The sequence below is a fragment of the Echiichthys vipera genome, assembly GCF_963691815.1.
Source record: "Echiichthys vipera genome assembly, chromosome: 6".
Lineage (NCBI taxonomy): Eukaryota > Metazoa > Chordata > Actinopteri > Perciformes > Trachinidae > Echiichthys > Echiichthys vipera.
This window is the reverse complement of record NC_139831.1, coordinates 4,404,169-4,527,363: the sequence shown is the minus strand read 5'-3', so window position 1 is coordinate 4,527,363 and position 123,195 is coordinate 4,404,169. Positions and strand designations below refer to the sequence as shown.

The 123,195-nt window shown below is 42.2% G+C and overlaps 5 protein-coding genes across 8 annotated transcripts; 1 reads left to right on the top strand and 4 right to left on the bottom strand.

The window, feature by feature from the left end:
• Positions 1 to 3,159: 3,159 nt before the first annotated feature.
• hopx (HOP homeobox) lies at positions 3,160 to 9,685 on the bottom strand. The gene is made up of 2 exons (XM_083914759.1): positions 9,358 to 9,685; positions 3,160 to 3,471 (listed from the first exon to the last, which is right to left on the bottom strand). Exons 1-2 carry the CDS (start codon positions 9,505 to 9,507, stop codon positions 3,394 to 3,396), a joined length of 228 nt encoding a protein of 75 aa, XP_083770885.1. The 5' UTR covers positions 9,508 to 9,685; the 3' UTR covers positions 3,160 to 3,393.
• Positions 9,686 to 24,198: 14,513 nt separating this feature from the next.
• Positions 24,199 to 54,335, bottom strand: sec24b (SEC24 homolog B, COPII coat complex component). Of its 2 annotated transcripts, XM_083915085.1 has the most exons (24): positions 54,117 to 54,335; positions 51,834 to 52,538; positions 50,957 to 51,100; positions 48,958 to 49,095; positions 44,344 to 44,427; positions 43,449 to 43,612; positions 41,987 to 42,171; positions 41,754 to 41,856; positions 39,124 to 39,250; positions 38,910 to 39,019; positions 37,413 to 37,525; positions 37,182 to 37,300; positions 36,339 to 36,394; positions 36,001 to 36,207; positions 34,995 to 35,118; positions 33,768 to 33,926; positions 33,471 to 33,644; positions 33,149 to 33,259; positions 32,106 to 32,281; positions 30,108 to 30,245; positions 29,855 to 29,959; positions 28,667 to 28,759; positions 27,915 to 28,018; positions 24,199 to 25,169 (listed from the first exon to the last, which is right to left on the bottom strand). In XM_083915085.1, exons 1-24 carry the CDS (start codon positions 54,202 to 54,204, stop codon positions 25,055 to 25,057), a joined length of 3,642 nt encoding a protein of 1,213 aa, XP_083771211.1. In that variant the 5' UTR covers positions 54,205 to 54,335; the 3' UTR covers positions 24,199 to 25,054. The 2 variants fall into 2 exon arrangements, with proteins under 2 accessions (XP_083771211.1, XP_083771212.1); XM_083915086.1 differs by lacking the exon at positions 48,958 to 49,095.
• A 2,055-nt stretch (positions 54,336 to 56,390) lies between these two features.
• tstd2 (thiosulfate sulfurtransferase like domain containing 2) lies at positions 56,391 to 61,854 on the bottom strand. Its single transcript, XM_083914829.1, has 9 exons — positions 61,552 to 61,854; positions 59,936 to 60,225; positions 59,703 to 59,811; positions 58,627 to 58,746; positions 58,300 to 58,405; positions 57,918 to 58,033; positions 57,629 to 57,787; positions 57,091 to 57,229; positions 56,391 to 57,018 (listed from the first exon to the last, which is right to left on the bottom strand). Exons 1-9 carry the CDS (start codon positions 61,681 to 61,683, stop codon positions 56,789 to 56,791), a joined length of 1,401 nt encoding a protein of 466 aa, XP_083770955.1. The 5' UTR covers positions 61,684 to 61,854; the 3' UTR covers positions 56,391 to 56,788.
• Positions 61,855 to 62,929: 1,075 nt separating this feature from the next.
• ncbp1 (nuclear cap binding protein subunit 1) lies at positions 62,930 to 71,614 on the top strand. Of its 2 annotated transcripts, none has more exons than XM_083914803.1 (23): positions 62,930 to 63,078; positions 64,321 to 64,409; positions 64,566 to 64,666; positions 64,755 to 64,911; positions 64,999 to 65,106; positions 65,327 to 65,448; positions 65,586 to 65,655; positions 65,992 to 66,207; positions 66,330 to 66,427; positions 66,513 to 66,576; positions 66,672 to 66,782; positions 67,214 to 67,278; positions 67,379 to 67,441; positions 67,542 to 67,616; positions 67,835 to 67,938; positions 68,129 to 68,251; positions 68,350 to 68,452; positions 68,721 to 68,814; positions 69,320 to 69,423; positions 69,542 to 69,659; positions 69,779 to 69,922; positions 70,899 to 71,012; positions 71,100 to 71,614. In XM_083914803.1, exons 1-23 carry the CDS (start codon positions 63,042 to 63,044, stop codon positions 71,211 to 71,213), a joined length of 2,394 nt encoding a protein of 797 aa, XP_083770929.1. In that variant the 5' UTR covers positions 62,930 to 63,041; the 3' UTR covers positions 71,214 to 71,614. The 2 variants fall into 2 exon arrangements, with proteins under 2 accessions (XP_083770929.1, XP_083770928.1); XM_083914802.1 differs by having other exon boundaries at positions 69,542 to 69,677.
• A 1,234-nt stretch (positions 71,615 to 72,848) lies between these two features.
• slc49a3 (solute carrier family 49 member 3) lies at positions 72,849 to 88,514 on the bottom strand. Of its 2 annotated transcripts, none has more exons than XM_083915417.1 (10): positions 88,081 to 88,514; positions 83,200 to 83,358; positions 81,172 to 81,388; positions 80,115 to 80,191; positions 78,762 to 78,899; positions 77,132 to 77,248; positions 76,809 to 76,961; positions 75,842 to 75,999; positions 75,362 to 75,465; positions 72,849 to 74,248 (listed from the first exon to the last, which is right to left on the bottom strand). In XM_083915417.1, exons 1-10 carry the CDS (start codon positions 88,240 to 88,242, stop codon positions 74,082 to 74,084), a joined length of 1,452 nt encoding a protein of 483 aa, XP_083771543.1. In that variant the 5' UTR covers positions 88,243 to 88,514; the 3' UTR covers positions 72,849 to 74,081. The 2 variants fall into 2 exon arrangements, 1 of the variants encoding a protein (XP_083771543.1); XR_014593242.1 differs by having other exon boundaries at positions 74,120 to 74,248; positions 75,362 to 75,461.
• Positions 88,515 to 123,195: the final 34,681 nt, after the last annotated feature.

Sequence of the window (123,195 nt, the reverse complement as noted above, 5' to 3'; positions counted from 1 at the left end):
GTGTTGGGTTCATTGATGACTCTAAATCACCCGTAGGTGTGAATGGTTGTCTGTCTCTGTTCGTCTCTATGTGTCCTGTGATAGACTGGCGTTCTGTCCAGGGTGTACCCCGCCTCACGCCCGATGTCAGCTGGAATCGGCTCCAGACCCTTCAACAAGCAGTTGAAGATGAATGAATGAATGAATAATAATTATAATATAAAGCTCCAATGTAGCTGCTTCATCACGTCTTTTGCATACCTCTGCAAAGGATGAAAAATCCTTCTCTTTCGTGCAACTTGGTCCTGATCGCCAACATCTGGACACTTTCCTCTCTGCTGTTCTTCGTTTCTAACTCTGTGACTGGATTCTAACCTGTACTAACACACTAACATCCTGACACTTATTCTAACCTGTACTAACACACTAACGTCCTGACACTTATTCTACCTGTACTAACACACTAACATCCTGACACTTATTCTAACCTGTACTAACACACTAACATCCTGACACTTATTCTACCTGTACTAACACACTAACACCCTGACACTTGTTCTACCTGTACTAACACACTAACATCCTGACACTTATTCTAACCTGTACTAACACACTAACATCCTGACACTTATTCTAACCTGTACTAACACACTAACATCCTGACACTTATTCTAACCTGTACTAACACACTAACATCCTGACACTTATTCTACCTGTACTAACACACTAACATCCTGACACTTATTCTACCTGTACTAACACACTAACATCCTGACACTTGTTCTACCTGTACTAACACACTAACATCCTGACACTTATTCTACCTGTACTAACACACTAACACACTTATTCTACCTGTACTAACACACTAACACACTTATTCTAACCTGTACTAACACACTAACATCCTGACACTTATTCTACCTGTACTAACACACTAACATCCTGACACTTATTCTACCTGTACTAACACACTAACATCCTGACACTTATTCTAACCTGTACTAACACACTAACATCCTGACACTTATTCTACCTGTACTAACACACTAACACACTTATTCTACCTGTACTAACACACTAACATCCTGACACTTATTCTAACCTGTACTAACACACTAACATCCTGACACTTATTCTACCTGTACTAACACACTAACATCCTGACACTTATTCTAACCTGTACTAACACACTAACATCCTGACACTTATTCTACCTGTACTAACACACTAACACACTTATTCTACCTGTACTAACACACTAACATCCTGACACTTATTCTAACCTGTACTAACACACTAACATCCTGACACTTATTCTACCTGTACTAACACACTAACATCCTGACACTTGTTCTACCTGTACTAACAAACTAACATCCTGACACTTATTCTACCCTGTACTAACACACTAACATCCTGACACTTATTCTAACCTGTACTAACACACTAACATCCTGACACTTATTCTACCTGTACTAACACACTAACATCCTGACACTTATTCTAACCTGTACTAACACACTAACATCCTGACACTTATTCTACCTGTACTAACACACTAACATCCTGACACTTATCCTACCTGTACTAACACACTAACATCCTGACACTTATTCTAACCTGTACTAACACACTAACATCCTGACACTTATTCTACCTGTACTAACACACTAACATCCTGACACTTATTCTACCTGTACTAACACACTAACATCCTGACACTTATTCTAACCTGTACTAACACACTAACAATCCACACACTTATTCTAACTTGTACTAACACACTAACATCCTGACACTTATTCTACCTGTACTAACACACTAACATCCTGACACTTATTCTACCTGTACTAACACACTTACATCCTGATGGAACAAATAAGTGATTAACAGAATAGTAGCAGATCAAATTCCTTTTAGTCCCTTAATCAATGAACGGTTTTATCATCTGTGTAAACGTTCTGTGTATTAGCTCAGGGTAACAGATCTGATATATGCGGTGTAATTATGAGAGGTTATTTATATTGGAATATATGTGAGTTTTATGTTTTGCCTGACGTTACTCAGGGTGGGGAGATTACGTCAGGGAGAACTTTCTTTCAAAAGATAATATAAAGCAAAAAAAACTTTAAAAAATACATAGGGATAGTAACCCTAACCCTAACCCCAACCCTAACCCCAACGCTAACCCCTAACCCTTAACCCCCTAACCCTAACCCTTAACCCTAACCCCCTAACCCTAACCCTATTCCTAACCCTAACCCCAACGCTAACCCCTAACCCTTAACCCTAACCCCAACCCCAACCCTAACCCCTAACCCCAACGCTAACCCTTAACCCTAACCCCCTAACCCTATTCCTAACCCTAACCCCAACGCTAACCCTTAACCCTAACCCCCTAACCCTATTCCTAACCCTAACCCCAACGCTAACCCCTAACCCTTAACCCTAACCCCCTAACCCTAACGCTAACCCCTAACCCTATCCCTAACCCCCCAACCCTATCCCTATCCCTAACCCCACCCTAACCCTAACCCCTAACCCTATTCCTATCCTTAACCCCAACCCTATCCCTAACCCCCTAACCCTAAGCTAGAGATAGTTTTATGAGGGAAAACAAGGGAAAAAAACTGCAAAAAATAAATCTAATTTGTCTACGACTTTATCCTTAGCCCCAGATTTCATACATACATATTTAAAAGGTAGGAAAATACAGAATATGTTTCTGAGGCGTAAAGCTCAAACCGACTGCTGAGATCACATCCTTTTTTTTACAAAGAGTGATCACAGGGATGAAATGACATCACCTGTCATTTGTTCAACTTTAGCCCATGATGCCATTCAGCTCAGTCGGCTCGCATGTCCACCCCCCTCCTCCTCGTCCCCCTGCAAATGGAAATGTTCCAGTTTTGTCCCTGGATGCTCCTGGAAAGCGGCAGCTGATTCCAGCAGCATCCATTGTCCCGGTGCTTCCTTACATCTTTTATAGTCCCGTGAACAGCTTAGCGTGCAGCTCCGCTCCCTGCTGACAGACATACATGTAAACAAAGCCTGACAACAAAAGCACACTGTCCCCAATAACCCCTGCTCTATCTACGCCATTGTATTGCTCTTTGCTTCCTCAGTGAATTTGGAACCCCGAGCGCACGGTAGCGACAAAGCACACTCCATAGTCACTTTAACTTATAATGACAATATGTTTATTTCTGTAAACATGGCGGTTATATTGGCAACAACACACAAACACCTTCACATTCCGTACAGTAAGTTAAAATAGCTTCATAGATACAAAAAGAGGGAATGACACATGGAGAGGGGGGAGTGTATGAGGAAGAGACGGTAGGGTCCATTTGTCCAGGAGAAACAGGGTCAGAACACAAGCGCGTCAGGCATCCAGGAGATTCTTCTGCCTCAGTCCAGCACTGATCCCAGTTTGGGCGGAAGACCCTCTGCCTCCCTCCACTGTTCGTTACGTAGCTTGAACCATTTCTAGGGGGAAACAGAACACACCCATGGGTGGGGTTTGACACAGGTAACAGAATACTGACTATGATATTGACCGAACAGAGTCATGACATAAATATTCCTGAGAGGTTACACAGGTGGAGTTGTTTTATTGTCAAGAATTAGTGCGTTAACATGCAGTTTAAAAATAGGATTATATTCGGGTTAAGGGCGTACTCCGGTTTCTCAAACACCATGTAAACACCATACCCCGAGTTCTCATACCCCGGTTAACAGACCTAGGTAACTCCTTCAGTACCCCGAATATTCATGCATGTGAACAGCCTTCCCAGGTTACTATCCGTTTTTTCTGAGGTAAATATCATAAAGGACCAAGGACATGTCTTCATACCAGCTGTCTTTAGTTTTGTTAAACAACTGTTTTGTTATTTTTCTGCAACCCCCCCAAATCCCCAAATATGAAATCTATGATTAACTTCCATTATCTTTGTTAAAGCACATTACACTCACATTCACTGGTGCATGTAAGTGGTCACTGACTCACACAGACACAGCAGTGACCCCGAGCGAAGGTGTATTAGGGAAACCACAAAAGACCAATGTTTCCATCCAATTTTAACAGACTGCTCCAATGAAACTCTGACCAGATGATGACTGCGCTGAATGCCACACACACACAAAACACACACACACACAGACACACAGACACACGCACACACACACACACACACACCCGTGACCCGGCACATTGCTGTGTTGCAGTCCGTGGTTGTCAAGGGATTCACAACAATGCTGACATCATCTCGATAATGCCAAAAGGGAAAGGGAGGGATTCGGGACGGCGGCCTTAAGACACGAGACCCTGGCTGACTTTGTGAGACACATGCGCCTGGCAGGAGGGACGCTTTCCACATTTTGTACAGAAAGCATATGAGATTCCCATTTGGAGTCATCTGCGTTTGTACTTAGATCAATTCAACAACCGCTCTCTGAACTGTTCATCTGTGTTTTGGGATTTCATATTGAAGTAGCTCATTTCTGTGATTCAGGACGCAAACGTCGGGGGGGAAAGTTACTATAGTTCATCCTTGTATGACTATAGATCCTGTTTGTAAAGATTTAGCCTTTAAAATGTCATTCTCTCTATCAGGTTTTGAATGCAAGTCTGTTGTTTTGTACTTTATTTTGTTTACGGTCAAATTTTCAAGGCGCAAAAGATCTTTGAATGCCTCCTAAAAGGGTTACACACATGCACCTTCAATGGGATTTATAATCCAGCCGGTCCATACAATGCAGCTAAGTGTCATTTTTTTCCAATTGACTAGCCCTGGATTACATAATGAGCTCTTTCAAACCTGACTCTACCTTTACTGACTGCAACACTGAAAACAAAAAAAAAACCTGTCTATGAAAGGAGCTCAAACATGCCGCCCAGAGGCTGGAACACTGTAAAAGCTGTTAATGTGAAACAGGGAGTGGCAGCCGGGGTGTGTTACTTCACCCAACACTTCTCCAATGAGAGCTTTGTTAACACTCGACGGGGGGGTGAACGCCCTAAATGCTGCATGAAGGTGTGTCGTTAGAGCTCATTAGCTAGTTAGCTTCTGCTAACTAAACCCTCCTGTTGCCCTCAAATTTGACTAACACCGCTTTTTACCTTGGGGTTAATTTGACCCTAGCAATTTTAAAACATCCAGAAAATGATCATAATCAAAGTTGTTACTCAGGTTTTCAATGTGTATTTATTAAAATATATATATCTTACAGATTGTAAGTAAGTACACTATTTGTAAGCATTGTGTTATTTATAATATTTGGAATTAAAGCAATCTCCATTATCGACGACAGTAGCATGTTTTACGTACATGGGTCAATTAGACCTCAGGAAAAACAAACAATTTCAAACTTCTAAATATTTGAACTGTAAAATAGTTAATAATAATAATAATAATAATAATAATAATAATAATAATAATAATGATTAAATCGATAATATTATCAAATTGGCAAAAAGGAAGACCGAGTATGTGTATAGATCAATGGAACAATATAAACGTGCCAATTTTAGGTTTTCGCAGTTAAAATTAGAAAAAGTCATTAAATAAAAAATATGTCAACCGTGTATTTATAGATGTTAAAGATTGAACAGGGTCAAATTGACCCTAAGGATAACAGGAGGGTTAAGAATGCAATGTTTGCGCGTATGAGGACTGGATTTTGTCCCGTCTTACACAGCCTGGTCACGTTAGAGGGAGGTCTTTTTACAAACAATATGAAATTATATCAACTACCAGTAACACTTTCATCATACACATGGGCCTGATATGAGTAATATGAAGAAAGATGTGAGAAAACCGAAGCCCATCCTTTAAAGGGCTCCTCTATACACTAAGAAAGTTACACACAGATATCGGTTTACTTATGACCTACTGCGATGACATCATACTATTGAGTTGCATTATGGGAACAGTAGGATTCAGGGGTTTTGGAGCCCCGCTTGTACTGGGGATTAAAAGTCACAGTCCCAACATCTGCTGCATCTATTTTGACCTTTTTTATCCTTTTATCCATCTCTCTCAGGTTTCCCTTCCTTATAGAAATACAATACTAATTCACGGAGAACCACTTTAAGCACCGGGGTTGAAACACTCTTGAATGTGCACAGGGGTTGGAGACGTTTGCATGTTTCTTTTAAAGTTGCACGTACAACTTGATTAATGTATAATTGGCGTCCTCCATACAAAATTTGGAGCAACCTATCAACTTGTTTGTCCGCACAACGTGTTGTTGAGATTTGGAAGGTGTGTGTGTGTGCGTGTGTGTGTGTGTGTGCGTGTGCGTGTGCGTGTGCGTGTGCGTGTGAGAGAATGAATGTGTTGTCCCGGTCTTTTGTCTCACACACGTCTGACACATCAGATAGGGTTTAAATCAGTACAGCTGACAGTACCGACCGCCCAGCAGCTTGCGTTTAACTCACTCTCTGGGCACGTAACTGCAAGGCTACACCTGCAAATACAATACAAAATACTTCATCTGACAGCAAATGCTCTGTGCCTGTGTAACTTCAGCTCTGATCAATCCTGAACAAACTGGTTTGTGGAGTCGAAGTGGAAAAACCAGTCCCAAGCATGAGCCTGACAAACGCAAGTTATTGACTGGTGTAATGTTTGAACACTGAGGGCTAATTAGGAGAAAAGGCCACACGTTCCATGACATGTGAGGGATGTGTCCCTGCCAATCTGAACCGGTCTGTCAGCCTCTGGAGCACGGATGTGAGCAGGAATTTGCCTATGAGACAAACCCGATGTTACGTCAACTCAAATGACAGGATTTACATGTAGGGTTTCAGCCCGGGGGTGAGTACAGCTAAGCAAATGGTTGTGTTGTTTCCCTGTCAAATCCTGACAGAGGAATACCAACTGACATTTTTTATTCCAAAACCAGACATTTAATCTTTTAAAACTCATTATGGACGAGGACTGAAATTCTCTGAGTGCCTTTGCAATGATGTATCTATCAGAGGAATGCTACTGGAGGTGCCTGCAGACCCTTCCGCGTGTTGTTATCGGTGCTCTGAAGCTTCACATCTGGCTCCTGATGTGACAGTTGCACTGACTTTACAGTAACATTCCTCAGATAGAGGGATGGTGAGTGTTTACATGTGGGGAAAGGGGGCGGGGGAGTTGGAGATCAAATACCTAAGTAACAATGTGATGTTTTATATCACTGTCAGTTTTTCTAACTCTATTAATGACCTTAAAAATGGACCTAAATGGGCTTTTTGCGCTGTCTGGTGGCTCATTCCTGAGTTTCTGGTTGTGTGAAAATGTGTTAATTTATAAACTACAGAGCTGCAATTCATCTATTAAGTCTATTAATTGATTTTTTTGATGGACAGAGGATTTAGATAATGATTTAAGTCATTTTTCGGGGGGAAATTTCCAAACATTCTCCTGTTTAAGCTTCTCAGTTGGGAAATGTTCTGTCTTCACATTAAAACCCATTGGATATTCTTGCGTTTTGAACTTTTGTCAGACTAAACAAGACATTTTGTGACTCTAGGACAGTTGTTTTGGTATTTAATGTTATATAGACCGAACAATTAATGGAGAATATAACCTGCAGTTTAATCGATAATGAAAACAGCGGTTAGTTTCCGCCCTGAGAAGCTTCTACAGGGAAGGAAAGTCTACATTTTAATATATTTTACTTAAAGCCTGACAGTTTTCATGCTTGGATGCTTTAGAATCAGATGTTTACCTCTGGAGTCTGAGATGCTCATGAAGATGTGGTCAAAAGCTCTTGGAAAAGATGGTGAGCTGACCTTGAGTTGTGTCCCCGAGGTTAAGAATGACGAACAGTTAATCTACCAATTCATTTGACGATTAATCATTTTCTTTGGTAAATAAAAAGCCGAAGGTGACGTCTTCAAATGGTTTGTTTTGTGCGACCAACAGTCCAAAACTCAAACCACGCAGGGAAGGTATTTTTACATAACGTGCTCATTCATCATCACAATAGTTGTCGATTCATTTTCTGGTGATTGACTGATCGAAAACTTTACAAATGGTTTGAGCTGAACGTGAAATCTGCTGCTGCTCCTAACAAGGAGCCTAACAAACATTTCACCACATGCGTTTTAGTTGTTTTTCCGATCCTGGTACATGAAAAGCTGCTCAGTCCAAACACATCCGACCAAATATGAAAGCAGCAGAAACAGGAGCAGCGACGGCGACCACCTAGGGAACTCAAACAACAACAGTGACGTGACAATCCTCCCCTCACTGATGGATCTTGGAAACGTTCAGCCACCCTGCATGGGTGAACCGGTCCCCGTGAGAATGAACAGTGGCAGGAAACTCGACTCTGACGTGACTTCATCAGGAAGAGCCACCGGGAGCTGCTTCAGCGACCATCAATGGGGCAGTGTTTACACTCAGAGGGGGGTTATTTCATCAGACTGTGACGCCTTCATTAACAGCTATATTAGCCAGGATCACAGACCAGCTCCTTTTCACTGTCAGTGGAGCAGCTCAGGGTTGGATGTCGCACGTTTAAAGGCTTGGTTTGCTTTTAGAAACACTTGTTCCTGCAGATAAACACATGCATGTACATATCGCTTATCTCTCTTTATCAGTTTATTTCCTCAGAAGACTGAGACACTGATAGTGATAGTGATAACACTTACAAGCTGTGATACCATAAAGCCGACTTTCCCGAGGGTTGTCACATGTTTTCTGTCTGTGCTGGTGATTTCAGTAAAGCAGGAAACTATTACAAAGCACATTTACTCAAGTACTGTTACAGCACAGATTTAAGGTGTTTTACTCAAGTGCTACTTCACTATATTTCATATTACTCCTCTGCTAGTTTATTATCTGCAGATTAAATTCGTTACATAATATGTATAGCTTTGGATTAAACTACTCATCGGTATATAATAAATATTACTGTTCTTTAACAGGTTAACACTTCATGTTTAGTTTTACATTTGCCATTTGTTATTTTAAGTGTGCAGCTCAATTCATTGCACAGGTGGCACGAGACTCACTGTCCATAGGAACTCATTATATTGTACAAATATCATAGAACAACTAGAAACCCCAAAAGCAATAATCTGGAGAACTGTAAACTGTAATAATATCAAATCACCCTAAAAAGTAAAGTGATTCCATAGGAAATCACCACAAATACAAATACTAATCTTACTTTGAAGCATCAAACATGACATCAGCCTCCATATGAATATTACAACCATCTACTGGAGATTATGATGCTCAATAATCTCATTATTTAGTCCAAAAACACACTAAAATCAATACATTTCATCCTAATAAACGTACAAATCTGAACTTTTAGACAGACTTTAAACACAGTACAGTGTATAAAAGGTGCAGACATGGTACTCACCACTGTCTCCTCCTCCGTCAGCCCGCACTCCGCAGCGATCAGCATGAGCGCCGTCCCGTCCGGATACTTGCTGATCCTTCGGAAGCTGTCCTCCAGCAGTTTGACCTGGTCCTCCGACAGGTTCATACACTCCATCGCTTTGGAAGTCATGTCTCTGTTGGTTGGGTTGTTTTTCTGACAGCTCAGCCTCAGAAATCCCGGTTTGAAGCAGAAGGCACCGCTGCGCGGAGATGGAGAGGCGCGGAGCGGGCGACTCTCTCTGGCAGCTCGGCGGGAGTGTGTGAATACAGTGGCGGCAGGGAGGGAGTGTGTGTGTGTGGGTAAGTGTGTGTGTATGTGTGTGTGGGGAGGCTTTACTACTGTCAACAGAGGCACGTCATGAGGCCATTCCCACCAGCGGAGCCCTCCCCTAAATAACACAACTCCCCCAAAACGACGCGCTTAACGGGGCGGGAGTATAATGATCACAGCAACAGAAACTACTGGTAAACACTGTTAAACGGTCGGTGACACATTCACTTTATTGGCCTGCAGTTATATCACGAGGCTGCTGGAGAGTAAGCTGCTAATACACAGTTAAAGGGATATTAAAGGGTATATAAATATAAAACATATTTACATAGGCGATGGATGGAAGGATGGAGGGATGGATGGATGGATGGATGGATGGAGGGATGGAGGGATAAGAGTGGTATGCATCATTTCTTCTGATGCTTGGGAAGAATTATGTATTTCCCAAAAGCATCATACTGTAAGAAAGATATATGAATGCTAGCAACACTTGAGATACAATGCATGTCTTAAAATAGGACAAAGGTCATTGGAGACCTCCAAGTGGAAGTACACATAAGAAAATTATGTAACAAAATGCAATAAAATCTCATTAGTTTGCTATAAACTTACTGTACTGTAGTACAGCTGTATGTTATACACCTGTGGTGCCGATAAGAAGACTACAATCTTCTACAAACTACATATTACTCCTAAAACAACGTGACAAAGTGGTTAAAAGTGCCACAATGCAAACTAAAAGTTACCTAGAGACATGGATCACTGTATACCTCTGTTATTAAGTACGAAATACATTGTTTTATATCTCGACAGGAATATCAAGATACATTTTTCAGCTTACTTTCTCCATTTATTACGGGGCGGCAGTAGCTCAGTCCATAGGTGACTTGGCTGGGAACCGGAGGGTCGCTGGTTTGAGTCCCTGGACTGGTGGCTGGAGAGGTGCCAGTTCATCTCCTGGGCACTGCTGAGGTGTTGTTGAGCAAGGCACCGAACTCCAACTTAGAGCGATAGAGCGAGGGGGCGCCGGTCACTGGCAGCCCCCTCGCTCTATCATCTCTCCATTAGTTGCATGTATATAGGTCCTGTCTGTGCATGTGTGTGTATTTCGGGCCTGTGTGTTTGTAACATGAAAATAAATAATAGAGTGAAAATTGAATTTCCCCATTGCGGGACTAATAAAGGAATTCTTCTTCTTCTCCTTCTTCTTATGTTCACAAATCTTATCCACTCGTTAGTGCACATGTTGACTGACTGGAGGACACTTTGGGAGGCACCTGTTCAAGCACGAATACAAAGATAAGATACTCCTTCTGAATCATAAACCTCCTCACTCTCTAACACCCACACCCTCCATACGCTTTTCTACCTAATGTTATTATGCAATTTTTCACTGTGCTCTGCTGTAATGAGTGGAATATTTACAGGACTCGCTCAGATCAGACAGATGCCGACGTTTGCAGCGAGTTTACCCCAAAAGGAAACATCCTGACCAAGCATGCTGAATTTCACATGGTAGAAACAGTAAATACGGGCCTGATAATGACCCTCAACACATACACACACAGTTCCTTTTGATGCTATCTTTGGATTTTGATTAGACCCGTAATTATGTGGTACTCTCTCTGAAAGCTCGACTCAAGCGACTGCAAAGCTCGCTGGGTAATTTCCTCTTTCCTTGGATTTTGGGTGCCGAATAATATCTCATCTACACAAATCTCCCCGGTGATACAGACACCGAGCTAGGGCTGGATGAAACCTATTCAGCTTCTATATCCTTTAATGCAGCTTATATCTGCGCTGTTGTTTGGGATCTGCTGTATTTGACGTGTTTTTGGAGACACATTCGACGTGCTTGGAACTGTTTGTTTACACCTTAGAGGGGGTTTTCTTCTTAAGTTGGATTGGGAGGGTTGTTGTTTATTTGTAGTGAAAACGTAATCTGAGCCATTTTGAGGAAATTACCCCTAAGTCTTATGGTTATACGGAGACGGATGTTGGAATCTGATAGCCATAAAAGCGTGTTACAATGAAAGAAAATAAAGCTAAAGGCATTTATTTGTGTATTTCCAACCAGGTGGAAAAGACACTAAAGAAGAAAACAGGCTATAAGACCTAGAAGGAACCTTTTGCCACCCACTGCTCTCCTTGCAGGACGCTAGTACCATGAAAAGCATGCAAAAGTACATTTATAGAATTATATGCATAATTGATGACTCTAAAATCACCCGTAGGTGTGAATGGTTGTCTGTCTCTGTTCGTCTCAATGTGCCCTGTGATAGACTGGCGTCCTGTCCAGGGTGGACCCCGCCTCACACCCAATGTCAGCTGGGATCGGCTCCAGCCTCCCGCGACCTAGGGACAAGCGGTTGAAGATGAATGAATGAATGAATACATTCAACAGTCTTCTCGGTCATATTTAAAACGAATGCCTCATTAGAAAAATAAACCAGATAAAACCCTTGACAGGATACAACAGGCATATTACAAATACAGCGTCTCCTTAAAAACTAACTTTTTAACAACAGCAGGCCTCGGTTTTTTTCACACCAGAGCAAAAACAAACAATAGCGTGTGTAAATATGGGTGTTATATGTTTGATTTCCAATTAAAAAAAACACAAATACAGAATACTTTAGCAGGAAGAAGGTGACAGGAATCAGACCTTGTATAAGCACCGGAACAGGTAAATATAGTAAATGAATAAATACAACCACCATGTGTCTCACATTTAGTCATATCAAGGAGGGAAACGTCTCTCACAACTTTATAAAGTGTTGCGTCACACAAACAGACAGCAGAGGATGGTTGTTCTCCCTGCCTTCCAACACAGCGTATGGTGATTCTGCTGATAACAAGCTGCCAGTTTATGACGGACCGAGCGCGAAACATCCCGTAAACACAGTAATGCTGCTGCTGCTGCCGTCACAGCTGATTGGCTGCTGCCGATCGTCCAGGTCGTATTTAATGATAAGGAAGGAAAATCCTATTGGAGGGGATCCAAAGTTCACACATCACTGGAGCTCATGTTTGTATAAATGATTTCACTGTTCACCGTTTGTCACTGTGTTGATTTTAGCTCCAGTAGAGCTCACAGTGTGATTCCACCTGTTGTATTTTTATTACATAAAAAAAAATAATTTAATGAAATAATTGAAAAAGATATGAACAGAATGGCATGTCGCATTAGTGCGGTATAGATATAGTTACAAAAAAAAGTAATGTTACTCATGGTAGGCGCTTTAATGTTGTTTTATTGTTTTCTACTGTGATGTTTTGTACGGAACAATCCTTTAAAATCAAATTTGTCCAATTTAAACTATTAATGTTAATCTGTTATTAGTCCGACAATGTTAAATGAGCAATTGACAGCTATTAAATAAATTATATAAACATTTAAACCAACTCTTTTTAACTGTACAAAACAAAAAGAAAGAAAAATATTTACTATAAAAAGTGTTAATCCAACTATCATGTCACTTTCATAATGAATTGAAATAAAAGATCTATGCTAGGAACAAGAGCCTCCGATAAAAGTGAGGTTCTCAGAGCCAGCATCACACGGGAGGAGTTTATTTTGGCAACACTCGGCGTCCTGCAGCTACCGAGGATAACGTGTCTGAAAAGTCTGAATCTTCAGATAAATAAACACAGATAATCCGACAGACTGCTGACACAGTAAACAGGGCCGACCGTGCTGGATATCAGGACTTATAAAGAGCCTGAAATAGAGAAACGGCGTGATAACAGTGAGTGGCTGTGAGTCCGTCACCAGAGTAAAAATACCACAGGCCGTGACCCTTTATTTCCAGCCAGTGCAGGAAATAGTCCAAATCCGTTGTGTGTGCCCTGATGGTCAGCAGCCTCATTATAGCCTGGACATCAGAGAGACATGTTCCTGATGCTGGAGCAATGCTTCTGCAGAGATGCAAGTCAACGTCTTTGCAAACTCACGCAGAGAAAGGTGTTATGGGTAAAACGACCATAGGATCACTGAGGGGGGCGGCGTGCACAGCTGCAAAATCTCAACCATTACAATTCTGTTGGAACTTTAGTAACTACAAAATATTGTTAACTAATAAATTATGATGCGTAGGTTAAGGTGAGACACAACTTTAGTGATCACTGGGGGGAAATTCACCAGCTACTCATCTCATCTTCAGCCTCTTATCCGGGGTCGGGTCTCGGGGGCAGCAGCTTTAGCAGGGGACCCCAAACTTCCCTTTCCAGGGCCACATTAACCAGCTCTAACTGGGGGATCCTGAGACGTTCCCAGGCCAGTGTGGAGATTCACAAGCTACTCTTTAATATATACATATATGTATATATGTATAAAGCTGCACCATAAAAGTGAGGAACATAATAATAATCAAGTGATATAAACATTATTCTGAAATTGGCAGTTCTGCATAATGAGTACTTTTGGTGCTTTAAGTTTATTTTGATGCTGATAGTTACTTTTAAGTCAAGGTTGAATGTGTAGAATGATTATTTATTTATTTAAATAATACACCCACTGGGCGTTTTGAGGGGTCCAGAATTAAAGTATTGCTTTTCCATAAAAAATATATATTTAGTCTGAATTAATATTTTTTTTGACGGGTTTGACAATAACTTTCTTTCATTGTACCGGCCAATAGCGGCCAGCATTGTGTTTTGCCAGGGTTGTCTGTTGTTGGGTGCAGCTACTGTAGGCTGCACTGGGTGAAATCGTTATTTGTCCCAGCAGCTGAGTGACCGGAGACGGGCAAAAACAAGAGTCAATATAGGCCAAGCATTCACTCCATGGACTGAGATAAAGGAGTTCAACGGCATTAAAACGCACGCCCACATGACTACGTTGCTCCTCGAACGGTAAGCTAACTTTGATGTTTACTTCGCTGTAACGGCTAATGCTAACGGCAACTGTCAGTCAAACTCCTCTGATCCTTGTTTTTATAGTGTGATTTGACTGAGGGGATGGGTTCAAACAGGGTCAAACAGACTCTGGTCTCCTGTAGGCTACTGGGCTGGGTCTGACCAACCTGGCAACCTGAGTGGAATTATGTTTTGTTGTTGCGACTATGATCTTGAGACACTAGATGGCGGTGTTCTGCTCATATAACCTTCAAGTAAAAGTTCGAATGCACTACTACTACTTTAATACAGTACGTTCAAATCTAATCCTGCGTAACCAACCTGTTATAAAAGTGCTATCTGGTTCAAAAGCAGCCTTCTGTTCCCTCAGGATGTGATTTGTGTTGGGAAAATAAATCCACCCTGAGGTAACCGTACTCGTGACAAAGTCTGAATCAGGATGATCCCATGTGGCCTTTCATGCAGCGAGACATGGGATCATCTCCTCTCATCCTGAGGGTGAGACAGGTTATTGCACCATGCAGGCACGCAGTAAAGTGTTGTTTTTACACATAATTACAGGTACGAGTGTCAACGTCTCGTCACGAACGGGAGCTCCTGGGATTTCTCAGTCAAGACTCGAGACTCCAATACAGATGCTCAGTCACACGCACAGCTGTCGACTCGTGAGTCAGAGGTGGACGTCATAATATCAGTAGACCTATTTAAGTACGTTAACACATACAAGTCCATACAATCTACCTGTGAATGTTGCAGATTAAAATACTTTACACTGTTTTCTGATTCTAGACAGTCGATATGATCAATCTAACGTTCTATATTTATACTTATATAATAAATTATAACATCAATATGATATTCCAGACTAGTTTAAGATCTATTTGATGACTAACAAGGTAGACTCAAGGTGATACTGCTAATATCTGTGCTAAGTATTTAACAAAGTCAAATTCAAGCACAGTAACATTTGTGGATATTTACATTTTTTAGGGTGGGGTTAAAGGTTTAACTGAGTTTTGGAAGAACATGTCTATATGCAGTTACTTAGAACAAGAAAGTAGTAATGTGTAACGTCACAAATTCATAAATAGATTGCTCTCCCTGTCAAAATAAGGCTCCAAAAGCCAAGAGGATGTTTAACAACACTGATGGAAGAAAAAGGGGGGGAGGAAAACCCAAGACAAACACTGGCTTTTGTGTTCATCCTCCTCATGAGACAGCAAATCCATGGAGAATGTGATATGTACAGGAGGTTACTATTAATAAATCTGTGTCCTGTGGGAAACAGGGAAAAAACAGATCTCCGGTCGTCTCACCGGCCGTGTCCTCACCGTTTAACCCCTCGTAATTCACAAAGACTTGTTTTCATTAAAGAGAGGCCGCGAGTCAGGACCGACGCCTGGGAGAGAGAGTTCATTATTGGCTGAGGTTGGCGGTCGGCACATGGCCCTTACGTAAGTCTCCGCTGCCCACCCACTCAACCCACTCCCTCGTCAAACAAAAACATCTGGGGATGAAGAATCTAATTAACACTGACCTGGGAGAGGCGGACAATAGACTGGCTGAATGAAATCAAAGCAGATCGGACCAAAACTGGTTTTCAAAGTCAAATTTGTAAGCTTGCATATGTGAGCCGGGCCCAGTCGCGTCATAATCATAAAATCCAGTTTTGGTTTGGATCTGGATCAAACCGTCAGTATGTGTTCAAAACGTTTTAGTACCTGAGATTATCCTGATCCCAGCAAAAGGGCGGAAACGGTGGGATTTCAGGAACAAAAATATGATAAAACTCTTAAATCAGTCAATTATATGAACAATCATTCAATTTTTGCAGTTGGTTTGTTTGACTGTTTCAGTGATGAGGTAGATAAAGTAGACATTAGGCTACCCATTACGCTTTTTGGGACAGTGAGGTTTTAAAAAAAGGATTTCGTCTCCGAATTCGTCCACGAATAATCGTTTATTTAAAACGTTATATTAAGTACAACTATACAGTCAAAAGTAAAGTAGTCTCATGCTGTTTTCTGTTTCTTCGATGAACACTTGAAGTGACCAACGTCTGGCTGTTCTGCCTGTTGTTCTTTACAAGACTAAAATGGATTATCTGATCCTGGATATCAAAACATTTATGATCTTTGAAGGTAGGTAGACGGGTTAATTAGCCAAAACTGGCATACAGAAAACAGCAATATAGAAAGATAATATGCAGACAAGAACTGCTAAAGCCGTATTCAGCACCAAAACAGAACCAGGTGTTAAATAAAACCACTAGGAGCTGCATCGGTGTGGTGTGAAATTAACTGGCGAAAAAAATAATTGAGATTCCAATCACTGGGGCACCAAGTTTTGTCCAAAGCGACATCCATTTCATTCACCACATAAGGAGCACTTCTGGGCCACTTCAAGATTCAAGATTCAAGATTCAAGAAGCTTTATTTATCCCGAGGGAAATGATTGTGCAACACTTTCAATACAAAGGTGGGAAAGGATCAGAGTAACAATAAGCATTAAAACATAAATCAAATAAAAATAAAGCTAACATAAAATAAATCAAACAATAACTAAATGTGACAGAGTGCAACAGACATTCTGGTTAAACGTAGGTTTATACAATATACAACAATATGCAGCGTGCAGTTTAGCAGCAGATTGAAATATAATAAGTACAAAGTAAATAAGTGATAACAGTGTAGCAGCATTTCTTACTGAAGAAAGTGACAGTACAACTAAATAAAGTGATGCAGTGATGATATAAAGTGACAAAGTGACATTTGCTCAGGACAGTGTCTCCACTGTTCCTTACCTGACCGGGGGGAGATGAATTATAAAGTTTGATGGCCACTGGAAGAAAAGACTTCTTCCGGCGTTCAGTATTACACCGGGGGAGAATGAGTCTATGACTGAAGGTGCTTCTGCTGGAGGTCAGCAGCTGATAGAGACAACAGTGGCTGTGAGTCAGATACAACAACACTCACCCTGAGTGTTGTTGTCCAGGATGCTGTGCAGTTCTTCAACATTAGGAACCGGAAAAGTCAGGAATCGGACCTCCAACACCACCTGAGCAACATGTGTGCATAATAAAAGCTGAGTTAGGAGGTTTGTGAAAGGGCAAAACATAGTGGCCACTGCTTTATGACAGTAGGATGAGAGAGTTTACTACCAGAATGAGTGATGTGTCCAGGTGAAAACAGTCTAAAGTCCTTTTACATGTCGGACCACGTCAGAAGGTAAAGGGTTTGCAGCTGTTGTGAATGGCCACGCTACGAGGTGGCGTGCAAAGCCAGCCGTCTTAGAGAAGGGCGAGTGGAGCGAACACTTTAAGAAGGAATCTTCTCAAAAGACATAAACGCTGTTTCACACTGATGGACACAAACACAGACAGGAGGAGTTCTGTGTTCACGAGTTCCCACTGGAAGACTTTCAAAGTCGTCACTTGGCTGTACTGTTCACGCTGCACAACTGTCCGTCTTGTGTCGGGAATCTTGAAGTTACTGTGGCTTTCACACTACCAGCACTAAAGCAAGATGCCTCAACGTGGACGTGGAAGTGTCCAGAAGACATCATGATCAGACACATGCACCTTCTCAAACGAATCCGTTCAACATGAGGGAGGAGCACGGTTGTTTGTCGGTATTTCAAGAGACCTTTCAACCAATCAGGGAATGACAGAAGGATCGAGTCAGGTGGACCAGAAGAACTGAGGCGGCTGTGGCTCAGTGGAGGAGTGGGTCGTCCTCCATTCGCGAGATCAGCAGTTTGATCCCCAGCTCCCCCTGTCCACTTGTCGAAGTGTCCTTGGGCAAGACACTGAACCCCGAATTGCCCCTGTGCTGCGCATGGGTGTGTAAATGTGGTGTGAATGGTTAGATTAGATGGTGAGTAGATGTCCACTGCCATCAGTGTGAATGTCTGTGTGAATGGGTGAATGTGACAAACACTGTGTAAGTGCCTTGAGTAGTCAGAAGACTAGAAAGGTGCTATATGAGACCAAGTCCAACTGTAGCTCCTTAGGTTTCCCCAGAGCAGCTCTGCTTCACATTAGTACAAAAAAATCCAGTGTGTTTTCATATCCAAACTGGCCTACAACACCATGTGTGGATATATTTTTAGCATGTTTTTCCCCCAATGGGATGGGAACTCTTAACCGTGGTCGTAGAAGAGGCATGTTGAACCCTTATAGGAACATGGATGGCGACACAGAGATTTCTATCAGGATATTTTCTGATGTGTTCTTCTCCAACTCTCAGGCAAACCTTCGTGGAGGAAGTGCCAAAGACATTTCAAACGGCTAGAAGGGGAAGCCAAGACTCGACAGCAGGAAACGACTTCCTGAGTCGGTGTGAGGATCCAACCAATACAGAGGAAACAGCTTTAAAAAAGGGAGCAGCATAAAGGCAGGATCTCTTACGTAACTGGGCGGATTTATACGTTCCACGTCAAACACGGGGGGCCCTCAGTAGGTAACTAACTTCTCTGGGAAAGGGGCCGGAGTCTGAAACCCCATTGGTGCTGCAGGCCAAGCACAACAAATTGAATAACTGCCATCTTTTTATGGAGAAGTGTTAAGCTGAATACCAAAAACACAGCAGTTAAACCAGTGCTTTGTCCATTCAGGCAGCACTGAAAATCCAACAGTCCTGAGTGCTACTCAAGCTCTGCTTTGAGGATTATACAAAATGTTTAGAACAATGAAGATAGATATCAATAATGGTTGAACATGACACATAACTTGTCTTCGAACAGCCATCAGGAGACCATTAGAAGTACAAGATACAAGCCTTTTGATGGAGCAACGGTTAAATACACCTTTAATATTTTATAGAACACCCAGAATAAAGCGGTACATTAAAATAAGCAACCTTTTCTCTCCATTTGAGCCCTCTGTGGACACAAAGCCAACATTTTCTCACTGGAAATCGAGTCAGAGTAGAGAAATCTTAAAATGCCAGCTGTGCGATTTAGTGTGTAAAAAGGGAAAATAGTGCTTTTGCAAAACAATGACATACGCCTGTCCAGAGAGGGCCGGGGCTGTGTGGCAGCACACTATGAGACAACCTTCAGTTCTCCTGCATGTGGTTCAGGTTGAGGATTCGGGCCCGTCTGAGGAGAACTGATCATCACAATAAACTCAGCCGGTCTTCTCCTTTTCTTCCTCCTGACAGCTGAAAACCGGAGGTCTTAGCCTGCAGAGGGCTGGCGTGTCGCTGAGTCAAGCTGTAGGAAAGCTGAACAAACAACAGTGTTTGTCCGTGACAAAGCGCTGCGGTGATAAAGAGCCGGGATGAGAGATGAGCACATTTAATGATGCTTTGACAGACAGGTGTTATGAAACCAGGCTTTTGTTTGTGCTCGTGGAAACATCTGGAGTTCAAGTTCAACCGCAGGTAATGAGCCGTATAGAATAAATCTTAGAAAAGGATACGGGTCTCCATCGTGAAGACAAAACATGCGACCACAGTTCTGTGTCTTATACTGTACAAACGCTGTAGGAGAAGCATGATTTGCTGAACCACAGGGATGAAAGAAAAGGCCCATGAAGTCCTTATCTGGCCCCAGACTTAAATATTTTCCCTCCCAATCTACAAAAAGAAGTTCTCCCTCTATTTTGACTGCGGCCCGTGACTATCTGAAGTATATCCTGTGCAACAATACTCCATTGTTTGCTTACAGGAGGGACACAGAAACTGTTTAAGAGTGAAGCCAAGAGTAGAAACTCCTGCAGACCTGCAGACCTGCAGAGCAGCGTATCAGCGGCAGATAACCTCAGAGCTAAGTTTGTGTGCAACAATCTCCTTTGGATTTCAGAGAGGGAGAGAGGGAGACGTGGAGGGGAGGCAGCGGGTTTACCTTCTAACGGCTGGCTCAGTTCAAAACTGAACATACTGTATGAAGACGTCAGTGATTAACGCCCCTCCGACCCCCTCTGCTGCTCTCAACATGGTCAAATGGAAAATGAACCTTTTGTTGTGGTTCTTTTTAGTGTTAGAGATGAGTGCACATTTATTATACATATATAAATAAACCACAGATAGAGATTGGTTGCAGAGGCTGACCAGGTGCTTAAGTCACTGCCTTGCCTCTTTGTGGTCCTTAACGGGTTTTTTTGACAATACTTTCCTCTGTAATAACACTGACTTTTAAACGTTTCCAACTGTGTTGCTACATTCGGATTCGGTTCTTGACAAAAGTGTCCACAGTTAGGTAGTTTGACCTATTCTGAGAGCAAAAACATAATTAAGCCAAAATGATCCTCATCACTGATTAAAAAAAGGTCAAAATAGGGATCGGAATCGAGAAACTGGAACAAATTGGAATCAGAACCTCTGAGTTTATTAATTTCTTTTATCAATGTCGGCATGTTTTTCTGAAAGAATTGCAAAACAATGATGTCAAACTCGTGCATCTACGCTGCAACAAGAAGGGGTCACGATGGAGAGGAAGACACGTCCACAGTGTGGCTTCATTTAATGGAGAAAGACAATAACAGTGCAGCTGTAATGTCTGTGCATGTCTCAGGTAAAACACCAGCAATATGCTGAAGCATCTTTCTTTCCAGGAATAACATGTATTTGACACACTACACACAGGTGCCACTTCGTCCCAACTGAGCAGCACGTCCGTTACAGAGAGGAACCATCCCAATATATAACATTAGCACCACGTAGGCAGGCGCCGCAGAGTTTTCTGACAAATAAAAACAAATGCTGTACAAATATTCTCTCATGTCATCGACACTGTGTTCAGACTAAGAGATAATCAAACAGCTGACGATGCTAAAACTCGTGCAGGCCGGACACAAATGAAGGCATCTCAAAAAATCCTCAAATGTGGAACTGTGTTCTCTGTTGCCATAAGCATTAAAAGAAAAGTCACGAGGGCGAACGACAAAACAGCAGCAATCCACGCCGAGGCTGCGTTCACGGAGTATGGAAGGTGGCGTAGTTAGCTTTTAAGTCAACATCAAAGTCATCGTTACGACCGGGAAACTCAAGATTTCTTCATTAAAGCACAAATTCATCGGACTTTGTAATGAATAAAACTGAACTCTTCAGAGAACCAACATACAAGTGTCCTGAACAAGGATATTTTTCTCTCTTACTTTCTTGTCATTTTGATCATTTCTACAGAATTCACAGCAGAGTAAAAACCTCGAGGTAAATGTGGAGCCAGATGGAGAAACTGTGACTTCACATTCATGACTTTATCAAAGGAGGTCTGTAGTGGGAAGGAAAGTTGGATCAGGGTTGTGTCGGGGGGGCTGGATGAGGTGGGTGAAGGGGGGGCTGGACACGTTGGAAGTGGGTGTGTGAAGGGTTGGACAACTGCAGTTTAAATAGATCTGGCAGAGCGGCACTCACTTGTTGTTTGTTGGGTGAAAAAAGGAGTGTTGGTTCAACGGGTTGACCGTAACAGTGACCGGTTTGAAAAGCAAAGACAACCTGAGCTTGATTGGCTACGGTCTGTGCGCATGTATCAGTGTGTGAGAGGGAAACAGATGTGAAACCAACATCTGACATCACGACTTTACAGACGTTACTTCTGGATTTGCAAAACATGTAAAGTGTGTAAAAATACTGCTGCTTTGAAGTGCTGGAAATGACTTTCATGACGCCCTTTTCCAGCTGGATGTGACCATCTGTTTCATCTTCACTCAGATTATAGACTGTTTTTATGTTTTTCAAAAATGAAAACTGGGAACGGGCAACTTTTTTTGGCACCGAAAGAACAACCAGAAAAAATAGTTTTACATGAGAAGAACAACAGCAGCAGCAGCAGCAGCAGCAGCAGCAGCAGCAGCAGCAGCAGCAGCAGCAGCAGCAGCAGCAGCAGCAGCGGCGGCGGTGGTCGGCCCATGTGGGAGCCAGATATGTTTGCAAATGGAGCAGAGAGCAGCTCACTGACTGTTTGTGTGTTTACTACAGGCGATTAGCTCCAGAGTGTTTCACAGCTCCTTCCTAAGCAGCAAAAGAAAAGCTTTCCTTCTCAGACAGGGGTCCTTCTGCAGGGCTGTGAAGTCTGAGCGCCGCTGCACGTTTATCATTTCCTGCTGTTGAGGAGCCGAAGTGTGGAAAAGCATGGGAAAGATTTTCTACTTATATTAATGAACCGCACTACAGTGGTTTGTTTTCAGTGCATACTTTACAGTCTCATGAGTATAAGTGATGTTTCACATACGTTCCTGAGCTTTCAAGATCAAAACACTGGGAAAATCCAAAAGTACTTGTTGGCATAGAAACAGTCAAATTTAATGGGCATCAATTATCTGCAGTATTAGTCGTGTGCTTGTGTGTGTGCGCTTGTGTGTGTGTGTGTGTATATATATATATATATATATATATGATATGATTGCAGTGTAGAGCTGTAGCTTGAGTCTAAAAGATTTACTGACTGATCTATACAAGATATAATCGTATGATTGGAAGTGAGGTGTGAAACACTACACACTCATTGTGGAAAGACGCACCGAAATGACAATTTTATAAAAGATGAACGTCTTTAGGGTGAGCTGCAGGTCAAACAAAATATGCACCGTCACTACTTAAATATATATATATTTATCTTATATCCTATATATATCTTATATCCTGGAAAAAGACCCAAGAAATGCAGCATATACTTTACATATACATAATATAGTTTACATATACACATAAATATATGTATATTATATATAATATACATATATGTTGCATTTCTTGGGTCTTTTCCAGGAAGTAAGCATGGAAGTTTGGTACTTATTAGAGAAATCAAGTTCTGAGAGATAATTGAATTAATATACTTACCTGTAGATCAATTTCATGTTTAGCATCTTACAAGGAATACTTGACCCTCAGAATGATTATATATACATTGTGTGTGTATGTATAGATATATACTGTATATCTATACATACAAATGATTAATGTTGTTCCTCTACCATGAACAGAACAGAAGTGTTTTTGCAGTGAACTACGGGGCGTTTGACTGGAGAATTGGAATTTACTGCGAGTTGTGTGAGAGTTTGAAATTGGATGTTTTGACATAGTTTTGCAGTTGTTAGACACGGCCCCTACTTCAATACATCATACACTTTGGATTCTCTGTTCATGCTGGAGAAATGCAATAAAAACAAAGGTTTCTTCATGATTTCAAGGCAACGCACTCGAGTTATCAATAAACTGGTTACTTTGGGGGTGAAGTTTTCTGTCAACTGATCTGTGAAACAGTCTCTTATTTTAGGTTATTTGGAGGAGAAAACTCCACAAACACACGAGAATAAAACAGTTTTTCATGAAGTCAGAACTTTTTCCTACAGTAGTTGAGTCGTTCGTTACGCTGCTGTAAAATGTGTGATGACTAATAACATCATTGAGCGGTAAAGTGGAGGCACTGATGGATTATGTAAACTGTGAGAGCCATTAGTTAAAGTCCTGACAAGTGACAAAACGTCCAATAATCGTGACATTACACCAGACCTTACACCACCCACCCACGGTTAACAGGCAGAACACCACACCAACGTTGTGCATGGAAACTGTGGGAACACGGGAACTGTAGAAACCGTTTTTTAAAACACAAACCTCGCTTATTTTTAATGCCACCGATGACACCATGACATGAAACAAGCCGAGTTCTGTTTTTGTTTTTTATTTAATAAGCTGGTTCATAAATTATCGCACATAAAAGATTCTTTTTCAATAGTTACAAAGTGGATAGCAACTTCAGTTAGCGCCTGGAAATAGTAAAACAAACTCAGAAGAAGATTGTTGACAGTGGGGTAAAGGGGGGGCGGGGGTGGGGGCGAGGGGGGGTTAAAGTTAGGAAATCAAAATCAGAGTTCACACAGTGGGAGAGAAGAGGGAGCCAACAGGAAGGGGGGGGGGGGGTCTAACATCCACCACTGTCAAATGATATTCCCGTTACAGTCTATGCTCAGACTAGCAGCGAACAGAACCGGGACATGCGTTTCGTACTTCATGCCAGAAAAACAACAGAAGGAATGCTCGTTTCTGTTCTCCAGTGTTTTCAAGAGAGTCTTAAAATAAAACCGAGGGCGTGGGGAGGGGAATAAATTATAAAACAATAACAATAATAATACAAAAAAAGACAGCACTAGCTACATGTGAGGCTCACAAAAACAAATCTGACTAAAAGATGAGTTGAAGTGGCATCTTCTTGGCTCAACTTCCCTCCCTCTTTTCTCAGGAGCGAAGGGTTCGACGAGACGCTAAACGGGGGTTTGACAGTGGTTAGGAGGCAGTGAGGGGACTGGAGCTGGAGCAAATCCCCCCTTTTCATTCATTTAATTCTGTAACTCTTTATTCTTTTCTACAACTATCACCCTCCTCCCTTTCTGATGGTCAGACTCCGACTGACCAATGAGCTTGGAGGGTTGTTTAATGAGACGGTTTGGAGGAACGGGATGTCTCCCACCTCGCTAAAACTGGTCTGAAGGAGCGATGGGTGTCCGTCGTGTGTGACGCTACTTTTCACTCTACGAGGCCGAACTCATTTCTCGCTCTGGTTAGAGGACTCTAGCGGCCAAAGGTTCTCTCTGCGTGATGGGAGCCTACTTGGATATTTGCTGCTGAATGTGCTGCAGGAATTCATGGTAGGAAGAAGCCGACTCAGACCGATCTTCCACCAGGTACTGGAAGAAGGTCGCTTTAGCCGAAGCATCGTCCCTGCGGGAGAAGAAAGACGAGGGTCAGAGGAACACGCCAGCACAGGAGTTTGGTGTGATTTACTTTGTTTGTGGCAGTCTGGGGTCCCCTGTTAGAGCTGCTGCCCCTGGACCTGATCCCTGATAAGCGGTTGAAGATAAGATGAGTTTTTGACATTTGGATCAGATGTTTTCTTTATTTTATCTTATTATTATTATCATTTATGTAATATTCTATTTGATATACTTTATTATTATTTATATGAAAATCCGTATATATTTTATCTATTTTTCAGTCTTGCTGATCATCCAGGGCGGGGGAATCTACGGGGACTGGAGGGCCAAATTGGAGCAATTATTCCCTGATTCTTGCTTCGTAAATGTGAGGATTTTATGCTTTTCTTTGTGATATATGAGAATAAACTGGGTTTTATGAACTGTCGTTGGATAAATCAAGAGATAACTTTGGCTTCAGGAAATGATAAAGGGAATTCTTTTTCACATTTTATTGGCAAAATGACCAATTAAGAAAATGATACATCTTTTTGTAACTTGTAACTACTTAAAGTACCTTTTACTGTTGTTGGAGGCAAACTTCTTCAGTTATAATGTGTTATAATGTGAAGAATCTCACCCAGCTTATCACATGCACTTCACATTTGTCAGAGCGATGCAAACAACCTCAGTCCATTTGCACTGACATCAACCCTCCTCCACAACAACACTCTGGTGTAAATATGTGGTTGAGCAACAATGCAGTGTCGCAGAGGAGGAGAGAGAGGAAACAGGGACAATGTGCTCCCTGTGGAAGCCTCTACCACCGCTGTCAATCAGTGACCTCACTGCTTACTGTGTGTTTACGCTGGAAATATTTTTCTGTCAACCTCAGACCGATCTCTGCAGGGAGAACGATTCCAGTGAAACACAAAACTGGTCACACCCTGTTTCTGTGCCAGTCGAGAGCAGATCGCTGGAAATGTGAGTTGTTTCAGAAAGCTGGAACAATAATGTCTACGGTGCCGTCAGCTTTTTACTCCTGAAACAGATTAAACAATGGGACACACATGATCACACACTCAGATGGTCACGGGGGGAGCGGGACACTGAAGTGTGGCTGCAACTAATTATTAGTTTCATACAGATTCATCTGCCGGCCCTGATGGTTAGGACACAAACTAATTAAACTATGACTGCAAACGTCTCCAGGTCGGTTCCTATTTCCTGTCACCACACACTCAAAATACAACTATTCTGTTGACTGTAGAAAGTATTAAATAAAAATAAGGAAATATGTAGGTATCAGCAGATATTCACCTTGTTGACCACAACAGGCTTATCGGCAAAAAAGATAACATTTAAATTTAAATGATTTTCAAATCTATTAATACTTAAACAAATTTCAAAACGATACGATACTTTCCATATTTGAAAGTATCGAAGCTGTTAAAAAAGTGGATCTACGATTAGATTTTCAACCGAGCGCTGCACAGATGAAGAAGATCTTAGTTTGTGTTCAGTGACTTTTCCTGGACCAGCGCAGATACGGAAAACATCACCCCATCTGTGTACCAAGGACAAAATGTATTGATTATCTTTTTTAAATACTAGTATTGTATTGAAGTTTAATTGGGTTAAAGGTCATATGATTGCATTTGGGCTTATTCAAAGGAGGTGTAATGAAATGCTGAATGACTGAATGATCACCTGCCCCAGTCAGTGCGTTTCCATGCACATCAGTAAACCGTAAATGTTCTTTCCCTGGTAAAGGGAATAATCGGATTATTGAAGTTCCCCTCGTATACATGAAAGGGGTTTGAACTGCAAAATGACGGAGTAACTCTTCTTTCGGTACAGTAGGTGGCAGTCCGCAAACATACTGCCGATCTGAATACAGCTTTTTCCCCCAGGTTCACCTTTGTCCAAATCACAAGCGGGGAGAGAAACGCCGATTTCTGGACAGAATTAGGACAGAAACGGGTCTTCTTGGTAGTGATGTTTCTTGCCATGGCGAAGTCTTCCCTCGGTTTAAAGGTTGCGCTCTATTGTTGTTGTTTTTTTTCATGTTTTCGGTGCCGCAGCTTCCCGGTTTATTTTATTCCCAGGTCAAAAGCCACTGCCACAGAGTGGGGAGCGGGAATTATAGCTGACGGAAAACCAGATCAGAATCTGGGGACGGTGTTTACATGCAGGAATAACCGGGGTACTAAAGGAGGTCTTTTAACCCAGGTATGAGAATCATGGGTACGGTGTTTACATGGTGTTTGAGAAACCGGGGTGTGCCCTTAACCCGAATATAATCGTGTTTTTAAACTACATGTAAAGTGTGACACCACTACAGGCTGACCATGACCTCAACAGGTCCCCTTTGTAAAACATCTTGGTTTACCTAACCCTTTGGTTTGAGTCAAGAACAAAGTGAGCATTGTTTGGCTGCTTCAGAACTATAAAAATAAACAGCAACCTGAAGGTATTTCAGATTTCCTCTTCACAAGATAAACTTTTGCGATCCCATACAGGGATTATAGCAGCGGAACAGGTAAAAGTAATGAATATGAACTTGCTTTTATATTAATTGTACTAACTAATTAATTGAACTTCGACCTCAGAAAAGGTCAAATGTTAATTTTACCACATTTTTAAAAAGTGAAAACAAAACAACAAACAGAGAAGACATCCCAGACAGTCTAAAATCCACCGTCTGGATGTTCGAAGACGTGCGCGTGTTAGTAGAAGTCAGATGTTGATCCAGATGTGCGGCAGTGCTTACTTGACGACGTGCATCGTGGAGCTGAAGGCTCTGTTGTCCTGCAGCCAATCGAGGAACGCTCGCACCCTCTCAGACAGGAGAGTCTCCAGCTCAGGAATGTGACTCTGGGTTTCAAAGAGAGAAGGAGCGGAGAACCAAAACATCAACAACATTGTTTTCACTGCTGCGTGTCTCAGATTGGAAACAGATAATGTAGGTTCATGTAGTCATCTGGGCCACGCAGCGTGGTCAACACAAACATGCCTGTGGTTTAAAATGTGGGGTTTGTAGGTGGCTCTGGGACACATCGACCCCTTTCTAGAAAAATCGAATAAGCAGCATAAACAAGTGCTGACGGTAACGGTTTGTTCTGGATGTCAACATCACGCCCACAGTGTGGTGATGACAGAGCGTTCTAGGTAGCTGCTCAGTTTGTTAAAAAAAAGCTTCACCAGCAAATCTGATCTGCTGCACGAGTTGTTTTCTTTTTACAACACTGAGAAAAATGCACTGGTCTTTTATTGTGAAACAAATCTGTGACTCATGTCCAGGGGAAACTTGGACAATGTTGCATTGCATCACTAATGCAGCAACTGGGCGGTGGTGCGTAAAACAATACCACCATTTCCCTAATCATAGTTATTCCTGACATGTTTGTATGTGGCTGAATTCTCCTTTACAAAATAAATGCATCAACTTTAACCTACTTTTTCAATGATGGACATATTATTTTGAAAGGACGGCAGCCTTTATACAGTTGCAGTCTTACTGACCATGTTGGGGGGTATTGAAGCGAAGTTGGGGCAGCCCAGAACATCTCGGACGAACATCTCGTTGCAGGATCTGCCGATCCACAGATAAAAGACCTGCGTGGACAGAATCAGAGAGCAGCGTCAGTACAGAGCATGTAATGTTCCTGACACACAGATTAAAGCCCCTGAAAGCTTTATTTCTAAACTATTTCTCTATAACATATTAATATACCATCACTACCCCTTGTTCTTAACAGGATTGAAAGCATTTAGCTTTTCTTCCAGGTGAGGTTTCATTTCTCCATGCACACATATGTTGTGTGTTAGTAAGTTATACAACATGACTGTGATCTTTCAGTCCGATTTAGAAGAGAACACAGGGTAGAGGTGAACTTCAGCCTCCTGTGGTCACAATCAGGATTACAACAACAATAAAAATTGAGCCAGAGTCAAAAGAAATGATCATGTTTTGACAGAATGGGGAACAAAAGGTCTCGTACGGGTGGGTGGACAGGTATATTTCCCCCTTTTCTTTTTCTTTCCCTTCATCTCTTTTTTGGTGTTCAAACTGAAAGTTGTTCGCTGGAATATAAAATGTTTTTTGTACACGTGCTTCCAATAAAAACAATGAAACCAAAAAATGAGTTTTTGGCTTGCACTTCAGCCTCTAATGTCAAGTCAAAGGCTCTGAAAAAATCTTCTTTAGGTATTGTTTATTAAGAGTTAAACACTCAAAAACACTGTCTATTGAGCCTAGTAAAAACATAGTAAAGACTTGATTGAGAAATTAGGTTACCAGGGCCTTTTAGCACCAAATTACTTTATTTTTTTTGACATATATCACACAAGTGATATTCAATGTCTTCAGCTGAATGATTCGGTTTTCACGCTTTACTTTTTGTCGGGATCGAAATTCCCCTTAAAGCAAATTATATAAACCAAAAACTCAATGGAAACTGGGCTGTAACTCTGCTGTTGTTACATTAACGCTCATAATGACACAATAAATGTCCATAAAAGGTTTCACAGTCAAGCCAAAACAACACAGGTTCCAGAAGTTTACAATTATCTAAACAAGGAAATGCAACAACGAGAGAGAACATGAACTAATAGTGAGGAGAAGTGAAGTTCATCTCTGACATTCTGAGGAAAACCCTCAAAGAGCCACACCAAGCAGAGTGTTGTGAATAAATAATACTGAAAGCTTACGTTGCCACAGTCCATGAGGAAAGCTCCGTCTCTGCTCACCCTCTCAGAAGACAGGTGGAGCAGATGAGGTTGGGGAACCACTGTGTCGTTCAGATGGAGCGCCCCCTGCAGGTGAGACACAAACAGTGCAACGGATAAGTTGGAAGACACTTATTTTCATATTCAAGTAATTTTGTTCACAAGTATGAACTCAAATTTACAATCCTCATTCACAGCTCTAAAGGCCTGCAAGTAGATTTGTTATCTGTCCTACCTGGTCAGACATGTTGTCCAGCCGGTACAGGTCAGGATGAACCATTCTCATCAGCTGCTGCAGCGGTTGCGTCTTGAACTCACACATTGCGAAGACCCGCTCGTCCAGCCGCGTGCTGGTGCCAGTCCGCAAGGCTTTCTGGAAAGAAAAACAGATCTTTTTCATGACTACAGATCCCAGGGTATGGACATGTTTCCCTCAATATTTAGAGTGTGTGCATTTGTCACCAATAAAAACATAAAAGTAGCAGAGGAGACAGTGCTTTTGGTAAAGTATGGGGCGACCCCAAAGGCAACGATAGATGAAATAAAAATAACAGAAGTTGCTCTAATGAAGCCGCAACTTAAGAGTGAAAATGACTAAAAAGTACAAATTCTAGTCCGTCAACTACGACGGAGTAATAGGGGCACTGTGAGAAACATATAATAATCTGAGATTTAGAGAATTAGATCATAAACAAAGCTTCATTTGTATGATAAAGGTCTGAGAAGATGAAATGTTTGCACAGATCCAAGTGTTCAGATGTAGTAGTTTTCTGCTTTGTTTTCCTTCACATAAATTAAAACATTTCCACCATAAAATAGTGCCTAAAAATCTACCCAAATGCAGGAAATGAATATAAAGTATAGTTTATCTGTACAAACTTTATCCATTTAGCCCCAAGGTTAGGTGTGGAGTCGTCGACACAAACTCTACATAAAGCATGCACGGAGAAAGTATTTTCAAAAGAACTGAAATATTATTTATTACGACATGAAATCCAGTTTACTTTTCCAAAAACTAAATAAAGCAGTCAAACACAGGACTGTCAGTACTTAAATTAAATAATAGACGACAGAACAATTGAAGGTGAAGAGTACAATTGTATTCATATATTGCTTCCAGGCGATGCACTGTGAATAAGGATGTTGACTTAAACAACAAAGTGCAATAAAAATATTTTGTCCCTAAAAAAATCATGATTATCATTTTGGCCATAATCCTGCAGCCCCACTTCAAACAAACATCTGCTGAAGACAAGAGTTTCTATGACGTACAAATGCTAATAGAATGTAATTACATTGTAACAATGAATGTGGAATAAACAGAAACAGTGAACAGTTCTCATGACTCTGATCATTACCCACCTGTCATCATGACACAGCCTTTAGGGCGTACACTAATGGGGTCACACCTATCAGGGGTATTTGTCTCATATGAGGCAAACAGTGTGTGAGAGTGTGTCTGAAAGTGGACACACCCTGGATGTTTGAATGAACAAGTCCTGGGTGGATGAATACAGTCATTGAACTTATAGGGAGTCTGTATGACTGAAAACTGTGTGTTTGTGTGTGTGTGTGTGTGTGTGTGTGTGTGTGTGTGTGTGTGTGTGTGTGTGTGTGTGTGTGTGTGTGTTTGCTTATAGAGGGAGGGGTGATGAAGTCACAGCGGTTCATATTTTAGGATGTGTAATACTGATGATGTTTGGTGGATTATTAAGTGTTAATATGAAATGTGCGTGCCACCTCAGACAGTTTTGTATGTGTCTCTCTGTGGGTATTTTTAGGTCGCACTCACACTGTCCATCCGTACCGTGCCCAAACAGGTTTTACGGGTAAAGCCTAGTTCGTTTGACCAGTGTGAGTGCAACCGTACCGCGCCTAGCTGCAGCAAGCTTGCCGGCCGTGGACTGTTTGGGAGAGGTGGGCTTTTGTAGAGCGTGTTTGCACATGTACGAGCACGAGCGTGCGCACGTGTACGAGCACGGATGAAAATATTCAAAAACAGTCGACAAGACACACAAAAACTCTGAGATCTACGGAAAGATTTGTAAACAAAGCGATGCATCGCGGTAACGGCTCTATTGTGCAAACCGCTCCTAGTGGACACTCAGAGAACTGCAGTTTTTGGCACTACCTGATTGGATCAACCAGGAAGTGGCTGTGGTTGGGGCTTGGTTTTAGCATATTAATTAACCATATGTGACGACAAGTGTATGTGTCTGTCGAGCAGCTGCACCTGTTTGAGCAGAGAGAGGATGTAAACGGGGAAGAGGCGCATGGACGAAGGGACAACCAGGCCGGACTGCTGCAGGTTTGACACGTTGCTCTTGTAGGCGTTCACCAGATCCACCACCGCGTTCGTCAGAGCATCACGAGCGTCTGACAGGCTGGACGTTATCGACCGGTCGATAGCTGAAATGTATAAAAACATTAAGAGTTTCACAGCAAACAGGACAGAGAAGAAACTATTTCATTCGTTCCAACAAATTTAAACTTCAAGTACATTAAAACATTTTCATTTTTTCCTGTAGTGTTTATTTACACGTGGACAAAAACGTTTAGAGACTAGAGGTGAATCGGGTCAAACTACCAACCAATACGTTCCATCACGCAACTTCCCCAGTTGATGACTTACATTAAGCCAATTATTTTTTGTATTACAAGTTTTCTGAATGTTATGTTTAAATATGCAAATGATGTATTATCTTATGAAATGAGCTCATTTGCATACATTTCCAGAACCGAAATGTGAACACTGGATAAAGCCATGTTCAAAATTCTTCAAAGTCAAAGTTTTTCAGAGGGGATTTTAGAGAACTCTTTTTATCACTCCACAAAATCAGAAAACACTGTCAAAACTCAACTCAAAAAATCCCAAACTCCTCTGTAAAAATCTTGAGAATATAGGTAGGAATGAATGTTAGGTATGTGGAGAAAGATACATATCTTAAAATGTATATATTTGTCGAGACACTACAGGTGATTAGGTCAGAGCTGTTTAACATATCACAAAGAAACTTTGCAGTTGATGACTTACATTTAGACAATTATGTTTTGTATTAAAACTTTTCTGTAATCTTTAAATATGCAAATGAGGGATTATTTAATGCAAACTTTTGGTGAATTCAAGAGAAATCTACAGATGTAAACAGACAAAGTGTAATAAAAAAGTGTTTTTTTGGTTGCTTTCTTTCCAAGAAGACATGCTGTAGATGCAAAATAGCCCAAAATGTCTGCTGTTGCCTGTCATGCCACTTAAAACTGTGACATCTAACTCACCCATGTCGGCTAGCAGACACGTGATGGCCTGAACATCAGCTCCGGCATACACATCACTCAGTTGGTTGACCACCGGCAGACACAGAGTATGCACCCGGATTCGTCGTTTTCCTACCGGGATAGACGGATGAATAATCAGAGACGGTAATACTGTTTGCATAAAGCATCATCAACAAAACCACAAGCTCCTACTCCCGAGGTTTTAAGGGTCTTACTCGGTAAGTATCTCGTCAATATTGAGTGGTAAACTGTGCACTTTGCTCACTGACCCACACTGACTTCCTCCCCACAAGTGTGTGCGTTTGTGAGAGAGTTTGCGTACCTTTACTGGAGGTGTAGAGCAGAGCAGCCTGGAAGCAGGCCAGAGACGAGTCTGCCAGAGAGTCATCAATTGACATCTGAACAGCAAAGGCAGAGTCTGGGTTCACGTTGGCCAGGGACAGCAGGTCGGTGGAGCGGACAAAGAAGTTACCATGGAACGTATGGATGGATAAACCTGAGAGCAAACAGAGGGTGAGGGCGGGTTGTTTGAAAGAACAGATGCAAAACAAGTTAAGAAGACAACCTGTAATGGAAAAATAAACCACATGTTCGGTCTTAACTCCAGTGACCCAGTTACCTTTAGTGCATCGTATTCTCATGACAGCCTCGAAGCCGATCTTCCGGGTGAAGTAGCGCTCCAGATCTTTCTGGAACTTCTGCAGTTGAGCCGGATTGTGGATGTAATGGAAAGAGGGGTAGTAAAAGATGCTGCCCGCTGAATACTTGGAGATACAAGCTGAAGAAGAGGAGAGGAAAAAAGTATTTATTCACAAATCAACTGGTAACATCTATTATCATCAGAGGGATCAAATCTTCCCCATCATGTCTCAAACTTTGTGTCATTCTAGCAGAAATAAAATGCTTACACATCTGTTTAGCATGTTAATGTTAGCATTAGCTCAAAGGTATATTATCTGGTAAATGTGTCTTTGTCTTGCTTGCTCTCCCTGAGGACAGCAGCTGCAGTAAGCTTGGACAATGCATCGCAATTATGACCAATAACTACTGATGGATCAACGATGGATAAGAGGAAAATGCTGATAATCCTCAAGTCACCGTTTTTGATACTTTTAGATTTCTAACTGTATCAAAGTGTTGGGTCAGCAGCAGATATACAAACTTCTAGTGGTGCAACGGATCATCATTGATCCGTGATCCGTTCAGATCAATATCTGCGGTTCGGCACACACATGATCTGCAGATTGATTTATGGAAAAAAAAAAGTTGTGCGCATGTTCAGTTCATACACTTGTTAGGAGCAGCGTGGTCATGGTGAGCGAAAGGAACAGCGGAGCTTGAACGCCCCGCGTCATTTAAATCCCCTGTATGGAAGCATTTTGGCTTCCCTGTCAAGTATAGTGATGAAGAAAAGAGGTTAGTGGATAAAACCGTGACGGCGTGTAGGCACCGTGGCACAAGAAAGCCATGTGACAGTGGAAACACATCAAGCATGACCACACGTCCAGGGGAAGCAGAACTATGTGACTATAACTGTTCACTTCAACACAGCAGACTGGGAGATGAGAGGTGAGGTGCTCCAGACACACCCCCTCTACCAGAGTCACACAGACATTCATCTTGCACAGGTACTGACACAAGAAGGAGAGGAATGGAACAAAAAATAACAATAAACGAAAGACAAACTAATGTTTATTTGTCTTTTTTTACTGATCCGAAAAATGATCCGATCCGTGAGTTTTTTAATCCATTGCAACCCTACAAACTTCCCATTCCTAAGACCTACAGCTACTTTTGGGCATTGGGCACACACGGACATTGAGGTAAAGTGTTGGTGTGTTCTTACATAGCGAAGCAAGGTCAGTGTACTGGGAGCTGAGCAGGAAAAGATCCACCCCAATTTGTTGCCCCGAGCAGTCCAGTGCCAGTTTCTTATAGAAGTCTGTTGCCGGGCCGAGGTGCTGAACTCCCTGGAAAGATAAAGAGCGATTATTGCACAAATAAATCCTTCTCGTTCTGCTCTGTTGAGGGAGAAATCACCACCATCAAAGCCTCCTGTACTATTAGATAAACACAATGTCTTTTTATTTTTTTATTGAAACATCCACCAAGTGATGTATGCTACAGAAAGAGGAACACGGAGTTCAGAGTATATTTTATTCTCTTTTTGTTCTTTTTCAGCCCAAAATCCTCCTGAAAACACAGAAGCCAACAAACAGAAAATCACTTTCCCTGAGAAAGTGAGTGCACATCTGTTCTTAGATCCCCATTAATGTAACTTCTTGGCAGTTTGTTTAGGTCAAACATAAAACACAGATGATGGAGATGAATAAATTGCAAAAAAAACACAGACTTCAGCTCAGCATCCTCCGTAAATACTCTCTCTCTAAAGCCTGTGAATGTTCTCATTCATCCAGACACGTGAGATCTAATTAGGACGTTGTGGCTGGTAATAAAAGTGAGTTGTGGCGATAGCACAGAACTGAGTATGCCAAGATATGAAGTATACATACACACAGTAGGGGGTGAGGAAGAGTCAGTCTCTTGCTATATGTCATCTGTCATATGGTTCGGTTTAAGCTTCATAAATCACAGACAACAAAGCAGCACCGCTAGTTTGAGGTCGCTTTGTATTCGGAAAAAATGAGGCTGACGGTGAACTAGAATTACCGCTGAAGTCTCAGTTTGCAATCATGTCTGTCCAGAGTCATATATTGTGAGGTCACAGTGGTGGTAAAAACATGCTGAATATCAGCAACTACGGAAACTCAAACTTTATCATCAGAACATCAGAAAACATTGTAATTCTCCTGACGTGCTCACAAAACCATCAAACAGCCTCTCGTTCTGACCTTGGTGCTCGAGCGTTGGTTGGGGTCTTCCCTCGACTGCAGTGCACCGGCACCCAGCGTCGGCAGCTGCGTCTGAAACACTGTGACGCGGCCTCCGGTGGGCGACATGAGCTTGAAGGCGGCTTGTAACGCCGGGCCGAGAGCGCTGTGGGTCTCCCTGCTCTGGCTGAACATGCCCGGCAGTGATGTCAGCAAGTCCTTCACCAGCTGGAGGAGGGAAGCGAAGGAAGAAATTAAATTGAGAGAGGGGGGGATTGAGGGAATAACGAGAGAAGAACGAAGGACTGAAAACGTGGAATTGTAGTTATTCATGTTCACAAAAAAACAAAAGGATGTACCTCCTTGCTTTCCTTCAGGTTCACCATCAGACTGTCGTGAGACGGTATGAAGACGTCTGGAAAAACAAAACAAACATCTGAATCACAGCAGAAACATTCACTGCCTTTTTCATGAGACTACAAAACAAAGAACAAAAAGTCTTTGAGGGCGCACTCACACTGTACCCGGGCTTTAGGGTACTTGTCCCCCCCCTCCCTCTCCCCTCGCACGAATGCTTCTTGCCTGTCATCACGCGGTTTTAAATGTCTGCGCATGATCTGTCCTTTTTTTTTTCTATGTCCAAACAGGCGCACATAAAATTACGTGAGAGCCAGCGTAGGCCTCGTGCCCATGCTCGTACATGTGTGCACGCTCGTGCTTGTACACGTGCAAACGCGCTCTACAAAAGTCCAACTCTCTCAAACGGGCTGTGCATGGCCAACTGGCTGCAGCTAGACGCGGAACGGTTACACTCACACTGGTCAAACGAGCTAGGCTCTACCCCGAAAAACCTGTTTAGGCCCGGTGCGGAAGGACAGTGCGAGTGCACCCTAATACTGAGATAAAGATCAGATGTAAAAATTAACTGTACTGAAATGTATTGATGTTTTGTTATCCTTCGCGCTTCTAGTTTTTTTTTTGCTACTTATGTAAAATATACATGCTTTTTTTTTTTACTTTTCAACTTCTTGGCTACTTTTAATAAAACAGGGGTTCTTGAGATATCGCGTTCACAAGAATGGGATGGCGGTAGAGACGGACAACCTGAAAACATTACGCCTCCGGCCACGGCTGTCCCCCGCACGGAGGCATAAAAACAAACAGTGTGCAAACTAAAGCCTCATTTCAACGAGCAGACGTACCATCTATGTCCGACACCACCAGCATCTGGGGCTGAGACAGTCCCTCCTGGAGGTTGTAGAAGTGGATTGTGTTGTCGAAGGTGAGGAAGCCGACCCTGGTGCGCGTATCCCCCGGCAACCTGAAGCACATAACAACCCTTTGTCAGAATCGGATCAGGTGGAAAACCACAAGAAAACCGACAAACTCATAAAGCAGCAACTTTTACTGTATTGATTATTAAAAGCACTCACTTATCCAGGTTGTCCATAAGTGATTCACAGAAGTACTTAAGGTAGCCCGCTTCCACAGCATTGTGAGACACATCGAGAACAAACAGGTAGGCCGCTGGCTGAGGAGGCCGCAACTGAACACACAAGAATAAACACACATCATTAGTGGAGAAGGATGGGAAAATGTTAGCATTGCTTCATGTCTAATTTCAAGTCTATAAGAGTGATTTATATCATGTTTAAATGCAGGGGTCCTAAACATTTTCCAGACTTTTCCAGACTCAAATTTTCAGACTTCTTGGAGGATTTTTCAGTCAATATTAAACATCTGAATACCAGTTTTTAGATACTTATTATGTAAATAAATGGTTTTAAAATCCAACTTTGAACACATATGTTAAATTATATGTATGCAACTATGTCCCCAAGTAATTACAAGACATGTTTACCTACGTATTGTAGCTCATATGAAAATGAATATGAATATATTCATATATGAATGTACTCCAAACTGAGGCACGTTCAACGTAAAGCATTTTATTAAAGCTTAATGCTTATAGAGTGAAATCAATGACTGTGAACCTGCAACCCCTACACACAGTATGTATGTATTAATTTGTTCCTTTCATGAAAATGCCTATTTATGACAATGATAAATTAAATTCACAGTTACAACACATTTAAACAGTTGCATGAATGGAAAGGAGCAGATAAGAATACAGTTCTTATGTGTCTGCCCCTTTTCAACATAATACAGACATGTGAGGACCTCCCCTGACTTCCCCTTCCCTCGCACAGTTATCACCAAATTAAATACTAAACCTATATAACAGTCTATACAATACGTACATCCACAGTACGTACAGTAACGTTAGGGACGGACAGGAACTACAAAAGAAAACAAAAGTCTTTACTTCTTTGGCGTTTAGAAACGTACTTGTACGATTCTAAAGCAAGCTTGAATAGTTACATATCATCTACAGGTAAGTTAGTATTTTTTTATTTTATTTGTATATATTAATATATTTTATTTTAGAAAGTGAGATAATAGTCTGGAAACAATACAAACATTTTTCCAAACTCTTCTCCCCTTTTCCAAATGTATCCAGACCTGGAAATAACTCAGATTCAATCCCATACTGAGTAGGAACCCTGGAGACGTCACTCTCTTTTCCTGTTAAACTAAATGCTGTAGGAACACCCTTGTTTCCAGATGTTGTAGCACCGAGTCAAGACTGCCCTCTAGTGGACAAACACACTACATGAATATTCATAACAAGAACATCTAAAGCAGGTGTCTTAAACTAATCCAGTAAAGGAAGGCTGTGGCTGCAGGTTTTCATTCCACCCAAGCAAGAACACACCTGATCCAACAAATCCAACTGTGTGAAGGCGATATAAGTCTAGTCAGGTGTGTTCTTGCATGGCTAGAATGAAAACCTGCAGCCACAGCGGCCCTTTACTGGATCAGTTTGAGACACCTGATCTAAAGGTTTCTGGACAGAGGAGACAGCTCACCATGTAGTCTGAGGAGGCGATGAACTCCACAGTGGCGTTTTGGACCTCTGGCCTCTTATGGGGCTCGCCGTAAGACCTGGTGACTGGGTTGTACATAAACTCATCTGGAACTAAACAAGAAAGAAAAAAAAGAGAGAGCGGGTTTGACATCCGCAAAACTACGTGGCACAAAAATGACTTTCTGACCCAGAATAGCTCGTGATTGGACTCGTACCATCATTGACCCGATAACAGAGGTTGCACTTCCACCTGCGCTGGTCCAGGAAGGTGACAAACGGGTTGATGTAGGTGCGACAGGAGCGACAGCGCACTATCGTGTTCGACGTGATCACCGGTAACTGCTGCAGTGAGGAGGAAAAGAAGAAGGGGGAGAGGAAACTGGAGTAAATACTGAGGGAGACCACAATCGTGCCTCGTTGCGAGCTTAACAATTTACATTCTGTGCTTCTAATGCTGAGTTTTTCCTCAATCGTGACCTTTTCAGAAACATTCCTCTACTCGTGCCCCTTCAGACGACTGAAGAGAATCATTGTTTCTGTTTCCTGGGGAATGCAGCTCAACAATGCTTTGGGACTGTAGTCTTTATTTTCTGTCTCTTACTGTGTTCTCAAGGACTTCTGCTGCTGATGTACCAGGGTCACCGCAAATGTTCTACATTATGTCCTTAGAATAGACGCCGTTCATTCGTCAGTCAAACCAAATTATTTCAGTCCGAAAATGAGCCGGCGTCAACAAATCTCAAGTGGTATTTGTGACGAAAGCTTTATGATCGGATCCTTGCTCACCATTTATTTATTTCTTACACAAACTGAACACAAATGAACAACGTTAAGTTCATTCATTCATCTTCAACCCCTTATCCCGGGGTCGGGGTCGCTGGAGCCAATCCCAGCTGACATCGGGCGTGAGGCGGGGTACGACCTGGACAGGACGCCAGTAGTTCAACAAATATAAATGGTGAAAAGATTGAAGCAGTTTCCTATTCTATATAGATGTCAAGATTTTTGCACAAATGCTTCCAATAAAAAGATCTAAAACAAAGATTTCATCTCCGAGAACAAACAAACCGGACAATGAGGTTGTCGAGCACAGATTATGAAATGGTGGTAAACAAAAGCAGTTTGTTTTTGAGTGCGTTGGAGCCTGTGGATGGCAGGCACTTGGCAGTTTCATGGTTGTAAATGTACTGCATGAATATAAATTGAGGCAAACCCTATTTTATTCAGAGTCCTGAGTAAATAGACTTAAAATATACTCGACCCTCTCACTGTTGTCTTGAGTTAACAGCCACAATCATTTGGCTGGTGTTAACTTCTTGTTTGCCTCTTCCTGTTCTCTGTCACTTCATATCTTCTGACACCATCTTAACCAACACCTCTATAAATACACTCACCTATCTTCTTGCACCTCATCATCTCTCTCCTCCTCTTGACAGTCCTGCTGCCGCTGCAGCCACTCGTTACCACGAACAGACACATAACTGGTTCAGTGTGCTCCGAGTGGACGAGTTTTACATGAAATGTGTAAAGTATTCTTCCCCAAGTCTCCAGCTAGTGTAAGTACTCAATCAACCAACATGCATCTAATCATAACTTTTATTTTAGTGCTGTGGAGGCGTCCACCCTTCAGGAAAAAATGCACAAGTTGGGTTGTTTTTATAAAAACACACAAAATAAAAAAGTGGAAGAAGGAGGGAACAGCAAAAGGGCCAGCCGCCTGCGATGAGTGTTTTCTATTACGTTGGGCTAATGCTGACACCAGAGTAATGACTTAAGTTTTCAAGTAAAAAACAGCCCCTTTAGCCACACCTTAAAGGTTACATGTTATCAAAAATGTTCTTGTTCATTAACCTGACTCTCGCCAGATGAATTTCGTTCCGCCTTGCTTCCCTCGTCCATCTGGGATCGCGCGACTAGAAAGTGATTTCAGGAGGCTGGGCCTCATCAAAAGTCCTTGCATATGGTTGAATAAACTTGTCCATCATCTTTAATGACGTGCTACTTGAACCACTCACATCGAAACCGACCCGTGACGCTGATGAGAGCGAAGCATGGAAAAGCCAAACAGAACAGCCCACATGGTTTACACCAACAAAAGCCTTCAACGATTCTCTAGATTGGACAACACGGATGAAATAGCAGCATCCATGTTGACGCCTGCTTCGTGGATGCGAGCTGCCACAGTACATTCTCTGCTACGTCGCATCTAAAAAAACACCTGGCGGTTCTGATTGGCCTGACCATTTTTTACGGACCCTGAAATCCCATTCACATGGAGCGAATCCAGATGGTTGAGTGGAGCTAGGCGGAGTCAAGACGGAAGCAAGGCGGAACGAAAGTCATCTGACGAGAGTCAGGTTACTTGTTCATGGCTTTTCAACATAAATGTGTCCCTGGTGTGAGACCCCCAAAATATGAGAAAAGACAATCCTCTCCCTTTCTTTCTTGCTCCCTCTATCGAGACATGTGTTAACAAAGCCAGTTTGAATTGCCTTTTTGTGACGTTTGGGGCTTTATTTAACATAGTACCACCAATCTACCTCAGTGTCATTGTTGTTTCCTCGCTAGCAGCAACCTGGTAACCCGAAAATGACGAAGGGACTTAAAGAGACAGGCGCTAAAATGGACCGTTTCAGGCAGAGGGCGAATAGAGGTGTATTCAGACAGACAGTAGGGGGTAAATATGTTGTTTTATGAACATTAAAGCATGTAAATATTTTCTATTAGACCCCTGACATAAAAATATGAACATTAAACTGAGCATATGTGACCTTTAAACTGAAGAGAACCCCATAAAAACCCAATAGAGACAAATGAGATATGGATTCTAGACATCAGCTCATACCTGTAAGTCTCTGAAGGGGTGGAGGAGGAGGCCCAGCGGGAGCCTGGCCTTGTTGAGTAAAGCCTGGGTCTGGGGGATGCTGGTCAGGGTACACCTGAATGTCCTGATCAGCAGAGACACGCAAGGAGAGAGAAAACATATTCAGATTAGACGATAACAGAGTGAGAGATTCACAGCAATTTTAAAGAACAATGTTTAAAACCCAATATTAAACCCGTCTACACTTTACTTACTGTGGATTACAGTTGACCTTCTTGAGGTCAGGGCTGAGGTTGGGTTCGGGGGCTTCGAGGGGCCTGGGGGGCAGCAGGTTCCTCTCATGCAGCAGGTTGACCGGCATCAGGGCCTCCACCTCAAGTTCCGGCACACCACTCAGCCCCCCCAGGGCCGCAGACAGCTGGGACAGGTTTGGGAACGGCTGCAGAGACACAGCTAATTTTTACTCTTGTGATAAATCAGGACCAGTGTGTTCAAGTTGTACTCCATAAGAATCGAGATACGTTGATTTGAGCGGCTTCTTTGGTGGTCAGATGTAACTGCACGCGAACCTGTTTTTTCAGAGCCCCCATCTTGTCACGTTAACGGTCATTATGTGCATTCACTATTTATTTTTTGCTCTTTTGTAAACTTTACTGAAACACATTCACCTCTCTACTTCCAGTCCGTCCCCTATACGTTCCCCTCTTAAATCCATACAAACATGTTCCTATTACACTTCTGCCCTTACTACAAGCCTGACTCAGAAGTTGGAAGTTCCCGATTTCCAATTACAAATGAACGCAACATAACTGTTAGTGACGATCTGAGCCAACAGACCAACCGCTGTCGGCAGCGTAACTAACATGGCGGCTTGTTTACACTTACACTTACTTATCCAGGGGATATCGCCACAGACACACAGATTGTAATACTCTGCAAAAAGGCAACAAGGGCTTTCATTAGTGGGTCATATGATCAATCACCACTGTTTTAGCTGACACTTTGGTAGATAGGAACTTAAAAGACAATTAAATAGATGAAAATCTTACGGCGTACAACTTTAATATGACCACCTGGAGAATGTTAGTCTAGTATTCACTCTCTTTTATCCCTGTTTTTGGGATCTACACACTGCTGAGGGAAATATCTGTCTCATTAGCGGCTAAATGCTGCACTACGTTCATGCTAGTCTCTAATGTCCGTCTGCTGTTTGGTGCTGAGCTTGTTTACAGTGAGTTTTTAGAGTTTCATCACTGAATACAGCTGTCGGTGATGGCCAGAAAAATTCTATGACAGTGGTGAAAATGAACCAAAACAATCAAGTTGTAGGCTGGAGAGCTAAATGAAGACAACTCTAACTATAATGAGCCTTTGAGACCAAACACGGTTTGTTCTGCGCCGGCCGCAGGACAGGATAAAACAGGTGGGGTTCAACACTTCTAGAAGAACTATTTTGTTGTTGCCTTACTTGCCAAACTTAAGTCCGGCCCACAACGGCTCTGATTGGTTTGGTTGTTTTTCCAACTGAGGAAACAGTGATTCACAGGAGCAAGAGCATGAAAACTAAATTTGAGATGGAGCTGGAAATTCAGAGAATCAGGCTGGTAAAAATGCTTTTCATTTGCACATAAGAAGTAACGGCATAAACAACAAAAACAACCAAACAAACACACAAAAAAACACTCAGCATCCATTTTCTTCCAGCTGTGGCCTCACCTGGGAGTACTGCTGGTAGCTCGACTGACCGTACGGGTCATGGGAGGGGGAAGAGTCAGGGAGGGAGGCTGGTCCCTGCTGATAGCCGGGCTGCATGCTGGGGTAACCATAGCTACCATAGGGTGCGACCTGGTCGATCATATTGTTGGAGGGCGCCATGGGATCTGGGCAAGACAGAGTTCAGCATTAAACCGGATCACGACAGTGGAAAGGTCAGTGAAGCTTAATAAAGCTACACTTGGAAATATCATATTTATATGGAAATGTGTGTGTGTGTGTGTGTGTGTGTGTGTGTGTGTGTGTGTGTGTGTGTGAGCGTGTGTGTGTGTGTGTGTGTGTGTGTGTGTGTGTGTGTGTGTGTGTGTGTGTGTGTGCGCGTGTGTGTGCGGCTGCAGGCTTTTACAGAAATTGTGAAGTGCATCTCATCATCCTTTCACTGCAGAGAAATATCCCCTCTCCCACATTGCTTCTACTTGTTGAACTTGCTCCAACACGATTGTTTTTGACAAGGTGGTGATACGAATAATTTGTTCTTGATGCTCTGCACTGTTTGTTTCATGATGTTTTGCTTTCCTCATTTACCATCGAACTGTGACTTAATTCAGTTGGGTGCATCTAAGATCACGGCCAAACCAAAAAGCAAGATGATACATTTTCTCTCACCCTACTTTTAATGTACGTGTATAAGTCAACTCTTAAAATGTAGATTTATGGAAAGCAATCTTTTGGGAAATCATTTCCTTTTTTGAAACATGGCTGCACGTAATGTTACCAAATGAAATTGCAGTGTAATCCACTGTTTGGGGTCACTATTACTCTCAACAAGAGCTTTATGAAATCCTAAAGTCATGTCTTAAAATAGTGTGTGAGCCAGTTGTTTGGGATCAAAACACACCTGGATAGTTGCCCCCTTCCAGGGAATCATAGCTGTTGGGCACCGGAGAGGCACTGCCAGTGCTTGAAGAGGAGGTGTCACCACCTGAGAGAGGCAGAGACACAGAAAGGATTAAAAACTGAAATACAAAAAGAAAAACGGGGTGAGAGGACTGTGGGGAGGAGTAAATAATGAAATGAATGTAGTTAAACGAGCACCCATGGGGATAGCAAAACAAAAGACACAACAAAGAATAACAGAAGAAAAAAGGAGGCAAAAGATAAAACAGAGCGATAGAAAGAGAGGGAGGGCCTGAACGAATGAAGTCGGAGGGTTACGATGAAATAATGAAATAATGAAAGAATAGAAGAGGAGGTAAAGACATTAAAGGGAATGAAGAGTGGCCATGTTTGGCCGTGAAGAGTGCTGTGGTTGGACTCCCTCGGGCCTCAGAGAAAGAGTGCACAGAAAGAAAACATGATGAAAAGAGCACTTAAGTCTTGACCAAGCTAGCGCACACATGCCTCTGAGGACAGGAAACATGGAGGGGGACAGAAACATGAGTAAAGCAAAAGAGTACAAAGTTAATGTGATTCATTCTCGTTAATATCACCCCTCTCTACAGCTCATTAGCTTCTTGGTACTTCTCTTTCACACGGACATTTCCTCTGTCTTTCTCACTTCTTTAATGTCTAACGCACTTTATCCAATACACGCGTAGCGTAAAAAATCTGGTCTACTACCTGATTAAATAAAGGCAAAAATAATAAACAAAATAAGCATTATGGTCCATTGCACCCACTTTTTCCCTCTCACGCCCAATAATGAATAGGGTTTTCCAAACGGATTACAAAGGGTGTCATGACCGAAAGAACGAGGTCGCGGGTACAAGCGGCCGAAATGTGTTTCCTCAGGAGGGGGTCTGGAGTCTCCCTTAGAGAGAGGGGGAGAAGTTCAGCATCCGTGAGGAACTCAGAGTAGAGCCGCTGCTGCTTTGCGTTGAAAGGAGCCAGTTGAGGTGGTTCAGGATCATCTGGTAAGGATGAACCCTGGGCGCCTCCCTAGGGAGGTGTTCCTGGCACGTCCAGCTGGGAGGAGGCCTCGGGGAAGACCCAGGACCAGGTGGAGAGATTAGATCTCCACACTGGCCTGGGAACGCCTCAGGATCCCCCAGTTAGAGCTGGTTAATGTGGCCCGGGAAAGGGAATTTTGGGGTCCCCTGCTAAAGCTGCTGCCCCCGCGACCCGACCCCGGATAAGCGGCTGAAGATGAGATGAGATTACTAAGAGTAGGATATTTGAATGAACACATGAATCCAATGTGAGCCAACAGGACGCGTCAGCGACAGGACAGGCCTCCCTGGCAGAGAGCTCATTGGACGGGGCGGCATCCAATTATCTCTGACTAAATGGGACCAGCAGACTACTGGATTATCTTCTCTGCAGGAGGAGGACACCGGGACAGTTTAGCCTTCCTCCTCCTCCTCCTCCTCCTCCTCTAAGATTCTTCTGACACCCCCTCCTCTTCTGTCATCTTAGAGATTAATAAAGGGGATGCTAACCAGGGGTTATAGGAGTAAAACAAATCGGTTCATAGTAAGTGTTGCCTCGGAGCAGGTGGTTTTCCATTTCCTTTCCTCAACTGTTGGTCTTAATATTTAAAGTCATAAGACCACTTTGTTTGCCCCCCCCCCAGGCTGTTGCCACCAACAAATTAAAGCTCCATTCATACTGCGGCCGCCGGCGTCCCCTTTCTAATCTGTTGCTCACGAGCGACACTGATCTGATTATCTACAGAGTGCATAGTGTCTCTCAGGTGGTGCGGGACGCATTAAACCACATATCTATTGTAGTGTAAACGCTGATGCGTCCCAGATGCATCGAAGGACGAAACGCAGGAGATCTCAAGCTGTATCAACACAACCGCTAACGGGACTTGCAAGAGTAGGACAGATTAGAAGTGTGTGCGGGGCCCTTTGACCATCTAGCAGACGTGACATAGGCACACGCGGCGCCCTGGAGAGGCAGTATAGACACAGATGTGAGCAACGATGTGTCTCAGCTGTCCACTTGTGTTCGGATCACCTGAATGGACCCCGTAAACAGGGCCATGTGTGTTACAACGTGTTACAAGACACAACATGTGCTTGAACAAACACTGCCATGACGACGGGTACATCTTATGTCACCCACTTGAGACGACTCGTCATTATGACACTTGTGACTCAGCAGTTTAAAAGAGGACACGAGAAGATGAAATAAAAAAGCAAAACTCTGCATGTGACTTGAATAAGGCCGCTCTACTTCAAACTGTTCTTATAATATGGCGTCCCTTTGGTGGTTTCAGCTTTTTGAATGTGAAGATTTTCTGCTTTTTATGCATTTTATAGATTGTAAACTGCATCTCTCTGGGGCTTTGGACAGTTGGTCAAACAAAACCAGTAACTTGAAGATGTTGGCTTGGGCCTTACGGACATCCTGAGATATTTAGCAGATGAATCGATAACGCAAATAATCATTAAGTGCAGTGTTATGTGAAAGATATTTGTACCAAATGTATGTAACCTATGTTTATTTTATTTTCAATACAGTTCCTTCTTCCCTCTTGGGGCAAATGTTTTATTTTGTTTGTAAATCAAACCTTGGAAGTTAGAGGTTATTATATCCCCAAAGAGATGAACTTTTAAAGTGAATTGAAAAAATATCAACTCAAGGCCGACTTACTTAGCTTCATGTGAAACTGTGACTGTTGGGTCTTTATAGTTAATAGACTTTTTTATTGATTTAAATAATTCTGCTGTCAAAACTAATCTTTTAAAAAACCAAAGTAAATTATTACGGGTTCTGATTTCCACACTTGAAGAGTAGTAATGCATTAACAGTGTGTCACAAGCTGAATGTGTTATTGTTTTAATACATTTGCCATAAAGTGATTTATATCTGACTCAGATATTATCATGGCATCCAGAAATCAACAACTGGGGTTTTGCTGCAGCAGAAAACCCTCGAGAGACCAGGGAGAACGGAGAAGATCCCGAGGGGGAGAAGCTGCAAACTAAAAGACACTTTTCCTTTTCTTGTTGAGGTGTAAATGAGTGCTAGCTGTGCAGTCAGTCACCCGCGCTCCCTCGTGGGGAGCAGGAGAGTCAGCAAACATGTACGGTGTGCCCGCACCTGCCCGCCAGGGGAGCGGCTATATTTAAAAACGTGTTAACCTCTGGCTGATGACACAGCTCCAGAGGGAGGCTCATCATTAGAACACCTCCGTGGTACATAACACACGGGCACGCACGCACGCACGCACGCACGCACGCACGCACGCACGCACGAGACTGTTAAAGCTCAGTACAGAACAGAATTATCTGGTCCACATACTTTCACACTGAATACTTAAATCTCTCTTTTAAAATCATATCAAATAATGCAATTTTGATGTAATTTAAAAGCAATGAGATGTCAACACATTACCGTTACATATAGACTTTAAAATAATACAAAGTTGAAGCGTCATACCCCTCTCTCTATTTTTACACTGTCCTGTCAAATAAAACACTTCTAGGGATTCAGCCAAGATTTACTTTAATTTGTTGTTTTAACCTTTATTTATCCAGGAGTTTCTTCTTTATTTTTTTTCTTTAAATATGTTTTTGGGCAATTTTTCAAGCCTTTTTATAACAGAGGACAGATATGAAATGGGGTGAGAGAGAGGGGGCACATGCAGCAAAGGGCCGCAGGTTGGAGTTGAACCCGCAGCCGCTGCCTCGAGGACCTTCAGCCTCTTTACATGGGGCGACTGCTCTAACCACTCAGCCACCGGCCGGCCCGAGAGAGTTTCTTTTTGCAGAAATGAGTAATAAAGAACTTTACATAACCTTTGCTAGTCTACCCGACAGTTCAAACCCAAACGATATGACATTTGCAATAATATCAACCTAGAGAAAAGTGTCAAATCCTCACACTTTAAAAGCTATGAGCAGAGAATTTTGCCTGATGAATTTTTAATTAACCATTAATCATTTATAATAATATGTCGTCAATTCATTTCCTGTTTACTCAGCACCAAACCCCTCACAGCAATTAAGTTTCAAAACACTTCAAAGTCCAATCTAATCCCAACTCGCATCCAAGGCCACGAGGTTCACTCCAATCTGAGCTCTAGAGCTGTGAGCCGACCAGGAGGACACAACAATCGATTTTTGTTTTCTCCAGTTAGCAACCACAGTTGGAAAACTCCTTGCTCACGCACTTACCTCTCACCTTTCTGTTAGACACAGTTTCATGTCAGTGTTCTGGTGATGGAGCAGGGTACACACAGATTTAAAAAGATGTCAGTGCTGGTGACTGGGAGGGAAAGATGATGAGCATTGGGTGGAGGAGGCAGTGCGAAGGAGAGCAGAGGGGAAATATCTGACTGCCTATCAGAAAGGGGAAAGGTACGGAGAGTTCCCAGCTGGATAAGCCTGTTTAGACGTAGAGCAGCAGAAGCGACACAGAAGCGGAGAGCGGTCAGAGAGGTGACGTTGCATGGGTAGGGGGGTGGAAACGCACCGATGGAATGGAAATGAGCTGTATGAGATCACGAGGGTGGAGAAAGTGCTAATGAATGGGTGGTGGGGAGGTAAAAGCTAAAGCAGACCTGCTTCCTCATCCTCCTCCTCCTCCTCATCATCATCCTCCTCCTCAGAGCTGGATGACGAGGGGGCAGCGGCCGGGCCTGAGGTGGCGGCAGAGGCAGAGCTAGCTCCACTATTAGCAACATATCCATACTGCATGCCTGTGGGGAGGGGGGGAGAGGGGAAGGTACATGAGAAAACCGTCACCACTGGGTGATCGACAGCAGACACGGCGGCGGAGATCAGGCAGTAAACTTCATTCCCTGTAATGTGTGTGTACGAAGGTGTGTGTGTGTGCTTTCCCCATTGTGTCATACATTTAAAGACCAACACTGATGACCTTTGCTTGCATGCATAAGAGCTATAGATCATCCGCAAAATTTTAAACAGGCCAAGATATTTTAAATTCCACTCTGGCGATGGGAGAGAGTGAACTCGTTTGGCAATAAGCTGAGTTGCTCCGTGTGTTGCTCAACATCCACAGTAACATTTTAAAGTAGGGATCGACAGATATGGAGTTTTTAGGGCCGATACGGACTGCCGATTTTCTCGAGCCGATATTTGGAGCTGATTCTACTTTTGCTTTCTCAATTTACGTCATAAAAATGCCACAATAACAAAAGTTATGAGTCTCAATTTAAAAAAAAGGAACGTTTATTGAACTTAAAAAAGGCGTCTCCAGCAACACGGAGCTGCCTGAGAAGTTGGTAGAATAACAGGTCCAACAACTATCAAGGTAAACCTTACATGGATACACACAATTAGGAGTAAAATATACACCTAATATCTCTTGTTGGATTAAAACTGATTGCACACATGTTAATGCCCACAGGACTTTATTTCTCTCACAGACGTCACAGACTGGGAGGTCTGTGAATCGCCCGACAAGCTCCGCCTAATGTTTTTTTCCCGGTCTTGCAAATTAAAAGAAAAATAATTACACCACTTTAACATTAATTAACCACTTGGAAGACAACAACATGTAGTTTAATAAGTGCCCGTGAGGTGTGTCTTTTGTTGTCCTGTTATTCACTTGTTATCGTGGAACATGTTGCCTGAGGTTAACATCACTGGGACTGAAGAAACTCATCTAGCGCCACATTTTACCGCAAACAGAGAGTGAAAAATCAGGGGAAATGTTGTGGATATTGGGCCGTCTGCACCGTCATTTCTTTCTCTGTGTTGTGAATGTCAAAGTTAGTTGTTTCTTTGCAATTCAAATTCTGATTAAATGCAGGTGTGGCTGGCACAAGAGTCCTTTGGTCCTAATCTGCAAAGCTGAGAGTGAAAAAATAAAAAATGAAACCACAGGTCACAAACAAAATAAACCAGCAGCTGGCTGGTAAATGTGAAGCTCCAACCTGAAGCCCTCACATTTGTATAAACCCTCACACCTGCTCATTTGAAAGTGTGTGCCTGGAAAAATGTACCACACGTAATCTGCTCCTGGACACACACACGCACACACACACAAAGTGCAGCTGTGAATATGTAAACCATTCACACGCGCTTGCACTGGAAATTTAGAGCAGGATTTCAAAATATCCAACAACTAAACTTAGGCTTGTGTTGCACCAGAAAAGAGGGAAAACGGGCACCAGAGCACAGCAAAACCCACAGCTGTCATTGCTCCTACAACAGCAAACTAAAGCAGGTTAGAAAAAGTTTTCACTTCAACACAAGTTCCAACCACGACGCAAACGAGAGGACACCTGAAACTAGTGCACAGGTGTGGCGTGTCTTCTGCAAGCAGTGAAACAAAAAACAGGAAACCAGAAATGTAAAAAAAAAGGGTATTTAAATTACATTTCAAGTATTACTCCTGAAACATCTGCAACTCCTATTTAGTCTAGAAAGTGAACTGCACACCGACGGTTTGACTCCAAACTTTATACATGCAGATAAACACATACGTCTATAATGCTGCATTGTTGCCGTTCGTCATAACGGCAACAATGCAGATCCATGTGCTGTGTCAGAATCGTGAAAGGGAAAAAAAAAGATCAGTCTAAATCTTCTTACCTTGGCGGCGGCCCGGCGAGGAATGGACCGAAGTGGAAGGGGTTCCTGAGGGCGGTCGGTCTGCGCCGCCACCGCTGGGAAGGACCCCGCCGTAGGAGTCGTAGCTCAGAGAAGCCTGGTGGTTTTGGTCGTAGTGTTGGTGGACTGTGGCGGCGGAGAAGAACAAAAAACACACAAAGACGACAACAAGGTAAGACGCTTCCAACAGGGGAAAGACAGAGTATGAGAACGCCACGCGGCATTAAAGGTTGTAACAGCCGTACATCAAATATTCATTAAACTACTGACGTTTGGCTGCCGGCAGTCTCCTCAAATCTACTATTAACTTCCTAGAAACGTTAATAATAAATAATACATTTCATTCATTTAGTACTTCTCATGATACTCAGACACTTTAGATAGATTTAATATAAAACAACACACTAGAAATGTTAAACACACAGCGATAATCAACACACGGACGTTCATGTTTGTCTTAAGATGAGTACCAGTATGTTAAATTATGTTTTCACGCTTCTGTCTGATTGAAACATGGATTTTTACAGGAATATTAGTACAAATGCGTGTGTTAGGCCTTTTAGCCACGCCTACTCACGGTAACTGACTGGGAGAAACAGTAAAAAGACTATGACACGTTTGCTCTGTAGCTAATTTGAAAGCTACATCAAATGACACGCGTGAAAATGCCAAATTCAAACTCAAACATTGGCAGCAAAGTATTCACCTCATACCAATACTTCTTTTTAAACGTACCAATACGGAAAGCACGCGTTAATCTGCAACACTAAATGCATTCAGTGGTCTCTGAGACTATAGTTTGAAGGACCGTCTCTCCAGCCAGCAGCTGCCCCTACGTAAATTAACCTTTCACGCATACCTGTGCTTCCTTGACCGTTGACTGCTGGCGCCAGCTGACCGGGAGGAGCCACGCCGTACGCCGGCTGCACTGCTGTTGTGGAGGCTGGCCAAGACGGATGTAGCGGTGCACCCATTTGGGTGGGCATAACTCCTTGTGTGGAGGTGCTCTGGGAGGAACTCAGGGTGCCGTACTGGCTACTCCCTGGAGCGGAGGGGTACGAAACTATCGGGTGGACGGGAGCTCCAGGGCCGCCAGCTGGTGCAGGCACCAAAGTGGGCTGCTGGGGCTGTTGCTGAGAGTGCTGTGCTGGGGGAGGATGGTATGACTGTTGTCCATAGTAGGATCCTGGAGTGGCATAAGGTGGATGCTGCTGCTGCTGCTGCTGGAATGGTTGTTGGTTGTAGTGGGCGTTTGATGATGGTGGTGGTGCTGGTGGTGCTGAAGAGGAGAGGGTGGCATATGGCTGAGATGGAGGAGCAGAATTTGAGGGAGCACTGTATGGGGATGGTGCTACATGATGCTGAGAAGGGTGGTGGTGTTGGTGCTGCTGTTGCTGCTGATGGTTGCTCTGGTAGTAGTTAGCACTGCGGGCACTGTTCGTGATGGGTGCTTTGTTGGGAACAGGAGTGGAGTGGGCAGGGATGGTGGGGTAGCTCTGTTGTTGAGGTGGGGCTCCGTAGCAGCCTGCAGGTGGATGCATGGATTGGTATGTCTGTGCTGGACCTGAAAGGAGGGAGGGGGTGTTCAAGTGTCATAAGATAATAATAATAAATATTAAATCTACTTCCACCAAAGTCACAAATAAAAGCACTGCACAGGTGTTATCATCAGCTGCAAACAACCTGCTTCACAGCAGCAGGTCCTCCAGCAGTGAGGGTTAATAACCGGCTAGCTTTCAGCTGCAGCCCTGACAGCACAGCACCTCCTCCGCCAGGACAAACTAACATAACATTATTATGACGGTGTCATTTTAATCTGCCGCTATTTTATCACAGCGTCGCTATAAAGCGCCAATTATGAAGCGACGGTGCGCAATCTGTCACACAGCTATTCTCCTGCTAACGTTTAGGAATCCTTGTACGTTAGCTTAGTGGCTAATGTTAGCCGCTAGCCAAGGCTAACGGACGAAGGCGGGGACATACAAAAAGAATGTCTGCGCTTTGGGGTATGACGCATGCGCAATGAAACTTGAGCTTTATGGAGGACTAAACATGACTATAAATAAATAAATGCAAAGAAATACAGGAGTAAATAAATACAGAACTATTTTATAAAAAAAAAAGAATAATTAAATACATACACGCATGAATAAATGCAAGAATAATGGTATGAATAAATTCATAAATTACAGAATAAATAAAATAATACATGCATTGGCATTTATTTCTACATTTCTGGTCACCTACATTTATTTATGTATTTTTGTATCCATATATTAATAAAGTAGGAGGTCCCGTTCACTCATGCACTGATTTATTTATTCCTGTATTTATTTATTTATATATTTACTTATTTATCCCTATATTTATTTATACATTAATTTATTCAATCCTGTATTATTTATTTAGACCTGAATTTAAATATACATTTATTTATTTATTTATTAATTCCTGTATGTTTTTATTCATTCATTTATATATCTATTTATTCCTGTTTTTTTAACACATTAAATATTAATTCCAGTATGTATTTATACATTTATGTATTCATTCATTCCTGTATTTTTTGCACATTTATTTAATTCCTGTACTTAATTATTTATACATGCATTTCTTCATTCCTATCTTGATTTATACATTTATTATGAGTTTATATATACATTTATTTATTTCTGTATGTATTTAATCATTTGTTTATATATTCCTGATTTACTTCATACATTTATATATTAATTCCAGTATTTACTCATTCATTCTTGTATTTATTTAAACATTAATTGTTCATTCCTGTATTTATTTAATTGTTCCTGTATTTATTGAAGCATTTATTTATTGATTCCTGTGTTTACTTATAATTTATTTAAGCATGTATTTCATCCAGCTACTGAGCCTCTCGTAAATTACAGACCAGATGTTACTGCGCATGCGTTATACCCCAAATCTTATCCTTTTTTTCTATATCGCAGCCTCCTTCCATTAGCCTTGGTTTCAGCTTAGCTCTGAAGTTAGCAACAGCCTAGCTTTTAGACGAACCCCTTTAGTTGTGGGTCGAGTTCACACGTCCCCCTCATACATAATTAAAACCAGGGTTCCGATAAACACCGGACAGCGGTCGCTAACCGCATGCCCCGGCCCGTGTTACCGTTCTGCTGTCGGGGCGGCGCAGCTCCACCGTTCATCGTCGAGTTGTGGCTGTAGCTGTTCAGGTTCGTGAAACCCGGCGCAGACATCGCTCCGGTCCTCCCGGGTCCTTATTGTGCCCACGGATACACGGGAGGGTAAATCACACACATCAGCCTGGTTTCACCCCCCAGGAGAGACGTCGCTGCTGGTCGGTGGAGACCCGGGGCAGCCTGGCCAAGTCCGCTCGGCTCAGGCTGAGCTCTGAAGCTTCCAGTCGGGATGTTGAGGGTATTAACTGCCTCCTGGTGGCTGGTCCTCACGCGCCCCCGTGTGGATGTTTTATGCAAGTGCAGTTTATTTGATTTAAGAGTTTTACTTTATTTACATTCATCTAATAAACCATATTTATACATATTTTCATATATTTCTATTTTGTACAATTATTTTATTTATTATGTGTTTTACTTTATTGACATTTATCTAATAAACCATATTTATACATATCCTCATATTTCTATTTTGTACAGTTTATTTTATTTATCAGGTGCTTTACTTTATTTACATTTATCTAATAAAACCATATTTATACAAATCCTCATATATTTCTATTTTGTACAGTTTATTTGATTTATTAAGAGTTTTACTTTATTTACATTTATCTAATAAAACCATATTTATACATATCCTCATATTTCTATTTTGTACAGTTTATTTAATTTATCAGGTGTTTTACTTTATTTACATTTATCTAAAAGAAAAATTATTTATACATATCTTCATCGACAGATAGATAGGTAGATAACTACTTTATTTATCCCTGAAGGAAAATCATTTTGTTGCAGCAATCTGGTACAACTGAATATGATACAATACAATAGAATAAATATAAGATAAACTAAAAATAAAATATCTGGGTATAAGAAATAGGTAAGCACGAGATAAAGCGAGATAAATCAATAGTAAGGTGCAGTGGCAGGATGATGGTAAAATAAAATACTAATGGTTTGATGGTAATGTGAGTGTAATAAAGATATATATATATATATATATATATATATATATATATATATATATATATATATATATATATATATATATATATATATATATATATATATATATATATATATATATATATACACTGTATATACACAGTATATAGTATATCGTAGTAATAGTCAGGTAGACATTTGAAGTAGGCATTGTATAATTATAACAATAAAACAGATAACAGTGTGTAATGTATAATACTCGTATATAGTACTACTAATGGTAGCAATAATATAGCAATAACAATATAGATCAATAATAATAATACCATATATAATAATAACAATACCTTGTTCATATTCTCATATATTTTTGAGTGTCCATTCTTATTTCCATTTCCACATATACAGAGTGTATGTATATATATATATACATACATATATATACATACAAATACTGTATATATACACACATACACTGAAAGCAGAACGTACACGTTTAAACATTTCTTTGCAGAATGTACATATGTTTAAATGTGTGTCCATTGTTTATTCTTATTATTCTTTATATATTCATAAAAGGAGATAATGTTACAACATAAATCCCCCACAGGGATCGTTTAAGTTTCTTCTGTATTCTGTTCCTCTACCTAGACTCTTTATTTCTGCACATCTGCGTGTGCAAAGATATTAACACAACTTGTGTAAAAGGTGCTGTAAACATTGTATTCAGCTTATTTTGTTTTATTACATTGTAAACAGTTCTTTATGTCTTTCCTCTGCGTCCCAATGAGTCTCATTTCAGCTGAAACATCCACATATTAACTGCACCAAGTCTTTATATTAAATCACTGAAAACAGAAGTGTAAAACTCCTCATCCTGCGACCGGCTAAAATTATTATATTGACACGTGTCTTACTTATATATATTATAAAGTATATACACGTTACACATACTATAAAAATGTATCATCCGCAGTAAGGCACACAGATGTGTCGCTGCTTATGGTTTAAGCAGCATAACTTCTAATAACCTGCATTTAAAATGATCTTTTTTGTGCTTTTGGGACGAATTAACATGTAATGAACAAAGATTTCCGAAAGCACTAATTATTGAACACACACACAGAGAGAGAGAGAGAGAGAGAGAGAGAGAGAGAGAGAGAGAGAGAGAGAGAGAGAAGAGAGAGAGAGAGAGAGAGAGAGAGAGAGAGAGAGAGAGAGAGAGAGAGAGAGAGAGAGAGAGAGAGAGAGAGAGAGAGAGAGAGAGAGAGAGAGAGAGAGAGAGAGAGAGAGAGAGAGAGAGAGAGAGAGCAACTAAGACAAGATTGTCGTTCAGCCGTAAGATGCAGAGCTCACACACAGAACACACACACACCCTGGAGCTGAGCTTTCATTACAGATGAGCAATTCCAGTTTTACAACCTTCATGGACTAAAACTTGTGGATTCTGCAGATGTATTGACAGTCTCTCAATAAAAGATGAATATTTATCGTCTAACAGCAGTTTCACAGATTACTGTCTTCAGGGTAAAACTCATAAGAAACCGTAAATCTGATGTAATCCTCATCAATTATATAAAAATGTCACAACTTCAAGAAACACCTTCTAGTTCTTTAGTCGTACCTTGTGATTAATATCCCTGCACAGGCAGCATTTCTCACGTGGCTGCGAACACGGACGCCCGGTCCTAACCTCTCGCTAAGCATCCTGGGGGATTCTGGGTCGCCCGTCGGTGCACTCGCACTCCTCTTTGTGATGCGGAGCGGCGGGGGACACCTCGCTCCGGGCCTGCCCTTTGGTTTGGCAGGCGGGGCAGCAGGCGGTGTGTCCGTCCTGCCTGCAGCCGGGACAGGACAGAACCAGCTGACGGCAGAACTCGGTGGTGCAGAGTTTGTACTGGTCCCAGGGGCGGCCGCAGTACCTGCAGTCTGGAAGGACGCGGAGTTACTTAAGTGTGACGTCACCGTTATGCTGACGAGGGTCTTTGTGCGCGAGCTGACCTGAGATGACGTCGCTGTTGGAGGAGATGGCGTAGCGCTCGTCGAACACGAAAAGCTTCCCCCGATAGAAACCGTCTGGGAATCGCTCCAGATACTTGTGGATCCCACCTTTCAGCTGGTAAACCTCTTTGCACACGTCCTACGGGTAAACAAAGACAAATATTACAAACAATCAATCTTTGGTGCAGAATATTTAAAATTAGAGAAGAAGAAGAATTACTTTATTAATCCCGCCACGGGAAATTCAATTTTTTCACTCTGTTATTTTTCATGTTACACACACACAGGCCTGAAATACACACATGCACACACAGGACCTATACATGCAATTAATGGAGAGATGTCAGAGCGAGGGGGCTGCCAGTGACTGGTACCCCAAGCACGGGTTTAATGCCGTGCTCAACAGCACCTCGGCAGTGCCCAGGAGATGAACTGGCACGGCTCCAGCCACCAGTCCACGCTCCATTCATGGTCCACACAGGGACTTGAGCCGAGTCACCTATGGACTTTAGTTCACATCCAACACGGGTGGTCTTACTTTGGAGCGGAGGTATGCGGAGCCGCGCTCGCAGCGGATCCCTCCCGTGCAGTACATCAGCACCTTCTTGTGTCTGAACAGTTCCAGGTTCTGGTCCACGTAGTCCGGGAAGTAGCTGAACTTCCGGATGCTCGGGGCCAGACACTGAGTGAACTGCCCCTGGAGTAATGAAAGAAATCAGGGTTTAGAATGACAGTCGTGTCCGTCTTACATGCTTCTGCGCTAACTCTAACCAATCTAACCTGTGAAAGTCTGTGTTTTTGGGAGGAAAAACTGATTCATTACTCACAATTTTACTCTCGTAAAAATTGCGGCAGTCCAGGAGGAGGGTGTCACTGCCAACGTCCCCTTCAGCCAACAGAGCCTGCACCTGCTGATGAAACTCCTCCGGCTCCAGGTGGACTCCTAAGGAGTGAGACAGGTTTTATCAGAAACAGAAAAGCACCTGTACAGTTATATTAGTGTAGGATGCAAACAATACAACAAACTCAAAATAATAGTTATAGTTGGGCTGGGCGACATCGCTAAAATCTTCTATCCCAATCCCGGAAGGCAAATAAATGATCATATTCAATTATCGCCCAGTCCTCAGTTATAGGCATTAGTGTCACTGCTAATAGGATTTTTCTGTACCGTTACCATAGCATCGTTGTTGTTTACACAATCTATACCTGCCAGTTGGTAGGAAATGACATCAGGGTCCATTCCCATTGGGACGATTTCCTTATAGACCCCGACCCTCAGCTCTTTAAAACACCCTGGGCCTCCATCACTTGTCTGAAACACAAACACACACACACATACACACACACACACACAATTTTAAAATGTCATGATTATTTAATGTTAAGCTAATAATTTCCCAGAAAACAGGCTTAAAACTGCAGTGAAACACAAGTTCATGTTCATATTCATGCAGTGTGCCGTGTAGAAACATTATTTAATGTGTATGTCTGTATTTTCTATCTTCCGGTGAGGTTTCCCCCCCAAAGTCTGACCTTAAAATCCTCCTTCTCCATCTTGAAGAGAGGGTGTGAACTCATCGCGGCGATGTAAATGTCAGTGGCCATGTTGGAGCCACCGACCGTTCCGTTGATGCCTTCAGTCGCCACCCTCACCTGCAGAAGACGACCATGATATAGGGAGGGGACAGTTACATTTATAGAGTTATAGTAAATATAGAAACATATTTCCTGTGACTAATCTGCCCTGTGCTAATGGTCACGGTGGGATTTGGACAGTAAAATTGTGCCTTCGGTCCTCTGCTTCTTGTTGAGGTTGATCCTCGTTGTCAGCAATTTGTGCAAATAACTACCGGCCAATCTTGGTTCCTACCCTCACCTGTGGTCATGAAAGCTGGGTCATGACCCAAAGAACGAGGTCGCGGGTACAAGTGGCCAAAATGGGTTTTCTCAGGAGGGTGGCTGGAGTCTCCCTTAGAGAGAGGGTGAGAAGTTCAGCCATCCGTGAGGAACTCGGAGTAGAGCCGCTGCTCCTTTGCGTTGAAAGGAGCCAGTTGAGGTGGTTCAGGATCATCTAGGAAGGATGAACCTTGGGCGCCTCCCTAAGGAGGTGTTCCAGGCACGTCCAGCTGGGAGGAGGCCTCGGGGAAGACCCAGGACCAGGTGGAGAGATTAGATCTCCACACTGGCCTGAGAACGCCTAAGGATCCCCCAGTTAGAGCTGGTTAATGTGGCCCGGGAAAGGGAAGTTTGGGGTCCCTGCTAAAGCTGCTGCCCCCGAGACCCGACCCCGGATAAGAGGTTGAAGATGAGATGAGATGAACTACTAACTATCTTTTGTGTTCATTAATTGGGCCTTTGAGTTACATGCGTGCCTGCGGTAAGAACTGTTTTGCTCTCAGCTGTTCAGCAAACACGCTCCCACCACACACCTGTGTCATTTATCACTTAATTAGTCGACGTGACCCACCACCATCAAGTTATCGCCCCCTTGTGATGTCATATGCCCTAAACAAAGTTAACTTATTTAAGCTTTCAAAAAATAAACCAAAAAAAATCCAAATGGCTCCAACAGTAAACATTCTGCAGTCGGGAGAAGAGAATTCATTGACCTTGCCGGTTAAGTGGAGCTTCTCACACAAAGCTTTCTGCCAAGCACAGATGACGTGTGGATCCTCCAGCTGACAGTAGTGATAATAGAGGAGGACCTTGCCTGGACCCCTGAGAAGAAGAATTACATTGAGGGACATCAGTTAAATAAGAAAACGATATTTAAAATGACGTATCTTAATGCCGCTTCTCTGGATTTTCACTTTAAAACAGACGAGAGAATCAGATTGTGTACTTGTGTAGCTGCTCCTCAGAGACGTGACCGGTGTCAGGTATCCACACGGAAACGTCCAGCGGCTCCGCCTCACGATCGTTCAGCTGCTGCGTCTCGGGTTCTTCTTCCAGCTGGCTTAATAAACGCTCGTATGAGGCCCGCGTGAGCTGCCGTGTTTCAGTATCGTGATTCCTGGCTACGTGTTTGTGAATGGTAGAGTGTTCTGTGAAGGTCTGCCCACAGCAGCACCAGCATGTGCTGCCGTCCTCCTCACCGCCGTCCCTCTTGGACGCCACGAAGGCAGCAAATGACTGCGGAGGAGAAAAGGCGAGGTCATATCTTTGCTGTATGTAAAATAATATAGTTTAAGGTGCAGTGTTGGTAGACGTCATGACCTGCTATGAAAACAAAATCAAAATAGTTCAGTGGATTGTAAACTTACTAATTCCACAAGGACAATTTCATATCCATAAAACTCAAAGCTCCAAATCTCGACCAAACTTTAATCCCTTCAAAATTGAATTTAGGAATTACTTTGAGTCTATCCAAATTATTAATAATTAGAAATGTACTTATACTGCTGATATATTACAAGAATTTTAAGGAAATGTTAGAATATAGCCCATTTTTTATTTAAATGTATTTGTATGTATCTGTTTATGCTTTATTTATTGTTTTATTCCCTGCCTTTTTATTTGAATGTGCATTCAATTCAATTCAATTAAAAAAACTTTATTTGTCCACGGGGGGCAATTCATTTAAGGACTCTTTATTCCTTAGCTTACTTATGTTAAGTCATTATAATTAAGGTTGTATTTTTCACTGAAAGGAGAAATGATTGAAGAAGAAGAAGAAAGAAGAAGAATTACTTTATTTATCCCGCAACGGTGTAATTTAATTTTTTCACTCTTATTATTAATCATGTTACACACACACAGGCCCGAAATACACACACACACACACACACACAAACAGGACCTTTATACATGCAATTAAGGAGAGATGTTAGAGCGAGGGGGCTGCCAGTGACCGGGGCCCCAAGTAGTTGGGGGTTCGGTGCCTTGCTCAACAGCACCTCTGCAGTGCCCAGGAGATGAACTGGCCCCTCTCCAGCCACCAGTCCACCCTCCATACATGGTCTACACAGGGACTTGAACCAGCGACCCTACGGTTCCCAGCCAAGTCACCTATGGACTGAGCTACTGCTCGCTATATAAAGGGGTAGTTGGCCTATATGAAATTTAAATGTATTTGTATGTATCTGTTTATGCTTTATCTCCTGCCTTTTTATCTGAATGTCTCTCTCTTTTTTCCTAAGCTTACTAATGTTAAGTCATTATAATTTAAGGTTGTCATTTTCACTGAAAGTAGAAATGATTGCCTTATATAAACATGTTTTTATTTGTAAGTATGATGCCGAAATGTTGTACAATGTTTGTATTTTATTTGTGAAAATATGCAAATAAATGTAGATAAAAAGGGATGGTCGGCCTTTATGAAATTTGCCTTAAATTTTTGATGTATTCCTTTAAAACGTGTTCTTGTAAATGTGCATTCAAACACTTTTGCTGTCTTCAATGATCTAACAGGACCAAATACAGCATGGGTCAGGTGTTCAGTGTGCCGCTGCCTCTCACCTTCCTCCTGCAGAAGCTGTAGCACCTTCTCTGGGAGGCGGAAAGTTGTTTCTCCTGTTTCACTCCATCACATGTGGAAGTGTCCGGTTCCCAGTCCGTGAACTCTAAACACGGTGCATCCTCCGCTGCCATGATTATTAAGACCTTTTACAGTAACGTTGTTATTATCACCTTAACTTTGGAGTCTGCATCACCAGGATATTTAATGTTAATCTAATCTTAGTTAACATTAAATATAAAATCTTAAACATGCCAATAAATACATTTGTAAACATCAAACTGTCACCAAAACGTGCAGCAGTGAAAACAAAATACGCCGTGAACATCGGTCAATAAAAAAAGGTGCAACTTCCGGGTTTTCTTCTTCTTCTTTGCTAGTTTTTTCGGCGGTTGGCAAACTACTTTTCCGGCAATACCGCCTCCAGCTGGTCATTAATCATATAACTACTCTTACTATTATTAACAAGACAAATAAAATAAATAAAATACTTTCATTTTTCCTTCAGATTCATTTTTTATATATTTATTTTATTTTATTTTTATTTTGGTAAATTACCGCCTCTAGCTGGTCAAATAACCATATAACTACTATAACTAATATTAACTAGACAATGTAGATAAATAAAATAAAAATAACTAAAAAATAAAATGCTTTAATTTATTTTTAAACATTTGAACACAATCATGAAACCACACAAGGATTTACCTCATTTGTTATAAACTCATAAGATTTGCATAAATTAATCGTTTTGGTTCGTTTTTTATTAATTAGTTTTAAATTTGATACCGTTTCAAAATATGTGTTAGATCTGATTTTTTGAAAGTTATAGGAAGGTCATTTCTCTTATATAATATAATATATAATATTTAGCTAAGAGCAAATACATTAAAAAATTATACAAAATATTTATACAATATTTGGATGTTTGACTATTAATAGCAAGTCAGTTTTTCTAAATGTAATATTTTTAATACAATGTTTTCGAGACCAATCAATTCAATCTTTGCTTAATTAAGAAATAAAAAATAATATATATCACAATTTGCCGTACATTTCAATTTGAAATACACATCAATTTAAAATAAAAGGATTAGAGGAAACATTTGCTTACATTTAAAACAGTACAAACATCAACAAGATAAAATAAAATAAAATAAAATAAAATAAAATAAAACAATCACAGGGCACATTTAAAAAAATGTGATTTAAGCGTGTTAAAAGAACACAGTGTTGTAAATTAAATTATTTAATTGTTTCATAATTTATAATTCATTCATAGACCGGTATTCTCTGCCTCTGATTTCAGTTTTGAACTTCCGGTTGACCCGGATGTGCTTCACTTGAATCAGACCGCTGTTACACTTCTATATCCAAGTAGTGGCAAGGCTGAAAGATCTAGAAGCTCGTGTGGCCGTCTTATTATTTTTGTTTTACTTTCATTTCATCGTCGAAGCACCTCACGTTTATACCGAACCGGAGTGGAAGCAAAATGTCCCGGAGACGACACAGCGACAGCGAGAATGAAGGTGAGGGGACGGTACATGTGTGGAGCTAACTCAGACGTTGGGCTAACTAACGGCTAACGGTGCCGTGTTTTTGTTAACGTTAATCTCTTCACTCTGATGCGGATTGATTGGTAATTTCACAAGGTCATGGTTCGTGTCTTGTCGTCGTTACCCAGAAGGGTAAAACACATAATATCTGCTGGTGTGTGTGGTCGAAATAGTGGTTTTAAAGGGAGAAGATTGATCAAAGTGTCCGCGTTTGCCGCTAGCGGAGGGGCTAACTGCGGCTAACCAGTGCACTGTGTGTATTTGTGTGTGTTGGTGGGGGCGGCAACCAAGAGATGGGGCTCAGACAAATACCTCAATAAGATACGTTTTTATTTATATAATGTCCATTCATTCATTAGCAGTTAAAGGGCAAATCCACCTTAAATCAGGATTTACACTGTGCTTCTGTTGGGAGCAAAATCCAAGACGTTAACTTAATCTATCTACGTCGAACCAGGGTGAATACGGGTGCTGAAAACACTTGAATTTTAGTGAGGTGTTTTTAAGATTTGAAAAGTGCTTGAATGTTGAATAAAACTGCTATTAAGTGCTTGAAATCTTATGTTATATAGGATGGTATTTATGTTATAACGCAGAGAAAATAAGATCTCATCTGAGAGACTAAAACCTGTATCTTCTGACTTTTTTTGCATGAAAAAAACTTTTAATGATTAACAGATTATAGAAAATAGTTGTGGATTGTAATGTTTGTTAGTTTTCCTTTCATTTGTCGTCCTTCTGTAGAAAGCTGCCTCAAAACATCATGTTTGTTGTTTATAGGACAGTAACAGCTAATTTAATGTGATGAATAAGTGCAGTAATAAGTGCACTAGTTCATCATGAATACTGAGTAATGTACTGCATACAAATATGTAGTTTACCACGGTTGTAAGGTGCTGGAAAAGCATGAAAACGCACTTTGAAATCCTTGAAAGGTGCTTGAACAAATTCCACGATTGCTAAAACTAATTCATACGTTAGACATCTTTCTTGATGTCAGGCAGATTTGGCAAAGGTCTAGACCCAGGCAGTTCCAGCTCTGTTTCAGTCTTTGTTAAGCTTCTATACATTAAGTGAAGTTCTCTGTAAGGAGAGAATACTTAAAATTCGCAATTTCAAACCGGGCTGTATTACGTACTCATGTTATTTCTGTTTAAGAGCGCTCTCCCCTAATGTCTCTCATTCTGCTGTGTGATTATTTTGTCGTTCTATCAGGAGGTCAGGCCCATAAAAGGAGGAGAACGTCAGAGCCTATTGAAATCGAAGACCGCCTGGAGTCACTGATATGTCGCGTTGGGGAGAAGGTAAAGAGTCAACGGATCAACCATATTTACCCGGATCCAAGTAGCCCACTGCTTTACCTATGAAGGCATTGGACAAGAAATCTTTGATAGTGTTTGTTGCAATTCAACATGCTGTGGTTCAGCAAAAAGACTCTAAATTGCTTTATTTTCCTTCAGAGTACATCGTCTCTGGAGAGCAACTTGGAGGGCCTCGCAGGCGTGTTGGAGGCCGACCTCCCAAACTACAAAAACAAAATCCTGCGCATTTTATGTGCCGTGTAAGTTCCTACCAGTTCTCACCCTTTTCCTATTGAAACGATCACCGTTTGCGTTGCCGTTTTTCACTGAGTTTTCTTTTGTCGACAGCGCACGCCTCCTACCTGAGAAGCTGACGGTGTATACAACTTTAGTTGGCCTCCTGAACGCTAGGAACTACAACTTTGGGGGCGAGTTTGTGGAGGCCATGATCCGACAGCTCAAGGAGACGCTGAAAAACAACTTGTACAATGAAGCCGTTTACTTGGTAAGATGAGTTTTTACAGGCGCCTAAAACGAAGCCAACGTCTTGTTTCCGTTTCCCCTTTTTTAACACCATGTCATCTTTTTGTAGGTGCGTTTCCTGTCCGACCTGGTCAACTGCCACGTGATTGCTGCTCCATCAATGGTGGCCATGTTTGAAAACTTTATCAGTGTTACTCAAGAGGAAGATGTGCCACAGGTAGGTGGGCGAGGTGGAGTCATCAGGTTATTTCATTTACTATAACCCTTGACTTAAACAATAGCTAACTTTACATGTAGCTGCTCATGCTCAACACATTATTATTATTAAGGGATTCACCTGATTTTCAGTGGTTCAGTTTTATCCGCAATTTCCTGTAAATGTTGAGAGTGAGATGAGGAGTATGTGACTTTTTAAGCGGTGCCATTTCTGTTCTCAGGTTCGGTCGGACTGGTTCGTGTATGTGGTGCTGTCCTGTCTACCCTGGGTCGGCAAGGAGCTCTACGAGAAGAAGGATGCTGAGATGGACCGACTTCTCAGCCAGATCGAAGGCTACCTCAAGTAAGACGTCCTCTCTTGTTTTCTTGCTCATTAGTCTCAGCTTGTGTCTCTCAGCCGTTTGCCTTTTCTGTTACATTCTTGTTATTTGTTAAATCAGCTGGCTCTTTCCTAACGGCACGCTTCTCCGTGCTTTTTAGGGGGCGAGTAAAGACACATGTCCCCATGCTGCAGGTGTGGACAGCAGAGAAGCCCCACCCACAAGAGGAGGTGAGAGACACACGGAAGAGCTACGTTTCTCCTTTTTATTGTGTTAAAAGATCTGTTGTTCACCACATTCCCATGATATTGTTGAATCGTGGAAGTGCTAGCCCATTGGAGATTGTACTACAAGAGGTATTGTGGCTGAAAAATACCATTATTATATTATTTATATGTATAATCAGATGCTAAGAGGCAACAGGTAAGTGGTGAATAAAGCAGCAGCAGTGGTTGTTGTTGTTGTTGTTGTTGTTGTTGTTGGCTGATTTTTCTTGAAATTGAAAAAGAATTGAAGCTTGCCGTGTGTGTCAGATGTCACCCTCTGTCTCCCCGTGCTTCTCTCAGTACCTGGACTGCCTCTGGGCCCAGATTCAGAAGCTAAAGAAAGACCGTTGGCAGGAGCGCCACATCCTTCGTCCATACATCGCCTTTGACAGCGTCCTGTGCGAGGCCCTGCAACACAACCTGCCCCCCTTCACCCCACCGGGCCACATGCCCGACGCCCAGTACCCCATGCCCCGGGTCGTCTTCCGTATGTTCGACTACACCGATGCCCCGGAGGTACGTCAGAGCTCGGCTCTGAAATACTATGTTGGTGATCTTCCCCCTGTTGGTGTAGACATGTATTGAAAGCATTTTAAAGTTCCTAGACATCTACAAACGCGTGTCCTCTTTGTCTCCAGGGTCCCGTTATGCCCGGTAGCCATTCTGTGGAGAGATTTGTCATTGAAGAAAACCTGCACTGTATCATCAAGACTCACTGGAAGGAGAGGAAAACATGGTGGGAAACGAGTCTCATCATGTTTCTGTCTAAATGTGCATCACCCACTCATATGTTTTCTAATTTTTGTTTTTTTACCCTTCAGTGCTGCCCAGTTACTTAGCTATCCAGGGAAGAATAAGATCCCGCTCAACTATCACATCGTGGAGGTACAGTCTTTTTTTTTTTTTTTAACTCAGCAACATGTTGAGAAAAGGGAGAAAAGGTCCGATTTGAAATATTTGCCTCCGTTTCTTGTTTCCAGGTGATCTTTGGGGAGCTTTTCCAGCTGCCAAGTCCGCCTCACATCGACGTCATGTACACTACTCTGCTTATTGAACTGTGCAAACTGCAGCCGGGGTCATTACCACAAGTGGTATCCTTGATCGTTTGTGTTAAAGCCCGTTTCCAACCCGCAACTCCAGCAACATGTGAACTGAATCAAACTTTGAGGATTCATGATGTCTGAGTGAAGTGTCTCAAGCTGCTGCAGAAAGACACTGCACGCACACGCACACAGAACAGATCTTGAGACACTGTCAGTGATGAAGTGGACAAAATGTATTAAATGTACACATTGTCAGAAGTTAAACATGTTTTCTCACTGACATTTCCATCTGTTTGATTTCAGTGTTGCAGGTAAACTGGCACCATCATGATCATTGAGCCAAATAGGTTTCTTACTTGTTACCTGTTTATATAATAACATTAAACATGTTATAATTAGAAGTTCCATATTGTTGAACCAAAAGACCAAACATTTTTTTCCACCTTAAGAGCGACTTTTCCTTAACACGTGCCCGTTAGTTGGCCCAAGCCACAGAGATGTTGTACATGAGACTGGACACCATGAACACCAGCTGCATAGACCGGTAATTCAACTGCACATTTACTTTCCCCGGATAAGTGAAAATGTGAAACTGAAACCACACCGTCACCCCGTCTCTCTCCGTTTCCTTTTTGTATTTCCAGACTAATCAACTGGTTCTCTCATCATTTGAGCAACTTCCAGTTTCGATGGAGCTGGGACGACTGGTGAGCGATCCTGAGCTTTCACAGCAGCCGTTTCTTGATTTTGAATTGACAAAAACGAACAGCGCCGCTGACATTTACGATGGTGTGTTTCTCTATAAAGGTCTGACTGCTTGGCTGTTGATCTAGGGAACCCCAAGCCTAAGTTTGTCAAAGAGGTTCTGGAGAAGAGTATGAGGTATCAAAACATTATGAACGTGTTTCCTGCAAGTTTGAACGTGAACTTTTTGTTCTGTCTTTAAGTTTTGTACATTTTGAAGCACTATTTTCAGTCATTAGTGGCGCTTTAATGCATTTCTCCTTGAACAAGTTGAATATTACGCCATATTTCTCCATCATCTGTCCCATCTGTGTCCGGATCCTTTTTAATCTGTAAAGTGTCTCCTCCCCCTGCAGACTTTCATACCATCAGCGGATAGTGGACATCGTTCCTGCAACTTTTTCAGCACTTGTCCCGGCGGAGCCCATCTTTACTTACAAATACGACGAAGAGACCGCTTGTAAGAGCACTGATAATAAATATATACATTTATTTTCTCAACAGAAGTTTAATCTTCTAAACCCTGGACCAACATTTCAAACATTGACTAATTTTCCTCTCTCAACATTGTATGGTTCAACAGATCGCTCTGTCACTAACACATAAGTTAAGACGTGGATACCTAACATAATGTCTCTCCTGCCTCGCAGCTTCGTTGCCAGGTTACCCAGCATCCATCACCGTCGGAAACGCCATTAAAAACCGAGCCTCCAACGAAGAGATCCTGAGCATCCTCAAAGAAGTGCCCAACCCCAACCAAGAAGATGACGACGGTCAGTTTCTAATTTTTTTTTTTGCTTCATTTTAACGTTTTTATTTCAGGTCATTTTGTTAACGTTTCTCTCCGTGCACCCTTTGTGTCTCCTTCCAGATGAGGGGGAGAGCTTCAACCCTCTGAAGATCGACGTGTTCCTGCAGACGCTGCTCCACCTGGCAGCCAAATCCTTCAGCCACTCCTTCAGTGCCCTCGGCAAGTAAGTCTACCTGCCATGAAAACTAACCACACCTTACTATGTCTTCATGGTTTGTTTCTTTTTGGTTTACCAGTTTTCAGATTTGACCCCCACACTACAAACTAACACATTATGTGGAGCTTATAAATGGTTCATTTACTATAAAACTCTGATGTTATAAAAGCTGTAAGTTCCCTAACGTTTCAGCAGTTGCGCTACACGCCAACCACAAGTAAAACCCCAATTCAGTCCCATTGCTGGCGGCTTCACCTGCATCTGATTCCTCCAGGTTCCACGAGATCTTGAAGGCCCTGACAGAAAGCGACGAGGGAAAGCTGCACATCCTCAAGGTGGTCTATGAAGTGTGGAAGAATCACCCGCAGGTACAAACAAACGAAACCCTTAAAGTAATAAAGTCAAAGATTTTCATTGAAATACACGTCTGCTGAGTCACTGTCTGTCGCTGATTGAGGCGACACGATGGTGACTGAGCCTGTGGCCCACTGATGAACACACTTGTGTCTGTGGCAGTGCACAGTAAGTGACAGTTTTCCATCACCCAGAAGTGACTGGTCCACCAGAAAGGGCACCGCAGAGCTAATGCAAGGAACGCACTTTTAAACTCATATGTGTGTGAAGCAGCGTAATATTTTTCTTTCAAAACCCGGTGCAGAGCCAAAGAAAAGACGACAAATTTGATGTTCAGAAGAAACAGATCTTTGATATTTTATATTTTTAAATTGGATATTAAAAGTTTTGAACCTGAAAACCTTTGTCCCTGAGTGATGGAGAGTCACAGTGTTGATGTTTATTTATAAGAATGCGTTTTCAAAGCGGTGTTTAAAGTGGAGCTGACGGTTTGGTTAACGCGTATGTGCTGCGTCACAGATGATCGCCGTGCTGGTGGACAAAATGATTCGGACGCAGATCGTCGACTGTGCCGCCGTGGCCAACTGGCTCTTCTCTCAGGACATGGCTCATGAGTTCACCCGGTGGGATGACACACACACAAACACACACACACACTGAAGTTTAATGTACATATTTTATCTGCTGCGTCTGTTCTCTCTGCCTGTCTGTAAAAATAAAACCTTTTTTATCCTCATCTAGACTTTTCATCTGGGAGATTCTGCACTCGACCATCCGAAAGATGGACAAACACGTCCAGAAGATCCAGCAGGAGTTGGAGGAGGCCAAGGACAAACTGGAGAAACAGCAGAATAAGAGGGTAACTTCATCCATCACAGTATGTCCATCGCCCTCGCATCACTTTTACATTGATTGATTGAAGATGAGCATTCAATGATTCGAGTCAGAGGGACCAATGTTTGTGTATGTGTTCACCAGCAGAGGGACAGCGGGGACGATGAGGACATGGACAAGAACAGCGAGGACGAGGAGGGTCAGCTGGAGGAGCAGATCGAGAGGCTGCAGGAGAAGGTGGAGTCGGCCCAGAGCGAACAGAAGAACCTCTTCCTTGTCATCTTCCAGGTACTCGAGGCTGTCAAGAGAGTCTAAATCTCAGACACTGGGGTTTTAGAAGATTTGGGCTCACGGCATTTTTCTGTGGTTTGCTAGCAGACAAAAGAAAACAGAATCGATCAGAGCCCCTTTCACACCTTTATGACACCGCTCCGTCTGTGTGAAAGTCATCTCTGCAAACAGATTCTGCAAAAGGAACAAAGAATCTGCAGGAAACGGGACAAGATCTGATTTTTAGAGACACTGTCCCTCAACGCAATATTCTATATCGGTACGAAGATGGAGTGAGGGACATGAGCCCACAGCAGAAGTCGTCACAGTTGCCCAAATGATGAGAGCACCACAATTTGTGTGAGCGGGAAAAGCGGCAGGTCAGAACAAGACGCAGTGGTGATGCGTCAGTCGACCCACAGTAGGGTCAAAAAGTGACACTCAGAGTAGCCTAAGTTATTCTCTCTTTTCTTTCTGTCACACACGCACACAGGTACCGCGACACTGCAGTCCTTCTCCTGACAGTGGTACTACTATAATGTATAAAGTCTGCAGTTTGTGAGTCGGGCTCAGGGTGGATTAATGGTGCAGATCGGCCGTCAAACGCACTAGATGCTGACACGTCTGGTGGCGTTCTGTGTGAAATCACAGCCGGGGCGACTTTACGCCACCTTCTCTTTGTTCTGTGTGAATGAACGAAAGGCGCCGCTGTGTAATCTGTGTAAATCTGCTTCCAGTGATGCTTTTGAATTTTGGAACAACAACAAAGAAAGTGAATACGAAACACATCAATTTGAATTTAGTTTTGATGATTTTCTAGATATTCAGTCTTGTTTTTTAACTTTCCTGTATCTTTGAATGGAAACACGACTGTAGACGAGAGGAAAAGCATCCAAGTGTGACTTCATAATTCAGGATAATAAGACGGAGACATGTTTACACGCCCTGTTTAGTGCAGCTCCAACATCTGCTTATGTCGTTTTTCCTCCCACAGCGCTTCATCATGTTGTTGACGGAGCACCTGGTTCGCTGCGAGACGGGCAGCGTCGACATCACCACGCCCTGGTACAAGAACTGCATCGAGCGGCTGCAGCAGGTCTTTCTCATGGTAAACCAGTCTCACGCACACACACACACTTAAATGACAAGTTGTGTGTATTCTCTCGATGACGTTACGCATCTCCTCGTCCTGCAGCACCACGTGACCATCCAGCAGTACATGGGAACCCTGGAGAACCTGCTGTTCACGGCAGAGCTCGACCCCCACATCCTGGCCGTGTACCAGCAGTTCTGCGCCCTCCAGCTCTGAGACACACACACACACACACACACACACGTAATTGGATGAAATGTGTACTTGTGTTCACACAGTACCTGTGCTTAACCTACACATTAGAAACTACCAGCTCTTGCATCAAGAATCTCATTACAGGTTTTTTTTTAATTGACTTCTGTTTTGTGTTTGATGCCATTCGACACGTTAGTTTCGTGCGACTACGTCTTTCAGAAGTAGGAATTTCAAGATTTTGACAAACCCTGTCAATCATTTGCTGTAGTGTATTTTTTTTTGTTGTTTATTTTTATTTTTGCTTGGTTTTCTCTTTTGTTAAGTTTTACATCCTGCTCGTATTCTTATGAACGGGTCTTTTTAAAACTGTCTGAGTCCAGACAGAGCCGGAGGAACGATCATAGGAGACGGGTTTCAGGTCGGCTCGGATCGATTCTGAATCCAGAGAGCGCTCTACTTTTTTATATTTGTTTTATGTGGAATTGGGAAATAATTAAAATCCTCCAGAGTCTTTATCCGCCTGCTTGTTTGTGTCATGTCATTTTAAAATCACATCAGAGCATCGTGGGGAAAAAGGTGTAAAGGAATTTGTGTTGGTTGATAAAACATCATAAGCTGCTTTGTTCAGTTCAATGCTTATTTTTCAATAAAGCAGGAAAATGATTCAGAGTAGAGCTGCAGCGATGGGTCAACTATTTCATTTATTAACTATTTTGATGATTGGTTAAATTTGGAGTCGCGTTTTGTGAAAAAAAGTTATTTTCTGGGTTCTTTCATCCTCTAAACCAAATATCTTTGAGTTGTGGCCAAAACAAGACTTAAGTACTTCATCCCGGGCTTTGGGAAACACTGATCCATATTTTTCACCATTTTCTGACATTTCATAGACCAACAATGAGATGAACAATGGGATTCGAATTGGGAACCCTCTTGCTGTGAGGCGACAGTGCTGACCGCCACCCCACCGTGTCACCCTTTCAACAGATTAAATGATAATGAAAATAATTGTTAGTTGGAGCCCTAATTGAGAGGGAGTCCAGTTAAACTGCAATTGAATCAACATTTTAAAATCGTTTATTCTGGAACGTGCCAATAACAATCTCATAGTCCCTTTATACTGAACCAGAACATTATGTTCTACCTTAAGCAGCCCAAAATTAGCCTTTTTTAAAACTTATAACTAGCAGATGTTTGTTTTTTACATTATATCTGCATTTATTTTTATGCAGTGAGGTCAATATTGATAAAAGGATGTTGCATAAAGCTAATGCTCACAAACTTTGCCGTGTGAACCTTCATTTAAGAGGCAACAACAACAACAGGTCCTCATCACAGCCGGGCTTTCATTTAGATCATTTGTAGTAATTACATCTGGAGCAGCAACAGGTGCAACAACGTCTCCGTTTAATCTAAGCGTGCCAGTGCTGGCCTTCTGCCATTAATTAGAACGGTTAAATGACTGGAACAGAGCCATCACTAATGTTTCAATTTAGACCGGTGTTTCCCTCCTGTCACACTCTACGCACTGTGAAAAAGATCTACCTTACAGAGCCGCCGACACTAAAAGTGTTTCAATCTCATTACACTTAAGTTACTCTCCCTCATGACGAGAATCAAGGAGAAGGAGCTGAATCATTGGGGAAACATTTTATTGGTATTAAAGCATAAGAGTATCATTATTGCAGTCTTGGCTAAAAGGAACAAGTGCCAGGATTTATGTCGTGTGTAATTGTGTAAAAATCATCATTCAACTGACCATTAAAGTCAGTTTTCTAAATCTTTAACAAAATACCTCATTACCTCTTTGGAAAAAAACAAAATAAAACAGATAAAATTGGTCTTTACTAGTTAAAAAAAACATTCAGTGCGATGTTAAATGTGTCGTTTCCGATCTCAAACAGAATCAGCGCTGAGTTTTTCCCTTTATTGCACAAAACCACCCCCTTCTGTGAAGCAACGGTAAAACAAAATTTAAGGCATTAATAAGTAGTTAAATACTGTGATTGGGCGTATTTTTCATCAACACAGACTTCATTTAACACCGAACATGATTAGTGGTATAACTAATGGTTTATCTGCTCATTTATAGGTGTTGCGTACTTTAGTTTTCAGAAAATCTGCAGAAAACCGGACTAACATTAACTAACATACATGTTAATAAAAACTAAACAGTACCTCTTATAGTGGTTTTAGTACAATAGGATGAGATCCAAATGTGCCGATGAAGACGAAGATGATTGTGACTCCATGTGGAGTCTGGTGGCAGAGCATGTCAGTGATCTAAAACGTCAGTGGTAAATAAACATCAGGTCTGCTTCGTCAGTTCTTCTCTGCACAGAAGCAGAAAATAGACAAGAAAGCAGCGCAGCTACGAGACCGGCTGTGTTTCAGTAGTTCATGTGTTTGGGAAGATGTAGATCCTCAAACCGCGGACTTCTTCCAGCAGTCACCAGAGGATTTCTGCTCTGTAATGAGCTGCATCTTCTTTTTGGTCTGTCCTTTTTTCCTCTCCTGTTGCTACAATCAAGTGAAAAGACTAAGTGAGGATTCAAAAATCATCTAATACACATGATCAGTGTGTAGGAATGTTATGTTTTGTACTTTCATTCAGAGAACCGTCCCCAAAAGGGCTAGAAAACAACCATTTACACAGATCTCCTCCCTACAAACTACTTTTTTGTGTGAAAAGTATAAAATATTGGAGTTCATCGATGCAGACTTCATTATTATATTATAATAATCTGAGGACTTCATGTACCTGTCAGTAGCAACAGAATTAATGTAGAATCTGTTTTTCGCAACTCAACGTATTAAAAAAACAACAACTTTGGCACCGATGCTGTACGTAATTCTCTCTGCCTCTCTGTCGTCACGAGCCTCTCAGCACGTTCATGTCTCCGCGCTCAGAACGTTTTCAGAGATGGTCGGGACGTTGGTTTGCTTGGTCCCGTAAGTGGCTTGTTCCTCGGCCTCCAGTCGTCTGTATCTCGTGTGGAAGAAGATCACGAAGCAGCACGAGAAGAAACTGCACAGTCCCGCCATCACCAGCATTGGCACTGAGGGCGGGAAACGTCCAGGTTAAAGGTGTGTGAGGAGCTGTGTGTGTTCTCGGTGTTTCGTTTTTTAAAGACTCATGGACTTGGTATTGTAAATATGCCCAAAGTCTTATTTTCCTTATATGTTTTATAACAGTGAAGGGGAGCTACTGCTATGACATGCTCAGACCCTGTATTTTATTACTGTTCACAACCAGCTCATCTCTTTTCATTTTTTTAGTACCTATTTTATTAAAATATGTTTGTAATTATATATTTGTGGATTTAAAAATGTTTTTTAAAAAGTACAAACTCTACTTCCCTAATAAAGTCACTTCTGTTTTTGCACTATTTGGTCATATTTATTTATTCAATACTTTATTATTACAAAACAAACAAAACAAGAACAACTGCACTACATCATGTGAATATGTACATATGTCTATTTCTTTTTCTTCCCTTTTTTAAATTTAACTTTATTGCTTATTTTTGCTATTTTTTTATCTTTGATCTTATTTTGTAATATTCTGTTGCTGCTGTGACAAACGAATTTCCCCGTCTGCGTCTGACATTAAAGGTTTTCTGATTATGAAGTTACCACTGGTACCAATGTTCAACTCCTGTCAAACATTTGATCAGTAACGAACATCTTACTGTACATTTTTCTTGTGGCTTTAAACTATTTATCCAAGTGCATGAAAACCTACTAACTAGCAAATAAAAAATTAAAAATATCTGATATTTACCAGAATAAAATATATAATAACAGAGAAGTGAGTGTGTCTGCTGTAAATGTTGCTTCTTCACCAACAAAAGTCTGAACTAGATTTGTTTTTTATCTTGATCAAGGATGAAAAAGAGGTGAAAAATCGACATAATACAGCTCATTAACATAGTTCAGGTCTAAATTCATATGTGAACTGGTGACAAGGTGAAAGCAGTGGGAGTGGAAAGAGTTTCATCTCTCTGCATTTAAGTTTCACCTTTAAATAGTTTGTACTTTAAAAGCCAGACGTCTTTGAGCTGAGGTCAGCAGGACTGTGGCGCTTTAAGATAAAAGCAAAGCATAAGCGCAGCGAGGTTTGATTCCTTTTGAAGTTTCCGTCCTCTTAGATGAAACATGGTGTGACCTACCCCTCCAGCTCAGGACTGCGTCCCCGCATGTCGACAGAGGAGAGTCGGCCATCCGTTTGGTCAAAGCCTGAAGGAGGACGATGTAGAGGACGGACTGAATCTGTCTGTGCAAGATCACAGGGAAACAGGTGGGATTCAGATGAAGTTTCCAGGAACTGATTAGTGTCTTTTTATAATTTAAAAATATATAAATAAAACGTTATATTATAAAAATTATCTGGGGGAAACTGTATTTTTAAAATACCATTTACTGTGGTGCATAATCAACAGCTCATTTGCATTTTCCCATTTTCCATTTTTACTTTCTATTACATGAAACATAAAAAAAAAGGGAAATAATTGAACTGCAAGCTGCTAAAAACCATTTTCTTAGAGCAGAGACACAAATGTGGGGAGAACATCGGTGTTTAAACTACATAATTTCCATTTTACAATACTGTATACAGTGTGTGTGTGTGTGTTGTGTTCAGACAGAAGTACCCCGACACAAAGACGAGTCCGGCTGATGTGGCTTCCCCGACCGGATAGGAACACTCCACGGACAGCTCCATGGCCACCGGGTAAATGGAGAACCCGAAAAAGCCGAAAAGAGAGCAGACGGCGGCCACGGCCACTTTCTGCTGCGGCATCAGACACACCTGAGAGGAGGAGAGCAGCTCTGAATGTCACAGTGTCAACAGGGCGGGGAAAACACACCCATGGCAGAATGTATGCCATATGAATTAACACAGACAACACCACTGAACATTTTTTACATTAAAAAGCCAAAAATGTCCCTATAGTGAGTCACAGGGTTTAACATTAATATAATATGTAGATTGGTTTCCTGTAACTTGAATAAGTGCTTATTAAGTGCTTTCGCTCCTGCAGGAAAGGTTTCTTCATGTTGGTGTCCTGTGGTTTAACCTCTCGGAGTTATTTAATTTATATCTTCTACTTTACTGAACTGCTGCGTTTGCATTACAGTGAAATATAGTAACCTTACACTTTGATACACTCTAAAGCCATCTGTGTTTGCACATCAAACATCCACTTCACATTCCCTTTGTGCGTGTGTGTGTGTGTGCGTGTGTGTGTGTTCACCCAGCTACGTTTGTCACCCATTGCATATGCACACTTATAAACACCTTCAAAATAAAAAATAAAAAATAAATATGCTGTAAACTTCTGCCTCCTAGCAGCATTTATAATCTGAACTCTACCTGAAAGTTTGTTTTCACATATTCTGAATGTTTATTTCTGTACATTTAAAGAAATCAAAGAGTAGATATGAAAAGCATGTTGTTGTGTTTGGAACACACACAATAAAAGTACATAGTAAATGGACTAATATCTTCCTTAAACTCTCACATGTTACCAGTCTTTCCCCCCTGTCCTCTCTCCTTTAAACAAACTAGGAACGTAAACTGCTGTGGAGCTTTTAACCAGTCCCGTCTTGTGTTCTCACCACTGAGAAGGCGATGCATGAAAGAGCAGTGAAGCTCATGTTGATCTTCGTGGCTTCGGTGAACTTCTTGGTCTTGTCGACGTAGAGGCCGAGAGCACCGGCGCCCAAGATGCCAAACACGATGAAGAGAGCGCCGCAAACGCCGGCAAAGTCCTGCAGCAATGACAAATTATACGGGTTATTTTTAGTTTTTGAAGTATTTTCCTTTTGTTCCTACAGTTACTTCATTGTGTACTTGCTAATTTGATGCCACTTGGTCCCGTTTTTACCCAATTGTTCCCCATGAAAATCAATACGTTGTCTCATCCTCCCAGTGTACGTACATCAGTGTATCCTTGCACACACAGGATCTGTTCCAGCAGCGTCGAGAAGCAGGTGAAGACGGCGATGCCCGAACCGAAGCACACGAGCAGGACGAGGTAGGCTTTGTTCTTCAGTAACTACGGACGACACGGATAAAAAGGATTTGTAGGAGAAACCTCCCGGGAAAAGAAGGTCAGTGCAGCAACAACGTTCAACGAGGGGAATTCAATATCAGCACGCACAGAGAACAGGGTTCACACACAACATACAACACAAACAGAACTGTACTAAAATACTAATTAGTGTATGAAAATGAACAGCAGCCCTTTTTAATCCCTAATAGTTGGCTGTGTTTATATTCACTTCAAATATTTACAAGCACTAATGTCTGCCACTGACTTTTAGACACGAGGCGAAACAGAGCTAATTGTTCTCTCAGTGTGTTTAATGGAGACGTAACTCAGTAAAAAATGAAGACACGTACGTATTAGTAAACAAAAGGATGTCACACATCTACACGTATTAAAGCTATGGAAAATCACTTAATACCAACTACTTATTCCAAGACTGTTCCACGTTTCCATGACTGTGGGAACCCTGAGAGAACATAGAGTGAGCAATAAAGCTGATAATAAATAAATCCAGTGATAAAGCTGTGAAGTAATTATGTTGCACATTAAAAGGAAAATAAAGCAGGCTACAAGGGTGGGGAGTATACATTCAGGAGAATTATTACATTCACTAAACGGCTACGTATAAAATGTCATTAACGCTCTCACCTCTGCTCTTAAAGCCCTCGATGCAGTCAGAGGAGAGGACAGCACTGTTTTCTCTATATTTACAAAGCACTTTGGCTGTTACACATCTTATTAAACTGCATGGTGCGTATTGTTGTATATTGTATATACCTACGTTTAACCACAATGTCTGTTGCACTATTTGATTTATGTTAGCTTATTTCTACTCTGATCCTTTCCCACCTTTGTATTGAAACTGTTGCACAAAAAATTCCCTCTGGATAAATAAAGCTTCTTGAATCTTGAATCTATAGATCATTTTCTCAATGTCCCTCCTTAATTTGAATAAAATAAAAAAACTCAAGACAGTGAAGCTGCTCCTCAGCTGCTCCAAACACCAACAGAAGCTGTAGAGAGCTCCCGATTGTTATTAATGTTGCTGGGTAAGAGCGTGCATCCTCAGCTGCTTTTTCCCCGGACCAATAAATGTTACGTATGTTTGATATTATGACTGTGCAATAAAATGATAATTTATCATCTTTCAATGGAATCATATCGTGATGAAATCATAGAGATATTTTAATACACAATGAAGTAGACTAAATTAGTAATAAGCACATGCCAACATTTTCAGAAATCCTGATGTCATTTTCAGTTTTTAAAACCGTGCTATATTGTGATATATACTGTCACCGAGTTATGAAACGACCTATATCGGGATAGACGATTCTGACCATGTCGTCCAGCCCAAATTGAGATTATGACGAGGATTTCTGTTTTATCACAGATTGTGATTCTTGCCCCGTAGAGCCTCTTTTTGGCGGTGTCACTTGGCGAGACTGTGTTACACGTTTGATTCTGCGTTGGTGGGTTGACCTGCGTGTTTGTCCCTTCTACCCTGCTGCGTCCTCACCAGTTTTAGCCCCTGTACGAAGGGCTCGGAGCCGGAGGACTCGGCGCTGGCTGACGGTGGCGTGGGGGGCGAGCTGCTCCGTATCCCCACTGTTGCTAGGAAACAGATTAAGCACGCCGGGACCGCGTAGGCAATCAGCTAGAAGGAGGGATGAAACGCACATAATGTGATGATAAATGGATGTTAGCGTCTGAAAGCAAAAAGACAATTTATCATCATTAGCAGGTGAGGTGCCACTGAGCGATGAGGTTCAGCCGCTGCAATTTTTCTGGAATTGCAGCTGCAGCCCCACAGTACCCTCTGGGAGTCCTTTGATTTTAGGCCAACTGATGTCTTTTTTTGACAGTTTTTCAGTTACTGGACAGTTTGCAGTAGACATTGACATTAAACATAAGGGAGAGAAGGAAGAAGTTTATACGCCACAAAGGACCCCAGTGAGATTCAAACCATGGACATTACAGTTATCTGTTACGTGTCGGCATTCAGGACACCTCACTGTAATAATGTGCTCATTTGTATCTAAAGAATGTGCTGTATGTGCCCAACAGTTTGTCATGCATTCATAATGTTTTGCATTTTCACACACGTTGTTAAGAGATGCTGCAGCAGGAGTTAAAGTTGGTGAATGGATGACTTGTGAAACCTGGGGGAGGTAGTTTATTTTTGGTGATGTTGGGCAAAAAATACTCATCTCAAATCTATCTCATGACAGAGACTTTGGCCAATCACAGGTCATTTCAGTCACAGAGTGTTCCTATTGGCTCAGGACTGAGAGTGAGAGCTGCACGAAGAGGTCTCACTTTACCTTCTGCACTTTTAAGGTTAAAGTGTCGATTATCTTGCCCAAAAAAGACATGTAGCAACATTAGCATTCATTTAGAGCAGGGGTAGGCAATTCTGGTCCTGGAGAGCCACTGTCCTGCATGTTTTAGCTTTCTCTCTGCTCTAACACACCTGATTCTAATGATTTGCTCGTTATCAATCAGCTGATGCTCGTCACAGTTTGATTATTGTTAGACTCAGGTGTGTTAGGGTAGGGATAAACCTAAAACATGCAGGACAGCGGCTCTCTAGGACCGAAATTGCCTACCCCTGATTTAGAGCCTTGTTTGTTTACACACCATGAATGTTAGGTCTAGTAAAAGTCTATCTAGCTGCTAAATGATCCACTTTCTTTACAAGTTAATTGCTAACCTTGTCTAGCTACCATTTGAGGCTGGACAGGTGGGCTTATCAGTGTTTGTTTGCTGGAAACAGCATCAAAGTCCTGCCATGAGACTTAATACTTGTCAATGTCCTCACATCATAACTCTGAACCTGAAACCTGACCGGGCTCTCCATCAGAGGACTCACCAGGGCAGGGATCTTTTCCGACGTTTGAGCCATCATGGGGGAGATGATGTTAGCGAGCAGGACGCCCAGAGGGTTGGCTGAAGAGAGGAAAGAGAGGTGTAGTAGGGTTATTCTGGTTTCGGTCCTACAGTAGGTTAAGAATCAGTGCAGCCTTACTACACTTTCTGTTCCCTCATTGAGTCGTCACAGTTCACTTTACAGCACGTGCTGAAACGGAATCACTTCCTCCTCATATTTGAAACACAGGGCACAAAATCTGAGCCGACATGAGGCACCAGCCCCGACAAGTCTTTTGGTTTTGGTTTTTATTCAGGTTGCAATATTTTATAGAAAGACGTGTAGCACCCTAACCCTGAAAAATGTAATAAAATTTGCACATTTTCATGGAAATGTGACAAATAAGTCCCTGTTGAGCCAGCCAGCCCTTGTTGAGATCGTGCGGTTTCCCAAACTGAACAAATACCACACATAGAAACACAAATACGCTGACATCTGCTGACATCCATGCAGGGTTAGAAATAGCATGTTATTGACGTCATCGCAATGCGTGGCTTTTTTTACAAATCTTTCCGTAGACCTCAGAGTTTTTGTGCGTCTTGTCGACTGTTTTTGAATATTTTTATCGACCAAATCTGCAGTAAACACTCCACCTCCGCATCACACCAACGTGAACCTTTCACCGCCATTGTTTTAAATGTCCGCGCATGGTCCGTCTTTTTTTCTATGTCCGATCGGGGCACATAAAATGACTTCAGAATCACCGTAGGCCTCATGCTCGTACACATGCGCACGCTCGTGCTCGTACATGTGCAAACTTGCTTTACAAAAGCCCACCTCTCCCAAACTGTCCGTGGCTGGCAAGCGTGCCGCACCTAGGCGCTGTACGGTTGCACTCACACAGGTCAAACGAACTAGACTTAAGCCGTGAAGCGTGCTTGGGCCCGGTACGGATGGACAGTGTGAGTGTGCCCATAGATGTCGTGCTTGGATTGGTAGCTGCTGTATTGGAGCTGTGATTACTGTACAGCTCTCTAATAATAAACAGTTAATCACTCACACATAGAGGCGATCATGTTGGCGGTGGCGCGCTGGTGGTCAGGGAACCAGAGAGCTGCCAGCTTGGTGGGGGTGAAAATGATGAGGGGCTGAGCGATGGCACCAAAGGTCTGACCCAGCATCACTACAGCGAACTGGATTGTAAAACCCTGCTCGTCTCGTTGCCCGAAGAAGCGCAGCAGGGCTCCGAACATGTTCAGCCAGGATCCCAGAATCAGCTGCAAAGTCAAGACGGCAGCAGGTCACAATGCTGTAACAGATTCACAAAGTAGTCCAAACTCTACCCCTCCATGTTTAGTACTAAGAGCTGATTCCTGTAATGTTTCTGCACGTCTCTGTGTTCTTTCTCTGTTGATTTTCTTCTGCTGGTACTCTTTTTCAGTTCGGCCACAGCGGCTGTTCTCCTGTTCTGTTTTTTTATAGTTATTCATCTGTTTACTCTGATATTTTTATAATGCATCAACATTTCCCAGGAAAGAACGTCTAGACTCCACATGTTTACAACAAATGGATAAAAAACGTATATGAAAAATGAGAAATCTGCGGAAGACAACCGACAGATAAATGAGTGTCTCTTAGGTTCTAGCATTACATTAAACCTATTCCATACACGGATCTTACCAAATGTATATTATTTATCTAATTTCTTTTTCACGTGGTTATTTGTATTAATCCTTTTGTATCAGTATGTCTTGTTAAAATCATTTCAAATTTAAAGTGTGGTAGTTTTTGGCAATATTTTGGACTAAAAGCCAATGCTAATAGAGAACCTGATAACATTAATGAGGAAATCTGTAAAGTGTTAACTCCTGGAGCCTCGCAGCTAGAACACGCTGCAGCTGCATCAAATATTACTGATACAACAGCAGCTGACTGTCCAAAGTTTCTTTAAAAAGCTCAGTAATCTTGATGGCACAATGGCCGCAGTGTTGTTATAGTGTCCTCCGGTGTCAAAAATCCTTCCTCTGTTTCGTGTGGTGTGACATTAAAACTGACACGCGGTCGGTGTCTGTTCAGCTTTTCCCTCCACGCTCTTAATGCATAATCTATAATGTATGCAATTAAGTGGTATATGAATTTAAAACTGCTATATGCCCGGAAACTCCAAGTCCTTATATTCATTATCAAAACCTCTGATGGCCACCACCAGGTTTCCCCGGAGTTGTTTGTGTTTTGTCGTCTCTCAGGTCTCTGCTGATCGTGGTGGTGCCTGCTGCCCTGGTCCTGCATGACGCTTCCTGCTGCTATTATAATCTATCACCTTAGCTGTGCTTGTTTCTACTATTCTGCTGTATTAACCGCCATAACATACAAGTCATATTCACATTACTTTAGATATTATTATAGTTACTGGAAGTGTGTCTGTCTCTGTCTTTGTGTCCGTCTTTTCTCTCTCTCTCTCCTTTTCTTCCTCTCTCCGGTGCAGACAGATGTGCGTCCTCCACAGAGCTGGGTCTGTCTGACGTTCCTGTCTGTTATAGTGAAAGTTTTCGTTGCCACCGTACTCTACGGGGGAATTGTTGGGTCTATGTTTATCATAGAGTGTGGTCTTTACCTACTCTGTAAAGTGTCCTGAGATAACTTTTGTTATGATTTGGCACTATAAATAAAATTGAATTTGATTGCATTGAATTGAATGTTTCCAAATGTATTCACATCATTTCCTTGAGAAAACCTCATCAGTTTTCCAGTCGTGACACAAAAGTGTTTATTTTTCCATTTCCAGCCTCTTTTCTCTCTGCATCCACCTGAAGCAGACACAAAATCATTTCTATACTATTAATATCGTCTCCTTCTGGACCTGGAGTGTAGATTTCCTCCACCTTGTGTTGTCATGGAGGAAAAAAACAGATCCCACTGTTTGGACTGAAACTGGGGTCTCCCAATAAAAACTAAACAAAAAGAACCGTAGAGTACCAATTCATTTCCTGAAATACACAGGTCCATTATACTGAATGAGTCGAAATAGTTGCAGCCTACAATGTAAAGTACTCAAGAGCCCCTGGTGACGCTCCGGTGAGGGTCGTACCGTGATCCTTAGCCCTAGGGTGTCCAGCATCCATGTGGTCCCAAAGCTGAGTGGTATGGCCACCACCATGTAGACTAGTGACAACCAGTTGATTTCCTCCAGAGTGACCTTCAGAAACTGGGCAGACTGGTCCGCCACTGGTGCAAAGGTCAGCCATATCTTTAAAGACACATCAAGAGGTTTATTAAAAAAATAATGTGTGTGTATTTCTTAAAACAAAGTGTTACATTCGCTTGCAATAAGACTCCCAGGGCAATACTGCTTAAGTCAATCTCCAGTCCTTAGTAAAAATATTCAAAATGGTCGTTTCAGTTTGAGTGTTGAATACGTTCTTTAAAGGCGGAGATACGAATGTAAGATTTTCTATAAATAAATAAAATTGAATTTAATTTAATTGAAATAACAATTCAACAGTGTTTAGCCATCAGAAGCATCTTGCAATCATGTGACCTAGACTCAAAGAGGAAATGGCGAGACTCCCAGCTGGTTCTGCTCTCACATGACACCACTTTACATGCATGCGGTTCTGCCATTGAATGTGTGACAGGACATTTTCACGTTACTGGACACACTGAGTAAAAAAAGTGACATTACTGTAAAGTTGGAGGTGAAAAGGCATGTCCATACTTTATACTTCCACTTCATTAGATTTTAGATGGAGTTATTGTTCTTATTACTGCATCTATTTCCCAGATTTTGTTATGAGCTACTTCACAGGTCAAGATTCAATACATAAAATAAATTTTAACAGATTAATCTACCCAACAGTGTAAGTTGATGGCTCTACCTTGACACCACTAAAATGGTGCTTACACATAATCAATATTAATATTTCAATAATAAATAAATAATGGGGACATTTTGCTCAATGAGGAGGACTTTTGATACTTATGTAGATTTGAAATGCACTAATTACAATACATGGTGTATATATATATATATATATATATAATATATTATTCCAAGACTGAGTTTTATGTTTAATTCAAATAAATGTGTACATTTAGGTGTTAATTGTTTAAATTTAAACCGGTCTTCACAGAAAACATTTGTATAAACACAACACAAAAATGGCGTCCGTGTTATTAGAAATAAATACAGAGTTTGCGTTTATTTGCAGAAAAGTTACACATTTTACGTTGAGACTTTTAAAACATCTTTGGATATTTACGTGCTCTTAAGTAACCAGGTTACTGTCTGCTCGCTGCAGTAACCTCATCTCTTAAATGTCATGTCAACAAGAAGCAGACTTTCTTGTTATTGGGTGTGGAACAACCTGCTACAGCCACATATTTGCAGGAGATCAGATAGCAGAAGTATTTCTACGGCAGCGATGCAGAGGAGTAAAAGGACACATTATAAGTGGCAGTGCACCATTGTATCCAACATCATTTCATCCAAAGTGTAAATAAACTGAGAGTTAAGTTAAAATGAAGAACAAGCTTCTAAGCTTCTTTTTACTTTTGACTAGTTTGTTTTATTCAGGTACATTCAGAACAACAGTGACGGTGTGCTCTCTCACCATAGAGCCCATAAAAATAATCCTGTAAACATGGATTATTCTGTAACTTCAGTGCATGTGAATGCATCCAAATTACAGCCCTAATCTGATTTTTCCAAACAATCTCATTTGTTTCATGCATCCAGGTTAAACACTTACAAGCATAAATCCTCCACCAGAACACTGAAATGTGACTGTCGCTCGTAGATTAACTTAAAAAGAGCAAGGCAGTTTTCATACACTCATCTGGAGAACTGTAAGCAAGGTGTGTATACAAATGTAGAGGTACAGAGAGACTGAATCGGCTGAACGCTGAGACCACAAAGGCAGCACCAGGACAACTCTTTGTTCGGCGCACAATGAAGGAAACCTAATGTATGCAGCCGAGGTAACGTAAGCTGGTCAGCTGATTCGAGCGCACAATGCCAGTCCTGTGCCTTTCACATTTTCACACATTCCTCCTGTTCTTATTCTTCAGACCTGTTTCTGTTTGAGGAGAAAAGGCCGTACAGTCAAGGAGAGGGTCGGGGTTTCTGTCTGCTGCCAGTGATGCTTCACACACTTCTGGGATGAATTATTCAGACCGTTTACATCCATACAAGTTACTTCAATTCAAATGAGCATGTTTTTTATTTTTATTCATTCATTCATCATTCATCTTCAACCGCTTGCCCCTGTCGGGGTTGCGGGGAGATGGAGCGGGTCCCAGCTGACATCGGGCTTGAGGCGGGGTACACCCTGGACAGGACGCCAGTCTATCACAGGACACATAGAGACGAACAGAGACAGACAACCATTCACACCTACGGACAATTTTAGAGTCATCAATGAACCTAACACCTGCACGTCTTTGGACTATGGGAGGAAACCGGAGAACCCGGAGAAAACCCACGCAGACACAGGGACAACATGCAAACTCCACACAGAAGGGCCCCAGCCAGGATGCGAACCTGCAACCATTTTTTTATTACTACTTTTCATCATTTGGATAATTATTTAGATCATTACAGTGTCGTGCATTAACACAATGACAATGAAAGATGATACATAAAAGGCAAGAATAATCAAAGAAAAGTATTTATGTTGTAAAAACAACAACTACTTTCTATTTATTCTGTGTTTAGTTTGGTCTCGACACAAAGCATCCATTCAACAACTTTACGTTGTGCAAAATTATTATCAAAATCAGGATTTTTTAATTATTTTGTTTTAAAGAATGACTAAGAATGTGACAAAGTATGCAATGTAAGCTTTTGGTATTTGTCAGTTTTTTAATACTCGGTGCTTAGACACACAATTTGAGACCCAGAAAAGTAACTTAACTGGTGCTTCTTCACCTCAAGAGTTTTATTTTAATTTCTTTAAACTGCATGCAGTTTAAAAACTATTTCCACATGACTAAGACACTTTCTGTGGCTGCTCACTAACAGTACACTGTTAGTATGATGTGGTTCTCAAAATTAATCTATTTACAAGACAATCCCAGCCCACCGCAGATTGGGCTTGGATTGAACCCTCAGTAGAGCTGCTAATGTCAGACTGACTGATGCGTAACTGGCTCATCAGCTGTTATTTGCCACATCATGAATGACTCTCCACCAGCTGAGCGTCTTTTGTGAATGGGAACACCAGCCCAGCGGAAACAATAGCTCCATAGAGAGGACGAGTCCCGCGGGAGCACAAAATAGGTGAGGGAGGGCTCAGTTTGCACGGCTGAGACGGGAACACTTCCCTCCAGGCACACTCTGGTTTTCAATGACAACATCCCCGGGGAATTATATCAATATCCAGCAAAAAGGAGGCTCCACATGTCATCTACCACGCTGTTCACAACCACATCTGCTGTTTAACTCGAGAGAGAGCGTTAAAGATATCTGAGACATGAACAACAAGCTGCAAGTAGTTCAAATTGCAGCTACTGCCTTGTGTTTTAAAAATGTGGTAGCACATGTTTGTGTATAAATGGATTTTAAAAAAGACCATAAAAGTGGTGAAGATAGTGTAATTCAAAACTTTAGATGCCCCCTGGCTTTGAATTTGAAGGTGGGTGAAAGGGAAACATACATTTACCATTTGACCTGAGGAAAAACCTTAAAGGGTGCACTCTCACTGCCCATCCATACTGTGCCCAAGCACGTCTCACGGCTAAAGTCTAGTTCCTTTGACCAGTGTGAGTGCAACCGTAGCGCTCCAAGGAGCGGTACACTTGCCGTCCACGGTCCGTTTGGGAGAGGTGGGCTTTTGTAAAGCACGTAAGCACGTGTACGAGCACGAGCGTGCGCACGTGTACGAGCACGAGGACTACGGCGGTTCTGACGTCATTTTATGTGCGCCTGTTGGGACGTAGAAAAAAGAAGGAGGGACCATGCACGGACATTTAAAACAATGGCGGTGAAAGGTTCACGTTGGTGTGATGCGGAGGTGGAGTGTTTACTGCAGATTTGGTCGATGAAAAGATTCAAAAACAGTCGACAAGACGCACAAAAACTCAGAGGTCAATGGAAAGATTTGTAAACAAAGCGACGCATCGCGATGACAATCAATGCGTGTGACGTGTGACGTGTGACGTGTGACGTGTGACGTGTTACGGCGTGATGACGTATGGACAGCAAGAAGCATTCGCACCGAGGCCCAGGTAGTGTGAGTACAAACGGGCCTGGCCAGCGGGGGGACAAGTACCCTTAAGCACAGGGCACGGTACGGATGGACAGTGTGAGTGCGCCCTAAGAGAACATAAAACCATTTGATCGCTCTCCTCGATGTGTCACATTATGAGAATATTACGCTGGGCAACATACACTCCACATTAATGAAGCTTATACATTAATGCGTCATTAATTACATCCCAGTGACAGAATACACCTCAAGCTGAAATCGGCCTGTCTGCATATTGAGCACTTCTACTTTGGGCACATGAAGTACAGTACAGTACATTGGGCAGAAGCTCAGTCTATAGGTGACCTGGCTGGAAACCGGAGGGTTGCCGGTTCAAGTCCCTGTGGCCTCTATCATCTCTCCATTGATTACATGTATATAGGTCCTGTTTGTGTGCGTGTGTGTAACATGAATAACAATAATAGAGTGAAGATGTTGTTCTATTATCCAAGTTTGTGATTTTATACTCTTTAAAATAGTTGAAAGACTGTAAGTAACCAATGATCTGACAGTTACCATGGGTTACCTGTATATAAACTACTCCTATAGGTGCAACAACAGCCTTCTGATGCAGTATAGCACCTATAACGCGAGGGGGTGCATTTCACCGCAGGGGTGCTGAATAAGGCGCAAAACCGGTGTTATATACTGTCATGTAACGTTAAGCACACACACACACACACACACACACACGCACACACACACACACACACACGTGAACTCACCGTCGCGTTGGAGCAGTTTAACAGACACAGCACGAGCAGAACAAACCACCTCCTCTTGTAAACTTTAAAAAACAAAAGTTTCTTCAGTTCCGTGTTTGTTGTCGTGGCAACATCAGAGGAAACGGCGTGAACCTCGGAGGAAGCTTCGCTGCCATCCTCCATTAGTCCGGTAAAACAGTTCACGGTGTGTTGACAAATGTACCGGTTAAGCTAACGTTAGCTCTGAACGTTAGCTAACTGTTAACACTGTACTGATATCCGAGGCATTGTAAATGTGCTGGCGGTCGCCGGGTCGAAGACATACAAAAAAACTGGTGTACGTCATTTAAAATACAAGCTGTAAATCCATTGTGTTGTCCTGGTGATGGGTTATAAAGTCATTATATCGCATTTTAAGCGGACGAGCCGGGGAAGCTGTTTAACGGCTGGAGGAAGTCAACAAACACCGCTTCATGGTTCAGGAACACCGCCGGGAGTGTCCATACTGTACCAGAGATCTTCTACAGTGAAGATGAACCCCTCTGTCGGTAAAACAACCACCCTAACCGTGTACGGTTTATACCCAGGACACTCACAGTTTATACCCAGGACACTCTAAGTTTATACCCAGGACACGCACGGTTTATACCCAGGACACTCACAGTTTATACCCAGGTCATGCACAGTTTATACCCAGGTCATGCACAGTTTATACCCAGGTCATACCCAGGACACGCACAGTTTATACCCAGGTCATACCCAGGACACGCACAGTTTATACCCAGGACACGCACAGTTTATACCCAGGACATGCACAGTTTATACCCAGGACATGCACAGTTTATACCCAGGTCATTCACAGTTTATACCCAGGTCACGCACAGTTTATACCCAGGTCACTCACAGTTTATACCCGGGTCACGCACAGTTTATACCCAGGACATGCACAGTTTATACCCAGGACACGCACAGTTTATACCCAGGACACGCACAGTTTATACCCAGGACATGCACAGTTTATACCCAGGACACGCACAGTTTATACCCAGGACACGCACAGTTTATACCCAGGTCACGCACAGTTTATACCCAGGACATGCACAGTTTATACCCAGGACACGCACAGTTTATACCCAGGACACGCACAGTTTATACCCAGGTCACGCACAGTTTATACCCAGGACACACACGGTTTATCCCCAGGTCATGCACGGTTTATACCCAGGTCATGCACAGTTTATACCCAGGACATGCACAGTTTATACCCAGGTCATGCACAGTTTATACCCAGGACATGCACAGTTTTTTTAATTTATCTATCTTTATATGAAATTACATTTTTTTCACTCTGTTATTATTATTTTACATGTTATACACACAGCCCCCGAAATACACACATGCACAAACAGGACCTATATACATACAATTAATGCATAGATGCGGTGAGTGTATATGTGTAAATGTTCCATTTAAGTTGTACCAGCCAATAGCGGCCAGCATTGTGTTTTGCCAGGGCTGTCTGTTGTTGGGTGCAGCTACTGTAGGCTGCACTGGGTGAAATCGTTATTCGTCCCAGCAGTTGAGTGACCGGAGACGGGCAAAAACAACAACGGCTAATGCTAACGGCTAACGGTAACTGTCAGTCAAACTACTCCTCTGCAATACTTGTATGGTGCGATTTGCCAGAGGGGATGGGTTCAAACAGACTCAGGTCTCCTGTAGGCTACTGGGCCGGGTCTGACCAACCTGGCAACCTGAGTGCAGGGAAATATTTTTTGTTGTTGCAACTATGAACTTGCCTCACAGCAAGGGGGTTCATGGTTCGAATCCCAGCTGGGGCCCTTCTGTGTAGGGTTTGCATGTTCTCCCCGGGTTCTCCGGCTTCTTTCCACAGTCCAAACACATGCATGTTGTTTGGTTAATTGATGACTCTAAATTGCCCATAGATATGAATGTGGGTCTCTCTGTATGTCTCCATGTGCCCTGCGATAGAACCTCACGCCCAATGCCAGCTGGGAAATCTAATATGCAACTCAATACAATACAATATTTGTAGTAGGGGTCCCTGCTTTCGGCTAAGGGGGCCTTGGCCTCAAAATGTTTAAGACCCCTGGTATAGACTAACAGTTGAGCCCTTGAATATTGATTTTAGGGGCATTTTATTCCAGACATAACTAGTAAATGTCAAAGATTACCCAATAAAGTTGGACGTTGTGGTTCTTGGTGTAAAGATAATACCCTACTCAGTTGTTTAAAATCTCAGGGGGTGTAAAAATCTTCTGTTAGTAAAAGCCCTGCACTCATACCTTTACTTTGCTCAGTAAGAATTTGGATGGGGACCACTTGGTTGGACAATCATCCAGGTCTTGTGTTGTCGCTTTTTTTGCCTTTGGGATGCCTCTCAAATAAAACATATCAAAGCAAACAAGTTTGCACTTTTACCTGGCAAAATATTTGTGGTTTTGCACTTTATTAGGAGGAGGAGTGCTTGTTTGAATCTGTCACAGTTTGCACGTTAGAAAGCCCGTACGTGTAACTGCCAAAAAGAACAGAGTGAGATATCTTCACTTCTCCAACCTCTCTGAGTGCACATGACAACACAACACACTCCTTCTCTTTAACCCTTTGAGAGCCACTTTTGGGTTTTGTTTCGCTTCTTAAGCAAAGTTCACTGAAAAAGAAAGTGACACTTGGTGAAACTGTCAGACTGAACTGAACTGACTCCACTTAAATGTTTACTTATCAAACTTCTCTACACTCTCTTATTTTGTCTTCTGTATCGTACAAAATTGTGATGTACAATATGATAAGCTGATAAAAAAGACTCACGGTCTGTCACGACACACACACACACACAACCTAATTCATAACATGAAGGATTCAGATCAAATGCAATAAAAGGCTCACTGTTTGTGTAAGCACTGATGTGATAAATAAAAAAATTGCGGTCAAGAAGTTGGCCTACAATTGTAAAGATGAACGTTGAATAGGCAACAAAAACAAACATTTAACTTGATAGGAACATTTTTATGGAAATGCTTATTTTTAGGTGAACCCAAAGTTCTCCATTTTGTAAAACGATGTTTATCATGTATTTCACACATTACATTTATATGGAATCTACACATAGGTATCACTCAATAGGGTTAATACAGTGCATTCACTTTTCAACATTATGTTATGTTGCAGCCCTGTGCTAAAATAGCTCATTTGTTTTCCTTATTAATCACTCAAATATCCCAAAATGACAAAGCCAAAACACGGTTTGGGAATCCTGCCCCCTGAAATATCACATTAACGTCGTCTGGATTCTTCACACCCTCAGTTTAAACCCTTTCAGCAGCAGCTGCAGCCTCCATTCTCTGGCTGTGATGCTAAAAGCTTTGCACACTTGGATTTGGGGATTTTCTGCCTGCAGCTCCTCTCGAGCTCTGTAAGGATGGATGGGCACGGGCTGTGGTAGGACATTCATTCAGGTCTCCACAGAGACTTTACTATTGTTACTTTTTTTGCACTTATGTTGTGGCTTTCTTTTGTGTTGTGGCTTTATTTTGCCTTTGGGTCGTAGCTACCATATCATTGTCCTGTTGGAAGGTGAACCTTCACGCGAGTCTTGTGTCCTGAGAACTCTAGATCAGGTTTTCACATAAAGCCTTTGCTTGTTTCAGCCCTCCCTCCACCCTGCAGACATGCTGTTGAAAAACCTCCCCCCACGTGACCCTTCAAACTGAGGCACAACACTTGAATATTGTTTCCATCGGACCACATGATCTGCTTCTTCATGTATGTATCAGCTCTGTGAACCATTAATGCAGCAGAAATGGTTTTTTTGTAGCCTTCTGTCCCTGAGCTCTGCAAGCAGTTCCTGCGACCGCACGGCTCGATCTCTGCTCTGAAATGCCTCATCGCTTGAGCCCTTATATAGACAGGTGTGTGCCTTTCCTAATCCTGTCCAATCAGTTGAATGCACAGCAGGTGGACTCCAATCAAGGTGTGCAAACGTTTCACAAGCCGATCAGGAGAAATGGGAGGCACCTGAGCTAAACTTCTGAATACTTATTTTTTGGTTTTTATTACATTTACAAAAACATTTTAAACACTGTTTTGGGTTTGTCACGATGGAGCACTGAGTGTGGATTGATGAGGGGAAGAACAAATTTCAATGATCTTAGCATAAGATCAAATGATCTTAGATAAGACAAAAAGTCTGTCTTTGTCTCTCTCTGTCCATCTGTCCGTCTTTTCTCTCTTTCTCTCCCCTGTCCTCCCCCAAACCGGTGCAGACAGATGTCCGTCCTCCACAGAGCTGGGTCTGTCCGACGTTCCTGTCTGTTATAGTGAAGATTTTCATTGCCACCGTACTCTACGGCGGAATTGTTGGGTCTATGTAAATCATAAATAAGTCATAGAGTGTGGTCTTTACCTACTCTGTAAAGTGTCCTGAGATAACTTTTGTTATGATTTGGCACTGTAAATTAAATGGAATTGAATTGAATTGAATGAGGCAATATAACAAAATGTAAAACAAGTGAAGGGGTCTGAAACACTTCGGTAAATTGAAGCATATTCAGAGTTAATACACTGACTAAGAGGAAGTCTTACATGAAGCTATCGTGACTAATGTGTTGCGGTCATGACACCTCCCCCTATGAAGGCCCTTTATTGGCAGATTCAGTGTTTGAAGAAGGATCTTTTACAGTCTTAGTTTTAAGTCACTGCAGTCAACACTTCACATCACACTTACCTAAAAGTTTCTGGTTCTGTGGCCTCTTTAATCCACAGCTTACCAGCTCTTCGCAGTGACTCAGACTTGATTTAATTAATCTAACCACAGCCTCCGGAAGGGTTAAATTGAGTTACTGTACATCCTGCGCAAACAATAAAAAGATGCTGTTTCGTGATGGAGACAAAACATGGCTGCACTGTGAGACTGAATCATTGATGGTCAGCAGATGTTGGCCTGTGGTTGTGCTATAAACAGGGATTATGGCAGCTGGGACTTTGTTTGAACATCATTATTTCCAGTTAGGAGCGTGCGGCACGCCGTATTTCATGACAATAGCTCAACCACATGTGTCACACCCACACTCTTCCACTAACTTTACCCACACCCAATCTGTACCTAACCGGCTGTGGCTTGGTAGGGCGGCTGTGGCTTGGTGGCAGAGTGGGTCGTCCTCTGTTCGAGAGATTGGTGGTTCGATCCCCATCTCCCCCCGGTCCACATGTCGAAGTGTCCTTGGGCAAGACACTGAACCCCAAATTGCTCCCCGTGCTGCGCATGGGTGTGTAAATGTGGTGTGAATGGTTAGATCAGATTAGATGGTATGTAGATGTCCGCCGCCATCAGTGTGAATGTCTGTGTGAATGGGTGAATGTGACAGACACTGTGAAGCGCCTTGAGTAGTCAGATGACTAGAAAGGCGCTATATAAGTACAAGTCCATTTACCTAACCCCAACCATCCCTGATCTTAACCTCACTGTAGCCAACTTTATACCCACAAGTAACCATCTCAGGGCTTATATTTAAACAGAATTATTGTGTCATTTAAAGCATCTACGGCCATAAACCTGGTTGGATCCATTTTTATTTTTGCATCAATTTACACTGTTGGTATTTACATCTTCCTCCATCGGTGAAAGCTTTCGAAAGATGATCAATTTGTATAGAGTAAGTTTAAAGTTGTAATGTTTATGATTTAAAAAACAACTATTTAATGGTCTTTCCCAGATAAAGTGTAGCTTTCTATTTGACATAAATTGACATCATCCAACTGGATATCAAAGTGCAAATCCACTTCTCATAGTCATACATGCGCGAAATACAACAGACTGTATAAAAAATGGATGTAGCAACTTGATCCAATCGTCCTCGCCTACGGGAGTCACCATCTTGTCAGACTTCGACTCCGCCTCATTTCCTCTTACCAAAAACGGGCATGTATGTGACGTTGGGGGGGAGGGAGATACATCCATCTGGCTGACGTATACCTCTAAGGTGAAATGAGCTGTCACTCAAGAGGCCACGCCCCTAGTTATTTATAATCTTTAACCTCCAATAACATAAAAACTAGCCTGGTCCAAAAAAATTCATCCCCCTCAGTGTTGTCATGGAGATATGACCTAAACATACAGACTAGAATTTTGTTTTTAAGCAGGCCTTAAGTAGTTTAATTTTGCTGTGAAAACAGCCCATTTAACATGGCGGTCAATGAGAAATTGCTCTAAATATGCAAACTACCCTAGTGGACACTCTGAGAGCTGCAGTTTTTGGCACTTCCTTATTGGATCAACCAGGAAGTTGCTGTGGTGTGGGCTTGCATAGAACATAGACACGTAAAAAAGTCTTAAAATAGATGCAAAACAATTACAAAGACATACAAAACAACTAAAAATGGCAGTAAAATGGCCACAAAGAGAAACAAAATGACCACATTAAAAAAAAAACGTCTAAAAAAAAAAGTGCACAATGACCACAAAGAGACCCAAAATTACTACAAAATGTCTAAACACAGACTCTTTGAATTTGGGTGTCTTGTTCCTACGTAGACAGAGTGGGGGGCCTCTAACATGTCCGTGCCCAGGGGCCCATTGGCTCAGAATACGTCCATGCGTACATGTTTTCTACTTGTTCGGTCACTTGATACATTTTCTCCACCGCACGTTACAGACTAGCTACTGCTGCACAACAATTTCCCTCAGGAATAAAGTTCTATCTTACTTTATCTTTGCTTTCACCATTTCATAAATGCAAAAAGTGAAAAAAGGCAAATTTGAAAGGGTAAAACATTAAAATCACTCTAATGTTGCCGTAAAGATGCATCTGTTGAATAATATCTACATTTTGGGAAAAATATCGCAATATTTGAGAAAGCAATATACTTTTTTTAATTGAATTTTAGTCACAGTGTCTCCCACATACCCTGTTCCCCAGGCCCTGTCATTATTATTTTCCACACACATCTCTCGTCTGCTCTGCAGTTACCCGTCCTTCCCTGCAAACCACCTCAGGTGCATCTCATTCCCTCATCAGCCGCTCACTTCATATACCGACCCAGGTCCATGTATTCCCCTGCCAGACCATTCAAGTTGCCCTGAGCTCATCTAGAAGGGGGGAGGGGAGAGAAACTGACAGCTTCAGAATGAAGAGGTTTGTCAAACGATACGTTTGAGTCAAGTCTGTTCTGCTGCACTTTGATTTGGTGTTTTTGGACGTCGTACCCAATAAGGCCGTATGATCCCAAACCGCTGCAGCGTAAGAATGGTGTCGGAAGTTTGGGAAATAATTTATTTTCGCACAGGGTTGATTTTGAGACATTATAACTGACTTGAGACTTTGAGAAGGAACCAGAGTGTTTTCTTCCAAAGGAAATCATGCAGCATGGGCGGCTTACTGCCCAAAGAGAGACACGAATCAGGATGAGATCTAAATACCTAATGAGGTGGTGTAGACCTGGTTTGGTGTGAGACAAGAAGCTAAGCAGTGCAAATAGTCAGGAAGCATGGGGGATTTTTTTATTTTGTAGCAATGGTAATTAACTGTACTGCATGAAAGACAAATCTGAGAAAACTGATATTTGTGGGTGATGTGTGGATGCTCTGGTGAAGATGTGCTGCAGCAGAGGCTCTCGAACACCTGGACAATAGATGGTACAGTAGGAAGTGAGTGGGAAGCGGCTATTTATTTGGTGACTGGACATTTTAGTTGGGAGTAGAGGGTTTACACATGCGTAGGGAGAAAACCCATCTCTCTGCAGACGGACCTTGTTGCCGTGTGGACAGTGGATCAGCAAGGCAAAGCACTGCTCCGTCGGTGAGTTGTGTGCAGAGGTATCCTCCAGTCATTGCTCAGAGAGTAGGTCCAAGGCTTCAGGATCTGTCTCTATTTGTGATAGCGGATATCAGTGAGGGCTTCATTAAATAATGGTGCCTCTTTATCAGACATGTTTTCATTGAATGCTGCGCGTGCACCTGGAAACTGTTGATGCTGAAGTATTTACTGCAAGTTTTTCAAAGGGTGGTGATCAAATACGGTATTAATGATGATTCAAATCTAGCCTTCTGGAGTTTCAATGTGGTTTATCATGAAACTGGTTTCATCCCAAAATACATTTCGTGTTTCACTCTTTAGGTTGCTAAGTGGGTGCAGGAGGAACAAGTCTTTTGACCTATGGCATATTGGTAAAAGTAGGTATCTTGATTTTCATTTAGGTTGGCTGTTATAATTATATTTCCTCTTTAAACATTATGTTTTTGCAACAGGTATAGGAAACGCTTTGGATGCTGCTGCACAGGACAGTTTTTTTGAAAAGTTTTTTTTTAATGCCTAACCCTAACTGTCCCCTATTTGTTGCCTAAACTCAACCGTTGCGTTCCACTTGCGGTGACAGTGTTAGAAAGTTTTGTGCATTACTCTTCATAAGATATAGATGAGAATACCCTTTGTTACATATGTTTAATTTTGTTTCCTTGTTTGATCTATTCCCATTTTATTTTGTCTTCACAGCATATTCGGCACATAAGGAAGAAATATGGATGGATAAAGTTCTGGCTTTTGAAGAATCTTTTACATTCATTTTTAGGGCCGACTGTGGGAGAGTGGGTCGTCCTCCATTCGAGAGATCGGCGGTGCGATCCCCACCACATGTCGAAGTGTCCTTGGGCAAGACACTGAACCCCTAATTGCTCCTAGTGCTGCGCATGGGTGTGTGAATGTGGTGTGAATGATTAGATTAGATGGTCTGTAGATGTCAGTGTGCATGTGACAAACACTGTGAAAGCAGCTTGAGTAGTCAGAAGAAAAGAAAGGCGCTATATACGTACAAGTCCATTAACCTTTTTTTTTTTTTTAATGACCACTTTAAAGACTGACGGCTTTAAAAGTTGAGATTAATGGGTAATTCTTGAAACGGATGACAAAACAAAAAGATCCTAGCCTAATTTTGGTTCACTCAACAACTATTAGAGTTGATTCTCTGTACCAAATTCCTTTGTTAATTCAAACCAAGCCAGTTTTCACGGGTGGATCCCTGCTCACGACTATTTATTCAGATTGAAATGAACCCTTGTCCACCCTCCCACCCTCTGTGTGAGGAGGGTAAAGCCCTATCTCCCTCTACCTGACTCTGAGAGGGTGATCCATGTATTTGTTGTCTGGATTACTGCAATTCTCTTTATATCTTCTGATACTCTGAGCTTCTCTCCTCTCTGTCTGTATCATTCATGTCTCATCAATGCATGTTACTAATTCAACTTCTTCCCTGGAGTTGTTTGTGCTTTGTCGTCTCTCAGGTCTCTGCTGATGGTGGTGGTGCCTGCTGCCATGGTCCTACATGACGCTTCCTGCTGCTATTATAATCTATCACTTTAGCTGTGCTTGTTTCTACTATACTGCTGTATTAACTGCCATAACATATGAGTCATATTATTATAGTTACTGAGAGTGTGTCTGTCTTTGTCTCTCTCTGTCCATCTGTCCATCTTTTTGCCCTTTCTCTTTCCTTTTCTTTCTCCCCAACCGGTGCAGACAGATGTCCGTCCTCCACAGAGCTGGGTCTGTCTGACGTTCCTGTCTGTTATAGTGAAGGTTTTCAACGCAACCGTACTCTACGGGGGAATTGTTGGGTCTATGTTTATCATAAATAAGTCATAGAGTGTGGTCTTTACCTACTCTGTAAAGTGTCCTGACATAACTTTTGTTATGATGTGGCACTATAAATAACATTGAATTTATGTTGGGCTAGACCAGCATTTCTAGGGTGTCCAAAATGCAGACGCTCAATTGTTGATAGGGGGGAAAAAGGCGTGATCACATTGCCCTATTGCCTCTCTTCACTGGCTCCCTGTTACGTTTAAAATGGCTTGTTTTTTAAAAGCCTAAAATGGTCCAGCCCCTCCGTATTTCTGACCCCATTAAGCACCACACTCCAGCTGGAGCTTTGAGGTCAAGTGGCCAGTTACTGCTCGTCTGCCCACGAACAAAACTAAAGAGTGAGGGCGACAGAGCATTTTCAGCTCTACCCCTTCACATCAGAGCAGCTGAAACTCTGGAGCATTTTAAATCACCTTTTTAAAAGACCCATCCCTTCTCACTGGCTTCAACTCCCCCTGACCTGTTATTTATAGCTTTTGTTTTACCTTATTTCAGTAATTGTTCTTACTCCCTGACATGTTGTTTTTAGTATAGCTTTTATTTGTTTTACCTTATTTCAGTAATTGTTCTTACTCCCTGACATGTTGTTTTTAGTATAGCTTTTATTTGTTTTACCTTATTTCAGTAATTGTACTTACAAGTAAAAGCTGTACTAAAACATAAAAAGCAGGTCAGGGTGTTGTACTTTATCTTAGTAATTGTTCTTATTTGCCCTTATTGTCTTATGATTTATGCTGTTTTTATCAATATTTCTAGCACTTGACTTTGTATGTTGTGCAGCACTTTGGGCAACCAAGGTTGTTCTTTTAATGTGCTATATTAACACATTTTGAGTTGAAAGGGGTATGAGCAGAGGCGGATTAATGCCTAGGCTGCAGTCTAGGGGCCCAAGGTGTGCAGGGGCCCCGGATTGGCCAGACTTTTTATTTATTTATTTTTAATTACTTCACTGGGAAAAAAACATGCCTCCTATTGGGGCCCTTAGAAGCATTTTGAAAAATTAAGTCACTGATTAGTTAAATGTTATAAATGTTACCCCTGTCTATCCAATCAGCTGCCATCGTGTGGCCAGATTCATGAGGTCAGTTTTGTTGTCAAACGATGCGTCACTCACTGTTACTGGACAGTACGGCGGCAAAATGTCAAAAAGAAAATGTGACAGCGGAGCACGGAAAAGAAAAGCACGACGAATGAAAGAACAGGACCAAGATCTACTAAAGAAAATTTCTAAATTGACAGGGTTTTTCAAGGTTGCAGACTCTTCTAGCAGGTTTTTTTCTGTTAAAGATGATTAATAATGTGGGGGGCCCAAACAAAAAGTAGCCTAGAGGCCCCTGACCACCTTAATCCGCCACTGGGTATGAGTGATTCCTTGTTCGGTGTGTTCGTATCTGATATGTGTTGCATTATAAAGCCACAGTATGGCTTTTTAAAACATTTTTCCTGTAAAATTCCAATGAGCGTTAACTTTCATTGTTGTGCAGGTTTTTATGTATACTATATATAATGTTTATTCAGTTATGCAGACAGAGGGACGACCGGGTTTATTACAGCTTTATTAGGGTTGACTTTGTCTCACACATGAAAACAACCACTGACTCAGGCTATTTCCTTTAAAATTAATAATAAATGACACACTCAGTGGATCAATTCAAAATACTAGTTGGACTCATCCACCCCACCCCCCCTTTACCCCCCCTCACCACCTCCTCCACCTCCGGCTGTGCTCTGCGCATGCGCCTCGCTGCTCCAGGAGTGCTGTTTCGGCCTGTTCCGCGGCCGCTCGGTCATTTTCGCCTCTTTGTTGTACTGATAGTGGATTTAACTCGGATTCAACCCAATATCCAGCGGACCGTGCTGCTCCCGAACAGGTTAGTTCGCCTAACTCCACTTGTTCCCTCCACGTTCCGTCCCCGGTGGCTCTATCGCCGGTTTACGGTCCCGGTTTGTGCCCCCACCTCCTCATTTTTCGCATGTCTCTTTCCGCTTGGTGCTACGGGGGCATGCTATACGTGTTGTTTTCTGTGTCTATGTGGTGGTGTATGGCGGCGCCGGGCCCTGCAGTTGCACACCGGGGATGTGGGGTGTTTTAAGGGGAAACGTGCATCGTGAAGGCGGCTTCAACGCTCGCCGGGATGCACACGGTTAGCAGACCCGGAGAAGAGGCTCCAGCAGCCGCCTCTGTGCCTGTCTCGTCATGTTTAAATGCTGTTGTTCCTCTCTCAGCCAAACACCAATTCTTCTTTCCCATTGAGCCGGAATGTTCTTGGGGGAGAAAAAAAAAAATCTCATGGTCCACCATTAGGCTAACCTCTTCCTCCTGCCGTCCAAAGTTCAGTGTGTGTGTGTGCGTGCGTGTGTTTGTGTGTGTGGGGAGGATCTACATGAGGTTTGGATTAAATCAAGACAGAAAGTTGGTGCATTTTTTCTTCTTCAGGGTGGATGTCGCCCCTCGCCAGACTGCTGTTGCTGTTGCTGTTGCTGCTGCAGCGAGGAGCCCTATGTGTGTGACATTGTGGGGGGGAAGGCATGCAGAGAGCAGCCAACAAGTCTGTGTGCAGGTTTTTGGAGGGGTGGGGGGGTGCAACTCAAATACCTCCAAACACAGAGTAACACCAGGCTTTTAAACTTTTTCTCACAAGGGGACTGTGCAGCACAGGAAGCATGGCCGGGGTGATTAGCAGGTCAAAGAGATGCAGGTTTAAACTGGGCTAAATGTGGTCGTCTGCATGCAAGCATCGCCTCACCACATCTTGGGAGCTACACTCCCTTCTCGAGTCGTTCGTGTTTGTGATTGAGTTCTTGGAGCCCTTCCTTCACTCTGACACCAGAAGGTTTCACACTCGTCTGCTGGAGAAGGAAACTTTCTCGGTACTCACATTTAGAGTTTGAACGTATAGGAGCGTGTTTTCGTGAAGTGGGCGATCCCTATGATCCCTGTCTTCTGTTTTATCGAAAGAGACTGGTAAGAGGCTATCTTCGCAGCTCGAATGGCAAAAGAACGAAGGGAGATGTTTCAAATGGACCTTGAATGGTGAAAATCCGTTCAGCCACCGTGAAGATATCAATGAAGTCGAGAAAAGAGTCGGACGCAAATTTTAGGGGGTTAAGGGTTCAATGAGTAAAACATCAGTGAGCTGTAAGGGTGGTCATTTCAACACAGCTGACCCAGGGAATCATACAGGGAACATTTAACCAGGTAAATAAAAGTAGGACCATGAAACCCTTTGAAAGGTGCTCTTAATGAGTAATTAAGGAGACGCTGTGCTGTGTAACAAAGACCTCTTCCTTCAAGTAGTGAAACTTTTAAAATGAAATAGGATTCTGGATTTTTTTTCTTCCCAATGAGGGTTAAGTGGATGTCATTTTAATGAGGTCCGTTAATTGAAGTGTTATGTGTGTATGTGTGTGTTTATGTTGGGGGGGATACCAGTCATAAGTGATCATTCAAAGCAGAGTGTTTTCCTTTATCGTTACACGTTTGGATCTTTGGGACCTGTCATATTCTTTCCATTGTCAATCAAACTTTTGACATGATGCAAAATACCAATTAGGCAAGTTCCCGTCGACTGGGTTGGAGCCTATTTAAACAGGCTACAATATAGTTTGGTCAGAAGTTGGCGCTATAGGCTACGCGTGGCTGTAATCCTGCTTTAAAGGGAGTAGAACACCATCTAAGCATCTACGAGTGAAAGATGGGACGAGAGGGCTTCAGGAATTTGGTTCAGTTGGGCATGTTGGCCATGTAGAGATTGGCGGTTCGATCCCCAGTTCCCCCGCATGTCGAAGTGTCCTTGGGCAAGACACTGAACCCCCGAATTGCTCCCCGTGCTGCACATGGGTGTGTGAATGTCGTGTGAATGGTTAGATTAGATAGTATGTAGATGTCCACTGCCATCAGTGTGAATGTCTGTGTGAATGTGACTAGTGTGAAAGCGCCTTGAGTAGTCAGAAGACTAGAAAGGTGCTATATAAGTACAAGTCCATTTACCATTTACTATTACCATGTTTAATGCCGTCCGGAGACAAAGAAACGTTATGGGAATATCAGAGGCAACAGGTGCTGATCAGTCATGTCAGAACTTATTCACCACCTTACTGAGGAGGTTTTTACAGAATCTTGTCGTCATCCATACGGCTTTTCTAATGCAACGCGGCTACTAATTTCCCCAAAAAATCAGATTGAAAAACTCTAGGACTAGGACAGAGATGACCTGATCAGATAGAGGCTTTTGCAGTGTTCTTTGTGTGTGCGTAAGACCTGCTTCGCATTTCAATATTGTCACTGAAAAACAGCTGAAACCACCGTGACGTGTAACCCAGAAGTCTCAAATCTCAGACTTGACCAAATGTGGCCTAATTTTAGCACAGAAGTCTAGACATCGTTTCATATGTTAATCTCCAAATCGATGCACACATGCACTGTAAACCACAGACCTTCATGCTGAACAGACTTTGGGTGCAGCAGCGAGTGTAAACCCTCTCGGTGTTGAGTTCAAGAAGGGGCAGTTTCTGTGTATTGACATTAAAGCCGCCCCAGGCTTACTCGTGCACGTGTGCAGCTTCAAACAGGAGTGGAAGGTAACTGAAGAGGGAAAAAATGTGAACCTCCGTAACCTGACTAACAGGGCGGTTGTTTAAAGTGCTTGACTCACATTTTACCTGCTAATTATGTGATTTGTGATATTGGAAGTGCACACAATGCATGCGATTTCTCTGCTTTGTGAGCTTCAAAAGCCTCAAATCTTGTAACCTGCTGCTTCTAAACTACACTCAGCGTGCCTGTGTTTCAACAGCACACACTCTGATGCTTTATACCATCAGAGAGGAAAAGAGATCTTAGTCCGGCGTCTCCTGGACCGGCTTTCACTCCTCCTTTTGATTTTATTTATTCATTTATTTCTTCCCTTTTTTGGAAAAGTACCAGCTTGATATCAGAATCAAAATCTAAAGAGCACCCATCAGAAGCGAAAGGATGCTCTTCTCCTCTGTAAGCTGGTGTATTTTTCTGTGAAGTTGTCGTCTTTTTGTAGCTGGAGGCTAAACCTCATCTTGCTGGGCTCCTTTCAAAGCCCAGTGAAGGACCTCGCTGACCCCGATTGACGGTTCTTGGCCAGCTGAACATTACTTGGCTCGTACTCAAGAGATACCATACGATATGGCTGTTGCATAAGACGGCACATGCCGGCCAAGCATGTCAGATTTCTGCTTACTCTGCAGGGAAACCCCAAACAACCCTCAGCTTCTCTGGACAGCCGACCTCTGACATGAAATTGAATAACATCTAATGAGTTTTCTTTTAATGCTATTGCAGGATTTCTAGTGCATAATGACTACAAATTAACAAAAGGGCATTTATATTGACCCATTACACCCAAACTTGCGCCCGTGCTCTGTTTAAACAATGTTAATGGTCCCACTGGGCAGTCTGATAAAACTGTCTGCCCTACAGGACAAGCAAGCAGGATATGGCCTCTTTAGGGCTAGGACTGCCAGATAATGAAAAAGTAGTGAATTAAGCACCAGAAGATGCATTTGTCTTTTTCTTGTGACAGCAAATTATCTCAGGCAGCTTCCTAAATGAGCTACTGAGCAACTGTGGAGGATACCCGGCCTACAAATCAAGCTGCGGTTTGGTGGAGCGGGTTTAAATCCTCAGCACCGGCCTCACTCTCTCCTCCTCGACACAGTGTCTTTGAACATTTGATAAGAACTGAGGAGTGAATTCTGTTAAAAGTAAAGTAGATTACAGCTGTGGTATTCAGCAACACTCTGAAGCCAAATGGTATTTGGACCGACAGTCCAGCATGATATATCTTGTTACATTCAGATGGAGCTCATTGAAGAGAAAAGTGGTTATCTACCCTTGAAACGTCCAAACAGAAATATCTGTGCGGTGAAGCCATTTAGGTCATAACGGGGTATTTGGACAGAAAATGGCCCCAGGTACCCATGAGATGATGAGTCGAGCTGGGAAGTCCAGATTAAATGAAACCTCCATGGGTTTAAAGGTGCATCAGATATCGAAATACTGCACAGTGGTTTATGATACTGTGAAGCCATATGAACTCTGGGCAATGCGCGCCAAATCGGGTCCAGACATAGTCCGAAGTTTCACAAATGTCTCGTGACAGAAATGCTTGAGTGCGCACACTCGCCCGCTGTGATTTTGCCGGACAACCACCGGCTTTATTCCCACATGGGCTCAATCTCAATCGGACATTACATTCACTTTTTGCTGCGGAGCTGGCAGGATAAAATCTGTTATTGTCCACTCGAACCGATTCAGACTTTAGTCTTCTCACATACAGCTCCGCGTGGTAATGTCTCAGTTCAGGAGTGCAGTACATGTGTGAAAGTGGCTTAAGACAGGATCTCACAACTCTGTCTGTATCCTTCATCTTGGCATGGTGACCAGTAGAATTGTGGTGGTGTTTTTTGGTGCGTTAGTTGACACTGTACTTTGTTATAGTAAAAGTTGAGCCACGTTTAACTTCCTAACTGGACAACCCTTCCTCTTTTTGTTGTACCCAAAACCTTCTGCTTAGTGACTGATGGTGTTATCGGTATATCAGTGATACTTAAATCAGCTAGATCAATCATTTCAAATTGAGAGATTGCTGAGAAGTAAACTCTCAAATGACGTTCAACTGCGCTTGACTCTGACGTGAAAATTGAAGCAGTTGACCAGCAGCAAGCAGCTTGATAGTGCTGACCTTTTGAGGGAATGGAGAGACGGAGAGTTCAAAATAACCACCTGCCAGATGGCAAGCTTGCTAGCTCAGAGTGCTGTTATTCCCACCTTTAAGAACTCTTCATTGAACATTTGTGAAACTCTGAGGACAAATGCCACCTTGTCACTTACTGGAAATGCTCTGTTTAGGTAAAGGGTGGCACCTGGGTAGAGTGAGCAGGACCTGGACATAACGCAGGTTCCACGGCGGTGATGGAGCCGCTTCGTAATTTGGTCATAAACAATAGAGTCTCTTACGGTTCTTGAATTTCTCTAATGATTTCGGACAGACGTTCTGGAAACCTTGTCGTCTTTCGTTATTAGACACCGTCAATATATAAAAACCCTCTCTGAGGTTTTCTTCCATTACGGCTGAGAAAAGCCATCAACGCAGTCACCGTGAATTCACCAGGCAATAGCACTCACAGATTAAACGGCCTTTGTACCAGAGAGCCGACAGCGTAAAGGCTGTTTTGCGTTCTCTCATACAGCTCCTGCAGAATGTTTAGATATTTTTGAAGGTTGCAGTGCATGTGTGAAAGGGGCTTTGTGACTCACGGGCTACCACCTTTAGTGTTTAGCTCACCAGATGCTAATACTTGGCAAAGACGTATGGATCAATCGTGCTGTCTGGCTTTCTGCTGTGACCAGGCATTAAGACATATGATAAAATACAGTGAAGCAGAAGTAATAAAGTGGGACGTATTTTAATTTGACTCAGAATTCACTTTAGCCGTTTCCAGCTGACGGAACAATAACACTGGTGTTAACTGGAGCGAGCAGTTACAAAAAAAGACTATCAGCCAAAGGATGCTGTCTGAAGCAGTATTAAGACCATAGGACAAGGAAACCCTCAATCCAATAGCGCTGGTTCATTTTCCTGAGTACCATTCAAATTAGAGGACACACAAATCCCTCACTGAAGAATCTGGTAACCAATGTTAAAAAAAAAGACTTTTTTGGCACAGGGATTAAAAAAATCCCCTTTTTGTATCCAGAGCTCATAGAGTTATAATAAGAAGCCTAGAGGACACAAGTATCCACATTAAATCAGTAGCGGATGGATATCCTTTGGTCAGGTGGGGACACGCAGGCTGCTCAGGCTCTCCAGATAAGATTCACGGCCCTGCTCCTGCTTTCACTGATCCTATCTGTTTTATGTCAACATCTTGAGTAACCGGTAGTCAACAGGTCGTGTGAATTAAAATGCTCTGCCTTGCTTTTATGTTGACATTAAAAACACCGGCTGACAGACACGGAGACAGATTTAGGTGGAGAAAACGGCATGCGTTTCAGAGGGGTACTTTCTCTTTTCCTGTTTTTAAGTTTGACGTTCGGTCTGCTTTTTTCTCCTGAGGCTTTTTTTTCCATTGGTGGAGAGTTTTTTTGTTAAACATAGAGGTCACTCTTGGTGCTCCGTGGTACATTTCTCAGCTTGCTTGTTATGTAGTGCGGTGACGGGCTAATAAACAGGAGCTGGGCCGCTTCCAGACTCAGTCTCCCTTGTTGGCTCAGCCAGGTTAATGAAGACGGTGTGCAGAGTATATAGATGTTGAAAGCTGCTCTGGAAGGCTTTCTTTTCAGGCCTTCAGGTAATGCAACCTTGCCCTCTGGCAGCCATATTGGAGGTGCGACTTGTGACATCTCAACAGTACAATGTTGATTTACTATACTATACTATACTTGGTCTTGACTCTAACTGATACTTTCAGCACTCCCTCACGCTTGATTTTGATCCTCCTTTATTTGATTTGTATAATGGCTTTTTTATAAAAAAGTTTTTGGCAAGTATTCAAGAAGCTTTATTTATCCAGAGGGAAATTATTGTGTGTTTTATTAATGTGATCATCTTTGAAAAATTGGGTAGTTGGGTAGATAAAACCCCTACTGTTTATTCAGGTTAGGCCTCCATGTCGCTTAATGCGTTAATCTGAAGTTCAGTTACGGCCTAACTAGGAGGTACTGGTATCAGCGTGTATGAAAGTCTGCACCGATCCCTTACAATTTAATTTATCCCTGAAGGAAATCAAGACTTTATTTCTGTTCTTTTTCAGTTACGACTGACTGTCAAACTAGATTATAAAAAAGTATGTGGCATTCATTCTCTGTAGGTATTTGTTCATGTTTTAACCTGGACCAGGACATACAGCATTATAGCAATCATATCACATCCTTAATAGTAAAATAAATAATAATAGATTTCATTTAACGCACTGGTATCAGACTGGTACTCTGTATCGGCAAATAAGAAAGTTTTGGGGATGGTATCAGGAACATCTCTACATTAATCACCTTTACATGTTGGGTTTCTCTCATATTTCGCCCACTTTCTGTATTCTGTCTTATGTTTAGTAACTATTTCACCCACAGCTCACCAACTCTGTGTCAGGACGTTTAACTGCCAAGACCATAAAGCAGGGAACCTGAAAGTTGTCTTTGTTCTACATTGTTCACATTTTCTGCCTCCTTAGTGCAAACACAATTAAAAGACAGACCAGATAATGCTCATTTTAGATCTAATTAAAACACTGATGACTTGCTGCCCACTTGGCTTTCAGTTGAATGATTCACAGGGAACTTAAATGATTGTCGTTGTGGGCCGAGAGCGCTAAGCTTCCTCTCACTGGCATTGAATAAGACTTGAGAGAAAGGTATATGATTCATAACATTTGACATTGAAGATTTGTTAAAGACTCTTGAGCACACCGTCATCTTTGTCAGGTAACACTTCCACAAATTTATTTTGCAATATTCTGGGCCGAGGCCCTCCCAAAGGAACCAAACAGACAATATAACAGGTCAGCTTTTATTTAGTGGTCTGTCAGCTGTTTGATAAAACCTGGTCACGGGTCAGGGAAGGTCGGCAGTTTGCACTAACTTCTCCTGAAATCCTGTAACACGGTGACGCACAAGTGACAGCACTATTTAGCATCTCCGTCACTTTAACGAGCCCGGAAAGCCTTTGTAAATGAACGTCGGTGGGCCAAATGAGGAATTAATTACTTGCTTGCCTTGTAGTTTAGCCCAGCTTTTACAGTAAATTGGTAATAACTGTCATCTCTGGCCCCGTGTGCGACTCGCCCTGTCCTTGCCTGCGGCTTGGAGCCCACAGTTTGTGGTTAAAACTGGAAAAGCAGGACAGCAATACACGGCTGCGAGCCTGTTCACCAACAAACCCACGTAATGGCTCATTACATCCTCCGTGTTGCAGCAGAAATCCTTTCCACCGCAGATTGAATGGTGCATTTGAATAATTCTACTCTGGGAAATGGAAAATGGGAAATTATTACCATTTGTTAAGTTCAAAATGAAACAGTTTTTTTGACAGACAGCTGCTGAAAATGAGTATTCTCTGCATGTTTTTACACAGTGTAAATCATCTTACATGGACAGCAACATGCAGATTTATTGCCATGCAGCAGTTATTCAGTGGAGAGGGATAGAGTTGAAGTTGATGATGATGACTGGATCATCATCTAAGTCATTATCGAGGAAAGAATCCCAATCATTTGCTGGTTTGGGCTTTTGAAAAATGGCATTCTGTCATGTTTTGTTGCTTCTCTCTGTTTAATCACTTTATGTGTGCGGCAGCGACCAAGCTGGGAGACGTGTTCGAGCCGGGAGTTCGCTACACTGATAAATAAGCAAAAATAAACTCTGTCTTTCAAGGGAAGACATTTTTACTGTTGTTTTCCTTATTAAAACAGAAAAATTGAGGTTTCTCTCTTTCACTGAAGTTAGATGTCAGCTAATTATTTTGTTACCTTATCAAAACACACTTCATTCGGACTTGACAGAAATAAAATAAAACCCCACAAACCTGCCTTTGTTAATCTTTCAGCTGCTCCAACAATCTCCCACTCTTGTTTGGCTAAAACAAACCCTTAGTTCACTGAGTAAGATGTGAAAATACGTCGACTACGAGGGGAGACCAGTAAATTGGCAAAATACAGTTATAACAATAAAAATCGTACATTTCATAGGATATATGCATAATTGGTCAATCATATAAACGATTCATAGATGGTGAAATAATGTTTGATTCCACATTCTCCTATCCCTCCGTCATTTAAAGTGACCTCAAATCACGTGGGCTATGGGACCTATCCCCTTCCCTCATGTCCTCCACGGTCCCCAGGGTCTGTGGTGTCATTATCCTGGAGGTCAGTAGGCCAAGAGCTTCAGAAGACGACCACTTTGTTTTGAGGGTTTTTCTCCTAGCGGCGTGTGTTTTGCACGGACAGGTGTAAGCTAGAGGTGACGGTGAAAAAGGATGATTAAAGGCCTCTATCACATGTCAATATCACAGTATTAGGAGTGGATCAGTAATAGATGCATTCATAAAAGTTGTTTTTTTTCCGTTAATATCTCCAGTCAAACAAACATTTTGTACAGCACCTTTGTTTCTATCAGTGTTTACATGCACACCAGTAACCTTAAAATGACCTTACCCGGTAAAGGGAATAATCAGGTCATTGACCTTCCCCCAGTATACATGAGCAGGGGTTGATTGGGAAAATGACGGAGTAACTTGACCTCGATACAGTAGGTGGCGCTCCACCAACGTACAGCTGATCTTAATGCGGCTTTATTTTCCAGTTCCCCTTTGTCAACATCACAAGCGGGGGAAAAACGGGCGACTTTTGGACAGAATTAGGACAGAAATGGGTCTTCTTGGTAGTTATGTTAGTTGCCATGACGAAGTCCTACCGAGGTTTAAAGGTAACGCTTTATTGCTGTTGTTTTTTCTCACATTTTCAGTGCCATTGCTGCCTGGTTTATTCTATTTCCGGGTTAAAATCAACTGCTGCGGAGAGGGGAGCATGCGCAGACGGGAAACCTGACAGTAATCCGGGAACGCTGTTTACATGCATGAATACTCGGGGTACTGAAGGAGTTCTCTAGGTCTGTAAACCTGGGGTATGGTGCTTACATAGAGTTGGAGAAACCGGAGTATGTTTTTAAACTGCATGTAAACACACTGTCAGTTTCTCTGGTGCACAGGAGGTCCCTTTGTCTGTTGACAGTTTGTTTTAAATAAAAAAGAAGCGGGCTAGACTGAAGAATGAAACCGGCGTCACCAAACAGATAAAAAATAGAAATATCACGTACAGAAACTCACTTGTTGTACCCAGAAATCCAAGAAGAGGTGACACCACAGGTTTTTCTCTTACAGCCCTGTTTCACTGGAAATCTGTTGCATTGCTTCTAAGGCGCAAAGGAGATTTAGTTTTCTGCCTCAGGTCCAGGTGATTTATTGCCGTTAATTGTGTTCTAATAAAGCCATTACATTAGTCTTTATTGACTCCATTTTGGATCCACTGGGTTGGACTTGGTTGTTGCTTTGCAGCACACAGCGGCGATCAATTGACTTTAGAGCTGAAGTGATCAGTCAACGAGTTGATTAGTCCATCAACAGAAAATAAATTGTCAATTATTTTGAAAGGCAAGTAATAGCCATCATTTGTTTCTCATGTAAAATGACTGAAATGAATATCTTTGGGTCTGGGACTGCTGCAAAACAAGTCACTTGAAGATGTCACTTTGAAAATTATAATCGTTTTTTTCAGCATTTTCCTGCAATTTATAAAAAAAACCCCCAACCTATTAATCAAGTTAATGCTCAGGGCTACACATATCACAATGTCCTATCTTACTTTATTTAATATATGCTGTTCTTGCTGCTTTGTTGTAATTTCACGTCTTTACCCTGGGCCGTCATCACGTTCTCGCTGCAGTCAAATCAATGGAAGGGAAATGAAGGGCAGCGTCCCCCTGACAACAGGAAGTTGAGGTCTTAAGGGAAATGAGGCCTCAATTTGAAGAACATAAAGTACTGAATGTAGCGACTGAGGCTTAAATGGCCGAAGGTGATTGATTTGAAGCTTTTGACCGTTTTACTTTTAGTGTGACTGTATCCTCTGGCTGAGGACAGAGGACCAGCACCCTCCACCTGCCTGACCTGCTACTGTTCATGTGACTATCAGAAACATACTAAAGTCCGCACTGCTAAGTCACAAGTTGTAGGTGAATTGTAATTATTTTGGTCAATAATGAGATCCTGATTATTTAACACTATTAATTATTGACTTTGGAACCATTTATTGTATCTTTGTCTAAAAGTGGATTTTCATAAACTTTGAATATTCAACTGAAAGAAAATAATACTTATATATAAATAAAAGAAGTAATATATAAAATATATACATTTAAAATAAAAGTGGAGTGGTGGTTAGCACTGTCGCCTCCCAGCGAGAGGGTTCCTGGTTCAAATCCCGGCTGGGGCCCTTCTGTGTGGTGTTTGCATGTTCTCCCCGTGTCTGCGTGGGTTTTCTCCGGGTTCTCCGGTTTCCTCCCACAGTCCAAAGACGTGCAGGTGTTCGGTTCATTGATGACTCTAAATCACCCGTAGGTGTGAATGGTTGTCTGTCTCTGTTCGTCTCTGTGTGTCCTGTGATACACTGGCGTCCTGTCCAGGGTTTACCCCGCCTCATGCCCGAGGTCAGCTGGGATCGGCTCCAGCCCCCCCGCGACCCCAACAGGGACAATCGGTTGAAGATGAATGAATGAATGAATAATAAAAGATTAGAACAAAATAAATAAGATCTGATGTTGTATGGTTAGTGCCTTTCCTTATTTTAACCACATCTTGGTACACCATAGTTGACAGTAACACGGCAGAAATGAGCAAAAGGGTACCGCTATGAAGAGGGGCACGCTGGATTTATAACACAAGACAAAACGAGAGCATCATTGCTAAACGTAATGCTGCAGAATAATTGTTTTACCTCTTTTATCTCGTTCTCTTAACCGTTGGAAGCCAAAATGGTAATTGGAAAAATAAAACGTGATAAACTGTCCGGCCCTAGTTGACAGTGGTTTCACTTGGCGTCACTAAGAAAATGAAGCAGAGCTGTTGCAAGAAACCCAAACCCTCCCTTGGTAAATAAAGGTTTAAATGCAGTGCATCACTAAGACGGTGTCTGGTGGACACCGCTGCACGACGTCTGTCAGCGCTGAGTTCATTAAAAAAGGGACCTTTTGACAGCCAGGGTTAGCAGAGTTAATTGTGACGCTGTGGTGACATGTAGTTGGTAATTAGAAAACCGTCAACATCGAAACTATGCCATTTTAACCAGAGCTGAACATGTTGATGTATCGGGGCTAACACAGACAATTTCCTGCGAAATATTGAATCTGGAAGGATTTAGCCACAGGGTAAACTTCTAGCAACACATTTACCAAACACAGATCAGACGGTGGCCTCTAATATAAGTGTAACTGTCAAAACCTCCTTATTTAAATGCATTTAAGCACGCCACTGAACTCGCATCAACTCCAGCATCACCGTCCTTTAGCTGAACATCTCTGAGTCAGGATTAGGAGTCGAGTGATCGCGGCCTCTGACACAGGAAGTAAAGATTTTGTTTGTGATAATGACAGTTTGCATTAACCGAGACAGTATAAAGAGTGTCGCCTCTGTGATGATTTACTTTCTTAAATGTTGTACTATTGAGCATTCATTCACACGGGCCTTTGAAACTAGAGTCCTTTTTATCTGATAAAAGCTAATCCCTTGATCGTTTCCTCCACCAGACAGTACTAATCATGCTTTTATACAGATTATTTCCAGCGTGGCAGGAGGGGGAACAGCTCTGAGCCTCAGGACTCTGTCACAGAAGGAAAACACCCTGGAACGAACGTGCGACAGACTGTTAATTTAAGTGAGCGCGCCTGTGAGGCTGTTAAAAAATGTTCCCAGCGAGCCACAGTTTAGAGGCGACACTCTTTATACTGTCTCGGTTAATGCCAACGCTGTCATTATCACAAACAAAATCTTTATTTCCTGTGTCGGGGGCCGCGATCACTCGACTGCTCATCCTGACTCAGAGATGTTCAGCTAAAGGACCGTGATGCTGGAGTTGATATGAGTTCAGTGACGTGCTTAAATGCATTTAAATCAGGAGGTTTTGACAGTTCACTCATATTAGAGGCCACTGTCTGATCTGTGTTTGGTAAAGTGTCCAGCTGCTGATAAACTATCTTTACCCTGGTGTCTGACCTGCAGTGCAGCGGTGAGATCTTTCCTCTTGCATCAACACCTAATTGAGCTGTTTCTAAAAAACATTTCCACCTCGCTGACGTGCTGCTTTGATTAACTTCTAACAGCCGACGTAAGATGCGATTGATTCCTCTACCACCCGCTGTGCTGAATCTGACAGATACTGATGCATCTCCTCTCTTTGTCAATTATTAATTAAGCTACAAAAAAAAAAAAATCACCTGACTCAATCAATGTGGCGTTCCTGTGTGCACCACTGCTTGTTGTTTCCCCCCCTGGTCCTTTAACCTTTGAATCCCACAACATGCCGGTGGGTTTGAACATTATTTTATATTTTAAAATATCGTAGAAATGACTTAATTCATCATAGCTGCAGCATAACTGAAAAAACAGAAATGATCATTGGGTTTTTCAAATCTCCAATGGTCCTTGAGTGGATCATATGTGACCATCGTCAGGAAAAGTAACCATTCCATTCATTCATCTTCAACCGCTTGTCCCTGTTGGGGTCGCGGGGGGCTGGACCCGATCCCAGCTGACATCGGGCGTAAGGCGGGGTCCACCCTGGACAGGACACCAGTCTATCACAGGACACATAGAGACGAACAGAGACAGACAACCACTCACACCTACGGGCAATTTTAGAGTCATCAATTAACTAATTATTAACCTAACACGAGCATGTCTTTGGACTGTGGGAGGAAACCGGAGAAAACTCACACGGACTGCGCAGACTCCACACAGAGGGCCCCAGCCGGGATTCGAACCAGGAACCCTCTCGCTGTGAGGCGACAGTGCTAATGGTGTGAAACCACCAGATCACCGTGTCGCCCTAGGAATATCACTATTTGGTTAGGAAAAGTAACCAAACAGTGTTATTTCTACAAAATCACTTTACTCAGCATGTCTCGTTTAAAGTGTATCCAAACATAAACTGTTTATATGAATCAGATCCTCAAAGAAAATTAATTTCTGGGAAGCCACGATTGACACGGCGGAGACCAACAGTCACGTGACAAAATAACCAGTGACTCTTTTCCTAACTGCGTGCTGTTTTTACACACAGCAGAGTGACAGGGACGAGAGGGTGTGAGTAAAGGCTGTAAATATTGATGTGACGTTCAAGAACAAAACAGTTATTTTGAACCATGGTTAACTGTGGTATGAACCGAATCATTCTTTGTATCATTGTGGCCGAATTTCACTGATTGCTCGAGACCCGCATGAGCACTTCTCAGCACTTCTGCCTCCTCCTGTGGAAGTGACAGCAGCAGCAGCAGCAGCAGCAGCAGCAGCGGGCTGCAGGATGCACAGACAGTTGTTACACTGAAAACAAACCACACACGCTGTTTTTGCCACTTTTGTCCAACATTCATGACAGGCAGGTGTGTGTGCGCACAATGCCTGATCGATATTTGCAGATAACTGGTAGCCCCCCCCCCCCCCCCCCCCCACTTAAAAAGACAACAAGCTGCTCATATGAACGGCTCTCGCAAAGGAACGGAGCCATGACAGAACCCAAGAGCCCGACTTGAAGAGCTGTAACTCCCATACTTTGTAAAAATGTAAATGGTTTAATATGTGGGCTGTAGCATATGGAGTCCCCATTTCCCCCTCAACATTGGCAACAGTTATGGGCATATGGATTACATTTCTTGCAGATTTATGACATTGCGTTTGACTGCACGAGACATTTTTGTCCCACTTATAACCATTATTGTGTGGTTTCTATAGAGGTGCAGGACCTTTTCTATATATTGCGTGTAACTGGAGCAAAAGAAAAGCCATTAAAGGACATGGGGTTAACAGAGTAAGCCTAATACTATACTTCATAAAGTTTAATAATTCCTGTGATATTAGGAAGGGCGTCCGCTGCAGGAAAGCCTGCAACACATTACTTTTTCTCCCAGACTGTTCTTTGCACAAATTCAACAGCAAATCTTAGACGAAGGTATACCGCAAACTGATGCACTGCCTCACTGCTGCTTTGCTGTTTTCTTGCTGTCTCGCTTTTCTTTGATACTGCTTCTATCTCAGACTCATCTCCTTGGTGCTACAACTACAAGTGCACCATGTCTTTGTCTGATGTCATCCGAACTGTGTGTGTGTTTGGCTTCAAACGAGGTCCTGAAGCTCTGTGAAACCGGCCCAAACTTTTGATGGGCGTGAGCGTGGATGCCGTGCAAACTCTAGGGTTTTTGTCTCACATCTCAAAAATGTGTCTAGTGCAGCCAAAGTCATGCCGTCTGCACTGCGCTTTAGTCAGAACCACTACAGTGACTTTCATTACCCCGGTTTGCTACATTACATGCAAAAGCAAACAAAAAAAGTATTTATGTATAATTTTCTACAATCCAAACGAAATTCTGCCGAGTAACAAAACATTTGTGCTCATATTATTTCTATTTTGTCGTACACAAGTACATTGTTTTGAAGTGTAAATGGCCGGTGCATCCAAATATCCATCCGTCGAAATATTCCACCAGATTAGAGGGAGACCCATTGTTTTAGCCTCCAGTGTGACTGGTGAACTACACGTGGGCGATGCACCAGCCACCACCAGAATAAAGCGCCATTTGGCCGGCTGCTGGTGGTCCCGACGACGGGGACGATTATTGGGGATAGAGAAGAGCTGCTTTGCATATTGACAACGTGACAAGATTACACTGTCGCACCAAAAGCCTGGCTTACTGCTGTGACTTGAAGACAGGGAGTGTTTGACTTTTCTGTGAGGAAACAACAGATATTCATTCAGCCTTTTATCGAATCCACTCATCACAATCGGGTGTCCTGAGGTCAAATATGTAGTTGACTAAAGCGGCTTTTAAGTTGCTGCTATCAACGCATCTGTTGCACCAAGATAAACCCTAAACTGTAACACAGGGAAGTCATAATAATCATGTAACGCTGCATTGTAATGGAGTTCTTGAAGGCACAGTATAATCTGACTGCCCTAGTATCTGTGATAGTAACTAGTCTGGAGGCTAACACAGCCTTGTGTTTTGAGAGAGAGCTTCATTCAGTCATGAAAAGGAAACAAATGCAGTCCCAACACTGAGGCAGGATTTCTATGAATAGAATCATTGTACGTTTTACTGCTGCTTTCCTTGTCATCCTCTTGTTTTCTTTCACTTTTGGAGCAGCAGTCATTTGTTTATTACTTGGATTTACTTCATTAAAATATACTTTTTGTTGGTATCAGCAGTGTCTGGTGGATTGCATGTATGCCGTTAAAAGTAGTCAAGGTTTTACAGGGATACATGTGATGTTGTTTATTGGCATTTGTTGCCAGAAGTCCCAAACCCCTGGGTCAAAGGGCAGTTAGGTTCAGGAGAGGTTATCTCTAGTCAGTTAGGAAGGGTTGTGGCTTGGTGTGGTTGATCAAGGGCCCGGCTGTTATCAAGAGCTTAACAGAGCTGCTGCGAACCCTAATGATCAACATGGCAGCCTTCTGAAAACTGAACAACAGGCTGTCATTTGTAAAAAAAAAAACCTCAATCTTCTGTATTCATATGAGAAAACGTCTTTTCTGTCACTCGTTAGTGTGAAACAGTGTTGTTGCTGTAGCCTGTAGCACACTTGCAGGAGCTCTGCTGCTGTGTAAACACCCGGCATGTAGTTCATCTTTCCCAAGAAAACAACAACCCCGTCCCTCAGGGTACGATGCCTTTTATTAGGGCTGTCCCAAATACCATGTTTGAGCTTCAGATATTCGGCGATATTCAACAGCAAATATTTGGATATTCGTTGGCTGTGGTGGCTGGAAGAAAAGTGTTGGTTGATTGGCAGCATGAATCAGCCACGGCAGAGCACATTGGCACGGCCGCTCACCGTGTTTTCTCTTCATTAAATCATCTGAAAGCGACACCAGGCTGCTACGGTATAACCACACAGACCTCTGCACATGTCAGACTGATCAGTTTTATTTTATAAAGGACATTTCTCAGTTGAGATGGATGGCACAGTGTTTCCTCCGTATAAATATAGCGGCTAGCGGACTTCCTCTGCTCAGAAAGCCACAGTGAAGTTCAGCCTGCGTGCATGTTTTTTAAAGCCCAACATTGTTGAAACAGAGCAGCTAATATCGACAGCGAGCAAGAAGTTAGTGGACTGCTGGGTAGCGACTTCCTGATGCGCACGAGTATGAGGAGAAACATGTAAATGACAGTAAACACAGTGAAAACTGTCACACTGAGCTGAAATGGAAACGCTATGGTGCATCACTTGTCCTTTGGTTGAATTAAAGACATCATTTTAAAAACCTAATATCCCAGAATTGATGCCAAATACCTATCCAATGATCACATGTCCAAATAGACATTTTTTTTAAAACTGGCAACACTTGTTTGTTTGGAATAAACTCAAGGAGTAATTTACAGTGTTGTAAACTACAGAAAACTCGAGAAAATTGTTCTCATCATAGTGAAATAGATTGCGTTGAAGTCTTTGAAGAGCACGTTAGAAATAACTCAGCTAAAAGTATGAAGGGTGTCACTTAAACACGCAGTTTTAAGTGGTTACAATCAATATTTTTACAACAATATATCAAATGACAATATGAAAACAATGATCAGATGGGAAAGGATTCACTCACAGTGACGATGAACCTACAGAGAATTGTCAGCGCAATCTGCAGCTCCATTCGGCTTCACGAAGATTTCTATTGAGTTTCAGCTCATTGTTTATCGATCACTTTTGACGCTCTCATAGTGTCGTTTTCAGCCGCAGCAGGCAGCTGTTTTCAGTGAAAAAGCTTTAAAAAGGTTAGACGCTACCAGGTAAACATAGTGGAGCATTTAGCATTTGCAAGAGAAGATAGTTTAGTTGAAAATGAATTAGTTAAGTGAACACTAGTCCTCTCCAGGCCTACTCGGTGGATTTCTTTAGCAGAGAGAAATAAAGAGGGCACAACAGATTTCTTCAGAGCCTCTGCTCCTCATTTGAATCTTCCTGCCGTAGCGTTGGCCCATGTTTCCTGAGCCTCTGGGTGTTCAGGCTGTTTTCTCTTTGGTGTCTTCTCCTTATTTTGAGGCTGTGCTTGTGTCTTTGTCTGTCTGCACAATAGGACCACAACATGCCCGTGTTTAATAACTTGAAGGAGCTGTATAACTAGGCCCATTTGGCGAAGCTAGTAGCATATTGCCTTTAGTGGAAACATATATCCAAAGCTCCTTACAGCATCTTGAGTGCATGCATTTTTTGTAGTTGAGGCTCCAGTGGGAATCCCCAACCCTTTTAGCATGAGTGCTGTCTGCTACCCATCGGGCTAGTAACATAAAGAAACCACTAACCCAGACAGCGTTGCAGCTGTAATATTCCTCTCCAGGATCAGTTTGGTCGTCCCATCCTGAGCTACATAAGACTAAAACCGGTGAACATGCTGCAAAAACCTCTTCTGCTGCACACAGTTGTATTGTTCTATCTTCACACACGGGACAAACACACAGCTCTTTGTAAATGGGTTTCATCCTACTTCAAGCAGCACAGTAACATGTTTTAACAGAGATAAGCACACTGAAACCGCTTTAAACCGGTTGTGTTTTGAGCGCCTAATCTCTCACTATATTGAATTTGTGGATGACTTGCAGGTAAACAAGATCTCCACATTCTGCATAGCTATTGTTTTTGCTTCATCCTTTATCAGAGGGCATCGGGTCCTGAGATCAATAGCAGGGTCGTCCGCCTTCGAGGATAGTTACTCAAGCAGAGAAGTCAAAAAACAGATGCGTCGTCATCACTGTGACCTTGTGAACATGAACACAGGTTGAGTTGGTGATGATATCGTAAAGTCTGAGTCATGACATATTTGTTTCATGATGAGCGTTTAAAAGGCGTGAAAAGGACATGCAGTTATTCTGTTCACATCAAAATGGCTTAAAGTTATAAGCTGTAAGAATTGAGATGCAAGCTTTGGTGGTAAGATGCATGAGAGCCTCTGGGACGTCATCATCCATAGTTCCATTGGAAACCGAACAGTGTCGACTGTATGACGTCAGTAGATCGACAGCTCCCACCTGTGCGATGTAGCATGATGCCTTTACATGCTCCACACCGAATGCACTGGAGTTCACTTCAATACTTTCCAGAACCCCGGTACATTCGGTAATCAACTTGTTTGGGTTGCCTCTAATTATAGACGTAGCCGGCTGCTAAGACTTGTAGCTACAGTCTTTTTTAATAAACTCTTAGTTCCCTAACAACGTTGTTGGTGCTTCGTGTTATGTGTAGGGACTGTTGTCATGCTACTGCAGAGGTTCGGTGCTATTTTGAGCAGTATTAGTGGTTAAAAAAAGCTGTTTTGGATGGTTGAGCACCCCGAGCTACTCGGTGTTAGCCATGTCTGGCTGCTAGCAACATTTCAGGATTTCTTGATGGCTTATTTGATGTATATTCATGGCGAAAAAGACCGCGGGGTCCATTTTTTTTCCCAGAGTTACACTTTAACAACTAGTTGATTATCCAAACAGTCGGTGCAGATCAATTTTCCAGTGCTCAGTGATTCAGATCCCATGACTTTGGGCACATAGTTACCCTTGTTGAACATTATCCATTCTGCTACACAGAAAATTAATCCTAGTGTTTATTCCTGGCAAATAGCCTGAGGTGCAGCCAGTGTCTGAGATCTTATCACATTTGTTTTGGTTTAGTTCCCTGATGAGCAAAGACGGAAAATAAAACTTCATTGTCTAGTTGCAAGACTTGATTTTTAATGGACTAAATATATTTTTGTCACATACACTGGCCTTCAATCGGTAGCTGGTTACTTTGCAAATAGAGTTAGCCTCTGGTGGTTTGACTTTCTATGTTGTCGGTGTGATCAGTGTCTGCTGCCTCTGGGAGAAGCTTTCTGACACAAAGAATCACTCCACGCACCATCTCTCTCTCTCTCCCCCGTATCACGGTATCAAACAGTACTTGATCACACCAAAAGGTAGCCAGGGGTTTCAGTTTTTGGGTCCGTTCTCTCTGTGTTTTGTGTCTGACCTGTGAGGTGCATCACACATTAGCTTCACTAACTTCACTCCTGGCCTTCACAGCCTAAACTCAAAGCTCAATTATTCAAACGCTGCTGCTTCTTGGCAGCGTGTATGGTCTCCTGGAGCCTGCTTCTCTTTGGTATCGGGTCTATTGTCTGCCTGATTTCCCCAGGCACTGAATCCTGGCTGTAGGATTGAGGCCCATCAAACAGAATTAAGAGGAGACAATGACTGCGTGTGTGACGGTGGATGTGTGAATCCTTACAGTGGGGCAAGAAGCATGTTGAAATTTTTGTCTTTTTTTTTTTGTCCGAGTGTGTGGAAGTGTGTGTGTGTCTGTGTGTGTGTGTGTCTTGAAGTGAAGCCAAAGCTTCCACAACAAGAAGAAGCCTCTCCTCGCCGGCTCCGTCCACTGATGCAGGCCTTCAGTGTGCGTCGCTCCAGCTGGCAGCCAATTTATACCGAGGCCAAACACTCCAGCACCCACAGGCAGGCCAACAGGGGCTCTTTGTGATGCCAGAGTGTGTGTGTTTCCATCTGAGTGTGTTTGTGTCTGTGTGTGTACCTACTTATCAGCTACTCAGGCAGTTGTTCAGCTCATGATTGACTGCAAATGTTGTTAATCTCCAGATTTAGCTGTATCCAGAGGACTTCTGTCAGGGCTTTTGCATTGGTTAGGAAGCATGACTTACATTATATTAGTGGCTCAAAGTTTGTACTGCTGCCACCTAGAAGCCACACAGCTTCAAGTGCATTCATTGTCTTGTCAAAGTACCAAACTGTAGACTTTGATATCCGTAGACTTAAACATGTAAGCATACGCTTAAAGAGAAGTTGACATTGTTGGCTGCTTGCAAGTGAACAAAAGCAGTGTGTTTGTACAGAAGTCAATGAGAAAATGACCCTGCTTCTCACTTGATTTATTACCTCAGCAAATATTTGCCAAATTGGTTTATGGTCTCAATTTCTACCTTCAAGTCTTCTTCAAAACAGCACAATGTTCACTTAGTAAATTATGGTCCCATTTAGAGTCAAATAGACCATAAAGCAGGGGATGCTTTAGGGCGTGACTATCTTGTGATTGACAGGTTGTCAGGTTAATGACAGGAGCATAGAGACTTAGTGATACAAGTGCTACGTTATGTACATTTAAATAACCTGAACTTGTTTTGGGGTGTTGTCTGTGTTCTGATGATTCTGATGACTTTGATATTCTTAAAGTATCATTTCACTTAAAAATGTCTTGCTCAGTCTTCAGTTTCACCTCGCTAACAAAGCTAACGTTAGCTAGCTAGTGTTAGCTGGTAACTTTAGGGAAAATGTCACTTTTCCACCGACCGACTGTCACTGCAAAAAATGTCACATCCGGCTTCAAAAAACAAAGATGGTGACAGCCAAAATGCCAGCCTCATAGATTCAAAACGGCAGTCCACAAACCAATGGGTGATGTCAGGGTAGCAACGCCCGTTTCTTATATAAAGTCTATATAAGAGAGTAACCCTACGTCACGTAAAGCCTCCCAAAGGAGAAGACCTCAGTGTTCTATAGGCGCAAATACAAAAAACAGGGGTGTCGTTTATAAAAAGACATTTATTAACATTTGAGGAAATACAAGTAATATTTCCATATTTATTGATAGAATGATGGCAGAGAAATGACAGAATGATGTCAAAAAGATGGCAGTGAGTGTGTGTGTGTGTGTGTGAGTGTGTGTGTAAGAGAGAGAAAGACTATACATTTTCACCATCATTTAGGTGTTCAAAGCCTTGGCTGCTTGTTTTGTTTCACAGAGCTAAACTAAAACGATTGGATATTAACGACAGAGAAAGGGATCGTTGTCATAGTTCTGCATTACCTGGTGATTCAGTGAGGTAGGAGAATAAATGTGTGGGTATATCACCTCCGGACCCTGAGTGGGCTCCTTTACCCACTTCTCCTCCGGTGAGCTGTATGGACAAACATTCCCTAAGTCTTTGATTTTTTTCCCATACAACCAATTATCGCTCTGCAACAATGTAATATATCTGTCTGCCTGACTAACGCTAGCCACCGCAGGAGGTTTCCGGGCCGGTTAACTTAAAATAAGGCAGAATCGGGACAGATTACGGAGGGATTTGCATTTACCGCCAGTCAAAGCCGGCAGATGGTTTCACCGGAATGGGGGCGTGGCCTCATGTGTTACTCTCTTCTATGGATGGTGTGGAGGACAGACAGGAAAGGTCATGTGGTCAAGACTGCTGTATCGGACATGATTTAAATCTATCTGTTCTGTTTTTAATTCACCTGTGGTACACTTGCATGTTATGTTTTGGGCTCTGTCTGTTTTATTTTTCTGTTCGTCACTGAGATTACGTAAAAACTACAGGTTGATTTTCAACCTGGTGGAAATGTGCGGCGTGAGCTGAGGGCCAAGGAAGAATTCATTATACGTGGTAGTGAATCCAAATCACAGGGCGGATGCACCAATTATTCTCCATGATAGGGCGTTCGTGCTGCATTCATGTGGTGTGGGAATAATTGGAAAAAATTGTTGCTGGCTGGGAAAATTCACACAGCATCAACAATTCTGAGGTAGGACAAGACTTGGCAGAGGTCTAGTTACCCGGACATTTCTGTTCACATATGTTATCTGTTTCTGTCACATGCTCTTCCACCATTGCATATTTATCCCTCGCAGATGATACATCAGTGTGTATTTAGCTACTTGGTCCACAATCTCATGTAAATGAAGCAGTTGCATATGGAGGCTGGTTTGATCTTTTATTGGGTAAGATATAGAGGTTTTTACTGGCAGTAAAATGCGGCACTAAGGTTTATCCGTATTAATTGCAGGTCTTTTTGCATGCAGCATTAAAAAAGTTAATATCAGCAACTAAAAGCCAATGTTGCGTAGCCTATTGCCGTGTCTACAAACCCTCGATTCTCAGTCAGACCTAAATGTTGGTGTTTACTACAGTCTCCGGTCTATTGACAGAAATGCGTTCCCAGTTCCTGATCTGTATTTGATGGCTTCAGTTATTGCTTTTGGGCCACAGCTTACAACAACCCGTTTCCAGGACTCAGCCTGTCCAGCACTGAAATTCTGTGCCAACTAAATATTGCACACTGTTGTTCATCTAAATTTGGCATTTTAAACATAGCAAGAAGGAAACATGCTCTTTTAAACACAATAGCTTCATTATCGCTCATCTTCACCCGCTTATCCGGGGTCGGGTCATATTATTCTGCATTATGAATAATATAACATCGCATCAGAGTTTAGCTGAAAGGAGAGCTTTCTCTGCTCTGACTGAAGTGTGAAGAGTTTGTTTCCATCCATAATGTCGTTACACACTTCACCATCCTGTACCTGTTTACATGTATTTATTCAGCACTTTTTGAAATTAAAAATGTCGGGCAAAATGAGAGCACACAATGTATCGTTAGGAGGTATAAAACTTGTGCTCGGCAGACTGTAACCTGGAACTGTGAACTGCCATTTGATACGCTCAGTTTGCACTTCTCAGGGATCAAGTGTGGCAGCTGACCTCTCACCCTGAAACAGTTAGACCACTTCATAATCCACGTCCTTCACCTGCGCTGCTATTTCTGCCCATCAGAGGCAGCTGGACTCCACTCTGCTTTCACTTTTGTTATGAGGGCTGCAATTAAGGATTATTCTGATAGTGGACTCGTCATCGATTATTGAAACAATAAATCATAGACTACTCA

Excerpts from the sequence above, each read along its gene's own strand:
- hopx (XM_083914759.1), bottom strand. The coding sequence starts at position 9,507 with ATGACTTCCAAAGCGATGGAGTGTATGAACCTGTCGGAGGACCAGGTC. Across the intron at positions 3,472-9,357 it reads TGACGGAGGAGGAGACAGTG|AAATGGTTCAAGCTACGTAA; the intron begins GTGAGTACCATG and ends GTTTCCCCCTAG.
- slc49a3 (XM_083915417.1), bottom strand. The coding sequence starts at position 88,242 with ATGGAGGATGGCAGCGAAGCTTCCTCCGAGGTTCACGCCGTTTCCTCT. Across the intron at positions 78,900-80,114 it reads CGGAAAAGATCCCTGCCCTG|CTGATTGCCTACGCGGTCCC; the intron begins GTGAGTCCTCTG and ends CCCTCCTTCTAG. Across the intron at positions 77,249-78,761 it reads TCGTACAGGGGCTAAAACTG|TTACTGAAGAACAAAGCCTA; the intron begins GTGAGGACGCAG and ends TGTCGTCCGTAG.
- sec24b (XM_083915085.1), bottom strand. The coding sequence starts at position 54,204 with ATGTCTGCGCCGGGTTTCACGAACCTGAACAGCTACAGCCACAACTCG. Across the intron at positions 36,208-36,338 it reads ACCTGAAGGAAAGCAAGGAG|CTGGTGAAGGACTTGCTGAC; the intron begins GTACATCCTTTT and ends TCCCTCCTCCAG. Across the intron at positions 33,260-33,470 it reads GCTCTACACCTCCAGTAAAG|GAAAACGACGAATCCGGGTG; the intron begins GTACGCAAACTC and ends CTATCCCGGTAG.
- ncbp1 (XM_083914802.1), top strand. The coding sequence starts at position 63,042 with ATGTCCCGGAGACGACACAGCGACAGCGAGAATGAAG. Across the intron at positions 65,449-65,585 it reads CAGATCGAAGGCTACCTCAA|GGGGCGAGTAAAGACACATG; the intron begins GTAAGACGTCCT and ends CGTGCTTTTTAG. Across the intron at positions 66,783-67,213 it reads CGGGGTCATTACCACAAGTG|TTGGCCCAAGCCACAGAGAT; the intron begins GTATCCTTGATC and ends CGTGCCCGTTAG.
- tstd2 (XM_083914829.1), bottom strand. The coding sequence starts at position 61,683 with ATGGCAGCGGAGGATGCACCGTGTTTAGAGTTCACGGACTGGGAACCG. Across the intron at positions 57,230-57,628 it reads CCGCATACCTCCGCTCCAAA|GACGTGTGCAAAGAGGTTTA; the intron begins GTAAGACCACCC and ends GTTTACCCGTAG. Across the intron at positions 57,019-57,090 it reads CAACAGCGACGTCATCTCAG|ACTGCAGGTACTGCGGCCGC; the intron begins GTCAGCTCGCGC and ends GCGTCCTTCCAG.